The sequence below is a fragment of the Bos indicus genome, chromosome 17, assembly GCF_029378745.1.
Source record: "Bos indicus isolate NIAB-ARS_2022 breed Sahiwal x Tharparkar chromosome 17, NIAB-ARS_B.indTharparkar_mat_pri_1.0, whole genome shotgun sequence".
In the NCBI taxonomy this organism is placed as follows: domain Eukaryota; kingdom Metazoa; phylum Chordata; class Mammalia; order Artiodactyla; family Bovidae; genus Bos; species Bos indicus.
The window spans coordinates 14,177,202-14,299,097 of record NC_091776.1 but is presented as its reverse complement, the minus strand read 5'-3'; the positions used below and the strand labels follow the sequence as shown (position 1 = coordinate 14,299,097).

The window sequence follows — 121,896 nt, the reverse complement described above, 5'->3', positions numbered from 1 at the left end:
TCTGAACAGAACCATCACCAGCCTCTAATAAACTGCCATAGTATGAAGCAGAAAGAAAGAAGTGATCCTACATTTGCACTGGGTTTTTTCTACCTAACACCTTGGCTTTACAGCATGTCAGTTACTAATTCAGAGACTTTCATTCTTTTATTCATTCATTCAGTCAACAAACAGTTATCATGTACCTTCTACGGGATGGGGGGCATAAGCATTAGGTATCAGGTGTGAACAGAGTACACGCCCCACTCTCGTGGAGCTTAAAGTCTAGTGGAGAAGACAGATCTTAATCAAATGGTCTGTAAATGTAGAATTGCAGAGATTTAATGTGGCTTGGGGATCATAGGAAAAAGACTTTTTGAAAAATTAGGATTTGAGTGAGGAAAGAAAAGAGGAAAACCAGAAGGGTATGGCAAATGGATAATACCAAGGATGGCTATTGGATTTTTCCATCTAGATTACTAATGACCTTAGCAGGAGTTTGTTGAAATGGAAGCATGCTAAGAGGGAGTTGGTAGGAGGTTATGAAATGGAGATAGTAAGCAAAAACAAACAAAACACAAGAAGAAAAAGTACCACCTTCAAGAAGCTTCATAGCGAAGAAGAAGAGAAGGAATGTTAGCTGGAAGGGGTGGATCCAAGGACAAAAACATCAACATAGTTTGACTGTCAGCTCAACTGCCCTCCTCTGCCTATAATGATAATAGCACATGAGCAAGATAGTTGCCCAGATTGAGTGATGCTTGAATGGGAACCAAAATTACACTCACACAAGAACATGCACTTGGTAAAATTTAATATATGGAGACAAATAAGAGTTTTATTATTTTAAAAAAATTTGGACAAGGTAGGAGTTTTATAAAATATAATGCCTCTTTCATTTACAGAGAAATTTGACCCTGTTTCAATTAAAATATTCTTAATAAATACTTTCCAGACACACCAGAGTAGCTCCACATAATTAGGCGAATATATATTGTTTCAAATTTACCATCTCTTAATGTTCTGTGTGTTAAGTAGTATTCTACTTTGGTGGGTTATATAGACCCATAGCATGTCACTGGTTGGTTAAATGAAATATTTAGGGAGGAAATTAACTATTTCAATCCACTAGCAGTTTATTCCTGCTCTGGGAGTCAGTCAGTTGTTGCTGCTGCTACTCAAGTGAATAAAACAGGCTGTTAAAAAAATTGTAAAAAAAATCAAAAGAATAATTTAAGAATAACATTCTATAGATTTATATTCCCCTTAAAGCCATTGTTATCAGTACAGTTTTAGATGCCTCTATTTCTCCATCATCAATAGGTGTCTCTCACATTTACATTAATTGCTTTCTAAAAATCACAGTAACTACCATTTTATTTATAGGAAGAAATTACTCCACATTGTGGCTAAATGGACACCTCTGATACTTAAAACATGAGTATGAGGCTAAGAATCTAACCCCACACCAGGGAGGGTAGGCATCGCAGATGTGAAAGCCAAATTCCATTACAGATGTTAAATAGGTTAATTCACAGAAATTGATCCAAGTAACTGTGGTATTTTCTCTGTTACTGTTTCTCTTGACATCCTCCCCTCTGGCTACCGATATATTTTTCTACAAAGAAAGTAATTAGGAAAAAGCATATCTAATAAACTCACAGGCAGTCACTGTTGATCAGATATGGAAATCACGCTCTAAGAAAATAAAAGCCATCCGGTCCATCCAGTTGTGTGGTATGTGAAACCCACTGACTAGAAACAAAAGCTGTTCGAATTCAGCAGTCTGGATGCTAGTGCTCTTCCCCCCATAACTGAGAAGGAGAAATGTCTGGGTTATTTTGTAAGCAAGGAATCACAGGATCTGGAATAAGCTGCTTTATCAGGCAGACAGCTAGAAAATCATATTTGTAAAATAGCTCCGACTAGCATCTTTCATGTCCGAAGTGAGACTCAATTTTGGCTGGAAAATGCACTCTTGTCAGCGGTAAGGAAGAGGTATGGGATTTCTCCCCACTCTCAGAAAGACCTTTGCCTGGATGAATGGACCGCTGGAGCGCAGTGTCTCACACGAGCAGAACTGACCCGGCAATGGTCACCGTCTCGGGCCCTGGAGGACAATCCCTTTGAGCCGCCCGGGAAGGAGAGTATCCAGACCGGCTGGTCCGAGGCAGGCAGCCCAGGGTTGCATGGTGCCCGGTCACCCCTCCAGGCTCGAAGGTCGGTAAGATACCCTGGGTAAAGGTACCAAGGAGCAGCGGGGTGTGCTCCGGCACGCTCCTAGGTCTCCGAGCACTGGGGCACATCTGGACAACGCCTGGTGCCTGCAGTGGACAGCCTGGAGAAGGGGAGGGGCGGAGGTGGCTGCGCCCCTTCCCCGCCTTCCCACCAGCACTCCCCTATCCATCCCCCGCTGCTTTTACCTGCCGCGGCTGAAGCGCAGCCCCGGGCTCTTGTTGAGTCCGCTCACCCGCTCCAGATGGACAGCAGCCACCGTCTCCACCGCCTGCACCTGCTGCTGAACGGGTCGCTCTGAAGACAGGATACCCTCCAGGCAGCCAAGGTCCCATGGCTGGCATTTCTCCGCGCCCTGCTGGGACGCCCCGGCAGCTTGCCGCCGCGCTGGCCTATCTGCTCCTGAGCTGCCCTGCCCTACAGGGACAGACACCCTCGCTTGAGGCTGAGCCCCCTCGGGCGCCCTACCTGCCCACCTGGGGCGCCCTTGGCCGCAGCAGCCCCGAAGCCCCAGCATCCTCCTTGCCAACCCCGGGCTCCGGGTACCCGTGGGCCGCTCGCTTTGGCTCGACCCGCTCAGGGACCTGGTGATTCGAGTGCAGCCGGGGGACCGGTGCGAGGTGACGGTGTTGGACGCCCTGCCGCCGCGCCACGGCGCGCTCTCCCAGCGCCGCTTCCCTGCGCCTTCGGGCCCCGACAGGTCCTGTACACTCGCTGGGGCGCCCGCAGCCCCAGACGCGCGCGGGTGAGGCTGCAGCTGCGCTACGACGCCGCGACTTCCACGCTCGCGCTGCCCTTCATGCTCACGGTGGACGTGGTCTTCCACCGGCTGAAGCTGGTGACGCGCAGCAGGCCTTTGGCGGTGGAGGAGCTGCGCGGCTGGAGCTACGCCATTGACAGGAGAGTGCTGGCCTTTGCTTCCCCGGAGCCCGGGACCGCGGCCACCCGCAGGTGCCGGCTCACCCCTGTTCCCCCCGAGGGTGGCCCACTGCCCAAGTATGGGCGTTTGGCGGATGCCGCGGGGGCCCCTCTCCCCAGGGCCAAGGCCATAGACTGTGAGGCTTTTATCCGGGCTGGGGTGCGCTACCAGCACACCTCCACCACCCCCTCGCCCGACCGGGACTGTGTGCCCATGGTGGCGGAGCTGCTAGAGCCAGGGGACCCAGGAGCTGAGTCAGAGGAGTTGCTGCTCCGAGAACATTTCCAGCTGCTGGTGAGGACCCTCGAGAGATCCGAGAACACGGCGCCCAGGCCCAGCCTCGCAGCTCCGATGATGCTGGAGGTCCATCAGTTCCTGCGGACAGCCTTGACGCCCAACGTCCTGGCTGCGGAGGACAAGGAGTCTAATGCCGATGACCCGGTCTTCAACATTCTCAATGCTCCCATCACCACGCCGGGACACCAGGGCTACGTGGTCAGCACTGACGACCCCCTGGGCCTTCCAATGTCCTTCTTCAGCCAGCGGGAGCTGCGGGAACTGAAAATTGCTTATCAGCCCCCTACGGAGAAATTGGATGCGGAGCACCTCTTCCAACTGGAGATGGAGGTGGTGGATGCAGATGGTGCCACCTCAGACCCCTTTGCCTTTATGGTGGTCGTGAAACCCCTGAACACCCTGGCCCCGGTGGCTAGCTATGACCGGGACTACTACTTTTTGAAGGTCAGTCAAGGCCCCTCTCCAGCGCCAACAGCCTTCAGATCAGTGATAGTGCTCACCTGGGAGAGGTGAAAGTGGCTGCCATCAGGGGCTGAGACGTGGCAGCTGGTCGTGCTTGGGGCGCCAGCAGGGTGCAAGCATTTCACGCCAACGGACCTGGCAGCAGAGAGAGTGGCGTACCAGCATGATGGCAGCAACACCTACAGCGACAACATTGTCTTCTGGATGGAGGATGGGCGCCACCAGGTGGATTCCTCTTCCCTCTCGCCATCATCCCTGTTGATGATGAACCACCAATGGTCACTGCCGACACCGGGCTCGCGGTGACAGAAGGGCAGGCAGTCCAGATCTCCCCCTTTGTCCTGAGTGCAATGGATATTGACTCTGAGGACTCGACCATCCACTTTGTGCTGAAGGAACCTCTGGAAGGAGAAGAGGAAGAACGAAGGGGGGATCTGGCTCCCAACTCTTCCAACTCAAGGCAGCATCTGGGGGAGATGCTGCTACGGCAGTCAGAACCACCTCGGGCTCCTGAAGATGAAGGCTGGTATTACGTGGGAAAGGAAGGACTTTATGAGAAGGTGGTGACTAAGTGGCTTCGACAAGACACAGTGGAAGGGAGACTCTTCTACCGCCATTTTGGACCCCTTGGCCCTCAATCCATAATGGCCCAGATAACTTTCCATGTGCAGGATGACCATGACCCACCCAATCTATCAAAGCAACATTTCTTCACCATCAGAGTCCAACCAGTGGATTTGCAGAGTCCAGAGCTGTTTGCAGGAACTACCCTAGAAATGACTGTGCAGCAATACCAATTCACTCACTTCCAGAAGAAATTCCTCCAATATATTGACCAGGACTCAGACGACCAGCACCTGTGGTACACCCTGCTGATGCCTCCTACTGACACAGATGACAACCACCAAGTCCGGGCTGGAGACATTGTGCTCACTGATTCACCAGACACACCCACTGTGCACTTCACCCAGGCCCAGGTAAATCACCATGAAGTTGCCTACCAGCCCCTCTGGGAGAAGCTGGGAATTGTACCATGGATTGTGCAGTTCACCTACCAGGTGGAGGATGCTGCAGGCAATAGTGTACCTGGCACATTCACATTGTTCCTGAGGCCTGTGCACAACCAGCCTCCCCAAGTCACCGACAGAGGCTTTACTGTCTTAGAAGGAGAGAGTTTCAGCCTCAGCAGTAATGAGCTGCATGTTTCCGACCCTGACACAGACATCGACCAGATTGTCTTCATATTAGTTTGGGGTCCCCAACATGGACATTTGCAGTACTTAAAAAAAAATGTATGGTCCCAGGGGAATATTTCACGCAAGCTGATATTGTTAATGGGAGTATCTCTTATCGGAACCGCAGAAACCAGGCGACCAGTGATACCTTCCATCTGGAGGTAAGTGACAAGGTGCATCACATACCCATCACTGTCCAGATATCTGTGCATCCTGCAGCAGCTGACAAAAGTCCCAGGACCTCTATTATAGGTAGTGCATTATTAGATGTGTCCATAGATGTACTAGAAAATAAAGCCACTGAGATCACCATGGACATCATCCATGGTCTAAAGGACACAGGCAACTTGATGCTCTCTTTCACTGTGAAAGACAGCCCCAAATTGGGCACTATTCTGGTGAATGGTTTACCCACAGAATGGTTCACCCAAGAGGACCTCATCAGTGGGACAGTAGTCTGTGCCCACACGGGAGGTGAAGTTGGATTCCAGAAGCAGCCCGATGCCTTCAGCCTTGCCCTCTCCAAGGATCTCATCAGCGGATGATGGGAGACAGCACAGTGGAAGAAGTACAGGTTCAAGTGGTGGTGCTGCCCATCAACAACGTGGCCGCCAAGGTCTTGGTCAGGGAGCCTTACGTTGTCCATGAAGGTGGGAAGGGTGCCTTGACCTTACAACATCTCAGCATTGAAGATGTAGACACTCCCCAAGATGAAATTCTCTGCACAGCAAGTGGTCAGCCAGTCTCTGGCTACCTGGAAAATATGACACCAGCTCCTGGATCAGAAGAGACCCTAGCTGGTTATCCCATCAGCGCTTTCTCCATCAGAGATGTCCAGCTAAGACATATCAACTATGTACAGAGTATCCACAAGGGGGTAGAACCACAAAAAGATCAATTCACCTTTTATTGCTCTGATGGCATCAACTTCTCCCCAAATGTCTTCTTTCCTATAATGATCTGACCCACCAATGATCAGCAGCCTGAACTTTTTGCCCATGAGTTTGTGGTACTAGAGGGAATGAGCATCATCATAGACACCCCACTGCTCAATGGAGCCAATGCTGACCTGCCACCAAACGAGCTTCACTTTCAGCTCACAGCCCTCCCTCGGCATGGGCGAATTATACAGCAGCCGGCCACAGAGAGCCAGCCCATCCGTAGCTTCACCTTACAGGAGATTCAGGAAGCCTCCACCATTGTGTATGAGTACGATGACTCTGAGACCACAGAGGACAGTTTTGAGGTCTGGCTGAGTGACGGCAAGCATGCCACCCACAGGATGGTACCCATTGTGGTGATCCTGGTGGACGATGAAACCCCTCGGCTGACCGTCAACAATGGGCTGGAAGTAGAGACTGGACACACTGAGGTCATCACCAATCAGGTCCTCAAAGCCACAGATCTTGACTCAGATGGTAAGAGCCTCAGTTTTATCCTCCGCTCTGGGCCTCAACAAGGGCTTCTACAGTGACTGAGAAAACCCAGAGTGGAGGTGAGGAACAACCTCACCCTGGGAATGAACTTCACCCTGGGTGAGACTGACTGAGGCCTCATCTGTTACACCCACACAAGCCAAGGACTTCATGACCTTATCAAGTTTGATGTGACTGATGGGATTAACCCTTTGCTACACTGCTATTTCAACATCACCATTGGCAGCTTAGACAGGGTCTTCTTCCCTGAGGTGGTTAGCAAAGGGGTCACCTTGACAGAAGGTGGCAGAGTGACCCTCACCACGGATCTGCTTAGCACCAATGACATCAACAGCTTTGATGAACAGCTGCACTTCAGCATCACAAGGGCTCCTAGCCTGGGACACTTGGAAATCTCTGACCACCCTGGGGACCCATTACCTCTTTCACTCAGTGGCAGTTGGCTGGCCACAAGATAGTCTATGTTCCCACTTCAAATGATGAGATAAAGATGGACAGCTTTGAGTTTCAAGAGACTGATGAACATAATCCCGTGTTTCAAACCTTCAGGATCTTCATCACGGATGTGAATAATAAGAAACCTATCATGGCCATCCATTAACTGATACTGCAAGAAGGGGAAAGAAAATGCATCACTCCCTTTGAGTTGACAGCGGAAGACAAGGATACCCCGGATGATCTCCTCCTCTTTACCATCACCCAGGTCCCCATCCATGGCAGGATTTTGTATAATGGCAGTCGTCCTGTGACCACCTTCACCCAACGGGACCTGAACGAGAACTTGGTTTGCTACTGGCACGATACCTAGGAATCACTTGCATAGTTTACCAGTAAGTCTGGATTTCTGAAGATAGTGGTTTGGTGTCTTGATTCCAGATATAAAAATTACACTGCACATTTTATTGTACTACTCAAATTCAATTTCTATATGTAGAAAATGCTAGAACTAAGTTTGCCTAGGAGACACAGGAGACATGGGTTTGATCCCTGGGTAATGAAAATCCCCTGGAAAAGGAAATGGCAACCCAGTATTCTGCCTGGGAAATCCCATGGGCAGAGAGACTTGGCAGGCTATAGTCCATAGCATAGAGGCTTGACAGGACTGAGAAACTTAACACACATGCAGGCACAGAAGTTTGCCTAACTATGGGAGTATATGTTTTAATGATCATTTTTCTTTTACATTTGTTGTTACTACAAATGGTGAACTAAAGGCTGGTCCCGCTGGCTTCCCAGGTGATGATACTGGTACCTTTGACTGCTCTTCACATAGTCATAAAACTTTTTCATGTAACTCTATGCATGAGATGTGAAGAGATACATGGAATTTTACACATCCGATATGCATAAAGCTGGATGCAATTTTAGAGTAAAACTAAAGAAGGTTGTTTAAAAAACAGTTTCTTTATGTTTTCAGAATTGCTTCTAAACCAAGTGAAATCATAGCAGGTTCTATAAAAATTGTTCTTGCAAATGAATACCCCAAAATGCAAAATTGTCTTGAAAATACTAGTATTAGCAATACAAAAACACAATTATAGACCCAACTGACACATTCTCAAATATCCAAGAGAATGGGCAATAGAAACACATCATGATTTTATTCTTATTTCCTTTTTACTGAGGATGCAATAGTTATTCTTGTTTAAATTCCTTTCAACAAATAGTTCGTGAGTATCCGAGTGTTTCAACCTTGGATAGAAGACCTAACACCAGCTGGATTAAGCTGCCTGTAGAGGACCATGGTACTGTGAAGTGTGCATAGGTGGAACCTGGGCATCCTTCTTGGATGCCCACCTCGTCATCCCAGAGATCATACGTGGAGTAGCACAGTTACAGAATTTTAAATTATAAGGTTCCATTTTTTTGCTATTGCAACTTTAGAAAAAGTTAAATTCTTATTAACCTCATTATTTTTTAAAAAGTTAGATTTGTGTTCATTTAATCATTTTTAAATTTACTAATTGTAGTATTTTCATGCCCTATAAAAAACACTGAAGTTCTTATCATACTCATTTTCTCTGTGCCAACACGGTGTGTGTATGATGCTTGCTCTTTTGCTAGATGACATTGATGAGATGAGGATCTACTATATCTTGAATGAAGGCAGCAAGGCAACTAAAGACATCTTCTACTTCTCTGCTGAAGACAATGGTAAGTCAGTATTGAGACCATACCTGGCAGTCTTGGTTAACTAAAGTCAGTATGAGATGGAAAAGAATTAAATCATGTACATAGTAATCACAATCAGTAATGTCATACTATCACCAAATGAATTCCTTTGGTTTTACTTGTAGTCTTCTGCCAAAGCATCCTTGACAAATCACTTTTTAGGAAGGGAAAGCAATGAAAATTTTCAATAATTAATTTGAAGTATTTTACCTGACCAAGGTTATGTGTGACATCCTATAGGCAAGTAGATTTCCTCTTCAAGAGGATCTGAGAATGTAGCTGGTAGTTTGTCTTACTCTAAAACTAAAACAAATCTACAGAAGGGGAGGTTGGGATGAATTGAAAGACTAGCATTGACATATATGCACTACCATGTGTAAAATAGAGAGCTGGTAGGAAGCTGCTGTAGGTGAAGGCAATGGCATCCCACTCCAGTACTCTTGCCTGGAAAATCCCATGGATGGAGGAGCCTGGTAGGCTGCAGTCCATGGGGTTGCTAAGGGTTGGACACGATTGAAAGACTGAACTGAACCGAATGAATTTTATGACTATGATGGTAACCTTTTGCTCATTTTTATCTGGGCTAAGTGATCTTTTTCTCTAGGGCTCTCCCTTTGATATTGCTACTTATTTCTCAGTCATGATGATATTTAAAAGTCAAAAGGAAAGAAAATAAATCCAGAGCACAGAAGGTGAACATACTGCACCTGTTGAAGGCAACTGGGAAGGTGGGCCATGGCAATGGCATTGTGTCTGACCAGGAGACATAGTCTCATTCGCTAAGTCGCTAAGTCGCTCAGTCACTAAGTCATATCCAACTCTTCTCAAGCAAATCAGGCTAATATCCAATTGCTTTATAAATCTATTCAACACAAGATAAGGGTGATGTAAGACAGGGGTCCCCAACCCTTGTCAGGAACCGGGCCACATAGCAGGAGTGAGCAAAGCATCATCTGTATGTACATCGCCCCCATCACTCACATCGCCACCTGAGCTCCACCTCCTGTCAGATCAGCAGCAGCTTTAGATTCTCACAGGAACATGGACCCTGCTGTGAACTGCACATGGAAGGTACCAGGTGTGTGCTCTTTATGAGAATCTAATGCCTGATGATCTGTGGTGCAAATGGAGACTATAATTAGTAGAGAGGTTAATCTCAATTTAATCATAATAGAAACAAAGTGCACAATGAATGTAACATGGGTGATTCATCCCAAAACCCTCTTCTCCCGACCCTTGTCCACGGGAAAATTGTCTTCCGTGAAACTGATCCCTGTTGCCTGAAAGATTGGGGACTACTGATATTAGAACCTTTGAAAATGTAAGAAAAGATCCTAAAGATTAGGAAACTGAAGTTTCTACATGTTTATCTCGTCTGGAGCAATATTCTTGCTGCAGGCAGTGCATTAGACTCCAATGTCTGAGTACACAGATGATTCTAATACACAGCATCAAGAGTGAGCATACTGATCTAGTTTCTGTTTTCCCATTCATTATTGTCCAGCCAGGCATGAGAAGTATCAGTGCTGTGAGAAGTTTTGGATAACATTTTCCTTTTTTAACTAGAATTTTTCTCATCCAGTCTAACTTCCTTAATCCCACATGTAATATGTATAGGGAGTTTAGCTACTCAAATGCCGATATCTTAAAATAAAGCTGGCACATCTAAAGTATGTGAAATCTTCTTTAGTTCTGAAGATTCATGGTAAGCAAGAGTAATAGGACTGAAAGATGCTTAGCAGGAAAAAAAATGAGATTTCAGGTTATAAATTTATAATATTATTATAAATTATAAAATTCATAACCTGAAATTATTATAACCTGAAATAAATTACCAACCAGAAATACCTGTCCTTCCATAAGCTGCATCTGACCCTGGAGGTCATTCTACTCCTGTATGTTAAGGGAATAACCCTCTCATCCTCCGCTTCTGCACAATGTAAATTATTATTTTTGCATCTTTTCAGTTAGCCCTGATTTGCTAGAAGGGAAGGCTTACTTGAGGGTTAGTTGCCTCATTTGGTGAGAATTTCAAATTTCAATGACACTTATTTGGTGCTGTCAAACTTTTTATTTTGCATAGATTATGACAGAATTTGGCAGACAGTTCTGCAGCCAAATAGGTGGGAATTCAAACTTCACCTCCACCATTTATCAATTTCGTGATCTTAGGCAAGTTCAGCAATGTTTCTGGTCATTGTTTTATTCCTCTACACATAATAATTAATACGTGATAGTATACTCTCAGGTAATTGTTTTGAAGAGAAAATGCCTAGAATCTAGTTAATACACAATGTGTTTGTTATGCATATTACTGTCTCAGAAATGCAAATGTCTATGATTTCAGAATGATGACGTACCTTAGGCAGAAGTCAAGTAGTCAGAAAGTCAAAGGATTACTTTTAATTAAAGAAAGCCAGACATCTCAAGTTAATAAATATAGCGCTTTTCCCTCTATGGGAAGATGCAAGAGTCTGGGCTTACTACAGTCATTCCTTTGATATACACCTTAACCATCTAGAGCCAGTAGCCTGCTTTCTGCACCCTGAATCCCCTTAGGGTCTACAGTCTGCGGTGGCAGCAATGGCTGAAAGCGTGGTGTCTGCAACATCCTTTGTTCACTGATACAGCAGGCAACTTTTTTTCATCCACACCATCAAGGCCTATGAAACACATCTGGATTCTAAACAATCATAAGATTTCATTTAGCTTTATCACACTATGCCAAGCACTGGGATCTTTTGGAGTTTTTAGCCTAAACCAAAGTAGGGGAGGTCAGAGAAGACCTCCCAATAAAAATGGCCTTGAACTGGGACCTGAGAAGTGGATAGCTAGCCAAGAAGGGGATGACGGGAGGGTATTTCAGGCAAAGAGAAGACGAGGTACAAAGTGTGGGCTTGGAGAAGAGTATGCTGCATCTGAGGAACCAAGAGCTGTCCAGATGCCTGGACCTCAAAGGAGAGTGAAGCTGCAAGCACTGATGGGCAGGCAGGCAGGGGCTGGGGCAGGCAGGGTCTTGTAGGTGTTCATAAAGAGGAGGGGCACCGACCCATAGACTGAGCACACCTCCCTAACTAACCACTGAAACTCCGGACTCAGACAGACAGAAAGCCTGGGGTAGCGCCATCTTTGCACTCAGTGAAAACTCTAGATGGCTTCAGGTAAATTTTAGCTACCCAGGTGGCACTAGTGGGAAAGAACTCGCCTGCCAATGCAAGAGACCAGACATGCAGGTTCGATTCCTGGGTCAGGAAGATCCCCTGGAGGAGGAAATGGCAAGCCATTCCAGTATTCTTGCCTGAAGATCTCATGGATGGAGAAGTCCATAGGGTCGCAAACAGTTGGACACAACTGAAGTGACTTAGCACACACGCACTACTAAAAACTTTAAATTTGGTGTGGTTTTATTTTTTTGCTTTTTACTTTGGGACTTTTTTTTTTCTTGTAGTGGTAAAATTGTGTGCTTGTTATTGAAACATCCAAAATATTGTGTCAGTCTGCTGTGGAGGCAGGTTTCCACTATTCTTACACTCATTGTGTGCATGCCTCTTTGCATGTGGCTTGTTTCATTCATCAGTACGTTCATTTTAGGCGCGATCTAGACACTCACCTCCCTGTCTCTCCATAAGAACCTGGTCAAACAATTCGTTGCTGTATGTGAATTATATCTCAAGAAAATGAGATCTTTTTTTAAAAGAAAGGAAATTGGCCAAACATTTACAACTGCTGGTATTTCACTGAATACCCACTATGTACAGAGCCCTGTTCTAGTGTGGAAAAGAGTGAAAATGTGCCAGGCCTGGGATCCACGAGCCCAAGGAAGCTTGTTTCAGAAAAGCTCACTGGTATCCACAGGGGTTATAAATGTGTGCCCTAAATGTGAGTGAATTGCACTGAACTGAAAGTTGTAAAGGAAGATGTAACATTAACAAACAGAGACAGATCATCTTTGTTCATTAGCTTTTCTTTTTTATTTTTATATACTTTCATTGATTCCTAATGAAAATCTTTCTTTCCATAATTTTAACCTCAATAGTTGCTGAAGCTCAACATTCCTATGATCTAGTTATTGTTTAAAAACACTTGGTCTTAACAGATGCTTGGTCTTAACTGCTGCTGCTAAGTGGCTTTAGTCGTGTCCGACTCTGTGCGACCCCATAGATGGCAGCCCACCAGGCTCTCCCATCCCTGGGATTCTCCAGATACACTACTATATGTAAAATACATAAACAACAAGGACCTGTTGTATAGCACAGGAGACTATATGCAATATTTAGTAATAACTTTAATGGAAAAGAACCTGAAAATTGCATATATATGTGTGTGTGTATAACTGAATTACTTTTGAATTATAATAAATCAACTATTTTCAATTGAGAAAAGCACTTGTCTTTACATTATATTTTACAGCTTTGCATCTGAATGATGAAGGATAACTTACAGATACTAGTCATTTGTCACACCATATACCTAATGTGTATGATAATTGTTTATATACATGTAATGAATTAGGTGGGGCTTCGCAGGTGGCTCAGTGGTCAGGAATCCGCCTACAATGCAGGAAATGCAAATTCAGACCCTGGGTTGAGAAGATTCCCTGGAGAAGGAAATGTCAACCCACTCCAGTATTCTTGCTTGGGAAATTCCATGGACAGGGGAGCCTGGCAGGCTAGAGTCCATGGGGCTGCAGAAGAGTTGAACACAACTGAGCAACACAACAACCACAACAATGAATCAAGTAGTAGGACAAGTCAAGGAACAAGGTGGAAATAGGGTTTATAAGAGGGGAGAAGATATTTTAGTTTAGGGGCAATGAATCTTGTCTGAATTATTTGAGGGTGAACTGAGTAGCTGGCAGCTGGTAGAAAGAGGATAAAGCCTTGGAAATCTGTCCTTAGATAGACTGAGCAGAAGTGCCAACGACACTTTCAGTTCTTTATGGATTCTCCAGGAATCCATGCACATTTAGCTGAGGAGCCAAGGTGATGCTGTCCTGAGAAGTGAGGTCGTTCCACCCCTACAACATCACACTTGAGTACTAGTTCCTTTACTACAATGTCCTAAAAGAAAGAGCAGAGATGCATCACAAAGTTTAGTGCACTGATGTTTATCAGAGAATGGTATCAAATTTCGTAAGAGTAAAAACAGCATAAATGCTCAGAGACTGATAAAGTACAATATTCATACAATGGCACAGTATGCAGCAATTAAAATACTTGTAATAGAGGAGGATTCAAAACATTGGGCATATGCTCAGAGAATATATATTTTTTAAATGCTATTTACATATTTATATATATTTAAACACAATTATTCCATATTTAGACACAATAGCTAAAAGTTCAGATAGCTATATACCAAGATGATTAAATGTCTATTATTGGGTGGTGGGATGATGGATGATTTTTGTATTGCCTCACCCACTCTCTAGCTAGAAGAAAACTAAATTTAATGGTGTCTTTGTTTTCATTTTTACTGGGGAAGTAGGATTGTACCTGAGAGATGGAGGCAGGGGGGCATGGAGCAGAACATTAGTCTTTGTATAATTGTCATGAGTCTCCATCTTTCTTTACGTGGGCAATGTTCCAAAGTTATGTAAAATGCTATGCAAAAGCAGCTTCACGTCCCCATTTATAAGGACAATAATAATAGCCGGTTTGAATGTAATGTTCATTACATGCCTGTACTATACTAACTGGGGACTTCCCTGGTGGCTCAGTGGTCAAGAATCTGCCTGCAGTGCAGGAGATGCAAATTCAGACCCTGGGTTGAGAAGATTCCCTGGAGAAGGAAATGGCAACTCACTCCAGTAATCTTGCCTAAAAATCCCATGGACAGAAGAGCCTCATGCGCTACATTCCACGAGTCACAAAGAGTCGGACACAACTGAGTGACTAACTACACACTGTACTAACTGATGTGTGTGTGAAGGCACACAAATTATATACTAAACTTCGTCCTCTCAATAACATTTTGAAGTAGGTATTATCATTATACAGATGAGGAAATCAAGGCTCGCCTTCTTCACCTGTAAGGCCCTGCCACATGAAAATTCTGGAGCTGCCACTGGGAGAGATGTGGGATGAATTTGTCTTGTGTAATGTGCTCTGTGGTCCGCTCATTACCTCACCTTTACTCCCTTTCTCAACTTCTTTTTTGTGCAGCTGTGCCTTCTTCGACCAGTGCCATTCCTAGTACAGAGTCACGCAATCCTGGGCCTGCTGTTTATGCATCACAATGAGGTTTGTTGATGTTTTAAAACAGTTTTTCTCTGGAGTCACTGTTATGATGCAGCTCGACTTAATGGGACTGACTACTGCAGGGAAACTGACAAAGACCGAGAAATGGAAACAAAATAGACAAAGTCTCTCTCCTCTAGAGGATTTCTCGCTTCTGGAATGTTGCACAGGAATAATACGGTAGATTAAAGAAATTAAAGCTTCTAGCAAAACACATAAATGATGAATGTGAGCATGAAATGGTAGGCCAGGTTAAAGGGATCCAGTAGTGCAGTGGTGAGAGGGGCTTACGGTCAAACGTGGCTGGACTCAGCCCTGAGCTTGGCCCTGTGCCAGGTGCTGACCCTGAGTAGATTGAACCCTGAGTTCTCCAAAAGGTCATTGTCATCTTAATTTTAAAATGCGGCTCATTACACCTATCTCACAGTGTTTCTCTAAGGATTAAATTAAAAAATGTGTGTAAAATTGCTTGACTGAGAGCCCAATACATCATATGTGCCCAGTAAAATATAAGCCATCTGGGTCCTGAGATAAGGATGATCAGGTGGCATTCTCTCTCTCACTGACTATTCTTCTATGGAGAAGAATATGACTTAGAAAGAGCAGGTTGAAAGCAGAAAAGAAGAAGGTCTTTTGTAGGTGGGATTTCGGCAGGGTCCTCTGGATTTAAATGAAGCCTCACAGAAGACTTAGCATAGCTCTTGGATCATTAGCTCGTGGAAAAACTGAGAAAAAGGGAAGCAATGGGTTTTCAGAAGGACAGAGACCAAGAGAGGAAAATTAAGCTAAGTGCTTAGAACCAATTACTGGACTTCTGGGTCCAGTTAAATAATCTACTTTTCAAAGTGATTTCAGTGTGAAGCCAACATGATAGTGTCAAACCAGAAAACATTCATGGGTTCACTGCAGACACACACAGCACACATGCCATGAATCCTGTAAATAGTGAGCGGCAAAAGAATGACCCACTGTAATCACGTCTTTGACAAGGTCATGTAATGTGTGCAGTACGTTATTAGTAGTAAATTCAAGAAATGACATAAAATGGCATCGGGTGACAGCAGAAAAAGAAATACTATTGTGGACTGGTCAAGGGGGATTAACTCTACCAGAGCACTCAGTTTCAGTTCAGTTTAGTTGCCCAGTCATGTCTGACTCTTTGTGAAACCACACATCCCTACATGCAAGGCCTCCCTGTCCATTACCGTCTCCTGGAGTTTACTCACTCATGTCCATTGAGTCGGTTATGCCATGCAATCACCTCATCCTCTGTCATCCCCTTCTCCTCCAACCCTCAATCTTTCCCACATCAGGTTCTTTTCAAATGCATCAGTTCTTAGCATCAGGTGGCTAAACTATTGGAGTTTCAGCTTCAACATCAGTCCTTCCAATGAACACCCAGGACTGATCTCCTTTAGGATGGACTGATTGGATCTCCTTGCAGTCCAAGGCACTCTCAAGAGTCTTCTCCAACACCACAGTTCAAAAGCATCAATTCTTCGGTGCTCAGCTTTCATTAGTCCAACTCTCACATCCATACATGACTACTGGAAAAACCGTAGCCTTGACTAGATGGACCTTTATTGGCAAAGTAATGTCTCTGCTTTTGAATATGCTATCTAGTTGGTCATACATCTTCCAAAGAGTAAGCCTCTTTTAATTTCATGGCTGCAGTCACCATCTGCAGTGATTTTGGAGCCCGCACGAAATAAAGTCTGCCACTGTTTCCCCGTCTATTTGCCATGAAGTGATGGGACCAGATGCCATGATCTTAGTTTTCTGAATGTTGAGCTTTAAGCCAACATTTTCACTCTCCTCTTTCACTTTCATCAAGAGGCTTTTTAGTTCCTCTTCACTTTCTGCCATAAGGGTGGTGTCATCTGCATAATTGAGGTTCTTGATATCTCTCCTGGCAATCTATTCCAGCTTGTGCTTCTACCAGCCCAGCATTTGTCATGATGTACTCTGCATATAAGTTAAATAACCAGGATGACAATATACAGCCTTGACGTACTCCTTTTCCTATTTCGAACCAGTCAGTTGTTCCATGTCCAGTTCTAACTGCTGCTTCCTGACCTGCATACAGATTTCTCAAGAGGCAGGCCAGATGGTCTGGTATTCCCATCTCCTGAAGAATTTTCCACAGTTTATTGTGATCCACACAGTCAAAGCCTTTGGCATAGTCAATAAACCAGAAATAGATGTATTTCTGAAACTCTCTTGCTCTTTGATGATCAAGCGTACATTTGCAATTTGATCTCTGGGTCCTCTCTGCCTTTTGTAAAGCCAGCTTGAACATCTAGACATTCACGGTACTGTTGAAGCCTGGCTTGGAGAATTTTGAGCATTACTTTGCTAGCATGTGAGATCAGTGCAATTGTGCTATAGTTTGAGCATTCTTTGGTATTGCCTTTCTTTGAGATTGGAATGAAAACCGACGTTTTGCAATCCTGTGGCCACTGCTGAGTTTCCCAAATTTGCTGGCCTGTTGAGTGCAGCACTTTCACAGCATTCTCTTTTAGGATTTGAAATAGCTCAACTGGAATTCCATCACCTCCACTAGCTTTGTTCGTAGTGATGCTTCCTAAGGCCCACTTGACTTCACATTCCAGGATGGATGGCTGTAGGTGAGTGATCACACCATTGTGATTATCTGGGTCATGAAGATCTTTTTTGTATAGTTCTTCTGTGTATTCTTGCCACCTCTTCTTAATATCTTCTGCTTCTGTTAGGTCCATACCATTTAAGGTAACTATATTAGGAACGTTTGTAGAGTGGAATTGAGTGAGACTGCTGGGAAAAACTCAGCTGAGGCAAAGTAAGGGTTTGGATTCTGATGGTGGAAAATGGATAGCAACATGACTGAGCTTACATTCAGTCATGTCCACTCTTTTTGAGGATTGGACTGAAGTTCATGTGGGATAACAGCTCAGTATCTATTTCTGATCACCATTTTTACAATGCACTGCTTCTTATGGAAGTCCACAGATGGTTCTTCCAATAGTTTCTTATATCCTTCCCTTTAGTGCATTAGGTGGTCTACTAATTCCTGATGATTGGAAACTTGTTTGGTAGCTGAAAGTAGATATTGGGATTGTTAATGTTGAGGCTGACACATTACCTCATATATTTTACTTACTCACTGTTGAAAGCTGAACTGTGTAGTTCTTTAAACACAGTTAAGTAATAACAGACACCCACCAGACAGTCTAGTTCCAGAGGGGTGTTTCTTAAACATGCTGCATGTTTTTTACTTTATTTTGAAATATTGTCTTTTTAGAACCAAACCCAGAACATCAACATGGTTTCTCACAGTCAGGTATATTAATATTTGACAAAGAATGATGATCATTCCATTTAACATTTTGTTTTGTGAGTTTTAAATGCCTTGGAACTAGAACCATCAATTTTAATTTTATTTTCTTTCTGATTAAAAAAATTTAATTGAAGTATAGTTACTGTACATTATTATTTGTTCTAGGTGTAGAATATAATGATTCACAACTTTTAAAAGTTATATTCCATTTATAGTTGTTATAAAATATGGCTACATTCCCTGTGTGCTGTACAATGTATGTGCTATACTTAGTTGTTCAGTCGTGTCCGACTCTTTATGACACCATGGACTGTAGCCCGCCAGGTTCCTCTGTCCATGGGATTCTCCAGGCCAGAATACTGCAGTGGGTTGCCATTCCCTTCTACAGGGGATCTTCCCAACTCAGATATCAAACCCAGGTGTCCTGCACTATAGGCAGATTCTTTACTGTCTGAGCCAACAGGGAAGCCCTGTACAATAATATATCCTTGCAGCTCATTTTACACATGACAGCTTGTACCTCTTATTCTCCTATCCCCATATTGCCTTTCCCTCTTCCCTCTCCCCACTGGTAACCACTAGCTAATTTTAAAAATAGGAGTGTTACTGATTTCAGTCCCACAAATTGTAAAAGGAAATAAAATATGCTCTTTTCAGAATCAAAATAGGCATTTCCAATTCAAAACATTTTAGAAACAGCAGTATATAATCTGATCATCATTTTTATTTTAAGTTATATATCTTTAGTTAGACCCTGTGCTACCAGTTGGGAACTACCTTCCAACACTGTATTTGAGGACTATAACCTTCCCCTGTTCATAGGGTTCTCTAGGCAAGAATACTAAGTGGTTTGCCATTCCCTTCTCCAGTGGACCACACTCTGTCAGACCTCTCCACCATGACCCATCCGTCTTGGGTGGCCCCACACAGCATGGCTTAGTTTCATTGAGTTAGACAAGGCTGTGGTCCATTCGATCAGATTGGTTAGTTGTCCATATATTGTCACCCTGCTGATTTAACTTCTATGCAGAGTACATCATGAGAAACACTGGGCTGGAAGAAGCACAAGCTGGATCAAGATTGCCGGGAGAAATATCAATAACCTCAGATATGCAGATGATTCCACCCTTATGGCAGAAAGTGAAGAACTAAAGAGCCTCTTGATGAAAGTGAGAGAGGAGAGTGAAAAAGTTGGCTTAAAGCTCAATATTCAGAAAACTAAGATCATGACATCTGGTCCCATCACTTCATGGCAGATAGATGGGGAAACAGTGGAAACAGTGGATGATTTTATTTTTTGGGGCTCCAAAATCACTGTAGATGGTGATTGCAGCAATAAAATGCAAAGATCCTTACTCCTTGGAAGGAAAGTTATGACCAACCTAGACAGCACATTAAAAAGCAGAGACATTACTTTGCCAACAAAGGTCCGTTTGGTCAAGGCTATGGTTTTCCAGCAGTCATGTATGAATGTGACAGTTGGACTGTGAAGAAAGCTGAATGCTGAAGAACTGATGCTTTTGAACTGTGGTGTTGGAGAAGACTCTTGAGAGTCCCTTGGACTGCAAGGAGATCCAACCAGTCCATCCAAAGGAGAAGACTCTTGAGAGTCCCTTGGACTGCAAGGAGATCCAACCAGTCCATCCCAAAGGAGAAATGAATATTCATTGGAAGGACTGATGTTGAAGCTGAAACTCCAATACTTTGGCCACCTAATGAGAAGAACTGACTCGTTGGAAAAGACCCTGATGCTGGGAAAAATTGAGGGCAGGAGGAGAAGGGGACGACAGATGATGAGATGGTTGGGTGGCATCATCAACTCAATGGACATGGGTTTGGGTGGACCCTGGGAGTTGGTGATGGACAGGGAGGCCTGGCGTGCTGTGGTTCATGGGATCGCAAAGAGTTGGACACAACTGAGCAACTGAACTGAACTCTACTTTTCCCTGTAAAAAGACAAAGTGATATTACCCTGATTTTGCCTGCTTTATTTTACAAATGCTGTGTGGTCATATACTTCACACACAGCATCAAGCAGAAAAGAATCAAGCAGGATTTTATTTCTGTGTATACAGTTTTTGAGGTGGCTGTTTTCCACTTCTCTATTTTATCCTGAGTCTCCATATCAACTATTTTGAAAACACTTTAATAGCTGCTTACTAGTCTCTTGTGGGGATAGCTGCTCATTTATATACCCATTTTCAAAAGGAAATAAGCATTTTAAGGCTCATGTTAATTGCTTTCCTCTTGCAAATGTCTATCTGAAATAATCTTTTTTGCTCATATTAATTCCCCCTCAGGTCTCTTTGACTTGGTTATCTGTTGAGAAAAAGTTCTGCAGCCCAACCTGGTATTACCCCGGCAGCAAACAGTGAATTTAAGCAGGTTACTGTTTTGCTGAAGATTGGTTATGCTGATTTATCATAAACCTTTCTGCAGTTGTCTCACGTGCATCGGTGGGGCCTTCAGAGGGGCTCCAGGATTCTGGGGCTTTCGGACTTTGCACTGGTCCTCAGGGGCCCCTTTGTGCCCCTCAGCCTCCTCCCTGTCTGCATCTCAACACTTCCTCTATCCCCCAGTTTCAGGGAGCTTGGATGTCAACAGATATCTATCTCCATCTTTTCCCCAGTAAATATATTGTTTGCGGTGGCTCCATTTCCTGAAACTGCAAATATCAGTTTCATAAAAAGTTTTCTTTAAAACCACATGTGGCGATAACCCTGTATGTGAGACAGCAAAAGAGACACAGATGTATAGAACAGTCTTTTGGACTCTGTGGGAGAGGGAGAGGGTGGGATGATTTGGGAGAATGGCATGGAAACATGTATATTATTAGATGTGAAATGAATTGCCAGTCCAGGTTCGATGCATGATACAGGGTACTCGGGGCTGGTGCACTGGGATGACCCAGAGGGATGGTATGGGGAGGGAGGTGGGAGAGGGGTTCACGATAGGGAACACGTGTACACCCGTGGCAGATTCATGTTGATGTATGGCAAAACCAATACAATATTGTGAAGTAATTAGCTTCCAATTAAAATAAATAATTTATATTAAAAAAAAACCATCTGTGGGACTTCTCTGGTGGCTTAGTGGGAAAATATCCTCCTGCCAGTGCAGAAGGCACAGGTTTGATCCCTGATCTGGGAAGATCCCACATGCCATGGAACAACTAAGCCTGCTTGCCACAGCTATTGAGCCTGTGCTGTAGAGCACAGGAGCCACAACTACTGAAGCCCGTGTGCCCTAGAGCCCATGCTTCACACCAAGGGAAGTCTCTGCAATGGGAAGTCCAAGCACCACAGCTAGAGAGTAGCCCCCACTCTCCACAACCAGAGAAAAGCCCACACAGCAACAAAGACCCAGCACAGCCAAAAATAAAAATATGTGGGTAAAAATAGACGTAGACTCTATTTAACAAGTTGTTGATTTAACAAATTTATTTTCTGAGTCAAGCAGGAAGGACTTACACAATTCTTAGAGGAAGTAAGACATTTGTGATAGAGTATCCAAACACCTTCTTTGGGGCTGTTTCAGATCTAGTTCATGTTGTTGCTGTTCCACCTCCTTGTAAAACTGATCTTTTTTTTTTTTTTTTTAATTTTGACTTATTTTTTAACTTTACTATATTGTATTGGTTCTGCCATACATCGAAATGAATCTGCCACAGGTATACATGTGTTCCCCATACTGAACCCTCCTCCCTCCTCCCTCCCCATACCATCCGTCTGGGTCATCCCAGTGCACCAGCCCCAAGCATCCAGTATCATGCATTGAACCTGGACTGGCGACTCGTTTCATATATGATACTATACATATTTCAATGCCATTCTCCCAAATCATCCCACCCTCTCCCTCTCCCACAGAGTCCAAAAGACTGTTCTACACATCAGTGTCTCTTTTGCTGTCTTGTATACAGGGTTATTGTTATCATCTTTCTAAATTCCATATATTTGCATTAGTATACTGTATTGGTGTTTTTCTTTCTGGCTTACTTCACTCTGTATAATAGGCTCCAGTTTCATCCACCTCATTAGAACTGATTCAAATGTATTCTTTTTAATGGCTGAGTAATACTCCATTGTGTATATGTACCACAGCTTTCTTATCCATTCATCTGTTGATGGACATCTAGGTTGCTTCCATGTCCTGGCTATTATAAACAGTGTTGCGATGAACATTGGGGTACATGTGTCTCTTTCCCTTCTGGTTTCCTCAGTGTGTATGCCCAGCAGTGGGATTGCTGGGTCATAAGGCAGTTCTATTTCCAGTTTTTTAAGGAATCTCCACACTGTTCTCCATAGTGGCTATACTAGTTTGCATTCCCACTAATAGTGTAAGAGGGTTCCCTTTTCTCCACACCCTCTCCAGCATTTATTGCTTGTAGACTTTTGGATCGCAGCCATTCTGACTGGTGTGAAATGGTACCTCATAGCAGTTTTGATTTGCATTTCTCTGATAATGAGTGATGTTGAGCATCTTTTCATGTGTTTGTTAGCCATCTGTATGTCTTCTTTGGAGAAATGTCTATTTAGTTCTTTGGTCCATATTTTGATTGGATCATTTATTTTTCTGAAATTGAGCTGTAGGAGTTGCTTGCATATTTTTGAGATTAGTTGTTTGTCAGTTGCTTCATTTGCTATTATTTTCTTCCATTCTGAAGGCTGTCTTTTCACCTTGCTAATAGTTTCCTTTGTTGTGCAGAAGCTTTTAAGTTTAATTAGGTCCCATTTGTTTATTTTTGCTTTTATTTCCAATATTCTGGGAGGTGGGTCATAGAGGATCCTGCTGTGATGTATGTTGGAGAGTGTTTTGCCTATGTTCTCCTCTAGGAGTTGTATAGTTTCTGGTCTTATGTTTAGATCTTTAATCCATTTTGATTTTGTTTTTGTGTATGGTGTTAGAAAGTGCTCTAGTTTCATTCTTTTACAAGTGGTTGACCAGTTTTCCCAGCATCACTTGTTAAAGAGATTGTCTTTAATCCATTGTACATTCCTGTCTCCTTTGTCAAAGACAAGGTGTCCATATGTGCGTGGATTTATCTCTGGGCTTTCTATTTTGTTCCATTCATCTATATTTCTGTCTTTGTGCCAGTACCATACTGTCTTGATGACTGTGGCTTTGTAGTAGAGCCTGAAGTCAGGCAGTTGATTCCTCTAGTTCCATTCTTCTTTCTCAAGATAGCTTTGGCTATTCGAGGTTTTTTTGTATTTCCATACAAATTGTGAAATTATTTGTTCTAGCTCTGAAGAATGCCATTGGTAGCTTGATAGGGATTGCATTGAATCTGTAAATTGCTTTGGGCAGTATACTCATTTTCACTATATTGATTCTTCCAATCCATGAACATGGTATATTTCTCCATCTATTAGTGTCCTCTTTGATTTCTTTCACCAGTGTTTTATAGTTTTCTATATATAAGTCTTTAGTTTCTTTAGGTAGATATATTCTTAAGTATTTTATTCTTTTCGTTGGAATGGTGAATGGAATTGTTTCCTTAATTTCTCTTTCTGTTTTCTCATTATTAGTGTATAGGAATGCAAGGGATTTCTGTGTGTTGATTTTATATCCTGCAACTTTACTATAATCAGTGATTAGACATCTCATTTTAATCTGTTTTGCAACGAGTTTTTTTGGGTCATCCTTTTTGATTTTGAGTGTTCACATTTATTGTCTCATCATTCGTTCATTTATGCTTCTTTTTTTTTTTTGCTAGCACAAAGTCTTTTGTATTTGTGATCCACACATATCTAAAATGCCTTAGATTTTTTAAAATTAATTTTTACCGGACTGTGATTCTTTTCGTAATATTCTGTTCAGTTCAGTTCAGTTCATTCACTTAGTCGTGTCCGACTCTTTGAGACCCCATGAATCGCAGCATGCCAGGCCTCCCTGTCCATTACCAACTCCCGGAATTTACTCAAACTCACGTCAATCAAGTCTGTGATGCCATCCAGCCATCTCATCCTCTGTCGTCACCTTCTCCTCCTGCCCTCAATCCCTCCCAGCATCAGGGTCTTTTCCAATGAGTCAACTCTTCACGTGAGGTGGCCAAAGTACTGGAGTTTCAGCTTTAGCATCAGTCCTTCCAATGAATACCTGGGACAGATTTCCTTTAGAATGGACTGGTTGGATCTCCTTGCAGTCCAAGGGACTCTCAAGAGTCTTCTCCAACACCATGGTTCAAAAGCATCAATTCTTCAGTGCTCAGCTTTCTTCACAGTCCAACTCTCACATCCATACATGACCACTGGAAAAACCATAGCCTTGACTAGACAAACCTTTGTTGGCAAAGTAATGTTTTTGCTTTTAAATACGCTGTCTAAGTTGGTCATAACTTTCCTTCCAAGGAGTAAGCGTCTTTTAATTTCATGGCTGCTAGTCTCCACTAAAATGAATCAACTATAGGAGGAGGAAATGGCAACCCATTCCAGTCTTCTTGCTGGGATAATCCCATAAACAGAGGAGCCTGGTGGGCTATGTCCATATGGTCACAAAAAATCGACCACAACTAAGTGACTTGACTATCACCACATAATTGTTTCATTGCATTGTGTCAGTCTCCACTATACAGTAAAGTGAATCAGCTATACATATACATATATCCCCTCATTTTTGGATTTTCCTTCCCATTTAGAGCATTGTCTAGAGTTCTCTGAGCTATCCAATATGTTCCCATTCATTGTGTATTTTATATATGTCAATTCCAATCTCCTAATTATCCACCCTATGCCTCCATAATGAGGCGTGTTTGGAGAGAAATCACCACACTGGTTCGGTGTGGGCCCTAGCTGTTCCATTCAAATTCTATTGTGAATTAAAGATTTCTTGCATCTCATATTATTATGTTGCTGTATGACTTGCCATGATCTAGAGAGTTTTTCAAACCTCATAGCACTCTAATAGTAATTCCAGTTCTCAAACACTTATCTCATGTAAGAAGCCATTTTCTCTGTGACCCATAAGAATCTCCACATTAAAACAATTTTCCTGGCTACCTCAGCCTGATTCAGGCCTTAGTCTCAGGCCTGCATGTGTGTATTTAGTCACTCAATCGTGTCCAACTCTTTGTGGCCAAATGGACTGTAGCCCACCAGGCTCCTCTGCCCATGGGATTCTCCAGGCAAGAATACTGGAGTGGGTTGCCATGCCCTCCTCCAGGGGATCTTCCCAACCCAGGGATCGAACCCAAGTCTCTGGCATTGTGGGAGGATTCTTTACCATCTGAGCCCCCAGGGAAGCCCAAGAATACTGGAGTGGGTAGCCTATCCCTTCTCCAGGAGATCTTTCCAACCCAGGAATCCAACTGGGGTCTCCTGCATTGCAGGCAGATTCTTTACCAGCTGAGCCATCAGGAAGTCCAATTTCAGGCCTTCACAGTCTCATTCTCATTTGTCTAATTGGGTGGCTCCTGACTGCTATTACCTTGAACTGCCCACTGAGTTTATGCAAAGTAATTTTAACATGTATGCACTTCCCTGAAGTGGAGACTTGACTGAAGGCTTTAATAGTCCTGGTTAAGCAGATACCCACATATCTTCATGGACAGATGGTGTGCAACTTTGCATCATTTAAAAATGCCACCCAGCCTATAAACTGATGCCTAGAGAACGTGAACCTGAAAGATAACAATGTGTAGGCTGAGGCCACAGATGTCACATCAGTCATCCTTGGCGGTTTTCTTGCACTGACCTTGGGAAGCCAGCTTATGATCTCAGAATGGACCGAAAACTGATCTTTGTATTACTATTGTCAGGTAGGTGGATTTTTTTTTTCTTAGCAGGATGCTGTTTTATGGGACATAGGATTATAGCTACAAGAAAAACTATCTCATTTTAGTCCTCTTTGACTTAACTGAATAACTGAATGAGTAGTATTCAGATCCCAGTCTTGTTGTTTAGTCACTCAGTCACATCTGACTCTTTTGTGACCCTATGGACTGTAGCCCACCAGGCTCCTCTGTCCATGGGATTTCCCAGGCAGGAATACTGGAGTGGGTTGCCATTTCCTTCTCCAGGGGTTCATCCCGCCCCAGGGATCAAACCCACATCTCCTGCACTGGCAGGTAGATTCTTTGCGCCTGAGCCACCAGGATCCCAGCCCAGTCTGGTGGATGGATTTTTTATTGTGAGTGGGTTGGTAAGGTGGTGAAGTTACCCATTGCTGGATGAGAGGTATGCTGTTCAATTACAAGCCTAGCCAGCCTTGAAACAATGTAATCAAATACTTTAAAAAACAAGTCTGTGTGAAAGAATGTTTTGCTTTATGGCATTTTCATGAGTTTAACTTTTAAATTAGAGTCATTAATGAAGGTGATGGTGGGTCTATGTTCCTTATTTTTCAAAAAGTTTTCCCCCAAATTATAATTTCCTCCTTCACCTGACAAAAAATTACAAGCAACAAGTATGAACCCTGAATCCATGGCGCGGCCGTGGGGGCGCCGTTATTTTCCATTTTGTGGTCCATTACTGAGATGTGATACAGGGGAAAAAAAAAGAAAGAAATAAAGAACTCTTATTGGCTGAGGGATTGTGTGGTTTGGACAGAAATGGAAATCAGTTCATTAAAATAAAAAGTAACATAGGTGCATTATGAAGTAGTATCAAATTAGCATTATTTTTGGCCTCTTCCTGAGAGTGTTAAGATTAAAAGTTCTTCTCAAATACAGCGTTTATGTGTCAGAAATACTAGTGCCCATAACCTAAATAAGGAGCAGGTAATTATTTGAAATGTGTTTAGCCCCCTCAGACGTGGTTGTAATTTGAGTTTACAGAGTCTCAAGAATCAACTGAGCCCTCTAGGAATTAGAGGAGGGATTCAGGAATTTCTTAGATATTAGTGTGGCTAAAAAATTCACTCATTCATGTTATGAAAATATCTGAACAAACTTTTTGCCTGACCCTGCACTAGGGGATAAAGTGTGTAATGGTTAAAGCACAGATATGAAAGTTTCAAACCTGGCTTCACATCTGAAAGCCAGGGAGAATTAAGGCAAGTTACTTTCCCTCCCTCAGCCTGTGTTCTTATCTGAGAAATACAGGAAATATTGGTACCTGCCTAGTGCTGTCAACGAGTAGTCACCTAAGGACTAAATAAAATCATTACCGTAATGTCCTTACTCCAGCGTCTGGTGGTAGTGAAGAGGTATTTAGCTATGCTAACAATTATAACCTAGGAAACAAACCTGGGTATAGGATGGTGACTTCTGAGAAGTGAAGGAGAAGGGGGAAATTCCAGGAAACAGAAGACTAGCAGAGTTATCTTCCTGGAGAAGGAAATGGGAGCCCACTCCAGTATTCTGGCCTAGAGAATCCCATGGACAGAGAAGCCTGGCTAGCTACAGTCCATAGTGTTGCAAAGAGTCGGACTCGACTGAAGCGACTTAGCACCCACGCTGGTGGCACTAGTGGTAAAGAATCCTCATGCCAAAGCAAGAGACCTGAGAGACACGGGTTTGATCCCTGGGTCGGGAAGATTCCCCTGGATGAGGGCATGGGAACCCACTCCAGGATCCTTGCCTGGAAAGTCCCATGGACAGAGGAGCCTAGTGGGCTTCAGTCCGTACGGTTGCAGAGTTGAACACAACTGAAGGGATTTAGGATGCACGCACAGAGTTACTCGAATTTTTGTAAATAGCAAAGAATAAAGACAGTTAGCTTGAGGAAAAGGAAATACATGCCAGAAATATGACATAATATTTAAATATATCCAAATATATGTAAAGGTTTCACACAGAGGAGACCAGAGGTATTCATGGTGTGGTTCCAGAGGGCAGAGTGGGGTTACTGTCCCGAAGTAGACATGTTACCCATTTGGGGAAGCGGAGGGACACGATTTTGGAAAGGACTCCTGGAAAAGAAAGAAATTCATGCTACAAACGCTCAGGCAGAGTGAGTTAAAGCCTTAATGAGACTTCATGAGGTCAGCAAGTTTAAGTGACTCCACAGACTGCCTTGGTATCCAGTGCCAAGGCTGTCATCAGCTTTGCATTTTTGGAATCCTCCAAAGAAACTCTCTTGATGTGACTACTTTAGAAAATAAAAGGAAAGTATTGGAAATGATTGCCACCACCCTTACTCATTAGATGAAGAGAACATGAAAAGTGTGAGGAAATGAGGGGAAAAAGAGTTTGTTTGCTTTCTCCAGTAATCTAAAGGATAAAGCCAGTATTTCTAAGTGTATCAGAGATCATCCTCCTGTGGAGAGTAATTTTCTTTTCTATGATTTGATTCCCAATCCTTCAATTCCTTCACTCATTTGTGCCTTCAGTAATTATGCATGAGGTACCCTATACCAAGGCCACGACAGTGCCACGAATGAGCTCCTGAGTTCATGTTCAGGGCAGGTGGGGGCAGGGAGAGGGAGGGAACAGAGGCATTCAGCAGAAGAAGTATTGAAATAAAAAAGAGTGAAAAATAGCACCCAGAAATAAACTAGGGAAGGTGTTGGACATAATACAGAAGGCCAACATAGAGAAGGGTAGCAGGACCTTTTTCTCTGAGTTGGTGATGTTTCTGATGAAAGTTGAACAATGAGAAGAGGCCACACTTGCAAAATCTCGGGAGGGTGGTGGAGGTAGAAAGGAGAAGGACGAAAATTCTGAGGCAGAAGAAGGCAGAGTGTGTTCAAGGAAAAGCCAAAGCTCTGATTTGAGTATAGGGTCCTGATGCTAAACAGCACCTGGAGAGAGCTCTGGGTCCGTAGGCCTTGGTGATCTGTGTGCATCTCACTACACACGCCTGCAGGCACCCCGTTAGAATGACTCAGCAAAGAAGCAAGGCTTCTCCTTTTCCTTCAGTAATCTAGGAAGAGAACATTTCTCTCAATTTAATTGTTTCAGGACTGAGTTCTGAACTGGGATTCAGGGACCACAGCACTCTAAATTTCTTAAAAGCCAAATCTGTGTCTTCATTTTTGTCTCCCCCACTCTGCTAGGCTTACATATGTGTGTAGTCTCTCAGTTTCATCCATGTGATCCCATGGACTGTAGCATACCAGACTCCTCTGTCCATGGAATATTCCAGCCAAGAATACTGGAGTAGGTGCCATTCCCTTCTCCATGAGATCTTCCTGACCCAGGGATCGAACCCACGTCTCCTGTATTGCAGGCAGATTCTTTACCATCTGAGCCACCAGGGAAGCCTGCCAGGCATGTACTAGGCTCTCAGTTAATACTAGTTGCAGAAACAACAAATGATCAGAAATTTGTTGCAGACCAGTTTAAGTGTGGAGAACTGATTGACTCGCATGGGTCTCAGTTTCGTCCTGCCTATCAAATAAAACACAGACTAGATGGCATCAAAATCCTTTTCATCTCTAATCTTCAGCGGTGCCTCAAAGGTCAGCCTGAGATGATCCATAGGCTAGTTTCCAAATCTCTAAATCTCTAGGTTGGTGTGAAGTTGGGTTTTTAGAAAGAAATGAACACTCTCATTCTGAACCCTTGGAGAAGGATTTCTAAGATGGGGAAGGAGGCACAGTATCTCAAAATCAACTTGCACTGGTTTCAAATTGGGAAGTTGGATTTAACATCATTGTGATGAATTTCTCTGTACTTTGGTCTCTAGAGGATGACTGAAAACATCTATGAACCTATTGGGGAAGTACATTTTAGATAATTTTCCCAAATGTCTTTATAGGTTATATTTTCACAAAACCTGTTGCAGCACAGACTCCAGGGCCACCTGACACTCCTGGTTTGCCAGGTAAGTTACCAACCAAAGCAGACAGGTAATAGATTTCCAGCCATTAGTATCATATCTGTGTATTTAATAAGCACCTATCTGTGTGGTTTTTTATGATACATAAGTCAAATTAAAGCAACAACACTAAAAAGGAACATTTCAGGGTTAACTCTGGCTATTGGAATTGGGGTAATTTTTTTCTGCTTTTTAATGCTTTCTAAATTCTCTGTGAAATGAATCATAAAATATAATTAGGAAAAGGTTTAAATTTTTTCAAATTAAGCCAAACATATACAACCTCTGCTTTCTAAGCTGTGTCTGTCATTAAGCAACAGTGACAAACACTAACAGAGAAAAACCTGGACATCAGCACGCTCATTTCATGTCCTTATTTACTGCTCAAAGAAACTTGGTTGTGATGGATACGGAAACTGATTTCCGGGATCTGATAGAGAGAAGAGCAAGAACTGACAGTAGACATATGAGGTAACCCAGGGTTAATATTTTCCCATTTTCTGTTTCTTTTAATTGAAATATAGTTGATTTACAGTGTTATATAGTAGTCAAGTGTACAAGATAGTGATTCAAAATTTTTATTGATTATGCTGCATTTAGAGTTTCATGCAATATTGACTATATTCCTTGTTCTCTACAATACATTCTTTTAGCTAATTTATATTATACATAATTGTTCATACCTCTTAATCCCTTACCCCTATTTTGCCCTTCCCGGCCCCCACTCCCTACTGGTAACCACTAGTTTCTTCTCTGTATCTGGGAATCTATTTCTGTTTTGTTATAGTTATTTATGTTATTTTTTCGATTCCACATATAAGTGATATAAAATATTTGTCTTCCTCTGACTTATTTCACTAAATATAACACCTTTTAGGCCCATCCATGTTGTTGTAAATGCCAGAGTTTCATTCTCTTTTGCAGCTGAATAATATTCCTGTGTGTGTCTGTGTGTGTCTGTGTGTGTCTATTTCTGTCTGTGTGTGTTTGTGTGTGTGTGTGTCTGTGTGTGTGTATGTCTATGTGTGTCTGTGTGTCTCTGTGTGTGTGTGTGTGTGTGTGTGTATCTGTATGTGTGTCTGTGTGTGTCTGTCTCTGTGTGGGTGTGTGTGTGTGTTGTACATCTTCTCTATCCCCTCATCTGTTGATGGACTCTTCGCTTGCTTTCATACCTTGGCTATTGTAAACAATGCTGCTATGAACATTGCGGTTCATGCATTTTTTGGAGTTAGTGTTTTCTTTTCTTTGCGTATATACTGAGGAATGGAATTGCTGGATCCTATGGTAGCTCTATTTTTAATTTTTGGAGCAATTTCCATAGTATTTTCCATTATGGCTTCACCAATTTACATTCTCACCAGCATTATACAAGGATTCTGTTTTCTCTACATCCTCGCCAACTTTTGTAGATTTTTTTGATAGTCATTCTGACAGATGTGAGGTAGTATCTCACTGTGGCTATGATTTGCATTTCTCTGATGATTAGCCGTGTTGAACATCTTTTCATGTGTCTGCTGGCCATATATACATCTTCTTTGGAAAAGGCCCATTTTCTGTTTTATTGTAGGACTTGTTTCTCCTGTGATACAGTAACTCACCCACAAGTCCCCAGTTGCCACACTGTACTTGCTAAGAGTCGTGGGACAGTGGCAGCATATAGAATCTTACGAAGGAATTCATGGAGAGACTTCTACCACACCTTGGGAGTTGGGCAATGTTCTGACCATGTCTGTCTCAGAAAAGCAAATGACTCCAAATATACTAAAAGCCCCAAGCCACAAAACACTATACATTCTTTTCTTGGTTCCCAAGCACCATACCAACCTCCAGTACATAGTGAAGGAGAGTTCCGACCTCAGTGTGTCTAGAGCCTTGTCTTCCTTGATATTTTGATCAGACTCTTCTTTCCTCATTTAATGGTCTTAATACCCTTGATGAAAGCCAGTTACCACAGATATAGGAGTTAATTTCTAGACTCTCAATTCTATTCCATTGATTCTTAGGGCAGCACCATACTGTTTTGACTACCATTGCTTTGTAGTAAGTTTTGAAATGATGCAAGGTAAGTCATCCAGCTCTGTACTTTTTCAAGATGATTTTGGCTATTTGGGGTCCCTACAAGTTCCATATAATTTTAAGACCAATTTTTCTATTTTTGTAAACCTTTATATAAGTATATCTGTGTATACTTAATTCATTTAACTAGCCAGTAACTCTGCATGATTGACAATTATTATCCTCATTTTGTAAATTATGAACCAAAAGTATAGAGTATAAGTCTGCTGCCCAAGGTCTCAGCTAATAACTAGTGAAATTAGTTTGAAACCAGGCATTCAGGCTCTAGAGTCTGTGCATTTAATCCACACATTAAACTGCTTATTCATCATCCACATTGATGTTCTGAGCTTGGCCCTATCTTATTCTTTTTTCCTTTTTAACTTTTTTTTTTTCTTTTTGGTTGCACCATTTGGCATGTGGGATCCTAATTCTTAGGCCAAGGGTCAAACTCAGACCTCCAGCATTGAAAGTGAAGAGTCTTAACCTGTGAACTGTCAGGGAAGTCCTGGCTCTTCCATACTCTTGCAACATTGTCACTTAATGTTCTACTCATGCTTTCAGTAAAGTGAAGCCTGTATAAAGGCTCTTAGTCTGTCTTCTCCTTTTGGTACAGCTGCTGCTGCTGCTAAGTCACTTTAGTCGTGTCCGACTCTGTGCAACCCCATAGACAGCAGCCTACCAGGCTCCCCTGTCCCTGGGATTCTCCAGGCAAGACCACTGGAGTGGGTTGCCATTTCCTTCTCCAATGTATGAAAGTGAAACGTGAAAGTGAAGTTGCTTGGTCATGTCCGACTCTTAGTGACCCCATGGACTGCAGCCTACCAGACTCCTCTGTCCATGGGATTTTCCAGGCAAGAGTACTGGAGTGGGGTGCCATTGGTACAGCTAATGAACCCTAATTTTATGACTATGATGGTAACCTTTTGCTCATTTTTATCTGGGCTAAGTGATCTTTTTCTCTAGGGCTCTCCCTTTGATATTGCTACTTATTTCTCAGTCATGATGATATTTTAAAGTCAAAAGGAAAGAAAATAAATCCAGAGCACAGAAGGTGAACATAGTGCATCTTTTGAAGGCCACTGGGAAGGTGGACCAGGAAAATGGCATTGTGTCTCACCAGGAGACACAGTCTCAGTCGCTAAATCATATCCAACTCTTCTCAAGTGAATCAGGCTAATATCCGATTGCTTTATAAATCTACTCAACACAAGATAAGGGTGATGTAAGACAGGGACCCCAACCCTTGTCAGGAACTGGGCCACATAGCAGGAGTGAGCAAACTATCATCTGTATGTACAGCCACCCCCATCCCTCACATCGCTCCCTGAGCTCCACCTCCTGTCAATCAGCAGCAGCTTTAGATTCTCACAGGAGCATGGACCCTGCTGTGAACTGCACATGGAAGGTACCAGGTGTGTGCTCCTTATGAGAATCTAATGCCTGATGATCTGCGGTGCAAATGGAGACTATAATGAGTAGAGGGGTTAATCTCAGTGTAGTCACAATAGAAACAACGTGCACAATGAGTGTAATGTGGGTGATTCATCCCAAAACCCTCTTCTCCCAACGTTCGTCCATGGGAAAATTGTCTTCCATGAAACCGGTCCCTGGTGCCTGAAAGATTAGGGACTACTGATATTAGACGGAGAAGGCAATGGCACCCCACTCCAGTACTCTTGCCTGGAAAATCCCATGAATGGAGGAGCCTGTAAGGCTGCAGTCCATGGGGTCGCTGAGGGTCAGACACAACTGAGCGACTTCACTTTCACTTTTCACTTTCATGCATTGGAGAAGGAAATGGCACCCCACTTCAGTGTTTTTGCCTGGAGAATCCCAGGGACGGGGAAGACTGGTGGGCTGCCGTCTATGGGGTCGCACAGAGTCGGACACGACTGAAGTGACTTAGCAGCAGCAGCAGCAACTGATATTAGAACCTTTGAAAATGTAAGAAAAGATCCTAATGATTAGGAAAATGAAGTTTCTACATGTTTATCTAGTCTGGAGCAATATTCTTGCGGCAGGCAGTGCATTAGACTCCAATGTCTGAGTACACAGATGATTCTAATACACAGCAACAAGAGTGAGCATACTGATTTAGTTTCTGTTTTCCCATTCATTATTGTCCAGCCAGGCATGAGAAGTATCAGTGCGTGAGAACTTTCATTTTTAATTAGAATTTTTCTCATCCAGTCTAACTTCCTTAATCCCATATCTAATATGTTTAGGGAGTTTAGCTACACAAATGCCCATATCTTAAAATAAAGCTGGCATATCTAAAATACGTGAAATCTTCTTTAATTCTGAGGATTCATGGTAAAGCAAGAGTAACTGGACTAGAAGATATTTAGCAGGGAAAAAAATGATATTTCAGGTTATAAATTGTTATCAACCAGAAATATCTGTCCTTCCATAAGCTGGATATGACACTGGATATCATTCTACCTCTATGTTAAGGGACTAATCCTCCCACCCTCAGCTTCTGCACAACAGAAATTATTGGTTTTGCATCTTTTCAGTTAGCCCTGATTTATTAGAAGGGATGGCTTACTTGAGAGTTAGTTACATAACTTGGTGAGAGTTTCATCTTCTTTTAATGACACTTATTTGGTGCTCTCAACCTTTTTTATTTTGCATAGATCATGGCAGAACTTGGCAGAGAGTTCTGCAGTCAAATAGGTGGGAAATGAAACACCACCTCCACCATTTATCAGCTTTATGATCTTAGACAAGTTAAGCGATGTTTCTGATCTTTGGGTTTTTTTTCCTCTACACATAATAAATTAATACATAATAATATACTCTCAGGTAATTGTTTTGAAGAGAAAATGCCTAGAATGTAGTTAATACACAATTTGTTTGTTATGAATATTACTGTCTCAGACATGCAAATGTCTATGATTTTGGAATAATGGAGTACCTTAGGTAGCAGTCCCCAACCTTTTTGGCACAGGGAACCAGTTTCATGGACAACCAATTCCATAGACCAGGAGTGGGAGGGGTGGTTTTGGGATGATTCAATTGCATGACATTTATTGTGCACTTAATTTCTATTATTATTATTACATTAGCCCCACCTCAGATCATTAGACATTAGATCCCAGAGTTTGGGGACCCCTGCCGTTTACTCGCATTTTATAAGTGAGACATGGAGGCTTAGAAAATTCGGTGACTTACTCAGGTCTTCCACCCCTTGGTGGCAAAGCCAGGACTAGAATCCTGATCTCCTTTCTCCCTGGGGCAATGAACAGAAATATCCCTTGCTTTCTATCTGTTGAGGCTGAAGAATGCACAGTGGCTGGGATTATAGGCTGGTTTTTCTCTCTCACTGGCTGGTTCAGTAATAGTTCGGAACAGCGAGAGTGACTAGAATCTGGGCAGGACATAGACTGACAGGGCCAGGCTATGAAGTTCCGTCAGGGAAACCACTGTCCTCCGAGGCAATAACAGCTTCAAGGCAGACTTAGTGAGGAGCTGTTCTCTACCAAGCTGGGGAAGACAGAGTTGTGACCCACTGGCTGCTGGGAACTGTCCAAGCAGGCCACTCTGTAGGTGAGCAGACACTGGGTCATTGCATTTGACATCCGGTCCACTGATTGCACCAGTGGACATGCTCTCTAAGAGTCATTAACCAGAGACTTCACACAAAATTTCGAGGGCTATTCAAAACACTTAAGTGCAAATGTTATCCCATCAACTTTTTTTTTTTTAAACTTTACATAATTGTATTAGTTTTGCCAAATATCAAAATGAATCCACCACAGGTATACATGTGTTCCCCATCCTGAACCCTCCTCCCTCCTCCCTCCCCATACCATCCCTCTGGGTCGTCCCAGTGCACTAGCCCCAAGCATCCAGTATCGTGCATCGAACCTGGACTGGCATCTCGTTTTATCCTTTAGAAAGTTCAATTTTTCTAAATTGTAACTAGCTACTTTGACTTACTAAATCTCTCCAAAAAAATAAAAGTGAACAACAGCAGACAAAAGGGACATCTAACTATATTATCACAACTCGATCAGATTGATGTTGTCAACCCTTTGGTTCAAGGGCAAAACTGAGTATTTCTTTTAAAATATTGCTTCATGGCAATAGCTTTCTCCAAATATCTTTTGGAATAAGGAAGAGTCCTGTCCATTCTGTAAAAAAATAATAAGGTCTGGAAGAAAAGGCATTGAGTTGGAAGCCAGCAAATGTGAGTTTTTCCCAGTTTTACCACAAATAAGCTGTTCAGAACTTTCACAAATACATTACCGATCAGTTTTCCTGGTCATCCCAGTGCCAGAAAAGTCTAACACTTAGAAAATGTCACTTTCTGACTTGGAAACTATTGAAGGCCTTTCATAGGTGGGGTGTATCCTTGTAAGAGTTTGCTTTGCTGAGATAAGACTTCTATCAGTTGCAAGGCAGGAGGGAACCAAGCTAAAACCAACGACTGCATGAGATGACTTTATCACTTCATGACAGGAGCTCAGCAGCTAGAAATTTGGGCAGAGAGCAAAACTACAGGGTGTTGGTCCAACATTGCATTTTATATTCTTTCTAATGACATTCCATGTTAGAAAGTCAGTTGTTTGGGAGAGCTGTGTGCCTAGCAGTTAGAGCATAGTGCAGAGAGCTGGGAGACTAGATCTCCATGCCCGACTGTGTCTCTAACCCACGAGTCAACCCACCTCTCCCGCACTGTCGTGCTCCCTCCTGCAATACCCAGACATCTCAGGCTGGTAGAGTTTTTCTGAACAACTGTGAGGTCAGAGCCGTGACAATACAAGACAAAAGAGATGAATGTTCTGGAACAATTCAGATGTTATGCAAGTATGAGATGATACCACCACACAAATTTGGAATATTTAAGATTCTGGGTGGCATATTCATTCATTCATTCCTGCCTCTGAAACCTAAAATTAAGTGATTCAGTCCAAGTAACAAATACATACTTTGTGCAAAGTGCCAGAGCAAATGTCATTTTAGTATTTGGGCACTATAAAAATTTTTTTAAGCTAGGAGTTTGAGGCCTTGCTAAACCTACCCTTTTATTCCCGTTTGCACTAATTTGCCACTTGAACATGAAACTCGTGTCAGTCTGAGAGGTTTGCCATCTTTGCCTACTGGCTGCCCTCTAAGGCCCACGTAAATGCACACTGTATTCTCTTTCTTCATATTTTAGCCCATTTTAAGGTCACTTCTTCACCTTAATTCGACCTCGTCCACATTTCCGCCTAAAACTCTATCCATCCTTCAAGTTTCAGCCAGTGACTCAGTGCAAGCAGGCGAAGGGTGAGGCTTCAGAGTAAGTCTTTGGAGCCCAGTGAAGCTCAGGAACTGTGCCGTGTTGGTCCAAGACCCATGTGTTCCTTAGGTAGTGTGACACTGGACACATCTTCCATTATGCCTCGAGGTAAAAGTGCTTCTCTTGGAGACAGAGTGGAATTTTTCAGGTATAGTCTGGATATGTTCCTGAAAAAGAAGTAAAAGGGTTAAGGAAAAGACCCTCAGGTCAATATTGCTAGAGCAGAAAACAGTTTTTCTTAGAGGCTCTAACAAGAGGACATGGAAGTCTAAGAGGTATAAAGGAAGTAATACAATAAATTGGTGTGAACAAATCATCAAAATGAAGACTACGTGATTATTCTATCAATTCTAGCCCTTAGGGTATCTGGGAATTTCAAGGAACTTAGTTGTCATTTTTGTGTGTACAATGCATCCCAATGTTCACCAGCTAATATGCTAAAACATCGAAGAAATCCTGCTGACAAGATCTCAACCAGGTGGAGATCTGTGAAGTAGGAATATTATTGGAAAACAGCAGAATTCGGTCTCAGTTTTGTTCCTTACCTACTTTGTTAAACTGAGCCAATCATTTAATTTTCAAATTTATTATCTGTAAAATAAGCAAGTTAGATTAACTGTTCCAAGGGACTTGAAGGTAAAATGTAAAAGTATATTCTGAATTAATTAGGACAAAATTGAGATTGACTTTTAATCAATGAACAAGGCAAACAGGAAAAGACCCTGATGCTGGGAAAGATAGAAGGCAGAAGAAGGGGTCAGCAGAGGATGAGATGGTCGGGTGGCATCACTGACTCAATGAACATGAGTTTGAGCAAACTCCGGGAGACAGTGAAGGACAGGGAAGCCTGGAGTGCCGCAATCCATGGGGTCGCACAGAGTCTGAGCACAGAGGACAGAGACACAATTGAGCGACTGAACAACAAGTAACAGAAAGGGAAGGGCCTAGAGCAAAAGAGGGGAAAAAAGGCAGGAAAGAAATGCCTCCTGGAATCCAGCCCATAAGAGGTTCAGGCTAGACTGTTAAAATTGCTTTGCTAAAGTTCAAATTAATTTTAATGAGCTATCTCTCCCTAAGCATTTTCTTATTTGGATAGCAAAAAGTTACACAGAACTGATTATCCCTGGCGAACACCATGTTCCTCTTCTCTGACTTTGCTTAAAATGAGAGGCTTGAAAGTGCCAGTTTTTAGAGGTGTGAGATCTTACCGTCGGCTCTGTGGCATATTCTTTTTACAACTTGCTGCAATTTTCTGTCCTTGAAGGTCTTAGTCCACAGGCCTTCCCTACCAAAGGCTGTGCTGACAAGTGATAAGGACCCTCTGTAAGGAGGAGCAGCCTATTTGCAAAATGATTTATCTTGACCAGTACTGAACACAAGATGGGATCGTCTTATGAAGAGCTCAGGCCATGGTTTTTTGGCTTGTTCTTTTTTTTTTCCTACATCCTCCTTTGTGCCATAGACAATGATCTTCTCCAAATGAAAGTCTGGTTCAAACACTTCAGAAGAGGTGGCAAGAATACACGGAAGAACTATACAAAAAAATCTTCATGACCCAGATAATCACGATGATGTGATCACTGACCTAGAGCCAGACATCCTGGAATGTGAAGTCAAGTGGGCCTTAGAAAGCATCACTACGAACAAAGCTAGTGGAGGTGATAGAATTCCAGTTGAGCTATTTCAAATCCTGAAAGATGATGCTGTGAAAGTGCTGCAACTCAATATGCCAGCCAACTTGGAAAACTCAGCAGTGGCCTCAGGACTGGAAAAGGTCAGTTTTCATTCCAATCCCAAAGAAAGGCAATGCCAAAGAATGCTCAAACTATCGCACAATTGCACACATCTCACATGCTAGTAAAGTAATGCTCAAAATTCTCCAAGCCAGGCTTCAGCAATACGTGAACCATGAACTTCCTGATGTTCAAGCTGGTTTTAGAAAAGGCAGAGGAACCAGAGATCAAATTGCCAACATCCGCTGGATCATCAAAAAGGCAAGAGAGTTCCAGAAAAACATCTATTTCTGCTTTATTGACTATGCCAAAGCCTTTGACTGTGTGGATCACAATAAACTGTGGGAAATTCTTCAAGAGATGGGAATACCAGACCACCTGATCTGCCTCTTGAGAAATCTGTATGAAGGTCAGGAAGTAACAGTTAGAACTGGACATGGAACAACAGACTGGTTCCAAATAGGAAAAGGAGTACGTCAAGGCTGTATATGGTCACCCTGTTTATTTAACTTATATGCAGAGTACATCATGAGAAACGTTGGACTGGAAGAAGCACAAGCTGGAATCAAGATTGCAGGGAGAAATCTCAATAACCTCGTATATGTAGATGACACCACCCTTATGGCAGAAAGTGAAGAGGAACTCAAAAGCCTCTTGATGAAAGTGAAAGTGGAGAGTGAAAAAGTTGGCTTAAAGCTCAACATTCAGAAAACGAAGATCATGGCATCCGGTCCCATCACTTCATGGGAAATAGATGGGGAAACAGTGGAAACAGTGTCAGACTTTATTTTTCTGGGCTCCAAAATCACTGCAGACGGTGACTGCAGCCATGAAATTAAAAGACGCTTACTCCTTGGAAGGAAAGTTTTGACCAACCTAGATAGCATATTGAAAAGCAGAGACATTACTTTGCCAACAAAGGTCCATCTAGTCAAGGCTATGGTTTTTCCTGTGGTCATGTATGGCTGTGAGAGTTGGACTGTGAAGAAGGCTGAGCACCAAAGAATTGATGCTTTTGAACTGTTGTGTTGGAGAAGACTCTTGAGAGTCCCTTGGCCTGCAAGGAGATCCAACCAGTCCATTCTGAAGGAGATCAGCCCTGGGATTTCTTTGGAAGGAATGATGCTAAAGCTGAAACTCCAATACTTTGGCCACCTCATGCGAAGAGTTGACTCATTGGAAAAGACTCTGATGGTGGGAGGGATTGGGGGCAGGAGGAGAAGGGGATGACAGAGGATGAGATGGCTGGATGGCATCACTGACTCTATGGATATGAGTCTGAGTGAACTCTGGGAGTTGGTGATGGACACGGAGGTCTGGCATGCTGGGATTCATGGGGTCACAAGACTGAGCAACAGAACTGAACTGAGCCTGCTTCTCTGCATCCTGAATCCCCTCAGGGTCTACAGTCTGCAGGGGCAGCAATGGCTGAAAGCATGGTGTCTGCAACATCCTTTGTTCACTGATACGGCAGGCAATTTTTTTTCATCCACACCATCAAGGCCTATGAAAAACATCTGGATTCTAAACAATCATAGGATTTCATTTAGCTTTAACACACTATGCTAAGCACTGGGATCTTGTGGAGTTTTTAGCCTAAACCAAAGTAGGGGACGGAGAAGGCAATGGCACCCCACTCCAGTACTCTTGCCTGGAAAATCCCAAAGACAGAGGAGCTTGGTAGGCTGCAGTCCATGGGGTCGCTAAGAGTCAGACATGACTGAGCAACTTCACTTTCACTTTTCACTTTCATGCACTGGAAAAGGAAAGGCAACCCACTCCAGTGTTCTTGCCTGGAGAATCCCAGGGACGGGGCAACCTGGTGGGCTGCCATCTATGGGGTCTCACAGAGTCGGACACGACTGCAGCAACTTAGCAGCAGTAGCAGAAAGTAGGGGAGGTCAGAGAAGACCTCCCAATAAAAATGTCCTTGAACTGGGACCTGAAAAGTGGATAGCCAGCCAAGAAGGGGATGATGGGAGGATATATCAGGCAAAGAGAAGACTAGGTACAAAGGTGTGGGCTTGGAGAAGAGTGTGCTGCATTTGAGGAACCAAGAGCTGTCCAGATGCCTGGACCCCAAAGGAGAACGAAGTTGCAAGCACTGATGGGGAGGCAGGCAGGGGCTGGGGCAGGCAGGGTCTTGTAGGTGTTCATAAAGAGGAGGGGGCACCATCCCATAGACTGAGCACACCTCCCTAACTAACCACTGAAACTCTGGACTCAGACAGGCAGAAAGCCTGGGGTAGTGCAATCTTTGCACTCAGTGAAAATTCTAGATGGCTTCAGGTAAACTTTTAGCTACCCAGTTGGCACTAGTGGCAAAGAACTCGCCTGCCAATGCAAGAGACCAGAGATGCAGGTTCGATTCCTGGGTCAGGAAGATCCCCTGGAGGAGGAAATGGCAAGCCATTCCAGTATTCTTGCCTGAAGAATCCCATGGACAGAGAAGCTTGGTGGGCTACAGTCCATAGGGTTGCAAACAGTCGGACACAACTGAAGTGACTTAGCATGCATGCACTTCTTAAAAACTTTAAATTTGGTGTGGTTTTATTTTTTTGTTTTTCACTTTGGGATTTTTTTTTTCTCGTAGTTGTAAAATTGTGTGCTTGTTATTGAAACATCCAAAATATTGTGTCAGTCTGCTGTGGAGGCAGGTTTCCACTATTCTTACACTCATTCCGTGCATGCCCCTTTGCATGTGGCTTGTTTCATTCATCAGTACATTTATTTTAGGCGCTATCCAGACACTCACCTCCCTGTCTCTCCATAAGAACCTAGTCAAACAATTCGTTGCTGTATGTGAATTATATCTCAAGAAAATGAGAAGATCTTTTTAAAAAAGAAAGGAAATTGGCCAAACATTTACAACAGCTAGTATTTCACTGAATACCCACCATGTACGGAGCCCTGTTCTAGTGTGGAAGAGATTCAAAATGTGCCAGGCCTGGGATCTAGGAGCCCAGGGAAGCTTGTTTCAGAAAAGCTCACTGGTATCCACAGGGGTTATAAATGTGTGCCCTAAATGTGAGTGAATTGCACTGAACTAGAGAGACAGATCATTTTTGTTCATTAGCTATTCTATTTTGTTTTTACATGCTTTCATTGATTCCTAATGAAAATCTTTCTTTCCATGATTTTAAACTCAATAGTTGCTGAACCTCAACATTCCTATGATCTAGTTATTGTTTAAAAACACTTGGTCTTAACAGATGCACACTACTATGTGTAAAATACATAAACAACAAGGACCTGTTGTATAGCACAGGAGACTATATACAATATTTAGTAATAATTTAATGGGAAAGAACCTGAAAATATACATATATGTCTGTGTGTATGTGTGTGTGTGTATAACTGAATTCTTTTTGAATTATAGTAAATCAACTATATTTCAATTGAGAAAAGCACTTGTTCTTACATTATACTTTACACCTTTGCATCAAAATGATGAAGGATAACTTAGAGATACTAGTTATTTGTCACACCATATACCTAATTGAAACAGGAGAGTGAAAAAGTTGGCTTAAAGCTCAACATTCAGAAAACGAAGATCATGGCATCTGGTCCCATCACTTCATGGGAAATAGATGGGGAAAAATGGAAACAGTGTCAGACTTTTTTTGGGGGGCTCCAAAATCACTGCAGATGGTGATTGCAGCCACAAAATTAAAAGATGCTCACTCCTTGGAAGGAAAGTTATGACCAACCTAGATGGCATATTCAAAAGCAGAGACATTACTTTGCCAACAAAGGTCCATCTAGTCAAGGGTATGGTTGAGAGTTGGACTGTGAAGAAAGCTGAGCACTGAAGAATTGATGCTTTTGAACTGTTGTGTTGGAGAAGACTCTTGAGAGTCCCTTGGACTGCAAGGAGATCCAACCAGTCCATTCTAAAGGAGATAAGTCCTAGGTGTTCTTTGGAAGGAATGATGCTAAAGCTTAAACTCCAATACTTTGGCCACCTCATGTGAAGAGTTGACTCATTGGAAAAGACTCTGATGCTGGGAGGGATTGGAGGCAGGAGGAGAAGGGGATGACAGAGGATGAGATGGCTGGATGGCATCACCAACTCGATGCCTGTGAGTCTGAGTGAAGTCCAGGAGATGGTGATGGACAGGGAGGCCTGGCGTGCTGCGATTCATGGGGTTGCAAAGAGTCGGACATGACTGAGCGACTGAACTAAACTGAATTGATACCTAATTTGTGTAATAATTTTTTATATACATGGATGGCATCACTGACTCGATGGACATGAGTCTGAGTGAACTCCGGGAGTTGGTGATGGACAGGGAGGCCTGGCGTGCTGCGATTCATGGGGTCGCAAAGAGTCGGACACGACTGAGTGACTGATCTGATCTGATCTGAATGAGTCAGGTGGAGCTTCCCAGGTGGCTCAGTGGTCAAGAATTTACCTGCAACATAGGAGATGCAAATTCAGACGCTGTGTTGAGAAGATTCCCTGGAGAAGGAAATGGCATCTCACTCCAGTATTCTTGCCTGGAAAATCCCATGGACAGAAGAGCCTGGGGGCTACAGTCCACGAGTCACAAAGAATCGGACATGACCGAGCAACTAACTACACACTATACTAACTAATGTGTGTGTGTGAAGGCACACAAATTATATATTAAACTAACTTAGTCCTCTCAATGACATTTTGAAGTATTATCATTTTACAGATGGGGAAATCAAGGCTCGCCTTCTTCACCTGTAAGGCCCTGCCACATGAAAATTCTGGAGCTGCCACTGGGAGAGATGTGGGATGAATTTGTCTTGTGTGATGTGCTCTGTGGTCCACTCATTCCCTCAACCTTAATCCCTTTCTCAACTTCTCTTTCATACAGCTGTGCCTTCTTCGACCAGTGCCATTCCTAGTACAGCGCCACTCGCTCCTGAGCATATAATTGTTGAAACAGCAACAAGGGGTTTCTTGATGTTTTAAAACAGTTTTTCTCTGGAGTCACTGTTATGATGCAGCTCTACTTAATGGGACTGACTACTGCAGGGAAACTGACAAAGACCGAGAAATGAAAGCAAAATAGTCAAAGTCTCTCTCCTCTAGAGGAACTCTCGCTTCTGGAATGTTGGACAAGAATAATACTGTAGATTAAAGACATTAAAACATTCTAGAAAAACACATAAATGATGAATGTGAGCATGAAATAGTAGGCCAGGTATAAGGGATCCAGTAGTGCAGTGGTGAGAGGGGCTTACGGTCAAACCTGGCTGGAATCAGCCCTGAGCTTGGCCCTGTCCCAGGTGCTGACCTGAGTAGATTGAGCCCTGAGTTCTCCAACGGGTCTCCATCTCTTAATTTTAAAATGGGGCTCATTATACCTATCTCACAGTGTTTCTCTAAGAATTAAATAAGAAAATGTGTGTAAAATTGCTTGACTGAGAGCCCAAGACATCATATGTGCCCAGTAAAGTATAAGCCATCTGGGTCCTGAGATAAGGATGATCAGGTGGCATTCACTGTCTCTCTGATTATTCTTCTATGGAGAAGAAGATGACTTTGAAGAGCAGGTTGAAAGTAGAAAAGAAGAAGGTCTTTTGTAGGTGGGGTTTCAGCAGGGTCCTCTGGATTGAAAGTAAAGTCTCAAGGAAGACAGCATAGCTCTTGGATCATTAGCTAGTGGAAACACAGAAAAAGGGAAGCAATGGGTTTTCAGGAGGATGGAGACCAAGAGAAGAAAATTAGGCTAAGTGCTTAGAACCCATTACTGGACTTTTGGATCCAGTTAAATAATCTACTTTTCAAAGTGATTTCAGTGTGAAGCCCACATGATAGTGTCAAACCAGAAACATTCATGGGTCCACTGCAGACACACACAGCACACATGCCATGAATCCTGTAAATAGTGAGCGGCTAGAGAATGACCCACTATAATCAAGTCTTTGATGAGGTCATGGAATGTAGTGCAGTATGTTATTAGTAGTAAATTTAAGAAATGACATAAAATGGCATTGGGAGACAGCAGAAAAAGAAATATTATTGTGGACTGGTAAGGGGGTATTAACTCTAGCAAAGAATTCAGCTCAGTTCAGTTCAGTTGCTCAGTCATGTCCGACTCTTTGTGAAACCACACATCGCTACACGCAAGGCCTCCCTGTCCATCACTGTCTCCTGGAGTTTACTCACTCATGTCCATTGAGTCGGTGATGTCATCCAGCCATCTCATCCTCTGTCATCCCTTCTCCTCCAACCCTCAATCTTTCGCAGCATCAGGATCTTTCAAATGAGTCAGCTCTTCGCATCAGGTGGCCAAAATACTGGAGTTTCACCTTCAGCATCAGTCCTTCCAATGAATATTCAGGACTGATCTCCTTTAGAATGGACTGGTTGGATCTCCTTGCTGTCCAGGGGACTCTCAAGAGTCTTCTCCAACACCATCAATTCATCAGTTCAAAAGCATCAATTCTCTGGCACTCAGCTTTCTTTATAGTCCAACTTTCACATCCATACATAACTACTAAAAAACCATAACCTTGACTAGACGGATCTTTGTTGACAAAGTAATGTCTCTGCTTTTTAATATGCTGTCTAGGTTGATCATAACTTTTCTTCCAAAGAATAAATGTCTTTTAATTTCATAGCTGCAGTCACCATCTGTAGTGATTTTGGAGCCCCCAAAATAATGTCTGCCATTGTTTCCACTATTTCCCCATCTATTTGCCATGAAGTGATGGGAACAGATGCCATGATCTTCATTTTCTGAGTGTTGAGTTTTAAGCCAACTTTGTCACTCTCCTCTTTCACTTTAATCAAGAGGCTCTTGAGTTCTTCTCCACTTTCTGCCATAAGGATGGTGTCATATGCATATCTGCGGTTATTGATATCTATCCTGGCAATCTTGACTTAAGCTTGTGCTTCATCCAGTCCAGCGTTTCTCATGATGTACTCTGCATATAAGTTAAATAAGCAGGATGACGGAATACAGCCTTGACATACTCCTTTTCCGATTTGGAACCAGTCTGTTGTTCCATGTCCAGTTCTAACTGAATGGATGTTCAGTCATGTCCAGCTCTTTTTGAGGATTGGACTGATGTTCATGTGGGATTACAGCTCAATATATCTCTTTCTGATCACTATTTTTACATTTTTAAAAAATGCACTGCTTCTTGTGGAAGTCCATAGATGGTTCTTCAAATAGTTTCTCATATCCTTCCCTTTAGTGCATGAGGGAGTTTACTAATTCCTGATGAATGGAAACTTGTTGGGTAGCTGAAAGTAGATATTGAGATTATTAATGTTAAGACTGACACATCACCTCATATATTTTACTTACTCACTGTTGAAAGATAAACTATGTAGTTCTTTAAACACAGTTAAGGAATAACAAAAATCCACTAGACAGTCTAATTCCAAAGGGGTATTTTTTAAATATGACATATGTTTTCTGACCTTATTTTCAATATTGTCTTTTTAGGACAAATGATAGTAGTTCAACCTGATTTGACACAGCCAGGTTTGTTAATATTTGACAAAGAATGATGATCATTCCATTTAACATTTTGTTTTGAGAGTTTTAAATGCCTTGGAACAGAAGCATCAATTTTATTTTTTTAAGTTTATTTTCTTTCTGATTTTGCTTAAAAAAATTTAATCGAAGTATAGTTACTGTACATTATTATTTGTTCTAGGTGTAGAATATAATGATTCACACTTTTAGAAGTGACACTCCATGTATAGTTGTTATAAAATACGGCTGCATTCCCTGTGTGCTCTACAATATACGTGCTGTGCTTAGTTGTACAGTCGTGTCCAACTCTCTATGACACCATGGACTGTAGCCCACCAGGGTCCTCTGTCCGTGGGATTCTCCAGGCCAGAATACTGCAGTGGGTTGCCATTCCCTTCTACAGAGGGTCTTCCCAACTCAGAGATCAAACCCAGGTCTCCTGCACTATAGGCAGATTCTTTACTGTCTGAGGCAGCAGGGAAGCCCTGTACAATAATATATCCTTGCAGCTCATTTTACACATGACAGTTTGTACCTCTTATTCTCCTATCCCCATATTGCCTTTCCCTCTTCCCTCTCCCCACTGGTAACCACTAGCTAATTTCAAAAACAAGAGTGTTACTTATTTCAATGACACAAATTGTAAAAACAAATAAAATATGCTCTTTTCAGAACCAAAATAGGCATTTCCAATTTCCTTAAACATTTTAGAAACAGCAGTATATAATCTGATCATCATTTTTATTTTAAGTTATATATCTTCAGCTTTCTAGCCAACCGTGGGTACATCCAGAATAAATACAGATCCTTCCTGTCTTAGTCCAGATTTGTTTTAGACTCTGTGCTACCACTTTGGAGCTACCTTCCCAACACTGTTTGTGGACTATCACTTTCCCCTATAAAAAGACAAAGCGATATTACCCTGATTTTACCTGCTTTATTTTACATATGCTGTGTGGTCATTTACTTTACACTTTTATAATTTGCTCCTCTGTTTTTCTCCTATAGCAATGGTAATCGCTATTCTTGCGCTGATTGCTGGTATCATTGGAATTACCATCGGAAGTGTCAGCCTTTTTTTCATACTGCAAATGGTGAGGACTCAGTTTTAATTTTAAGTTCTGGTATAAATAGCTCCAGGAGGGTTTAACTCTACGGCTTCAACTAAACTCAAAAGGAAAACAAACCGCATGAAACTCCATCTTTTTCAACTGGACACAGAGAAGTCACTGAGTTACTCTAGCAGAATTTTTTATTTGGCATTTGCCTATGAAGAATCCCCAAATACCAATCTACCTGTTTTCCAACGAAACATCCTCCAAGGCTTCTAACTTGGTTTAATATATTTTGATGGATGTGTATGAAATAGTCAAATGTCTAATTATAGTATCTAGTTTAATTTGCATATGAAAAATCTTTAAAATAACACGATATATTTACTAATGCTGAAAATATTTGCTTTTTTATTCTATTTCCTGGGACAGATTTTTCAAATTCCACCTATGAATTTTCAGCCATGAATAATGTTTTTCATCACTAAAGATACTTTTGAGTCTGTATGACAGCATTCTAAAGCACATCACCTTTGCTATAACCTCCTGTTTAAGGTAGTTCAGACACAACATTTGTGTGTGTGATTATAATGCTAGTAATTTGGAATTATAATCCTAGGTCATTAAGTACCTAGTCACAAAAGAGTGGTGCAATTGAGTTCTCATTCACCCTCTATTTTTGTCTTTCTTTGTGATCTCCATACCACAGCCATTCTATATACGTATATATTCTTTATAAAATGCTTGTTTTCGAGAGCTCACAAAACTGCAATGTTAGGGCTATAACAACAAGATTGATAGTAAATCTACATAGAGTTCCCTTGCCCTTTTCTTTTTTAACTATTTTTGTTAGGTGACTTTGATAATCATTCAAATCTATGATTGATTAGCTTTACTCCATGTAAATTTATCTTCTCTAAATAATAATTTCTTATTAAAAGTAAAGTAATTGAGAGTGTCTGCTCTAATATGAGAGATTTTGTAAGGACTTGAGTGGAAGATGACTCCTCTGTTTGCAGTTTAAATGTTGGGGACAAAGTCATCCCCTTGTTTTTGGGCACAGATGAGAAATTTAGTTGTCTTCTCTCTTGGCTGATGACCTAAATCTGAAAAAGACAATGACATACTTGGTTGGCAAAATTCAGAGAACATCTTGCATACGAATATAGTAGAATTGGGTCATGGTTATTATGACTAAAAGAACTATCGCTTTTTAAAAAAAATTTCAATTCAGCTTTTCATTACAGCAGGGAACTATGACACAGTCAGTGTTTGGAGTAATAGTTCTCCTATGGAAATAACAAATACTATTTACAAATACAAGTTTAAACCAAAGTTTATAGGTATCTATAAAATAACTGCTTTCTCCACAAAAGAACTCTACAACGTGAATTTAATTGAAAGAAAACAAACTTTAGCCAAAAAAATGTGCTTTTAATCTGAGGTATTTTTCTTACTGTGTCTAAGTGTATAAAATTGTGGCACTAACATTCTTCTCCCTTTTATTCATAGAGAAATCAAGTATCACCACGTGTTTCTGAAACTCCTGGACAAACAGAACAAAAAGGTTGGTGCTAATATTTTTATTGCCTTTTGCCATTTTGGAAGGAAAATAAATTAATAACTTACTTTTATACTCTTCAATATAATAAAATTCTCTCTTAGGTGTAAAGTATCTTTTAAAAAAAAGTAAAAAAAAATGCTACACATAAAGCAAAAAACAAGTTCTTTTCTGTACTTTTTATTTTTCAAGCTACAAAGTTGAGTATAGGAGAACCTGTAGGCGGCTAGTTCAATAGCCCCAAATCTGGAGCCAGACCTTGGTTTGAATCCGTACTCCACCACTTAGCAGCTGTGTAACCCTAAGCCAGCTATTCTTATGGAGATAATAATAGTGAGTGGGCTGATAATTCAACATGGGCATAATGATGGTGTTCACCTCACAGAGTTTCATGAGGATCGAATGAACTACCATAAGTACTAGAGTGCCTAGAGCAGTTCTTGGACCGAGTAAGCACCCAACGCCTGCTACTACTGCTGCTAAGTCACTTCAGTCGTGTCCGACTCTGTGCGACCCCAGAGACGGCAGCCTACCAGGCTCCCCTGTCCCTGGGATTCTCCAGGCAAGAACACTGGAGTGGGTTGCCATTTCCTTCTCCAATGCATGAAAGGAAAAAGTGAAAGTGAAGTCGCTCAGTCGTGTCCAACTCCCAGCGACCCCATGGACTGCAGCCTACCAGGCTCCTCCGTCCATGGGATTCTCCAGGCAAGAGTACTGGAGTGGGGTGCCATTGACTTCTCCAATGCCTAGTAGCTGTTAAAAATTTTGCAGGTTCCACACCCAATGATCTCTGCCAGTCACTTGGCTCCTTTATCATTTCCACTCTCAGGTGGAAAGGGGATACATAAACATGGTGAAAACAGCAGGTGTATCTTATTCACCCAGAACACTATTGACTTAAGTAGTGTTTTCCAAAAAGAGACAACCTTAAAAAGTGTGAAATTTTTACATTTACAAACACCCAGGTATTAGTACTTTCCTGCAGGAAAAAAAAAATGTAAACTCTAACAAGACTGAAGTATCCATTATCAACATGAGAGCAAATTCATAAGAGCTGAGTAGTAGTTGCTGCCTCTGCTATGTGTTTTTAATACCTAACTAATTTTATTAATTATGACCTGTTATATAATATCACTAATTGAGTATATAGTTCTATTACTATTAAATTTTGCCTGAGGTGTGAACCCAAATGACATGTGTTTCGGGAGATAATAACCAAACACAAGTCGCTGTAGAATGGGCTTTAAATGCTCAAGCAAAAGGGAACTGATCCTGCTTTCTACAAAATTGAAGTTTTTCCCATAATTATCAAAAATCGTGACAGATCTTAGGGGCTGTAAATTCCCAGATTCAAATATTTAACCCTAGACCTAGCACTTATCTTTAAAGGACTTGCTAGGTTTTTTAGACTCTGGGGTCATAAAAAACAGAATTTTAAACTCTCCAACCCAGCCACGTAACCTATATGCAGAACTAGGTTCATCACACTACCTTGTAGGTTCTTAAAGCTTGAAGATGATTAGTATGTAATTGTTTAGTCATAGAAGGTTCATGCTTGGTAGGGTGAATGGCGTACATGTCATTCTCAGCTAGCAGGATTAATAAAACCCCAAAGTGCAGATACCTTAAACAACATACATTTTGAGTCCTGAACCAGATTCACTTGTTTTAACTAGGGTTACTTCATTATAGGATTTGAAGCTAGGACAAATATGTGTTATTTCTTTTACCTACATTCTGCACTGTTTCCAAAAAAAAAAAAAAAAAAATGCTTTGAAGCTGTTTTTAAAATGGAGCAATTACTAGGCAAGACCTAATGTTTGGTTACCTAAATTTCTATATGCTTTTAACTACTGATTTATTTTGGTGATGATTTTAGTGTTTAATGTTTTGTCCGATTTTTTTCCCATATAATCTTGAATCTTTCTGTGCGATAGCCCACAAAATTTGGGACAATTTAATCCATCAAAGTTCATTAAAATATCCTTGTAAGTTTAAGTGCAACAGATATTTTCCAAATGCTTACTGTGGTTTGGGCACCTACATGCTTATTAGATATACCAATAGGAGTCTCTGTCCTCTAGAAGTTGAGCATCTTTGGGGGAAACAGACTGTGGTCATTGTAGGGAACAGGTTTTAAGGTAGCAGAGGCATTAGTATCTAAAAAGATAGGGGCAGGCATTAATAGCAAAGGCTTCTGCAGATGAAATCAGCTGAGGTCAGTCTTAAGGATGGATAGATGTTTCTAGAGAAGAGTCCGTTCTAGGCAAAAGTCCAGCTTGAACAAAATAATAAAAGAAGACAGAATATGGTGTAGTCAAGGAACTGTGTGCATTTCCACATTCAGTTCAGTCAGTTCAGTTCAGTCGCTCAGTTGTGTCCGACTCTTTGTGACCCCATGGACTGCAGCACACCAAGCCTCCCTGTCCTTCACCAACTCCTGGAGTTTACCCAAACTCATGTCCCTTGAGTCGGTGATTCCATCCAGCCATCTCATCCTCTGTCGTCCCCTTCTCCTCCTGCCCTGAATCTTTCCCAGCATCAGGGTCTTTTCCAGTGAGTCAGCTCTTCTCATCAGGTAGCCAAAGTATTGAAGTTTCAGCTTCAGCATCAGTCCTTCCAATGAATATTCAGGACTGATCTGCTTTAGGATGGATTGGTTGGATCTCCTTGCAGTCCAAGGGACTCTTAAGAGTCTTCTCCGACACCATGGTCCAAAAGCATCAATTCTTCGGTACTCAGCTTTCTTTATAGTCCAACTCTCACATCCATACATGGCTACTGGAAAAACCATAGCCTTGACTAGACAGACCTTTGTTGGCAAAGTAATGTCTCTGCTTTTTAATATGCTAAGTTGGTCATAACTTTTCTTCCAAGGAGTAAGCGTCTTTTAATTTCATGGCTGCAGTCACCATCTGCAGTGATTTTGGATTTCCACATTAGCAAGATTAATGCCTCAGTTCTTCATTTATGTCTCAAATATACATAAAGGCAGTGGAAAGTGAGATGAATCAGATTTTAGGTTCAATTCATTTCTCCATATTTGTGCAAATGAAGTTATTAAATGTGTCCTAGTAAGTTAGTGAAATTGTTACCAGAGAGTAAATTCTTGGCAGAAAGAAATAGGAGATGAGACACGTAACTCAAGAAAATAGAGTTTATTAAGTGATAGGATGTTCTCGGGTGAGGATGAGTATATTCAGGTTGGGTAGCTGCCCTGAATTCCTTTAACAAACTGGTTATATGGGGTGTAAAAATGAGTGGGCAGAATGTTCATTTGGGAGGGGAGAGGTTTAGAGTGATACTTCCTGATTTTTAACCCAGCTCCACCTTTCTAAGAAAAGGAGGGATCTTTGTCCTTATTCAGTCTTGATCAGAAGTGTCACAGCATCAGTACATGATGGAAACTTCTTATCTGCACAGCTGATTGTATTGCAACAAGAACATAATGAGCAAAAGGTACATTTGGACACTGGAGATTCCACCTTTCGCTACCTTTCTTTGTCTGCCTCCAGGACACTTGTTACCCCCAAATGTATGGGTTCTTGTCAGTCCAAAGGTTTCCTGTTTTCTGTCTGCCCAAGGACCTGCTTTGTTTACAAGATGTGGGGTTTCCTGCCATTTGGTCTGTGCCTCCCTTTGTCTGCTCATTTCTAGCTATCTGCCTGTTCTAACAAAATGGGTTATCAAATCAGACCCCACTTCACAGGAAATTTAGGAAAACACACAAGATTTCAAGAAGTGGGTTAGCCCTATTTTTGTAGAATACTGCTCTAAAGTAACTCACAAGTCAAAGGCAATAAGAGATGGGAGTGATCATGCCATCTCAACAAGAACAAGAGATGTTGGGGTATAAAGAATGAATTGCTTTTACCTCCTTGAACTTGCACAGGATTAATGGTTGGTGGGAAATGAGAATAAGTCAATCTGAGTTAGCTGCCCACAGTGATGGCCACATGTGACTTCTACCAGTCCATTTGCTATGGCAGAATTTGGGGGTGCACCATTCCTGTAATTCCCCAATCAAAGGAGACTGTGGGAAATGCTCTGCTTCCATAACAGCAAAGTTTTAGCCCATCTGTTTCACACAGTTTCTGGAAGTAACATAAATCCAACCTACTAGCTAAGGAAAGGGGGATATCACACTTGGTGTGGGAGGCCGGCCCTTCTTTCACATGGTAGAATCAGAGAGGAATTTAGCAGTGAGTTTCTGTACAGCCTTGCCCGTGCTTATGTCTAAGAAAAAACAGTTACTTCTGAAAGAGATTACAAACTAGGAACCTTGTCTTAAATTCAAACACGTATGTGTAATTCCACCCACTTACCATTTACTGCTTTCACGATACATACATGATACTGTATGTATCATTTACATACACTCTATTCCACCCCTTCACAAGTTCTCTATTAGTTTCTCGTCTCTGCAGAAGTTAGGACAAGAGCAGTTATGTTTGTTCCTTAAGTTCTAAGGCTTTTAGAATAGATTTTCTAAGAAATTCTGTTTCACTACACAGAACTCTAATAGAGCTAATCTGAAAAGAAATTCCTTTCATTTCCTAACAGTTGTATTCAAGGACAACTCTGTAAGAATATAGAATCCTGAAATTTATTTTATGAATTGATTTCCCACTGTATTTAAATATAATTGTGTTTAATACCACCGTTTTGTTTTTTCTCTAGAAGATCTGCCACAGTAATCAATGAGAGTCGGTTCACCAAATCAAGTTTTGGAAGAACTCAAAGACAAGACTTCAATCATGTAAAAAATAAACATGTACATTTTGGTCAAGTGAAAAATGAGCATGTCAAAAAAACCAATATGTTGTATACCTTCCCAAGTTGTACAATTTCAGGATAAAAATTTCATCATAATGAGTCCAGTGACAAATGTTTTCTTTCATGCTTGGTTTTGTATGTTAACATAATTTTTATAATTAAATGACTTAGAATTCTTATTCAAAACTTTAGTTGGCTTCATGCACAGTTCTTTAAGACTGACATTCTATTCTTTGGCATTTTAATGATTATGCTTTCAAATGAACAGGTTTGTAACATCTAGATAAAATCTAAGTTTTCTTCTCATTCTAAACCTCTGAGTCTATTTTCATTATTTTGAATAAATTAAAAGGAGAGCAAAATGCTATTATTTCCTTCATTGCTGAACAGGCAAGGTATGTGTTACATTAAAGATGATGTTTTAATCACACTAATAAATCTTGTGCTTGGAAATGCCTTTCATACATACCTACATACATACATACACATAGGTACATATACATAGATAAAGACGTGGAATAGATTTAAATATATAAAATGACATACACATTCATCCTTTGATGCATAAATCAACACAAAAGTTTTTTCCTATTAAAAGAAGTGGGATAGTACACATGTATAAAGCACTCATTTACGATAACTTGTCTGAAAGTCTAAAGTGTTAAGTCATTCGGGGCACAGACATGAACTGAGTTCCACTGGAATATTTAATTATGTCAGTGGGCAGAGTATCCTGAGGAAAAGACTTAATGACTTTGCTTACAAAAAGAAACTTCTGAATAACTCTGTAAATGCAATAAGATATGCAAATTTGACATGTATTTGAATATATAAAAAGATTACCCTGTATTCTCAATTAAATGCTTTAATCTGTCCAGTCCTACTTTCTATTTTTAATAAAGTTTTGGAAATTGGTTTAAATAACTTAAAAGAAATTTCTGAATCCTGGAGACTAAGGTTTTGTGACTGTACACTTATCATTCATTTGTAGTAAAACTTGAAAAGCAATGTAAAAACATTGTGTATTCTTGTGATATTCCATTTAAACATTCATATGGCTTTTCATTATTGCATGATAATTAAGGAAATAGTATTATGTACATATTTGAGCTTGGCAACTTAGATTTACTTTCTTATATGTTAAAAAATCTAATTCTTAACCTACTTGCATGTTCAGAGAGTGTTGGTTGTACTAAATCAATTATAGAAAAATAAAGAATAAGAACAATGTATTTCTGTTGGTATATATATTATGAAAGTAGTTATAACAATATTATCGTGTTAAATTAATCAAGTGAATGGCCCAAGCATCGATACAACTTTCAGTTCAGTTCAGTTCAGTTCAGTCGCTCAGTCGTGTTTAACTCTTTGCGACCCCATGAATAGCAGCACGCCAGGCCTCCCTGTCCATCACCAACTACCAGAGTTCTATTCTTTTCAATAAAAACAAAATGTTAACCAAGAGAGAACACACAACTAAACTTGTCTCTAAAGCAATTTACAAGTCAGAGACAATAAGACATCAGATGGCCCTGCCATCTATACCAGAGCAAGAGTCCAGAGAAAAAATAGGAATTACTTTAACCTTGAACTTTTCCTCAATTTCTCTGTACTTCTATTGATGAATTTTTCATACTTAAATTTAATGTTTGTGGGAAGAAATGACCTTGACTCTTCATATTTTTATAATTAAGTCATCATAAGATTATAGTAAAGAAATCTTACCTACAAAGCTAACATGACCCTATAAATGGCAAACTTGAAATTTCTTAAATTTTGGGACTAGAGCCATGGGGTGTGAGTGAAGCTGATTAGAAAATGTTATCCTTCAGGCCTAGGTGCTTGCTTGTATAGATGTGAGCAAAGGGTCTACAATGGACAGAAAATGAATGGAGAACGGGCGAGATGCTGGAAGGCAGAGCATGGAGAGGCAGGGAATGATATGGCAAAAGGGGTATTGTAGTGTACCCGTAATAGTAACTGAGGAAGAGTCTTCTGATTTATTCTAAGCATTTGTCTTGTCAAATGCTGCAAATTTCACACAAGCAAATCCTAAGAGCACTTAGGCAAAAATTAGTACAAAATTCTACCCAGTATTAAGTATAGACTTCTTGTTATGTTCAGTTCAGTTCAGTCGCTCAGTTGTGTTTAACTCTTTGCGACCCCATGAATCACAGCACGCCAGGCCTCCCTGTCCATCACCAACTCCCAGAGTTCACTCAGACTCACGTCCATCAAGTCAGTGATGCCATCCAACCATCTCATCCTCTGTCGTCCCCTTCTCCTCCTTCCAAAGTACTGGAGTTTCAGCTTTAGCATCATTCCTTCCAAAGAAATCCCAGGGCTGATCTCCTTCAGAATGGACTGGTTGGATCTCCTTGCAGTCCAAGGGACTCTCAAGAGTCTTCTCCAACACCACAGTTCAAAAGCATCAGTTCTTCGGTGCTCAGCCTTCTTCACAGTCCAACTCTCACATCCATACATGACCACAGGAAAAACCATGGCCTTGACTAGACGGGCCTTTGTTGGCAAAGTAACGTCTCTGGTTTTGAATATGCTATCTAGGTTGGACATAACTTTCTTTCCAAGGAGTAAGAATCTTTTAATTTCATGGCTGCAGTCACCAACTGCAGTGATTTTGGAACTCAGAAAAATAAAGTCTGACACTGTTTCCACTGTTTCCCCATCTATTTCCCATGAAGTGATGGGACTGGATGCCATGATCTTCATTTTCTGAATGTTGAGCTTTAAGCCAACTTTTTCACTCTCCACTTTCACTTCCCAAGTGCTAATGTGTTTGTGCACTTAGCTCTATTTAGCTTGAATGTCCACTGGAAACAGGACTTTACACCACTAGCTTTAAAAAAGGCATCTAAATTCTCATGTGTTGCTTGTCTTATGATTTGAATTCCATCCCCTCATTAATGGACTTCCTTCAGGGCTCAGCAAGTAAAGAGTCTGCCTGCAATGCAGGAAACCTGGGTTCAATTCCTGAGTTGGGAAAATTCCCTGGAGAAGGAAATGGCAACCCGTTCCAGTATTCTTGCCTGGGAAATCCCATGGACAGAGGAGCCTGGCAGGCTACAGTTCATGGGGTCGCAAAGAGTCGGACACGACAGAGCAACTTCACTTCTCTCCCTCCTTAACTGGGTGTCATTGAAAGATGGGACTTCCACTCATTTCGTAATTCCTCCATGGCTTCCCAAAACTTGTTTCTTATTTCATGACACTTTTCTTAATATTTAAAATGACATTATGCATAGTAATATCATAAAGATTTCACACAGCATGATGTGGAAAGAGAATCAATCTTGATGCCAGAGTTTAAAGCTTTGCTTATTTATTCACATATTTTCTGTTTCCTGGTCTGCAATGTGAGGATGAGAATAGTTACCTTGCAAAATGTCTTGAGATTTATTCAAAATGAAGTCTATAGGGTGGCCAGCACCAACGGGGTGCTTGTGTCCTCTGAACATTATAGAAGTCTGATTCTCACTTGAGAAATCTAAACAGCAGATGCTCTAGTGCTGCCTGATGGTGCAGCGTGGAATGGTAGTGATGCGGGTGTGACAGCATTTCTGAAGCTGGTGGGGGAGGTGCAATGAGAAAAAGGCTTTCCTGTGGGCTTTATATAGGATAGATTTGGGGAGGCGTGGTGTTGGGTATAGCAGAGATGGCTTCCTAGAGGAAGGAACAGGTTTTAATAGAAAATAGAAGTGCATCCAGACAACTAAGGACTGAACAAGATGGAAGCCACCAATTGAGGTAGAGATGGATCTAGAAATCCCAAGAGAATGGGAAGTGAGAGGTCCCCAGTGATGGGAAAGTTGCATAACCTGCAAAAGCACCTGCAAGAGAAAGATTCCAATGAAAAATCTCTGCTGAGAGTAGAACGCTGGGCCACTGTGAAGATATTGGTGTCGTCAAAACTTTCCCATTCTCTTACCTGTTTTTCCCTTACTCTGCTCCAATGCAAGGGGGAGGGATCAGAAGTTTCACATATCAAGATGCAGGAAGAGGAGTGAAAGCTCCAGGTAGGATGGGAGGAGGAAGATGACCATCTCTTTCCTAATCCTAGGGAGGTGGAAGGAGTACAAACATCAACTCAAAATCAGAATGGAAAGTTTGGTTACTGCATTGGTAATCAAAATCAACTAAAATTCAAAACTTTTTAGTTTTTGTACAGTCCATTTACAGTTATTATAAAATATTGGCTATATTCCGCATGTTGTACAATATGTCCCTGTAGCTTAGCTTCGCAGAAGGCAATGGCACCCCACTCCAGTACTCTTGCCTGGAAAATCCCATGGATGGAGGAGCCTGGTAGGCGGCAGTCCATGGGGTTGCAGAGAGTCGGACACGACTGAGCGACTTCACTTTCACTTTTCACTTTCATGCATTGGAGAAGGAAATGGCAACCCACTCCAGTGTTCTTGCCTGGAGAATCCCAGGGCTGGGGGAGCCTGGTGGGCTGCTGTCTATGGGGTCACACAGAGGCGGACACGACTGAAGTGACTTAGCAGCTTAGCTTACACCCAATAGTATCTCCCACTCCCTCACCACTATATTGCCCTTTCCCCCAGTGATACCATTAGTTTGTTAGTGTGTTCTCTATATCTGTGAATCTGCTTCTTTTTTGCTGTATTCACTAGTTTGCTGTATTTTTTGCATCCCATATATAACTGATTTCATACAATATTTGTCTTTCTCTGTCTGACTTATTTCACTTAGCACAGTGCCCTCCAAGTCTATTCATGTTGCTGCAAATGGCAAAATTGCATTATTTTTTATGGCTGAATAGTGTTCATTGTGTGTGTGTATGTATATACATGTATATGTGTGTGCATATACGAACATATGCATGTATGTTCTGAACATATTGAAACACACGTGTTATTTACACATGCATGTGCTATATGTTGTATAACATATTTTATATGTCAATAACATATATATGTTATTAACACATACATATGTGTTATGTATATATGTTAATATATACATATATTGTATACTATATGTTAATAACACGTGTATGCTGCTAACATATGATGCATGCTACACATATCATGTATGTTATAGTGCATACATGTTATATGTGTGTACATACATATGTGTTGTATTGCTCTGTGTTGGTATAGAATATTTATGTATGATTTATATAGGTTAACAACATATACATGAACACCTATATAACTGAACATATGTATATACATATATATATATCACATCTTCCTTATCCATTGATGAACACTTAGGTTACTTCTGTATCTTGGTGATTATAAATCATGTTGCTATGAACACTGAGCTCAAAGTATCTTTTCAAATTGGCTTTTTTGTTTTTTTTAGATCTATATCTGGAATTGCTGAGCAATATAGTATAGATGTTGTAATAACTAACTGGAGCATGATTGGTATTAATTAACAGTGATCAGGATAGTCCTGGAGTCCACCCAGGTTTTAACAGAGGAACAATGGAAGACCAGTTCCATAGATTAAATTTTAAATGACACAGGAGATATAACTAAAGTTATTTTTAATTTTATTTTGTGGATCTTATTCATTCAATATAATCATTATGTGTGTGTGTTAGTCTCTCAGTCATGTCCAACTCTTTGCAACCCCATAGACTATACCCCTCAGGCTCCTCTGTCCACGAATTCTCCAGGCAAGAATACTGGATGGGGTTGCCATTCCCTTCTCCAGGGGATCTTCCTGAACCAGGTATTGAACTCAGGTCTCCTACACTGCAGACAGATTCTTTACCATCTGTACCATCAGGGAAGCCCCAACCATTATACTGATAGAATTATTAATGGAGCAAAATGATTTTTTGGTGAAAAATAGATAAGGCATAATGAAAAGAACACTTACACATGGTCAGATTTACTCTCTAAATTGACTCAGAAACAGTAGAAAAATGTATCCCCAAATTTAAAAATTTGTTCATATATTTTGGCTCGTATTTTCATTTTGAAGAATGTGCACTAATAAAAACACAAAAGAGCAATTTAGAATTCATTATTTTGTAATTTATTTTGTGCATTCATGGCAGAAGCTAACAATGAAATAGTTCAAATGTCCAACAACTTGGTACTGTCTATATGTCAGTCATAGTTTTCTTGTTAGTACATTAACAAAATAGACTGCTCCACAGCCATGAAAAGTAACAAGTATGTTTACTCCGTTTCCATGCAAAAATGTGCACACAAATTACTTTCAAGCAGAAAGGTAGAAAACATAGCATGTTTACTCTGAACTAAGCAGAAGTACAGGTGCATAAATAAACAAGTTCAGAACAAAACGGGTACCGATATTCAATAGTTTCTTTCTTCCTGTTGTTGCTGAAGAATTATGGCTGCTGGTTTAAAAGTGGAATGCTACCAAAGTTTGTATGTTCCTGCTAAATATCTCTAAGTTAGAGCTAGAGCTCTATTTCAAAACTGAACATCAGAGACATTTTGGGATACCATTATCTGTATCTCATGAAACATTTTTTGGGGTGTGATTGAAATGCATGGTAACACGGCAAAAATAGTCCATGAAAAATAAATGCTTTGAAAAAGGGCGAAATAGAAAGATTTCTGTTTCCTAATTCATCAATAAGATAATCTAGTCTATACACCTTAGGAAGAATATGATCCTACATGTTTAATGTGTTGTAGTCTTTAAAACTGGGCTTTCCAGATGACTCAGTGGAAAAGAATCCACCTGCCAATGTAGGATACTTGGGTTCAATCCCTAAGTCAGGAAGATCCACTGGAATAGGAAAAGGCAACCCGCTCCAGCATTCTTGCCTGGGAAATCCATGGACTTAGGAGCCCGGCAGGCTACAGCCCATGGGGTCACAAGAGTTGGACACAACTGAGCAGGAATGTAGTCTTAAAAATTATTTTTTCATATTAAGACATATATCTATTTGCTGTAATGTTAGCAGAAAGTATGTATATGATCTTCCATCAACTCACCAAATTTTACATCATTCAAATCCAGTTTAAAAGAGTTGAATGAAATAATGCCATCTGTAGAACATAGATGGACCTAGAGATTATCATACTAAGTGAAATAAGTCAGAAAGAGAAAAACAAATCCTGTAAGATATCACTTATATGTGAACTCTAAGATATGAGGCAAATGATTCTATGTACAAAACAGAAATGACTCAAGGACATAGAGAAAAAATTTGTGGTTTCCAAGGGGAAAGGGGTTGGAAGAAAAATGGACTGGGAGGTTGAGTTAGCAGATATAAGCTATTATATATGGAATATATAAACAACAAGGTCTTTCTGTATAGATGAGAGAACTGTATTCAGTATCCTGTGATAAATCATAATGAAAAAAAGATATTTTACAAAGTATATATATGCTATTTTAAATATTCTGAATATATATATATATATATGAATCAATTTACTATACAGCAAAAATTTTCATTAAAAAATGTTGGGAAATGTCTCTAAAAAAATGTTCATGTATAGATGTAGAGAATAGTGAACTCTCGTGCACTGTAGGTGGGAATGTAAATTGGTGCAGCCACTTAAAAATAGTATGGAGGTTTCTCAAAAAACTAAAAATAGAACTACCATATGACCCAGAAACTCCACTCCTGGGTGTGTATCTGAAATAAAAAAAATATTAATACAAAAAGACACATGCACTGCAAAGTTCATAGTAGCATTAGTTACAATTGCCAAGGTACAAAAGCAACCTAAGGGTCCACCAACAGGTGAATGGATAGAGAACATGTGGTGTATATACATATGATGGAATACTACTCAGCCATAAAAGAGAATGAAATTTTTGCCACTTGCAGCAATATGTTTGGATCCAGAGATTATCATAATAAGGTGAAATAAGCAAAACAGAGAAAGATGAATACTGCTTGATATCACTTACAAGTGAAATCTAAAAAATACAACAAACTAAATAAAACAAAGAAGAAACAGACACAGGTATAGAGAACAAACCAGTGGTTAACAGTGAGGGAGCAATATAAGGGTAGGTGGGAAAAGGGGTTAGTTATGGGTTTATATGAAATTACGTGTGTGAAAGTTTTGAAAATTGTAAAGCACTATAGAATTTTTTAAATCTTTCATTTATTAAAAATTATATACTTGAAAAAAATGATGATTTGCTATTTTCATCCAGTTTTTAAAATATGAAACCCTTTGCAGTAGGATAGGTGAGATGGAATGAAGTTCTCATCAAAGACAAGAGCAGAGAACATGCATAAAGGGAATGAAGGCTTCAGACTGAATTCTCACTGGGCGGCTGTCTCAGAGCAAATGGAATCACATGGGTGGGATGCAACAGGAATGATACAGAAAAATTAAGATTCATTCAAGTACCGCAGGAGCCTGACTGCTGAAACTGCACTGGTCAAGTATTTCATACTGTGAGTTCCTTGAGGGCAGGGGCTAAGTTTTATTCAAATCTTTGTCTCTAAGCCAGGGTTTCTGACTTTCTTCCATAGGTATGGATTGATCTCAAATATAATTCATGTGGCTGAAGTCTAGAGTCTTACAGCCATAAACAGTAGAACAAGGAGAGGGATGCGAGCACCCAGAGAAGGCGCTCTGGGGAGGACGGCAGATCCTGCTGAGAACGCTGAGTCAGAAGCCTTCTAGGGACTCCATGAGGCCCACGTGTCCACGAAGGAAAGTTAGAACCGCAGGATCTAGAGTCACCCTGTGTGGCACACCCTTCCCCACACACACCAGGCACATCATGACTGCCCTACTAGGGGCTGAGGGGTGTCTGAGACAGCTCTTCTCCTGTCCTGAAAGGCAGGAGGCCCTAGCCACAAGCCACATGCTCCCCTTGATAGACACCAAGAGGACCGTCACATATCTGTGCTGCACGAGACCAGCATTTGAATAAATGTATACTATGACCACCTGAAGCATCACTTTGAATGTATAAAATCTAGAGTAATTTAGAAACCTCAGGACACTACCTAACAGTCACATTATGCTGTAATTTGTTAAATTTAGTAATAAAGAATGATGTTTGTGGTATGTTTAAAGTGTGTGTTAGTTACTCAGTCATCTGACTCTTGGTGACCCCAGGGACTCTAGTCCACCAGGCTCTTCTGTCCATGGCAGAATTCTCCAGGCAAGAATACTGGAGTGGGTTGCCATTTCCTTCTCTGGGAGATCTTCCTGACCCAGGGATCAAACCTTCATCTCCTGCATTGCAGGCAGATTCTTTACCATCTGAGCAACCAGGGAAGCCCTATGTTTATAGATGGATCCTAAAGAACTCGTGTATGTGTGTGTGTGTGTGTGTGTTCATCTAGGTGATGGTATCACAACTATTTTTAGTTTCCTTCTTTGCATATTTTTCTAGCTTCCAAATTTTCTATTAGTAAGCCTGTATTACATTTTTCAAGAAGTACAATAAAAGTCATTAACTTTTTTCAAAGTTAAAAAGTAAAATCATGACAAGATAGTTGCTAAGCACATATCCCTAATGGACAGACTGCATTAACCTGCATGGGATTTTATTTATAATTGGTAAAAATGATCATCCAAATTTATGTTCTTTGATTCTGTTGCATGTCTGAAATGTTTCAGAGACTGGTTAGTTGTGTCTTACTGAGAATTCAAAATGGCAGTTCATATTAAACACCAGAGTTTTATTTCCACAGTGGGGATCCAAAAAGTTGTTCAGTAAATATGGGTTTGGGAATAGAACTGGAGATGATGAACATCTGTTGAGTGGTTCTTATTTTTTTTTAACTTATCTGACCCCCTTAGAGTCATTCTTAGAATTAATCTCATGCTCAGATCAATCATTTTGCAATAAACAATATACAATTTCTCAGACTTCCCTTTTCCCAAATGCTATGACTAGAGTTCAAGCTGAGTTCACATTATCAGTTGATGAACATCACTCAATGGAGCTTATTAACTAGGGTTGTTGCCTCAGTTTGGGTCTCTTCCAATTGACTTTGCCAAATTTGATCGGGGCATCATATATCAGGAGAATATGTTATTCCAATCTCTACTTAAGTTACTCATAGAATGTCCTTGACCCATCTCATGGCTCCTCTCTCTCATGGTGGTATTATTTGTAATAAGATGTCCTCTGAGGAAACCTAATAAAGTAATTTTTAGACCTTTTTTTTTTTCCAACTGAAGTTGAGTAATATTTCAAATATTTCCAACCATATGAGAATTATTTCCATTCTCAGCTGAAGGGTATTATCTTTAAATCGAATGCAATCAGTTTGATGTAAGTCTTACTTAACCTAAATCAATGAGATCCTTTCTAGGCCCATTCAAACATAAAAGTGCTGGATATTTTAATTTCCTCAGGTCAAAGTACTCCCTTCCTTAGGTATTTTGAAATTAAGAAAAGGAGGGCATTGAAAAATGACCAACATCATTTATTCTTACTGAAACATATAGGTGAGGTTATCTGTATGAGTGCCACATTTTGTCTTTCAGTTTCTACTCATATTTCCTACATTTTATCCATCACAATGCAATGAGAATAATTTTTCTAGAACATAAATTATGTCATGTACTTCCCATACTTAAAATCTCCAATGGGCTCCCATTACTCCAGAGTAAACCCCACTCTTCAAAGGTTTGCCCAACCTTTTCCGCCAGCCCCATCCCTCTCTAGTTCTCTCGTTGCTCACTAGTCTCCAGTCAAACCCTTTCCCTGAAACTCCAATACACTTGCTCCTTTATCAAGAATTTTATTCTTTTTTTTTTCTTCTCTTTTTTGTCTCATACCTTTGCTAGGCTGCCTCCTTCAGATCATTCTTGTCTCACACATTCAATCAAGAGTCTGTTGAGTCTGCTTGTCTGTTTGTCTGCTTTATTTACTACTGTATGTCCAAAGCTGGGACTAGAGAGTGGAATACCGAAAAACTCAAGAAAATGTTGATGAATGAATTAAGTCTCCCCAGCCAAGCGGAGACAAAGCAGCTTCTTTTCTATTCAATTCTTCCCCTCCCTATTCAATTCTACCTCTTTTTTTCCCCTTTATTTTCTTCATAACACTCAGTCCCTATGATTATCCTCGTACAGTTTTTTTGCAAACTGGTTATTGAGGAGTCTCCTTCTGGTAAGGTAAAAAACATTCAATCTTTTATTTATTTACCCAATAGGGAATATATTTTTCTTATTCCTTAGAGACCTCTTGGAGAGATAATAAATTCTCTGGTCCCTTTTATTGTTAAAATAATTTCAATTTCAAAATGATAATCTTGTTGTTCAGTCACTAAGTCATGTCCAACTCTTTGCGACCCCATGGACTATAGCACATCAGGCTACCCCTGTCCTTCACCATCTCCTGGAATTCACCCAAACTCATGTCCATCGAGTCAGTGATGTCATCCAACCATCTCATTGTCTGTCTTCCCTTTCTCCTCTTGCCTTCAATCTTGCCCAGCATCAAGGTCCTTTCCAATGAGTAGGCTCTTTGCATCAGGTGGTCAAAGTATTAGAGCTTAAGTTTCAGCATCAGTCTTTTCAATGAATATTCAAGACTGATTTCCCTTAGGATTGACTGGTTTGATCAGAAGAGAGTGTTTGCTATGACAAGTGTGTTCTCTTGGCAAAACTCTGTTAGCCTTTTTGTACTCCAAGGCCGAACTTGCCTGTTACTCCAGGTATCTCTTGACTTCCTAGTTTTTCATTCCATTCCCTTATGATGAAAAGGACATCTTTCTGGTGTTAGCTCTAGAAGCTCTGCTCTTCCCTAGTAGTATATTGGACACCTACTGACCTGGGGGGGTTCATCCTCCAATGTCATATCTTTTAACCTTCTCATACTGTTCATAGGGTTCTCAAGGCAATAATATTGAAATGATTTGCCATTCCCTTCTCCAGAGGACCACATTTTGTCAGAACTGTCCACCATGACCCATCCATCCTGGGTGGCCCTACACAGCATGGGTCATATCTTCACTGAGTTACACAAGGCTGTGATCCATGTGATTATTTTGTAAACAAAAACATTTTCTTGATTAAATGTAAATATATATTTATTACAACTTTGGGAAAAGTCACATACTATTTAAAAGAAAAATCTTTCAAAGATAACACAGAGGGGTTGAATGTAAAGAGGTAGAAAAAGATGTACACAGAAATTACCAAGTTAAATAAAAGGCTGATGACCAGCTGGGATACTGGAAAAGTTCTCTGTCTTCATCCAAGTGGCGGGTACAAGAAAAATTTCATCAAGCTCAACCCTGAAGATTAGCACCCTCCATGTTCTTTGCTGTATGTATATTAAATCTCAATAAAAAGGTAAAGAGTCTATAAGAAGTATATAAAGCTGATACACCCATATCAATATCAGACAAAATAGACTTACAAATAAGGCATTTTCAGAGATAAAGAGGACCACCACGTGATGTTAAAAATAAAAATTATCTAGGAAGTAAAAATAATCATTAAATAGCTTACCAAAAAATGAAGCAACAAACAGGAAAACAGTAAACATTTTAAACAATTCAGTACATCATTTGGAAAAAGCTAAAAGTTAACTAAATATGAACTTTAAAAGTTAGAAGAAAAAAAAAAAAAAACAGAATAACCAAAAGCAAGGATAAGAAAGGAGACAATAAAGAGAAGTTAATAAAACAGAAGGTGAACTGCCTGGATCAGACAGCAGGAGAGAAGATGGAGAAAAATGGTTTAGATTTATTCTGCGTGAAACAATATTACTAAATAAACAAGCAACAAACAAAATATATGAAAAAATGATTTTCAGACAGTGGACCCCAGGCAGCAGTAGGACAGCAACTCCCAAGAGAGGGGACGTGAGCTCTTACAGCCTGAAGCATTTCCCAACGCCCTGTGCGGTCTACAAAATAGGAAAGCAGAATTGAGACCAACAAAAAGCTAAGGCAGCTGGAGTTCACAGGGCAGAGGATTCTGGAGGAAAATTCTGCACAGAGGACTCTAGAAATGTTCAGAGAGTCTTCTGAAGTCCCCTGAATAGCACAAGCATTTGAGGACACTAGGCCTATGTTTCAAAACTGTTTTAATAACATAATGACCAGTTTAAATGTCCAGAACCTCCTCTGGGTCCTCATTTTCTCATTTAGAGTAAAAGGTGGGGGTGGAATGACTCTGTCAGCACTAAAATGCTGTGACCTTTCTGTGAGCTATGTCTTTAAATGGATCCCTTTTTGTTCTTTAGTGCGGGGAGGCATACACATCAATATTTTTTGCTTCTAATTCAGGTGAAAGAAATAGAAACTCAGCCTCTCCCAAGGTGTCTTTCATTATAACCCTGCAGCTCTTCCACCTTTCAAGGGTAATTCTGGATACCATCAAAGTGTTCCAGTCCTGAGACAAGAGTAAGCCTCAGAATATTAGAAAACATTTGTCCCTTATGGAAACAAGTGTTTAAAGTCAAGAGCAGAAAGCATAAATGAAAAAGCATAGTAAATATAGATACCTTTTTTTTTTAACTTTACAATATTGTATTGGTTTTGCCATATATCAAAATGAATCCACCACAGGTATACATGTGTTCCCCATCCTGAACCCTCCTCCCTCCTCCCTCGCATACCATCTTTCTGGGTCGTCCCAGTGCACCAGCCCTAAGCATCCTGTATCATGCATCGAACCTGGACTGGCGACTCGTTTCATGTATAATATCATACATGTTTCAATGCCATTCTCCCAAATCATCCCACCCTCTCCCTCTCCCACAGAGTCCAAAAGACCGTTCTATACATCAGTGTCTCTTTTGCTGTCTCGTATACACGGTTATTGATACCATCTTTCTAAATTCCATATATATGCGTTAGTATACTCTATTGGTGTTTTTCCTTCTGGCTTACTTCACTCTGTATAATAGGCTCCAGTTTCATCCACCTCATTAGAACTGATTCAAATGTATTCTTTTTAATGGCTGAGTAATACTCCATTGTGTATATGTACCAAAGCTTTCTTATCCATTCACCTGCTGATGGACATCTAGGTTGCTTCCATGTCCTGGCTATTATAAACAGTGCTGCGATGAACATTGGGGTACATGTGTCTCTTTCCCTTCTGGTTTCCTCAGTGTGTATGCCCAGCAGTGGAATTGCTGGATCATAAGGCAGTTCTATTTCCAGTTTTTTAAGGAATCTCCCCACTGTTCTCCATAGTGGCTGTACTAGTTTGCATTCCCACCAACAGTGTAAGAGGGTTCCCTTTGCTCCACATCCTCTCCAGCATTTATTGCTTGTAGACTTTTGGATCACAGCCATTCTGACTGGCATGAAATGGTACCTCATAGTGGTTTTGATTTGCATTTCTCTGATAATGAGTGATGTTGAGCATCTTTTCATGTGTTTGTTAGCCATCTGTATGTCTTCTTTGGAGAAATGACTATTTAGTTCTTTGGCCCATTTTTTGATTGGGTCATTTATTTTTCTGGAATTGAGCTGTAGGAGTTGCTTGTATATTTTTGGGATTAGTTGTTTGTCAGTTGCTTCATTTGCTATTATTTCCTCCCATTCTGAAGACTGTCTTTTCACCTTGCTTATAGTTTCCTTGTTGTGCAGAAGCTTTTAAGTTTAATTAGGTCCCATTTGTTTATTTTTGCTTTTATTTCCAATATTCTGGGAGGTGGGTCATAGAGGATCCTGCTGTGATGTATGTCAGAGAGTGTTTTGCCTATGTTCTCCTCTAGGAGTTTTATAGTTTTTGGTCTTACGTTTAGATCTTTAATCCATTTTGAGTTTATTTTTGTGTATGGTGTTAGAAAGTGTTCTAGTTTCATTCTTTTACAAGTGGTTGACCAGTTTTCCCAGCACCACTTGTTAAAGAGATTGTCTTTTCTTCATTGTATATTCTTGCCTCCTTTGTCAAAGATAAGGTGTCCATAGGTGCGTGGATTTATCTCTGGGCTTTCTATTTTGTTCCATTGATCAATATTTCTGTCTTTGTGCCAGTACCATACTGTCTTGATGACTGTGGCTTTGTAGTAGAGCCTGAAGTCAGGTAGGTTGATTCCTCCAGTTCCATTTTTCTTTCTCAAGATTGCTTTGGCTATTTGAGTTTTTTTTTTTTTTTTGTATTTCCATACAAATTGTGAAATTATTTGTTGTAGCTCTGTGAAGAATACCGTTGGTAGCTTGATAGGGATTGCATCGAATCTATAAATTGCTTTGGGTAGTATACTCATTTTCACTATATTGATTCTCCCAATCCATGAACATGGTATAGTTCTCCATCTATTAGTGTGCTCATTGATTTCTTTCACCAGTGTTTTATAGTTTTCTATACATAGGTCTTTAGTTTCTTTAGGTAGATATATTCCTAAGTATTTTATTCTTTTCGTTGCAATGGTGAATGGAATTGTTTCCTTAATTTCTCTTTCTATTTTTTCATTATTAGTGTATAGGAATGCAAGGGATTTCTGTGTGTTGATTTTATATCCTCCAACTTTACTCTATTCATTGATTAGTTCTAGTAATTTTGTGGTGGAGTCTTTAGGGTTTTCTATGTAGAGGATCCAGAGAAGGCAATGGCATCCCACTCCAGTACTCTTACCTGGAAAATCCCATGGATGGAGGAGCCTGGTAGGCTGCAGTCCATGGGGTCGCTAGGAGTCAGACACGACTGAGCGACTTCACTTTCACTTTCCACTTTCATGTATTGGAGAAGGAAATGGCAACCCACTCCAGTGTTCTTGCCTGGAGAATCCCAGGGACGGGGAAGCCTGGTGGGCTGCCATCTATGGGGTCGCACAGAGTCTGACACGACTGAAGTGACTTAGCAGCAGCAGCAGCATGTAGAGGATCATGTCATCTGCAAACAGTGAGAGTTTTACTTCTTCTTTTCCAATTTGGATTCCTTTTATTTCTTTTTCTGCTCTGATTGCTGTGGCCAAACCTTCCAAAACTATGTTGAATAGTAATGGTGAAAGTGGGCACCCTTTTCAATATACCCAGAGGTCACAATGCAGATGTTTTCTAAGTGTTATTCTCCAAAAACATAGGAAAGTACAGGAACAAAGGAAAAAACTTAGAGGATATTAATTCATTCTGTTTGTAGTTAATTTTGTCACTGTCATCAAAAAGAGTGATAACAAAGTGATGACAAAGAGAGTTTCTGACAAAAGTGAGATTCTTGAGAATACATGAGAATATGGATGAGTGAAAACTCAGGATTTTATTTCATTTTCTTGATTCTGATTTCTAGCCTGTTCTAGAAGGGATCCTATCAAAGGAAAAAGTTGTACATGTAGATACTGTACGTATATATTAAAATTCAAAAAATTGCCGTGAACATGCAGAACAAGCAAAATTTTAGATATATCTCTTCAGCAAGGTGACTTTTTGAGTGCCCTATTATATATATATATTTTTTTATATTTTCATAACACTCTAACATTTAATAGAAACTATGTACAATAATTTTTTATTGTATCTTACATAAGATAGCCACTACAGAAATTTACATAGGTTAGAAGCAAGATGGATTGTTTAGGAAGGCCCAATCCTGTGGGCTATTTTCTCAAAGACTATGGGTCAGAGTTCACTGAGGAGGAGCTTCAGAGTACCCAATAAGGATGGGAGGTGAGGAAAGGCTAAAATACAGGCTGCTAGACAGAGATAACCTCCACCCCTGAGTCAAGAGTTGGAAACGGTAATAGCAGAAGCTGGTGGAATTTCAACCTTCCTGCCCACACTGACATTGCTGTCTATAGCTGAATGTTCTTGGGATAGTGTCAAACCTGGATTTAACTCAACCCAAAGGAGATGAAAATTTATATCCACACAAAAACCTGCACTTGGATTTTAATAACAGCTTCATTCATAATTGCCCAAACTTGGAAGCGACCAAGATGTCCCTCAGTAGGTGAATGGATAGTTAAAACATGGCACATGCAAAGAATGTAATATTGTGCAGTGGTAAGAAGAAATGAACTATTAAGCCAGAAAAGACATTGAGGAACTGTAAATGAATGTTATTAAGTGAAAGAATCCATTCTGAAAAGGACACACTGTACAATTCCAACTATACCACATACTGATTGGAGAAAAGGGTGAAGGAAAAGAAATTTAATTACTATGTAGACATCTAGAAATAAATTTTACCTTAAATATGAATAATACCAAAATGCATGTCATGCTACTAGCAAGATCATCCAGTCTGATACGGAGCCTGTTTATTCTTCTTTATTTTTCCATGAAGCTTTCCCAAGTTTAGAGAACATGAAGAATATTATTTGGAAAAATAGATGAGATAACATCATAAATACTTTTCAAATATCCCTTTGCCACCAGAAACTAAAACAGATCTGCCTACCATCACCTCAGCCAAATTAGTAAGTATCACCTTCCTTCCTTCTCACGATTCTCACAGATTCTACATCTTTTTAACCCAAGATGCCACAATGCATCTGCCTGAAGGAAATTTATCCAGCTATTTCAAAGACACACCTTCCAACAAAATGACCTTAAAAATGGAACTTCTGTAAGGCATAAATCTATCGGGGTTTTTTTTTTCTTCTAGGCTTTTTAAAAAGGATTTTTTGATGTAGACCATTTTTAAATTCCTTATTGAATTTGTTACAATACTGCTTCTGTTTTATGTTTTGATTTTTTGACCACAAGGCATATGGGATTTTAGCTCCCTGACCAGGGATTGAACCTGCAGCTTCTGCATTAGAAGGCAAAGTCCTCAACACTGGTCGGCCAGGGAAGTCCTTCTTCGAGGCTTCTACCTGTGTTCTTCAAGTTTGTTTTAATATCCTCTAGGTCTTACGATAACAGGTACATTAAACCATCGGATTTTGCTCACATATTAAAGAAAATGTGTAGCCTAAAAGAAACAAAGCAAAGAGAGGCTATAAGAGTAAATTTTATGCATAGATACAGGATAGAGTAAACTTGATGCACAGGAACAGATGTCATCTGCAGGAATAGATGCAGCCCTTCTTACGTGGCTGCTTCTGCTTGGGTCTTATGCGCATTTTATGGTCAGTGTAACACAAGGCAGCATCCATCACTGACAGAGCCTGTTCCAGGACATCTTCCTAAAGCTGGCGAGAAAGAGATCCAGGTTTAGTTCTCTTTGTTCAGAATAATCATAGCCCCGAGTCTCTCCACCTACAACTTTTCATTTATTTTATTGAAATTTCAGTGCTGTGAGCAACTAAACCCTGGTTAACATAAACATTTCTTCCATCTTCTTCAACATACCCAGTTCTGAATTTAATCTTAAGCTCTGACAGGACTGCACACTGTAGACTTAATTCTGTAAGACTTACAGTGTCTTAAATTCTCTTTCATCAGACTTTCAAATGCTAGTTGAATTCAGTTGAGTCGCTCAGTCATGTCCGACTCTTTGTGATCCCATGAATCGCAGCACGCCAGGCCTCCCTGTCCATCACCAACTCCCGGAGTTCACTCAGACTAACGTCCATCGAGTCAGCGATGCCATCCAGCCATCTCATCCTCTGTCATCCCCTTCTCCTCCTGACCCCAATCCCTCCCAGCATCAGAGTCTTTTCCAATGAGTCAACTCTTCTCATGAGGTGACCAAAGTACTGGAGTTTCAGCTTTAGCATCATTCCTTCCAAAGAAATCCCAGGGCTGATCTCCTTCAGAATGGACTGGTTGGATCTCCTTGCAGTCCAAGGGACTCTCAAGAGTCTTCTCCAACACCACAATTCAAAAGCATCAATTCTTCGGCACTCAGCCTTCTTCACAGTCCAACTCTCACATCCATACATGACCACAGGAAAAACCATAGCCTTGACTAGACGGACCTTTGTTGGCAAAGTAATGTCTCTGCTTTTGAATATGCTATCTAGGTTGGTCATCATTTTCCTTCCAAGGAGTAAGTGTCTTTTAATTTCATGGCTGCAGTCACCATCTGCAGTGATTTTGGAGCCCAGAAAAATAAAGTCTGACACTGTTTCCACTGTTTCCCCATCTATTTCCCATGAAGTGATGGGACCGGATGCCATGATCTTCGTTTTCTGAATGTTGAGCTTTAAGCCAACTTTTTCACTCTCCACTTTCACTTTCCTCAAGAGGCTTTTTAGTTCCTCTTCACTTTCTGCCATAAGGGTGGTGTCATCTGCATATCTGAGGTTATTGATATTTCTCCCGGCAATCTTGATTCCAGCTTGTGGAGACCCCTAAATAATTACTTTTAAAATCTTTATACCTTTCTTCACACCCCTGTGTAAATAGATGCTCTGTTATCAAGAAATGCTAGAGAAATGCACAGGGGCTGTCAGCCTATCTTTTGAGCCGGGGAAGCAAAGCACCACAGTGATTAATTTGAGTGGCAGGCTGTCTAATTTATTTCTGCTGAGGGAAATTTATTCATTTGCCAGGAATAATAGTAACACAAAATAAAAGGGCCAATGCAAATGCCAGGAAATTAAACACGGTAATAGAATTACATCATGCTGCTGTGTGGGGTCCAGGTTTTAGTACAAGGGTAGGAAATTGATTTTTATTATCTAGGCTGATCATGTCTTTATATGTCTTATCCCACCAATTTGAAATACTTTAGTCTTCTTCATTGTTTTTCTCCTAAGATTAAGTCAGCTGGAGGGCACATTCCTTTACTTTTACATGCATAGTCTGTCAATGGACAGAAGTTTTCTTGTTATCCAGAGCTACAACAATAATATAAAACACAAACTTTCTCTGCCCTATAGAAGTACCTTAAATATTTGACTAAGTCTTCAAATAAAAAAATCAGTCCTCATGATATAAAACATGCTATTTTAAGCGTGCTTAACTGTACAGTTCAGTGACACTAAGTTGTATAGCTCTTACCATCATACATCTCCTGAATTTTTCACCTTCCTAAGTTGAAACTCTGTCCCTGTTAAACACTGACTCCCCATCCCATTCCCCTACCTCCCAGCCCCAGGCATCTACCCGTGTACTTTTTGACTCTATGAATTTGACTATTCTGGGTCCCTCATATAAGTGGAATCAAACAGTGTTTGTCTGCACCGAATGTATATTGCAATGCATTTTAAAGGTTAATTTAATATATGTCCTACAAACAGACTGTATCTTCTTCTACTTTCCCTGTGCTAAAAATTATGTTCTCATTAGTTATCTATTCTATGCATAGTGGTGTGTTTATGTCAATCCCAAACTCCCAATTTATTCCCACTTCATTGCCTTTCCCTGTTGATGTCCACATGTTTGCTCTCTATGTCTCTCTCTATTTCTGCTTTGCAAATAGGTTCATCTATATTATTTTTCTAGATTTCACATATATGCATTAATGTATGATACTTGTTTGTTTCTTTCTGACTTGTGACCATTACTATACAAAAAAAAAATTTACAAAAAAAATGCCATGATATCACGCCCACTTTAGGGCTGAAGACACTGAAGTTCAGACATATCTACAATGTTCCCCATTAGAGACACAAAGAGAACCCCAAGTTGTCTGAAATAAATAAAGCATTTAACTTGGCGGGGGGGAGGGAGTGGGAATTCAGACCACTAGAACTCTATCATCTACCTATATTCTAAACAGAAATTACAAAATATGTTATGATGGGGATTAAAAAATAGAAAAATGAGGGTTAAGTTTATTAAAGAATAGTGATTGACTAGATCCTGTTCTTACATCTTTCATACCCTTTAGAACTTTTAGTACTTTTGTGAGTGGGAACATGAAAATAGGAACAAGTTCTTTACATACAGAGATTCAACAGAGCACACATCCCTAATAAAGGCAACAAGTTGGTGTCCAAGTGGCTGCAGTTAAAAACGATAGTTTCTCACACTTTTTATTCTTGTGGGTCTCCTACTCTGTCATCCTCCCACACACCCCCATCCATAAAAGTGTAGTTCATCAAAAGGTATTATGTGTATATGGGATACTTTTCCTCTTTTAATTTCATGTTGTCTTCTAAATAAAAGGTATAAAGATTGATCTAGAATTGTATGTGAAAAATAGAATATGGAGTTTGTAAAACTCTATGGGAAGCTTCAGTAACAGAAGAACAAAACTTTGCTGTAGGAATAGATAAGCAAGTTCTGATATATCATTGATCAGGTGAGAAAATATCTTAGGTGATCACTATGTCTGTGCTCCCTATCCCAGAGAAATATCAATAAAACAGATTTGGTTCCTCATAAGGTCATAAAACTAACTGCAAAAAAAAAAAAAAAACTAACTGCAGAAGTCCATCTTCCCCTTTTGCTGTTCACAGAAAAGATGTCCTCATCTGCAAGACATTTCTAGTGCCAGGATCTGGAACTTGCCAGCCCTAATATTTTCACATTAAGATATGTCATTCTGCAGGCACTCAGTGTGTTTCATTGTTTGTTTCAATTAGAAAGTAGAGTTTGGACTTCCCTGGTGGCCCAGTGGTTAAGACTCTACCTGCCAGTGCAAGGGACCCAGGTTCAATCCCTGGTCCAGGAAGATTGTACGTCTCAGAGCAACTAAGTCCGTGCACCACAACTACTGAAGCCCCTGCCCTAGAGCCTCCACAACAAGAGAGGCCATTGCAGTGAGAAGGCCATGCACCGCAACACAGAGTAGCCCCTGCTGGCCACACTAGAGAAAGCCCACGAGCAACAACAAAGACCCAGCACTAACTAAAATAAATAAATAAATTAAAATTTTAAAGCAGTTTTTAAAAAAGTAGAGTTCTCTAGAGATAGCAATGAATGTGTGCTTCCCAGCTAACTCAGAGATCACCTCCAGTTGTTGTTAACAGGATACACAAGAATGAGAAAAACATTTCCCCATACCTTACTATTGTTTAGGATAACATTGATTTATTAGATTAATTTCTTTTCTTTTTTTTTTCAAGAGTGGGAAAAGAGCTGCATTCATATTTCTTACCTAAGTGCTAGTTTAAGGTTAAATGAAGAATCAATACACCAGAGATTTCTTTACAGCTAATGGTCAGGAGGGATTTGTAGAAATTGGAGAATGTGTAATCACATTTTGATACAACCTTATAAATCCAGAATCAATATATTTAAATAGAGCCAGACCATTAGTTTCATTTAAAAACTTGGGCTTAGCTACATGACTTAAATGAAATTCAATGTTATATTTTGGCTCTGAAGTTGCATAATATAAACAACAGTTTCATTAAAGGAGCAAAATATCAAATCATAAAATTTTACTAAGCAAGTCTTTTTGCATTAGCCTCAACATTTCCTGCATTACCACAGAAAAGCTGAAATGGGCAATGGCATCAAATTATTCAGTATTACTTGAAATCAAGCCCCCTGTTTTGAGTGCTTGAACATTCAACATGTGGTTATTGTGGAAAATGAGATCCTTTGATGTTGGTGTTTTTGTTTCATGGACCGCATAATGGTCTGTGCTTACTGATTCAATATATGGCTCTTTATCAATGTACTTTATCTACAGTTTCCCTTGGCCAAAACTTCACACATATATGTAATAACTCCTGTTTGCTCAACTGGCTTTGGGGCTGACTCATCTCATCATCAGTTTGGTAGGCAACTGGCCCTTATCGCCTTCCTTGAGATTCCTTTATGCTTTCCTCAATAAGAGGTGAAACAACATGTGTTTCCTGGGAACTAGAAAATAAGAAAGTATTAGAATTGTTTCTCTAGCAAGAAAATGTTTACTCACCTACACTGATTTTTCCCAATTCATAGGACCATCTCCTCTGAGCCAGAATCCTGTCCCATTTCCACCTCTCCCTCTCAGAATTCCAGAGAATATTGGAGGTGCTGGAAAGTGAAAATGACCCATTTCACTCAGATCCATATCAGGGCTCTGGTCAAGCCAGTCATCCAAGATTTCTCCAAATTACATTCTTTTAGAATAGTTCTGACTGGATTAAATATATTTTTAATGTTTTTTAAAAAAGTAATGACCTTTTTTTTGAGTGCCACCTGTTTCTGACTTAATCACTGATGATAATTTTATCACTCAGTATCAGTTCAGTTCAGTTCAGTCGCTCAGTTGTGTCCGACTCTTTGCGACCCCATGAATCGCTGCAGGCCAGGCCTCCCTGTCCATCTCCAACTCCCGGAGTTCACTCAGACTCACGTACGCGAGTCAGTGATGCCATCCAGCCATCTCATCCTCTGTCGACCACTTCTCCTCCTGCCCCCAATCCCTCCCAGCATCAGAGTCTTTTCCAATGAGTCAACTCTTTGAATGAGGTGGCCAAAGAACTGGAGTTTCAGCTTTAGCATCAATTATTCCAAAGAAATCCCACGGCTGATCTCCTTCAGAATGGACTGGTTGGATCTCCTTGCAGTCCAAGGGACTCTCAAGAGTCTTCTCCAACACAACAGTTCAAAAGCATCAATTCTTCAGCGCTCAGCTTTCTTCACAGTCCAACTCTCACATCCATACATGACCACTGAAAAACCATAGCCTTGACTAGACGAACCTTTGTTGGCAAAGTAACGTCTCTGCTTTTGAATATGCTATCTAGGTTGGTCATAACTTTCCTTCCAAGGAGTAAGCGTCTTTTAATTTCATGGCTGCAATCACCATCTGCAGTGATTTTGGAGCCTAGAAAAATAAAGTCTGACACTGTTTCCACTGTTTCCCCATCTATTTCCCATGAAGTGATGGGACTGGATGCCGTGATCTTCGTTTTCTGAATGTTGAGCTTTAAGCCAACTTTTTCACTCTCCACTTTCACTTTCCTCAAGAGGCTTTTTAGTTCCTCTTCACTTTCTGCAATAAGGGTGGTGTCATCTGCATATCTGAGGTTATTGATATTTCTCCCAGCAATCTTGATTTCAGCTTGTGCTTCTTCCAGCCCAGCATTTCTCATGATGTACTCTGCATATAAGTTAAATAAGCAGGGTGACAATATACAGCCTTAATGTGCTCTCTTTCCTATTTGGAACCAGTCTGTTGTTCCATGTCCAGTTCTAACTGTTGCTTCCTGACCTGAATACAGATTTCTCAAGAGGCAGGTCAGGTGGTCTGGTATTCCCATCTCTTTCAGAATTTCCCACAGTTTATTGTGATCCACACAGTCAAAGGCTTTGGCATAGTCAATAAAGCAGAAATAGATGTTTTTCTGGAACTCTCTTGCTTTTTCCATGATCCAGCAGATGTTGGCAATTTGGTCTCTGGTTCCTCTGCCTTTTCTAAAACCAACTTGAACATCTAGAAGTTCACAGTTCACGTATAACTGAAGCCTGGCTTGGAGAATTTTGAGCATTACTTTACTAGCATGTGAGATGAGTGCAATTGTGCGGTAGTTTGAGCATTCTTTGGCATTGCCTTTCTTTGGGATTGGAATGAAAACTGACCTTTTCCAGTCCTGTGACCACTGCTGAGTTTTCTAAATTTGCTGGCATATTGAGTGCAGCACTTTCACAGCATCATCTTTCAGGATTTTAAATAGCTGAACTGGAATTCACTGAGTATAACTAATTATAATTCTTAAGGATAGGAAAGCTGAGCGATATATGGCAGAAGCTCTAGATTAGGAAATTTGGGATCTCCCACCACTCTTACAAGTTAGGTGCTGAGTTTCTGTAGTTAATTATCTTAACTTCTCTGTGCCTCATACTCTCATTGGTAAATGGAGAATGATGATAACTACTCCAATTGCTACATACAATTCCTCTGAGGATTAAATGAGATAAGAGGCTACAGAGTTATTGGAAAACTACAAGACATTGTGTAAAAATAACAAATTACTTTCATTAACCTCAGAGACATAACCTACCAAAAGTTTTAAGCCAATGGTAACTAAAGAAAAAACATGCTATTGAGAAGCAGCTATGTATTTCTCATTTACTACATTATAGTTTATAATTCTGGAGAAGGAAATGGCAACCCAATCCAGCATTCTTGCCTGGAAAATCCCATGGACAGAGGAGCCAGGCAGCCTATAGACCATGTGGTCACAGAGTTAAACATAACTGAGTAACTGAGCACACAATTTACGGTTTAAATATGTTTTTCTATGTGGGTTGGATATGCAAAAGAAAAAATTGCTTCTTCATCAACCATGTCTTTCCTTGGGTTAAAAGCATCATGAACTATTCAAATGACGTCCAACTTAACTTCAGCCTCCTCTTTGTCCCACACCCTCCATATCTGGCCAATCAAGTCATCGGGTCCTCTTGACTCTGTTCCTAGGAGGTCTTTACCTCCTTGCCTCACACCCACTGAAACTCTCCATGTTGTCAGGCCTGTTTTCGCTGCAAGTGGCTTGAGGAAGAAATGGAAGAACTGATTTATATAGCCAAAAATTTCAGTAGGAAAACCAGCTTCTGGTATATTTGAATTCAGGAGATCAAATGACATTGTTCGGACCCTAATGTCTCCACCAGAGGGCTCCATCTACCACACTGTCACTCACAGGCCCTACACTTACAGGGACAAGAAGGCCACCAGGAACTCGGGTTTATTCCCCCAGATGAAACAGTACCTCTCCCAGTCATTTTTATTTTTTGCCACACTGCATGGCTTGTGGAATCTCACTTCCCCAGCCAGGGACTGAACCCAGATTGTGGCTGTAAAAACCCAGAATCCTAACCACTAGACCACCAGGGAACTTCTCCCAGGAACTTTGATACAAGTCCAGCCTGAACTTGTATCAAAGTTGGCCAATCTGGATCACATGCCTGCCACACCCGCCCACATCCAAATATCAGGCCCAGGGACTATGTCAGCTCTACTTTCAATCACATGGACTGGCCGTGTACAAGAAGTGGCTTTCCATATAATCAGAATGATGAAATAATCAGAGAAGAAGGAGCTCAGAGGCTGGTCAAACAAAACATATGCCAATTATACTCCCTAGGGGCTTCCCAGGTGGCACTAGTGGTAAAGAACCCATCTGCCAATGCAGGAGACATAAGAGACATGGGTTCAATCCCTGGGTCAGGAAGATCCCCTGGAGTAGGAAATGGCAACCCACTTCTGTATTCTTGCCCAGAGAATCCTGTGGAAAGAGGAGCCTGGCGGGCTACAGTCCATGGGGTTGCAAAGAGCCAGACACGACTGAAGCGACTTAGCACGCAACCTAGGGCTTCATAATCTACTATCCACAACCAGATTTAATAAAACTGACCTAAGGCTACTCTTTGATAATACCAATTTTAAAAGTTTTTTCAAAAATTAAATTATGTAAATTTTTTAATCAAAAGAATTAAAAGAAGCCACATACATGTATTATGCGGCCATGTATATATTACTACAAAACCACAGTCCTGGTTGCATTGCTTCCTGTGCTTCCTCTTCTCAGGTTCCCAATCAATTTCTCCTTCAGCGTTGTAAAACCCTAATGCAAATTCTTTTTTCCTTTTCAAGTGTGTACACATCATTTTTTCCTTCTGGAAAAATTTTTCCTTCTGGAAAAATTTTTTCTGCAAAAATCCAGACAATCACTTTCCTTTAAAACTGAACAGACACTATACAGTACTATAGACACTATATACTACTATTTGGTTTAAGCTAACCCATCTGTTTGTTTTGTTTTTACAGTTTTAATGCCTCGGGCTCTTTCTTTTTGATGCAAGATTGTATTTTCTCATATTTATGAGTTTATCTGTTCTAAAGTATTAAATGAATTTGAACAAATGCACCCATGTTATGTTAAAATTCCCTCGTTTTTCTTTGCTTCCTATGGTGAGAATCTTTTATTCCCTGTCTTACAACCTCTAGGCTTACCGTTTTCCTTCAGTGATTGTTACACTAACTTTTCTCTCACTTTCTTCCCTGGTGTTTCTGCTCTTCCTCAGTGTAGGGGGTGACTGCAGGAACATTTCAGCCATTCTGACTTATATGAAAATATGAAGGAGTGAGAATTTAATCCCCTTTGGCTCAATACTTCATTCATGAGGAAAGAGCCAGTGGACAAATATTCCCCTCTTGCACACTGTGGGCAAGCCATCTTGAAACATTTTACATGGTTCCTCATAGCGACCCCAGTGGAACTGAACCCCTGTTGCCTACACCAGTAACCGAATTTAGCTCATTCCCTTGAATTTTCTTTCCTTTCTCTATTTAACTCTTTGCAGTGTTCCCCCGCCAATTTCCCAGTATCCTCCTCTCCCCATAATCTACCTGTATCCACCTAAACAGTGCTCTTAATCTAGGGGCTATGGGAGTATCCAACTAAGATAATCCATGATTACAATTCTTATCCCTCCTAACAAATATGAACCTTTTGATGCCAGAAATTATATTTTCTTCATCCTTAAAACTCTGACACTTAATACATTATTTGGAATAGAGCAAATATTTAATAAATATTTGTTTCAACAGTTGAATGACTATGATTACTCTTAAATTGGAAATCAGGAACTTTCACTTTTACCTTATTGAAAGTTGCTTGTTGCAGACTATCCCTCATGCCAAGAACAATAAGAAAACCCAACTAAAAAAAAATTTTTAAGCAATTTGTTTAAAGGCTGGAACACTGATGAGGCAACCAACACTTAAGGGGTCAAGATCCCAGTGACTAGAGAGGTGCAGAAAGGTTAGATGAATTCTGAATGTTGCTTGCCTCTCAGGGCCTCTGCTAATTATAAATTTCAAAAGATAGGTTTAAAATCTTAAGCCATCGCTAAAAAAGCAGATGGGCTTCCCAGGTGGCACAGTGGTAAAGAATCTGCCTGCCAAGGCAGGAGACTTAAGAGACACAGGATCCATCCCTGGGTCAGGAAGATTTTCTGGAGGAGGAAATGGCAACCCACTTCAGTATTCTTGCCTGGAAAATTCCTTGGACAGAGAAGCCTGGCAGGCTACTATCCAAGGGGTTGCAGAAGAGTCAGGTACGACTCAGTACACACACACACACACACACACACACACACACACACACACACACACACAAGTAGATAACCTAAGCAAGAATTTTTGTAATCTCACAAGGCTCAGTAAACAAAAATCAAGTTTGGTGTTGACGAGGCAGCCAAGATTTGAGAGTATAGACTGAAGGGAAGACAGGTGTAAAAGGTGAGCATGATACTCAGTTGGTTCTCCTTGTCAAGACATTTTCTGAACTGAGCTAATTAGGGCAAGAAGCTAAAAGGCTAAACATAAGCCACTGCAAATCAAGACAGATTTTTTAAAAAATCTTTTATAGTTGAGAAGACAAAACTGAAGACCATGATCCATCAAGGGAGAGGCACTACAGTGACCACTTAACACACTCTTTCAAAACCACCAGGAAGGTGGTTAAATCTTCAGGAAACTGAAACCCAGATTTTGGTTCACTTGATTAGGTTGATTTGCCTCCACTAGACATACTGAGCAGAGGATACAGTAAACTCTCTGGAAAGAGATAACACAATCCAGATCACCTCCAAATTTTCATATGCAAGGCCTGGTAGTTAATAAAAGTATACTGAGTAAGCAAAACAAAACAACAATGCAGTAACAAAGAGGAACTGAGAGAAACAATAGACAATAGGAAAAGAATCTGAGATGATCCAGATAAATTTTCTTCCCTCTGAGGTTTGCAAATATCCCAAATGATGACCTAGAGTCAGACTCAGGTAGAAATTGGGAGTTCATACCTTGTATCATACCACCATTGCAACCTCTTGGAAACGAGCCAAGAATGTATTGGCAGATGGCCATTGTCATATTGTTAGTTGTAGGCTTTATGTTTTTTCAAGCTATTGTAAATCAGTGTCTAATAGCTGACAAGCCAACAACACAAGGGCAAGCTGCCCAGGGAATATAATTTAAGAAAGGACATTGAAATAGTTATCGTTGTTGTTTCGTCAGTAAGTCATATCCAACTCTTTTGTGACCCTATGGACTGTAGCTTGCCAGGACAGAGTCCATGGGATTTCCCATACAAGAATACTGGAGTGTGCCGGGGTCCAGCCCCGGTGGATCCAGGGAATTCGAAGCGGGGACAGCATCGGCGAGGATCAGGAAACAATTGCTTAATTAAACATTAATTAAGGATATAAAGAGTAAATGAATAAGGATAGCTCAGTGAGAAAATTTAGTGGAGAAAAGAGGCTGAATAATTCAGCCAGAAGGTGAGAGAAAGAACGACATGGGGAGACCAATTTTCAGTGAACAAGGCCCGCACTTTATTTTTCAAATTAGTTTTTATACCTTAAGTTATGCATAAAGGATAATGGGGGAAGGGGTAGAGTCATGCAGTAAGCCAGGCTTTCTTCCTGCAAACTTATCATATGCAGAAGTTTAGGTGATATGCATCATCTTCTGGCCCGGAGGCCTGTTAACATTTTAAGACCCTGTCTTCAGAAAACTTATTTTTCTCTAAAGGTGATTAGTCAGGCGCCACCCTCCAAAAGCATTAGATAATACAGGGCAAAGGTGTGGTGGGCTATAACAAGAAAAAGAATTAACTCAAGGGTCCAAGGTTACAAACATTAAAGCTACTACTTACACCAATTATATTAATCAATACACTGCCAGGGACACAGCAGGTACGGGATATGGAAACTTAGCAGCAAACATTGGCCCAACAAGTGAAAAACCCTTCACCAATACAATTTCTAATCAATCTTTTAACTGCTCAAAGGAATCTGTATTTAGACAGTTTAGAACATCTCATGCCTCTCACGGTTGGGAGGCTCTGAACAATCACATGTGGCCGGAAAAACCTATTCAGGCAGGCTAGAGGACTTCCAAAGGAGTTTGTAGGTTGTAACACTACCACACCCAAAAACTTTATTAACTGGAGCTGTAAGTTAACTCTTTCTTCAGAGAGAGGTAGTGGGGGACAGCCCCCCATAAAGTCAGAGGTGTAGGTGAGAGCACAAAGCATAAAGTAGGCAGACTCTGGTTTTGGGGGTAGATGCTCAAGAATTTCCAGGAGGACTCCTGAGGCTCGATCCCACCTTTGCATATGCCGAGCCTCCTTCCTCATGACCTTTGCCACGGGCGGAGTTCCTCACACTGGCTACCGGCAGGAGTGGGTTGCCATTTCCCCCTCCAAGGGATCTTCCCAGCCCAGGGATCAAACCCGTATCTCCTTCATTGGCAGGCAGATTCTTTACCACTGAGTCACCAGGGAAGCCAGTTAAGACATTCCAGATTCAAATGGCGGACAGCTGTTGAAAGAGACCCTGAGGCAAGGCACTTTTAAAAAATATATCTTGGAAGACAGAAAGATGGAGTCTGAAAAGTTTAATTTGTTGATCACTCCTGACCTGAGACGTTGTCCCTCATGCGTGGAAACAGCTCCAAACCCTGCCGTTGACCCTCCACACACCATACTCTTCTTTTTTTCTTTTTTTTTTAGTAATCAAATATCTTCATTTACCAAGTCTAACACCTGGCTTACAATTACTGGCAACACTACAGCTCAGAAATACAGACTGCTCTTCTGAACTTAGCTTGAAAACCTCACTTTGATCTTTATAGCCAGAGGCAATAGTTAATAAGTTTCAAACACTTCAGACTCCAGAGACTCTAGTTTTCCTCTTTCTTGTTGAGAAAAGCAAGTATAGATAAATATAAAAATCCTACCATGGAAATAGTTACATTTCTGGCTCATAATACTTAAAAACACTTAATAATGATAATAATGCTTGGGCTTCTCTGGTGGCTGAGTGGTAAAGAATCTGCCTGCCAATGCAGGAGACATAGGTTTAATCTCTGAGCCGGGAAGATCCCACATGCCTCAGAGCAACTAAGACTGTGGGCCACAACTACTGAGCCTCTGCTCTAGCCCTGGAGCCACAACTACTGAAGCCCGCTTGCCCTAGCGCCTGTGTTCCAAAACAAGAGAAGTCACTGCAGTGAGAAGTCCACACACAGCAGCTAGAAAGTAGCCCCTGATCACTGCAACTAGAGAAAAGCCCACCCAGCAATGAAGACCTAGCACAACCAAAATAAAATAAATAAATTAAATTATTAAAAAAATAATAATGCTTAAAGAAACACAGGAGCCATCCAAGGAGCCGTGCTGCGTGGGCGCAGGAGGGCCTAGAGGAGCTATCCCATGTTGAAGGTCAGGAAGGGTGGCGGTGAGGAGATACCCCTCGTCCAAGGTAAGGAGAAATGGCTGCGCTTTGCTGGAGCAGCCATGAAGAGATACCCCATGCCCAAGGTAAGAGAAACCCAAGTAAGACGGTAGATGTTACAAGAGGGCATCAGAGGGCAAACACACTGAAACCATACTCACAGAAAACTAGTCAATCTAATCACACTAGGACCACAGCCTTGTCTAACTCAATGAAACTAAGCCATGCCCGTGGGGCAACCCAAGACGGGCAGGTCATGGTGGAGAGATCTGACAGAATGTGGTCCACTGGAGGAGGGAATGGCAAACCACTTCAGTATTCTTGCCTTGAGAACCCCATGAACAGTATGAAAAGGCAAAATGATAGGATACTGAAAGAGAAACTCCCCAGGTCAGTAGGTGCCTAATATGCTACTGGAGATCAGTCGACAAATAACTCCAGAAAGAATGAAGGGATGGAGCCAAAGCAAAAACAATACCCAGCTGTGGATGTTACTGGTGATAGAAGCAAGGTCCGATGCTGTAAAGAGCAATATTGCATAGGAACCTGGAATGTCAGGTCCATGAATCAAGGCAAATTGGAAGTGGTCAAACAAGAGATGGCAAGAGTGAATGTCGACATTCTAGCAATCAGTGGACTGAACTGGACTGGAATGGGTGAATTTAACTCAGATGACCATTATATCTACTACTGCAGGCAGGAATCCCTCAGAAGAAATGGAGTAGCCATCATGGTCAACAAAAGAGTCCGAAATGCAGTACTTGGATGCAATCTCAAAAACAACAGAATGATCTCTGTTCGTTTCCAAGGCAAACCATTCAATATCACAGTAATCCAAGTCCATGCCCCAACCAGTAACGCTGAAGAAGCTGAAGTTGAACGGTTCTATGAAGACCTACAAGACCTTTTAGAACTAAAACCCAAAAAAGATGTCCTTTTCATTATAGATGAATGCAATGCAAAAGTAGGAAGTCAAGAAACACCTGGAGTAACAGGAAAATTTGGCCTTGGAATACGGAATGAAGCAGGGCAAACTCTAATAGAGTTTTGCCAAGAAAATGCACTGGTCATAACAAACACCCTCTTCCAACAACACAAGAGAAGACTCTACACATGGACATCACCAGATGGTCAACACCGAAATCAGATTGATTATATTCTTTGCAGCCAAAGATGGAGAAGCTCTATACAGTCAGCAAAAACAAGACCAGGAGCTGACTGTGGCTCAGACCATGAACTCCTTATTGCCAAATTCAGACTTAAATTGAAGAAAGTATGGAAAACCACTAGACCATTAGGTATGACCTAAATCAAATCCCTTATGATTATACAGTGGAAGTGAGAAGTAGATTTAAGGACCTAGATCTGATAGATAGAGTGCCTGATGAACTATGGAATGAGGTTCATGACATTGTACAGGAGACAGGGATCAAGACCATCCCCATGGAAAAGAAATGCAAAAAAGCAAAATGGCTGTCTGGGGAGGCCTTACAAATAGCTGTGAAAAGAAGAGAAGTGAAAAGCAAAGGAGTAAAGGAAAGATATAAACATCTGAATGCAGAGTTCCAAAGAATAGCAAGAAGAGATAAGAAAGCCTTCTTCAGGGATCAATGCAAAGAAATAGAGGAAAACAACAGAATGGGAAAGACTAGAGATCTCTTCAAGAAAATTAGAGATACCAAAGGAACATTTCATGCAAAGATAGGCTTGATAAAGGACAGATGGTATGGACCTAACAGAAGCAGAAGATATTAAGAAGAGGTGGCAAGAATACACAGAAGAACTGTACAAAAAAATCTTCACGACAGATAATCACGATGGTGTGATCACTCACCTAGAGCCAGACATCCTGGAATGTGAAGTCAAGTGGGCCTTAGAAAGCTTCACTATGAACAAAGCTAGTGGAGGTGATGGAATTCCAGTTGAGCTATTCCAAATCCTGAAAGATGATGCTGTGAAAATGCTGCACTCAATATGCCAGCAAATTTGGAAAACTCAGCAGTGGCCACAGGACTGGAAAAGGTCAGTTTTCATTCCAATCCCAAAGAAAGGCAATGCCAAAGAATGCTCAAACTACTGCACAGTTGCACTCACCTCACATGCTAGTAAAGTAATGCTCAAAATTCTCCAAGCCAGGCTTCAGCAAAACGTGAACCGTGAACTTTCTAATGTTCAAGCTGGTTTTAGAAAAGGCAGAGGAACCAGAGATCAAATTGCCAACATCCACTGGATCATGGAAAAAGCAAGAGAGTTCCAGAAAAACATCTATTTCTGCTTTATTGACTATGCCAAAGCCTTTGACTGTGTGGATCACAATAAACTGTGGAAAATTCTTCAAGAGATGGCAATACCAGACCACCTGATCTTCCCCTTGAGAAATCTGTATGCAGGTCAGGAAGCAATATTTAGAACTGGACATGAAACAACAGACTGGTTCCAAATAGGAAAAGGAGTACGTCAAGGCTGTATATTGTCACTCTGCTTATTTAACTTATATGCAGAGTACATCATGAGAAACGCTGGACTGGAAGAAACACAAGCTGGAATCAAGATTGCCAGGAGAAATATCAATAACCTCAGATATGCAGATGACACCACCCTTATGGCAGAAAGTGAAGAGGAACTGAAAAGCCTCTTGATGAAAGTGAAAGTGGAGAGTGAAAAAGTTGGCTTAAAGCTCAACATTCAGAAAACGAAGATCATGGCATCTGGTCCCATCACTTCATAGGAAATAGATGGGAAAACAGTGTCAGACTTTATTTTTCTGGGCTCCAAAATCACTGCAGATGGTGACTGCAGCCATGAAATTAAAAGACGCTTACTCCTTGGAAGGAAAGTTATGACCAACCTAGATAGCATATTCAAAAGCAGAGACATTACTTTGCCAACAAAGGTTCGTCTAGTCAAGGCTATGGTTTTTCCTGTGGTCATGTATGGATGTGACAGTTGGACTGTGAAGAAAGCTGAGTGCCGAAGAATTGATGCTTTTGAACTGTTGTGTTGGAGAAGACTCTTGAGAGTCCCTTGGACTGCAAGGAGATCCAACCAGTCCATTCTGAAGGAGATCAGCCCTGGGATTTCTTTGGAAGGAATGATGCTAAAGCTGAAACTCCAGTTCTTTGGCCACCTCATGCGAAGAGTTGACTCATTGGAAAAGACTGATGCTGGGGGGGATTGGGGGCAAGGGGAGAAGGGGACGACAGAGGATGAGATGGCTGGATGGCATCACTGACTCTATGGATGTGAGTCTGAGTGAACTCCGGGAATTGGTAAGGGACAGGGAGGCCTGGCGTGCTGTGATATGGGATGGCAAAGAGTCAGACATGACTGAGCGACTGATCTGATCTGAAAGAAACACAGAGAGTCACAAAGACTTCTTTCTTGGCAATAATTCAGCCAGTGAAATAACATGGACTCATTATTTATTGTAATCCTCCCAACTTCCTTTTCCTCTCAATAAGGTTCTCCTTCCTTGCTCTTTGGGGACTTGCACATGACTTACTGTGGTTCAGTTCAGTTCAGTTCAGTCGCTCAGTCATTTCCAACTCTTTGCGACCCCATGAACTGCAGCACGCCAGGCCGCCCTGTCCATCACCAACTCCAGGAATCCACCCAAACCCATGTCCATTGACTCAGTGATGCCATCCAACCATCTAATCCTCTGTCGTCCCCTTCTCCTCCTGCCCTCAATTTTTCCCAACATCAGGGTCTTTTCCAATGAGTCAACTCTTCGCATGAGGTGGCCAAAGTACTGGAGTTTCAGCTTTAGCATCAGTCCTTCCAATGAAAAACCAGGCCTGATCTTTAGGATGAACTGGTTGGGTCTCCTTGCAGTCCAAGGGACTCTCAAGAGTCTTCTCCAACACCACAGTTCAAAAGCATCAATTCTTCGGCACTCAGCTTTCTTCACAGTCCAACTCTCACATCCATACATGACCACTGGAAAAACCATAGCCTTGACTAGATGGACCTTTATTGACAAAGTAATGTCTCTGCTTTTCAATATGCTGTCTAGGTTTGTCATAACTTTCCTTCAAAGGAGTAAGCATCTTTTAATTTCATGGCTGCAGTCACCATCTGCAGTGATTTTGGAGTCCCCCCCCCAAAAAATCTGACACTGTTTCCAGTTGTATGTGTTGTTTCTTAATTTGGAGCATGGATAATATTCAAAACATTTAATCACTTGGACCACATAGTACTAACTAATTAGAATGATTACTGGCTGACATAACAATGCAGGCCAGCTAAATATCAGCCCTGATTTTAGGCAAAATTAGTAAAATGAGTGAAACAATAAGGGTTCATATCCTATCTTTCCCCCTAAACCTTTAACATAAATGCTTACAATGGTAAGGATGCATATTCTTTAATTGGTCATATTGAGAAATGTTCTAATACCAATGCTGCAAACCAATGGGGCATTTCTGGTCTGAGGGCAAGGTGTCCATGGACTGCACAGCATGGTTTAATGTGAATTAATTGACAACATTCAGTAGTAAGGTGTCTCAGATGGTAAAGCGTCTGCCTACAATGTGGGAGACCCGGGTTCAATCCCTGGGTCGGGAAGATCTCCTGGAGAAGGAAATGGCAACCCACTCCAGTATTCTTGCCTGGAAAATCTCATAGACGGAGGAGCCTGGTAGGCTACAGTCCATGGGGTCCCAAAGAGTCGGACACGACTGAGCGACTTCACTTTCACTTTCAGACTTCGCATAGGCTTCCCAGGTGGCGCCTGTGGTAAAGAACCATCCTGCCAATGCTGGATAAGTAAAGAGAATGAGGGTTTGATCTTGCTTTGGGAAGATCCCCTGGAGGAGGGCATGACAACCTACACCAGTATTCTTGCCTGAAGAATCCCATGGACAGAGGAGCCTGGCAAGCTACAGACCATGGGGTCACACAGGGTTGAACATGACTAAAGCGACTTAGCACGCAGGCAGACTTCACATAAAAGATTTTGGTTTCCCTTGAAATATCAAAGATCTATGAATAAACGACCCCACAATGCCTCATGACAACAATGACCAGCAGCTGCTGCCTTCAGAAAAGACACGTGGATGAAGTTGCCACCGGCCCTGTTTCACACTTTTAAAGACCCTGCTTTGCCTATGGAGGCTTGAGCTTGGAAGCTATTTAGAGTTCAGTTAGCCAAACGACAGAGAGCAGCCTCACGCTTCCTGTGAGCTTAAATTACCTAACTAGAGTTTCTCAAGCCTCTGTTACCATCCACAAAGCAATTAAATGGTTGGCATAAGTAAGAACAGTTTCAAATATAAAAAAGTGACTTGGAAATGAATACAAATGGTATGAACACGCTGTCCACAGAAAAAAAAGCAGAATAGAGGATATTTTACCACTTTAGGAATAGTGCTTCTTGTGTCATTTCCTTAAGATTTACCGTAATACCTCTTTACAAGGTGTTATTATTCCAAACATCTTGCCCTTAAATTGCAGCAAGAATTGGATTTCAGATGAACAATTTCATGTCTCCTAAAATTTCAATAAAAACCCAGGCTTGCTTTATCTTGCTAATAAAGGCCTTGGTTTCGCTGTCGTTAACTAAAGTGTAAGAGACACAAAGCACCTAGTGTGCTCCGTATCTTTTTGTGTCTCAGAAACACATTCGTAAAATCGTCAGACTATAATCCAAACTATTTCACTTGACAATAAGTATAAAATACCTCCAAATCTAGCTGCTTAATAACAGTCAATTAGTATTGATCAAGGAACACACAGAAGAGGAATGTAAAGACCAGTCAAAACTTAGTTGGTTCAAATAAAACTCACTCCCTTTTCCCTGCTAGGTTGGTAGGTTAGGAGAATGTGGGTATATGGTATATTTGTAAAAATAAGAAGGTTTGTTTTTCCTTTATATTCTCGTAGAGTGATGAAGGAATATGAGCTAAATAAAATCAGAAGGATTTTTATCTTTTACCTAAACTCCAGGGATTTCTTTCTTTATTTTGTGGTGCTATCACTCACCACCAAACATCCAAGCTAAAAATCTAGACATCATCCTGATTCCTTTCTTTCCCTCTTCACTCCATTCAATATTCTATTATTTCTAAAACACAGTCTCTTTTCCTCACCATTGCTGCTTCTCTGATGCAAATTCTCCCACTGTAGTAACTTGTTCTCAACTTCCAATCTCTTCTCTTTAAATGGATCCCTACAAGGCCACCAGATAACTTAAAATAAAAGTCACACCATGGCACTACTCCACATAAAACTCATTGATGATTCCCCATCCAAAGCCCTCACTAATTTTAGATTGCATTAATGAAATCCAAGACCTAGAATATAGGCAGGGGATGCACCATTCTGTTCCTTATTAAAAGATCATCCCCAGATATGGGAAAACCAGAAAGAAACCAGAATCACCAATAACCACATAGCGTTTTCACATAAAGTAGAGATGTTTTATGTAGAAGTAAAAAAATCTATGGGTGAACTGAGCAATCTAGAAATAACTGTAAGATTGTAGATTTGTTCTGCAAGGCTGAAGACATGGATCTAAGATCTATATATATATTAGAGAATCAAACTTTGCCTATTACAAGAAATAGCTTTTAATGCTCTAAATTGAACAGGATTAAGCAAAGAAAGTGGTACATTTCCTACCACTGAAAGTATTCAAACATAGATTTGACAATTACCTTGACTGATCATAGTATTATACAAGCTGTCGAAGCCTCCAATAATTCAAATTAGTCATTTAATGTGAACTTAAAAGTCCTTCAAATTCCAATATGCTATGATTATTTTTCCAAAATTATAAAGTATAAAACACTTTTCCATTATAAGACTTAATGTTTAAAATACTGGCAACCACTGGCTTACCTATAATAACACAATTTCTCTCTAATCCCTTTTGGCCAATCACAACCACCTTCCAATTACCTGCCTCAACATTCTTAACTCTCTTTTTTCCTTTTTATTTATTTTTTTGTTCAAGTATAGTTGACATAAAATATTATATTAGTCTCAGGTATATGTCATAGTGATTTGACATTTATATACAGTCTATTAACCATCTGTCACGATATAAACTTATCACAATATTATTGACTATGTTCCCTAGGATGTATATTACATTCCATCTTTTACGGACATATATTTGAGCAAACTCTAAGAGAGAGTGGTGGAGCAGGAAATGGAAACCAACTCCAGTATTCTTGCCTGGAAAATACCATGGACAGAGGAGTCTGGTAAACTACAGTTCATAGGGTCTCAAAGAATTGGACACGACTTAGCTACTGAACAACAATAACAGCAATAGTCATTTTATAACTGGAAGTTTGTATCTCTTAATCACCTTCACATATTTTGCCTAATTCCCAAATCTCCTCTGTCTGACTTATCTCACTTAGCATAATGCCCTCTAGGTGCATCCAGCTTGTTGCAAATGGCAAGATTTTATTCTTCTTTATGGCTTATATTCCATTATATATGCATATGTATGAGTAATTTTAAAGGGCTATTGAGTAAGTATCACCAAATAATATTCTGAAGTTGAATGTGTGGGATCTTCCTACCTCACCATCTTGATCCAAACTCCTCAGTTTTAACATTCTTAGCTAAAGTAAGTAAGATCTCCTTGATTTAGACAAAACTCTATGATATAACTAAAACCCACAAGTTTCTCACAGAAATCAGTGGGCAGCACCATCACCCAAGAAGTGCCAATCTCAGAGCACTGCCCCTCCAAGTCCTTCAGAGGTATCTTTGCACACTAACAGATAATAAAAAAATTTTTAATATTTTATTTTTTAACTCAATTTTAAAGCTTCTGATGAAATAAAAGATTCCTATGAATATTCCTCCCTCTACTACCCAGAGTTTATACACCCAGAGCCTGAAGGAGGGGGAAAAGCCATGTAGGAAAAAAAAATAAAACAAATTCTCCATAAATAATTCTGTAAAGTAGCTTATGTGGTATAATTTTCATTATTGTGGATGACAAGTTTTGTTACTTTCATAGTAAGAAACAAGTTTCCAGAACTAAAACTCTCTTCTTGGAAGAAATTAGGTCTTAAGTTTCCCATATGTCTCCTTTCAAGGAAAATTGGGAAAAGCTAAATAAATGCAATATAATTATGGCAAGGGGGGATGATATCCTATCATTTTGCTCCTGCTGTTCAAGCCTCTTCCTCTTGCTAAGTTCAGAGGTACTGAGCATATAAGATTTCTGGCCACTGCCTAGAAAAAACATGACCAAGGGCTATCCTGAAATCTTGAAATTCACAACTGTGGATTCACAACTGTGAAGCTAGGAGTCAGAATTCTTCCTTGAGGATTCTCCAAGCATCTAAAAGAAGCAGGCCTGTGTCAAATGAGGTTTCTGAAGGCCAGGGAAAGGTTACAAGATGGTGGCCAACCTATAAGCAAAGGATCCTGGCTCCTATTCTAATGTGGCAATGCTAATCAGATGAAAACCCAGTGGAAATGCAGAAGGGACAGATTTGGGGAGTGTAAGTCGTTCAGTCATGTCTGACTCTTTGCAACCCCATGGACTATACAGTCCTTGGGATTCTCCCAGCCAGAATACTGGAGTGGGTAGCCTTTCCCTTCTCCAGGGGATCTTCCCACCCCAGGGATCGAACCCAGGTCTCCCATGGTAAAAGAGGCTTGGTAATAGTAACTCAGACTTTTGCACAGCTTGCCCTTTCCTGGACATATGCCATGTGTCCGAAGTGGGAGAATCTGTGCCTATTCTCAGTCTAAACCTTGGCAGGCAAGGGGTGGAGGAAGGGAGGTTGATGCGTCTTCTGGAGCCTTCACTTCAGAAATTTGAATAGAGGAAAGTTTCTTCTCACTACACCTAAGGATGAAATATCAATAAATCACCCTCAGTGCTTTTTCCAAAAACCCGATTATGTATGGACTCTAATGGAATGTTAATGTCAGGCAAAATCAGAAAGGAAATTTCACTGATCATTCAGTCGCTTGAATCTTCCATGCAAAACAATTTGCACCCCTTCTGGAAATGACTAGGTATGTTTGGAACTGTATGTCTCATTTTGTGGTCATACTAACAGCAATAACAATATTCTGTGGGATATTATAGTGTTCACCAAAAGGGTATAATAATTATGCCAGTCAGTTATAAGTGAATTACCCTGGTAGGCACCCTGGGAATTGAAGACTTGTGATCACTGACCTAGAGCCAGACATCCTGGAATGTGAAGTCAAGTGGGCCTTAGAAAGCATCACTACAAACAAAGCTAGTGGAGGTGATGGAATTCCAGTTGAGCTATTTCAAATCCTGAAAGATGATGCTATGAAAGTGCTGTACTCAATATGACAGCAAATTTGGAAAACTCAGCAGTGCCCACAGGACTGGAAAAGGTCAGTTTTCATTCCAATCCCAAAGAAAGGCAATGCCAAAGAATGCTCAAACTACCGCACAATTGCACTCACCTCACATGCTAGTAAAGTAATGCTCAACATTCTCCAAGGCAGGCTTCAGCAATATGTGAACCATGAACTTCCTAATGTTCAAGCTGGCTTTAGAAAAGGCAGAGGAACCAGAGATCAAATTGCCAACATCTGCTGGATCATGGAAAAAGCAAGAGAGTTCCAGAAAAACATCTATTTCTGCTTTATTGACTATGCTAAAGCCTTTGACTGTGTGGATCACAATAAACTGTGGGAAATTCTTCAAGAGATGGCAATACCAGACCACCTGATCTTCCCCTTGAGAAATCTGTATGCAGGTCAGGAAGCAACAGTTAGAACTGGACATGGAACAACAGACTGGTTCCAAATAGGAAAAGGAGTACATCAAGGCTGTATATTGTCACCTTGTTTATTTAACTTATATGCAGAGTACATCATGAGAAACGCTGGGCTGGAAGAAACACAAGCTGAAATCAAGATTGCTGGGAGAAATATCAATAAACTCACATATGCAGATGATGCCACCCTTATGGCATAAAGTGAAGAGGAACTCAAAAGCCTCTTGATGAAAGTGAAAGTGGAGAGTGAAAAAGTTGGCTTAAAGCTCAACATTCAGAAAATGAAGATCATGGCATCTGGTCCCATCACTTCATGGGAAATAGATGGGGAAACAGTGGAAACAGTGTCAGACTTTATTTTGGGGGGCTCCAAAATCACTGCAGATGGTGACTGCAGCCATGAAATTAAAAGATGATTACTCCTTGGAAGGAAAGTTATGACCAACCTAGATAGCATATTCAAAAGCAAAGACATTATTTTGCCAACAAAGGTTCATCTAGTCAAGGCTACAGTTTTTCCTGTAGTCATGTATGGATGTGAGAGTTGGACTGTGAAGAAGGCTGAGCACCGAAGAATTGATGCTTTTGAACTGTGGTGTTGGAGAAGACTCTTGAGAGTCCCTTGGACTGCAAGGAGATCCAACCAGTCCATTCTGAAGGAGATCAGCCCTGGGATTTCTTTGGAAGGAATGATGCTAAAGCTGAAACTCCAGTACTTCGGCCATCTAATGCGAAGAGTTGACTCATTGGAAAAGACCCTGATGCTGGGAGGGATTGGGGGCAGGAGGAGAAGGGGACGACAGAGGATGAGATGGCTGCATGGCATCACTGACTCCATGGACATGAGTCTGGGTGAACTCCAGGAGTTGGTGATGGACAGGGAGGCCTGGCATGCTGCGATTCACGGGGTCCCAAAGAGTCAGACACAACTGAGCGACTGAACTGAACTGATACAATCTTCCTTGCTGGCTCATAGGTTAAAGCATCTGCCTGCAGTGCAGGAGGTCTGGGTTCGATCCCTGGGTCAGGAAGATCCCCTGGAGAAGGAAATGGCAACCCACTCCAGTATTCTTGCCTGGAGAATCCCATGGACGGTGGAGCCTGGTGGGCTACGGTCCACGGGGTTGCAAAGAGCCGGACACGACTGAGCGATCTATAGATAGATGTAGATAGAAACAATCTTTCGAGCCTCCCTGGTAACTCAGTCAGTAAAGAATCTACCTGCAATTCAGGAAACTGGTGTTTGAACCCTGGGTTGGGAAGATCCCCCTGGAGAAGGGAATGGCAACCCACTCCAGTATTCTTGCCTGGGAAGACCCTTGGACAGAGGAGCTTGGTGGGCTACAGTCCATGGGGTCGCAAGAGTCAGACATGACTTAGTGACTAAACCACTACCAAACAATCTTTCTTAGCTGCCCACACAAGAGAAGAGCTCTCTCACTCAGAATGGAGGGTAAATCTGAGTACCTTTCTCAGGACCTTTGGAAGAAATTGTGCCTGGAAATCTGAAAATAAAAAACAAGCAAGCCAAAAAACCTTCTGATTGTATCATTTGTTTTTAAATACTGATAATCTGAGAAGTTAAAAAAATACCAGTCTCCAAGACACATTTTCCCTGTAGTAGGTGATATTTATTGCCAAGCCTGGTTTTCTTCTTGCTAATAAGTCACTTAACCTTTCTTCCCATAGCTCACAGCTTGTAGCAGTCATGATTTTAAACCATTGATTTTTTTCATTGTAGATGGACTTTTGTGATTGTTTAAAATTAGGTGATATTACGATCTATTTTCTTTTTTTTAATTTAATTTAATTTTTTAATTTTATTATTTAACTTTACAATATTTTATTGGTTTTGCCATATATCAACATGAATCTGCCACAGGTATACACGTGTTCCCCATCTTGAACCCTCCTCCCTCTCCATACCATCCCTCTGGGTCGTTCCAGTGCACCAGCCCCCGGCATCCAGTATCGTGCATCGAACCTGGACTGGTGACTCGTTTCATATATGATATTATACACGTTTCAGTGCCATTCTCCCAAATCATCCCACCCCCTCCCTCTCCCACAGAGTCCAAAAGACTGCTCTATGCATCAGCGTCTTTTTTGCTGTCTCGTATACAGGGTTATTGTTACCATCATTCTAAATTCCATATATATGCATTAGTATACTGTATTGGTGTTTTTCTTTCTGGCTTACTTCACTCTGTATAATAGGCTCCAGTTTCATCCACCTCATTAGAACTGATTCAAATGTATTCTTTTTAATGGCTGAGTAATACTCCATTGTGTATATGTACCAAAGCTTTCTTATCCATTCATCTGCTGATGGACATCTAGGTTGCTTCCATGTCCTGGCTATTATAAACAGTGCTGCGATGAACATTGGGGTACACGTGTCTCTTTCCCTTCTGGTTTCCTCAGTGTGTATGCCCAGCAGTGGGATTGCTGGGTCATAAGGCAGTTCTATCTCCAGTTTTTTAAGGAATCTCCCCACTGTTCTCCATAGTGGCTGTACTAGTTTGCATTCCCACCAACAGTGTAAGAGGGTTCCCTTTTCTCCACACCCTCTCCAGCATTTATTGCTTGTAGACTTTTGGATTGCAGCCATTCTGACTGGCATGAAATGGTACCTCATAGTGGTTTTGATTTGCATTTCTCTGATAATGAGTGATGTTGAGCATCTTTTCATGTGTTTGTTAGCCATCTGTATGTCTTCTTTGGAGAAATGTCTATTTAGTTCTTTGGCCCATTTTTTGATTGGGACATTTATTTTTCTGGAATTGAGCTGCAGGAGTTGCTTGTATATTTTTGAGATTAGTTGTTTGTCAGTTGTTTCATTTGCTATTATGTTCTCCCATTCTGAAGGCTGTCTTTTCACCTTGCTTATAGTTTCCTTTGTTGTGCAGAAGCTTTTAAGTTTAATTAGGTGCCATTTGTTTATTTTTGCTTTTATTTTCAATATTCTGGGAGGTGGGTCATAGAGGATCCTGTTGTGATGTATGTCGGAAAGTGTTTTGCCTATGTTCTCCTCTAGGAGTTTTAGAGTTTCTGGTCTTACATTTAGATCTTTAATCCATTTTGAGTTTATTTTTGTGTATGGTGTTAGAAAGTGTTCTAGTTTCATTCTTTCACAAGTGGTTGACCAGTTTTCCCAGCACCACTTGTTAAAGAGATTGTCTTTCATCCATTGTAAATTCTTGCCACCTTTGTCAAAGATAAGGTGTCCATAGGTATGTGGGTTTACCTCTGGGCTTTCTCTTTTGTTCCATTGATCTATATTTCTGTCTTTGTGCCAGTATCATACTGTCTTGATGACTGTGGCTTTGTAGTAGAGCCTGAAGTCAGGCAGGTTGATTCCTCCAGTTCCATTTTTCTTTCTCAAGATTGCTTTGGCTATTTGAGGTTTTTTTGTATTTTCATACAAATTGTGAAATTATTTGTTGTAGCTCTGTGAAGAATACCATTGGTAGCTTGAAAGGGATTGCACTGAATCTATAAATTGCTTTGGGTAGTATACTCATTTTCACTATATTGATTCTTCCAATCCATGAATAAGGCAATGGCACTGTACTCCAGTACTCTTGCCTGGAAAATCCCATGGATGGAGGAGCCTGGAAGGCTGCAGTCCATGGGGTTGCTGAAGGTCGGACACGACTGAGCGACTTCAAATTCACTTTTCACTTTCATGCATTGGAAAAGGAAATGGCAACCCACTCCAGTGTTATTGCCTGGAGAATCCCAGGGACAGGGGAGCCTGGTGGGCAACTGTCTATGGGGTCGCACAGAGTCGGACATGACTGAAGTGACTTAGCAGGGAGAAAGGGCAATATAGTGTTGACGGAGTGGGAAATACTAACTATTGGGTGTAAGCTAAGCTACAGGGACATATTGTACAACATGAGGAATAAAGCCAATATTTTATAACTGTAAATGGACTGTACAAAAACTAAAAAGTTTTGATTTTTAGTTGATTTTGATTACCAATGCAGTAATCAAACTTTCCATTCTGATTTTGAATTGATGTTTGTATTCCTTCCACCTTCCTAGCATTAGGAAAGAGATGGTCATCTTCCTCCTCCCATCCTACCCAGAGCTTTCATCCTCTTCCTGCATCTTGACATGCAAAACTTCTCATCCCTCCCCCTTGCATAGGAGCAGAGTAAGGGTAAAACAGGTAAGAGAATGGGAAAGTTTTGACTACACCAATAGCTTCACAGTGGCCCCGCATTCTACTCTTGGCAGAGATTTTTTGTTTGAATCTTTCTCTTGTAGGTGCTTTTACAGGGTATGCAACTTTCCCATCACTGGGGACCTCTCACTTCCCATTCTCTAGGCATTTCTAAATCCATCTCTACCAATTGACTGCTTCCATCTTGTTCAGTCCTTAGTTGTCTGGCTGCACTTCTATTTTCTATTAAAACCTGTTCCTTCCTCTAGGAAGCCATCTCTGCTATACCCAACAGCACCCCTCCCCCAACCTATTCCATATAAAGCCCACAGGAAAGCCTTTTTCTCACTGCACCTCCCCCACCAGCTTCAGAAATGCTGTCACACCCACATCACTACCATTCCTGGCTGCACCATCAGGCAGCACTAGAGCATCTGCTGTTTAGATTTCTCAAGTGAGAATCGACTTCTATAATGTTCAGAGGACACAAGCACCCCGTTGGTGCTGGCCACCCTATAGACTTCATTTTGAATAAATCTCAAGACATTTTGCAAGGTAACTATTCTCATCCTCACATTGCAGACCAGGAAACAGAAAATATGTGAATAAATAAGCAAAGATTTAAACGCTGGCATCAAGATCGATTCTCTTTCCACGTCATGCTGTGTGAAATCTTTATGATATTACTATGCATAATGTCATTTTAAATATTAAGAAAAGTATCATGAAATAAGAAACAAGTTTTGGGAAGCCATGGAGGAATTACGAAATGAATGAAAGTCCCATCTTTCAATGACACCCAATTAAGGAGGGAGAGAAGTGAAGTTGCTCTGTCGTGTCCGACTCTTTGCGACCCCATGAACTGTAGCCTGCCAGGCTCCTCTGTCTATGGGATTTCCCAGGCAAGAATACTGGAACGGGTTGCCATTTGCTTCTCCAGGGAATTTTCCCAACTCAGGGATTGAACTTGGGTCTCCTGCATTGCAGGCAGACTCCTTACTGGCTGAGCCCTGAAGGAAGTCCATTAATGAGGGGATGGAATTCAAATCATAGGACAAGCAACACATGAGAATTTAGATGTCTTGTTTAAAGCTAGTGGCCTAAAGTCCTTTTTCAGTTTCCAGTGGACATTCCAGCTAAATAGAGCTAAGGGCACAAACACATTCAGTTCAGTTCATTTCAGTCACTCAGTCGTGTCCGACTCTTTGCCACCCCATGAATCGCAGCACGCAGGCCTCCCTGTCCATCACCAACTCCCAGAGTTTACTCACACTCATGTCCATCGAGTCAGTGATGCCATCCAGCCATCTCATCCTCTGTCATCCCCTTCTCCTCCTGCCCCCAATCCCTCCCAGCATCAGGGTCTTTTCCAATGAGTCGACTCTTCGCATGAGGTGGCCAAAGAACTGGAGTTTCAGCTTTAGCATCATTCCTTCCAAAGACTCCCAGGGCTGATCTCCTTCAAAATGGACTGCTTGGATCTCCTTGCAGTCCAAGGGACTCTCAAGAGTCTTTTCCAACACCACAGTTCAAAAGCATCAATTCTTCGGTGCTCAGCTTTCTTCACAGTCCAACTCTCACATCTATACATGCCCACTGGAAAAACCATAGCCTTGACTAGACGGACCTTTGTTGGCAAAGTAATATCTCTGCTTTTGAATATGCTATCTAGGTTGGTCAAAACTTTCCTTCCAAGGAGTAAGCGTCTTTTAATTTCATGGCTGCAGTCACCTTCTGCAGTGATTTTGGAGCCCAAAAAAAAAACAAAGCCTGACACTGTTTCCACTGTTGCCCCATCTATTTCCCATGAAGTGATGGGACCGGATGCCATGATCTTCGTTTTCTGAATGTTGAGCTTTAAGCCAAATTTTTCACTCTCCTCTTTCACTTTCATCAAGAGGCTTTTGAGTTCCTCTTCACTTTATGCCATAAGGGTGGTGTCATCTGCATATCTGAGGTTATTGATATTTCTCCCGGCAATCTTGATTCCAGCTTGTGCTTCTTCCAGCCCAGCATTTCTCATGATGTACTCTGCATAGAAGTTAAATAAGCAGGGTGACAATATACAGCCTTGACCTACTCCTTTTCCTATTTGGAACCAGTCTGTTGTTCCATGTCCAGTTTTAGCTGTTGCTTCCTGACCTGCATACAATTTTCTCAAGAGTCAGGTCAGGTGACCACTGGGTTAATATAGTAAGAAGTCTATACATAATACTGGGTAGAATTTTGTACTAATTTTTGCCTAAGTGCTCTTAGGATTTGCTTGTGTGAAATTTGCAGCATTTGATAAGACAAATGCTTAGAATAAATCAGAAGACTCTTCCTCAGTTACTATTATCAGAACACTACAATACCCCTTTCACCACATCATTCCTTGCCTCTCCATGTTCTGCCTTCCAGCATCTCACCCATTCTCCATTCACTTTCTGTCCACTGTAGACCCTTTGCTCACACCTATACAAGAAAACACCCAGGCCTGAAGGATAACATTTTCTAATCAGCTTCACTCACACCCCATGGCTCTAGTCCCAAAGTTTAAGAAATTACAAGTTCGCCATTTATAGGGTCATATTAGCTTTGTAGGTAAGATTTCTTTACTATAATCTTATGATGACTTGATTATAAAAATATGAAGAGTCAAGTTTGTGGGAAGTTTCTTCCCACAAACATTAAATTTAAATATGAAAAATTCATCGATAGAAGTACAGAGAAATCGAGGAAAAGTTCAATGTTAAAGTAATTCCTGTTTTAATTTTTCTCTGGACTCTTGCTCTGGTATAGATGGCAGAGCCATCTAATGTCTTATTGTCTCTGCCTTGTAAATTGCTTTAGAGACAAGTTTAGTTGCGTGTTCTCTCTTGGTTAAACATTTTGTTTTTATTGAAAAGAATAGAACTCCGGGAGTTGGTGATGGACAGGGAGGCTTGGCGTGCTGCGATTCATGAAGTCACAAAGAGTTGGACACGACTGAGCGACTAAACTTAACTGAACTGAAAGTTGTACTGATGCTTGGGCCATTCACTTGATTAATTTAACACAATAATATTGTTGTAACTACTTTCACAATATATATACCAACAGAAATACATTGTTCTTATTCTTTATTTTTCTATAATCGATTTAGTCCAACCAACACTCTCTGAACATGCAAGCAGGTTAAAAATTAGATTTTTTAACATATAAAAAAGTAAGTCTAAGTTGCCAAGCTCAAATATGTACATAATACTATTTCCTTAATTATCATGCAATAATGAAAAGCCATATGGATGTTTAAATGGAATATCACAAGAATACACGTTTTTACATTGCTTTTCAAGTTTTACTACAAATGAGTGATAAGTGTACAGTCACAAAACCTTAGTCTCCAGGATTCAGAAATTTCTTTTAAGTTATTTAAACCAATTTCCAAAACTTTATTAAAAATAGAAACTAGGACTGGACAGATTAAAGCATTTAATTGAGAATACAGGGTAATCTTTTTATATATTCAACTACATGTCAAATTTGCATATCTTATTGCATTTATCAGAGAAGGCAATGGCACCCCACTCCAGTACTCTTGGCTGGAAAAACCCATGGATGGAGGAGCCTGGTGGGCTACAGTCCATGGGGCCGCTAGGAGTCAGACACCACTGAACGACTTCACTTTCACTTTTCGCTTTCCTGCATTGGAGAAGGAAATGGCAACCCACTCCAGTGTTCTTGCCTGGAGAATCCCAGGGACAGGGGAGCCTGGTGGGCTGCCCTCTATGGGGTCGCACAGAGTCGGACACGACTGAAGCGACTTAGCAGCATTGCATTTATAGAGTTATTCAGAAGTTTCTTTTTGTAAGCAAAGTCATTAAGTCTTTTTCTCAGGATACTCTGCCCACTGACATAATTAAATATTCCAGTGGAACACATTTCATGTCTGTGCCCTGAATGAGTTAACACTTAAGACTTTCAGACAAGTTATCATAAATGAGTCATTTATACATGTGTAGTATCCCACTTCTTTAATAGGAAAAAACTTTTGTGTTGATTTATGCGTCAAAGGATGAATGTGTATGCCATTTTATATATTATATCTATTCCACTTCTTTATCTATGTATATGTACATATGTGTATGTATGTATGTAGGTATGTATGAAAGGCATTTCTAAGCACAAGATTTATTAGTATGATTAAAACATCATCTTTAATGTAACACATACCTTGCCTGTTCAGCAATGAAGGAAATAATAGTATTTTGCTCTCCTTTTAATTTATTCAAAATAATGAAAATAGACTCAGAAGTTTAGAATGAGAAGAAAGCTTAGATTTTATCTAGATATTACAAATCTGTTCATTTGAAAGCATAATCATTAAAATGCCAAAGAATAGAATGTCAGTCTTAAAGAATTGTGTACAAAGCCAACTAAAGTTTTGAATAAGAATTCTAAGTCATTTAATTATAAAAATTATGTTAACATACAAAAGAAAGCATTAAAGAAAACAGTTGTCACTGGACTCATTATAATGAAATTTTTATCCTGAAATTGTACAACTTGGGAAGGTATACAACATCTTGGTTTTTTGACATGTTCATTTTTCACTTTACCAAAATGTACGTGTTTATTTTTTACATGATTGAAGTCTTGTCTTTGAGTTCTTCCAAAACTTGATTTGGTGAACCGACTCTCATCGATTACTGTGGCAGATCTTCTAGAGAAAAAACAAAACGGTGGTATTAAACACAATTATATTTAAATACAGTGGGAAATCAATTCATAAAATAAATTTCAGGATTCTATATTCTTACAGAGTTGTCCTTGAATACAACTGTTAGGAAATGAAAGGAATTTCTTTTCAGATTAGCTCTATTAGAGTTCTGTGTAGTGAAACAGAATTTCTTAGAAAATCTATTCTAAAAGCCTTAGAACTTAAGGAACAAACATAACTGCTCTTGTCCTAACTTCTGCAGAGATGAGAAGCTAATAGAGAACTTGTGAAGGGGTGGAATAGAGTGTATGTAAATGATACATACAGTATCATGTATGTATCATGAAAGCAGTAAATGATAAGTGGGTGGAATTACACATATGTGTTTGAATTTAAGACAAGGTTCCTAGTTTGTAATCTCTTTCAGAAGTAACTGGTTTTTCTTAGACGTAAGCACGGGCAAGGCTGTACAGAAACTCACTGCTAAATTCCTCTCTGATTCTACCATGTGAAAGAAGGGCCGGCCTCCCACACCAAGTGTGATATCCCCCTTTCCTTAGCTAGTAGGTTGGATTTATGTTACTTCCAGAAACTGTGTGAAACAGATGGGCTAAAACTTTGCTGTTATGGAAGCAGAGCATTTCCCACAGTCTCCTTTGATTGGGGAATTACAGGAATGGTGCACCCCCAAATTCTGCCATAGCAAATGGACTGGTAGAGGTCACATGTGGCCATCACTGTGGGCAGCTAACTCAGATTCACTTATTCTCATTTCCCACCAACCATTAATCCTGTGCAAGTTCAAGGAGGTAAAAGCAATTCGTTCTTTATACCCCAACGTCTCTTGTTCTTGTTGAGATGGCATGATCACTCCCATCTCTTATTGCCTTTGACTTGTGAGTTACTTTAGAGCAGTATTCTACAAAAATAGGGCTAACCCACTTTCTGGAATCTTGTGTGTTTTCCTAAATTTCCTATGAAGTGGGGTCTGATTTGATAACCCATTTTGTTAGAGCAGGCAGATAGCTAGAAATGAGCAGACAAAGGGTGGCACAGGCCAAATGGCAGGAAACCCCACATCTTGTAAACAAAGCAGGTCCTTGGGCAGACAGAAAACAGGAAACCTCTGGACTGATAAGAACCCATACATTTGGGGGTAACAAGTGTCCTGGAGGCAGACAAAGAAAGGTAGGGAAAGGCGGAATCTCCAGTGTCCAAATGTACCTTTTGCTCATTATGTTCTCATTACAATAAAATCAGCCTTGCAGGTAAGAAGTTTCCATCATGTACTGATGCTGTGACACTTCTGATCAAGACTGAATAAAGACAAAGATCCCTTCTCTCCTTAGAAAGGTGGAGTTGGGGTGAAAATCAGGAATTATCACTCCAAACCTCTCCCCTCCCAATGAACATTCTGCCCACTCATTTTTACACTCCATATAACCAGCTTGCTAAAGGAATTCAGAGAAGCTACCCCCCTGAATATACTCACACTCCCCCAAGAACATCCTATTACTTATTAATAAACCCTTTATTTTCTTGACTTATGTGCCTCGTCTATTAATGCTTTCTGCCAAGAATCTACTCTCTGGTAACGATTTCACTAACTTACTATGACACATTTAATAACTTCATTTGCACAAATAAGGAAAGGTGAATTGAACCTAAAATATGATTCATCTCACTTTCCACTGCATTTATGTGTATTTGAGACATAAATGAAGAACTGAGGCATTAATCTTGCTAATGTGGAAATGCACACAGTTCCTTGACTACACCATATTCTGTCTTCTTTTATGCTTTTGCTCAAGCTGGACTGTTGTCTAGAACTGACTTTCCCCTAGAAATGTCTATCCAGCCTTTAAGGCTGACCTCTGGTGATTTCATCTGCAGAAGCCTTTGCTATTAATACCTGCCCCAGACTTTTTAGATGCTAATGCCTCTGCTACCTTAAACCTGTTCCCTACAATGACCACAGTCAGTTTCCAATAGATGCTCAGCTTCTAGAGGACAGAGACTCCTACTGGTATATCTAATAAGTGTGTAGGTGCCCAAACCACAGTGAGCATTTGGAAATTGTCTGTTGCACTTAAACTAACAAGGATATTTTAATGAACTTTGATGAATTAAATTGTCCCAAATTTTTGTGAGCTATTGCACGGAAAGGCTCAAGTTTATATGAAAAAAAAAGCAGACAAAACATTAAACACTAAAATTGTCACCAAAATAAATCAATAGTTAAAAGCATATGGAAATTTAGGTAACTAAACATTAAGTCTTGACTAGTAATTGCTCCATTTTAAAAACATCTTCAAACATTTTTTTTGAAACAATGCAGAATATAGGTAAAAGAAATAACACATATTTGTCCGAACTGCAAATCCTATAATGAAGTAACCTTAGTTTAAAAAAGTGAATCTGCTACAGGACTCAAAACATTTGCTGTTTTAGGTATCTGTACATTGAGTCTTATTAATCCTGGTAGCTGAGAATGACATGTACACTATTCACCCTACTAAGCATGAAACTCCCAGGACTAAATAATTATATACTGATCATCTTTAATCTTTAAGAACCTACAAGATAATGTGATGAAGCTAGTTCTGCATATAGGTTATATGGCTGCAGTAGAGAGTTGAAAACTCTCTGTTTTTTATGACCCCAAAATCTAAAAAACCTAGCAAGTCCTTTGAAGATAGGTGTTAGGTCTAGGGTTAAATATTGGAATCTGGAAATTTACAGCCCCTAAAATCTGTCATGATTTTTGATAATTTTGAGAAAAACTTCAATTTTGTAGAAAGCAGAATCAGTTCCCTTTTGCTTGAGCATTTAAAGCCCATTCTACAGCGACTTGTGTTTGGTGATTATCTCCCCAAACAGATGTCAAAGTTTAATGTTAACAGAACCATATACTCAATTAGTGAAATTATGTAACAGGCCATAATTAATAAAATTGGTTAGGTATTAAAACACATAGTAGAAGCAGCAACTACTACTCAGCCTTTAGGAATTACTCTCATGCTGGTAATGGATGCTCCAGGCTTGTTAGAGTTTACATTTTTTTTTTCCTGCAAGAAAGTACTAATATCTGGATACTTTTAAATATAAAAATCTCACACTTTTTTAAGGTTGTCTGTTTTTGGAAAACACTATTTAAGTCAATACTATTCTGGGTGAACAAGATACTCCTGCTATTTTTGCCATGTTTATGTATCCCCTTTCCACCTGAGAGTGGAAATGATAAGGAAGCCTAGTGACTGGCCACTTGTGCAGAGGTCATTGAGTGTGGAGGCTGCAATATTTATAACAGCTACTAGGCACTGGGTGCTTACTCTGGCCAAGAACTGCTCTAGGCACTCTACTACTTATGGTAGTTCATTCGATCCTCATGAAACTCTGTGAGATGAACACCATCATTATCCCCATGTTGAATTATCAGCCCACTCACTATTATTATCTCCATAAGAATAGCTGGCTTAGGTTTACACAGCTGCTAAGTGGTGGAATACGGATTCAAACCAAGGTCTGGCTCCAGATTTGGGGCTATTGAACTAGCCCCCTACAGGTTCTCCTATTCTCAACTTTGCAGTTTGGAAAATAAAAAGTACACAAAAGAACTTGGTTTTTGCTTTATGTGCAGTATTTGTTTTACTTTTTTTAAAAAGATAATTTATACCTAAGGGAAAATTTCATTATATTGAAGAGTATAAAAGTAAGTCATTAATTTATGTTCCTTCCAAAAAGGCAAAAGGCAATAAAAATAGCACCAACCTATTTCTTCTGGTTGTTCAGAAGTTTTAGGAGTACTTGTTCGTTCTCGATTTCTCTATGAATAAAAGGCAGAAGAACGTTAATGCCACAATTTTATAAACTTAGACACAGTAAGAAAAATAGATTAAAAGCACGTTTTTTGGTTAAAGTTTGTTTTCTTTCAATTAAAATTCACGTTGTAGAGTTCTTTTGTGGAAAAAGCTATTATTTCATAGATAACCTACAAACTTTGCTTTAAAGTTTTATTTCAAAATAATATTTGTTATTTCCATAGGTGAACTATTACCCCAAACATTGACTGTGTCATAGTTCCCTGCTGTAATGAAAAGCTGAATTGATAACCATGACCCAATTCTACTATATTCGTATGCAAGATGTTCTCTGAATTTTGCCAACCAAGTATGTCATTGTCTTTTTCAGATTTAGATCATCAGCCAAGAGAGAAGACAACTAAATTTGTCATCTGTGCCCAAAGACCAGGGCATGACTTTGTCCCCAACATTTAAACTGCAAACAAGAGGAGTTATCTCCCATTCAAGTCTTTACAAAATCTCTCATATTAGAGCAGATTCTCTCATTACTTTCCTTTTATTAAGAAAATATTATTTAGAGAAGATAAATTTACATGGAGTAATGCTAAACAATCATAGATTTGAATGATTATCAAAGTCACCTAACAAAAATAGTTAAAATAGAAAAGGGCAAGGGAACTCTATGTAGATTTACTATCAATCTTGTTGTTATAGCCCTAACATTGCAGTTTTGTGAGCTCTCGAAAACAAGCATTTTATAAAGAATATATACATATATAGAATGGCTGTGGTATGGAGATCACAAAGATAAAAATAGAGGGTGAATGCGAACTCAATTGCACCACTCTTTTGTGACTAGGCACTTAATGACCTAGGATTATAATTCCAAATTACTAGCATTATAATCACACACACAAATGTTGTGTCTGAACTACCTTAAACAGGAGGTTATATAGCAAAGGTGATGTTCTTTGGAATGCTGTCATACAGACTCAAAAGTATCTTTAGTGATGAAAAACATCATTCATGGCTGAAAAGTCATAGGTGGAATTTGACAAATCTGTCCCAAGAAATAGAATAGAAAAGCAAATATTTTCAGCATTAATAAATATATCATGTTATTTTAAAGATTTTTCATATGCAAATTAAACTAGATACTATAATTAGACATTTGACTTTCATCCACATCCATCAAAATATACTAAACCAAGTTAGAAGCCTTGGAGGATGTTTCATTGGAAAACAGGTAGATTGGTATTTGGGGATTCTTTATAGGCAAATGCAAATAAAAAATTCTACTAGAGTAACTCAGTGACTTCTCTGTGTCCAGTTGAAAAAGATGGAGTTTCATGCAGTTTTGTTTTCCTTTTGAATTTAGTTGAAGCCACAGAGTTAAACCCTCCTGGAGTTATTTACACCAGCACTTAAAAATTAAAACTGAGTCCTCACCCTTCGCAGTAGCAAAATAAGGCCAGCACTTCCGACGATAATTCCAACGATACCAGCAATCACCGCAAAAATAATGCTTACCATTACTATAGGAGAAAAACAGAGGAGCAAATTATAAAAGTGTGAAGTAAATGACCACACAGCATTTGTAAAATAAAGCAGGTAAAATCAGGGTAATATCGCTTTGTCTTTTTATAGGGGAAAGTGATAATCCACAAACACAGTGTTGGGAAGGTAGCTCCAAAGTGGTAGCACAGAGTTTAAAAACAAATCTGGACTAAGACAGGAAGGATCTGTATTTATTCTGGATGTACCCACGGTTGGCTAGAAAGCTGAAGATATATAACTTAAAATAAAAATGATGATCAGATTATATACTGCTGTTTCTAAAATTTTTAAGGAAATTGGAAATGCCTATTTTGATTCTGAAAAGAACATAATTTGTTTTTACAATTTGTGTGACTGAAATAAGTAACACTCTTGTTTTTAAAATTAGCTAGTGGTTACCAGTGGGGAGAGGGAAGAGGGAAAGGCAATATGGGGATAAGAGAGTAAGAGGTACAAGCTGTCATGTGTAAAACGAGCTGCAAGGATATATTATTGTACAGCAGGGCTTCCATGCTGCCTCAGACAGTAAAGAATCTGCCTATAGTGCGGGAGACCTGGGTTTGATGTCTGAGTTGGGAAGATCCTCCGTAGAAGGGAATGGCAACCCACTGCAGTATTCTGGCCTGGAGAATCCCATGGACAGAGGACCCTGGCGGGCTACAGTCCATGGTGTCATAGAGAGTCGGACACGACTGTACAACTAAGCACAGCACATATATTGTAGAGCACACAGGGAATGTAGCCATATTTTATAACAACTATACATGGAGTGTCACTTCTAAAAGTGTGAATCATTATATTCTACACCTAGAACAAATAATAATGTACAGTAACTATACTTCGATTAAATTTTTTTAAGCAAAATCAGAAAGAAAATAAACTTAAAAAATAAAATTGATGCTTCTAGTTCCAAGGCATTTAAAACTCGCACTACATAATGTTAAATGGAATGATCATCATTCTTTGTCAAATATTAACATACCTGGCTGTGAGAATTTATGTTGAAGTACTATCCTTGGTCCTAAAAAGAAAATATTTGAAAATAAGGTCAGAAAACATATGGCATATTTAAAAAATACTCTTTTGGAATTAGACTGTCTAGTGGATTTTTGTTATTCCTTAAATGTGTTTAAAGAACTACACGGTTCAACTTTCAACAGTGAGTAAGTAAAATATATGAGGTAATGTGTCAGCCTCAACATTAACAATCCAATATCTACTTTCAGCTACCCAACAAGTTTCCATTCATCAGGAATTAGTAAACTCCCTCATGCACTAAAGGGAAGGATATGAGAAACTATTGGAAGAACCATCTATGGACTTCCACAACAAGCAGTGCATTTTTAAAAAATGTAAAAATGGTGATCAGAAAGAGATATTGAGCTGTTATCCCACATGAACATCAGTCCAATCCTCAAAAACAGCTGGACATGACTGAATGTAAGCTCAGTCATGTTGCTATCCATTTTCCACCATCAGAATCCAAATCCTTACTTTGCCTTAGCTGAGTTTTTGCCAGCAGTCTCACTGGATTCCTTTCTGCAAACGTTCCTAATACAGTTGCCTTAAATGGTATGGACCTAACAGAAGCAGAAGATATTAAGAGAGGTGGCAAGAATACACAGAAGAACTATACAAAAAAGATCTTCATGACCCAGATAATCACGATGGTGTGATCACTCAACTAGAGCCAGACATCCTGGAATGTGAAGTCAAGTGGGCCTTAGGAAGCATCACTACAAACAAAGCTAGTGGAGGTGATGGAATTCCAGTTGAGCTATTTCAAATCCTAAAAGATGATGCTGTGAAAGTGCTTCACTCAATATGCCAGCAAATTCAGAGAACTCAGCAGTGGCCACAGGACTGGAAAAAGTCAGTTTTCATTCCAGTCCCAAAGAAAGACAATGCCAAAGAATGCTCAAACAACTGCACAATGAGAGGAGAGTGAAAAAGTTGGCTTAAAGCTCAACATTCAGAAAATGAAGATCATGGCATCTGGTCCCATCACTTCATGGCAAATAGATGGGGAAACAGAGGAAACATGGCTGACTTTATTTTTCTGGGCTCCAAAATCACTGCAGATGGTGACTGCAGCCATGAAATTAAAAGACGCTTACTCCTTGGAAGGAAAGTTATGACCAACCTAGATAGCATATTAAAAAGCAGAGACGTTATTTTGCCAACAAAGGTCCGTCTAGTCAAGGCTATGGTTTTTCCAGTGGTCATGTATGAATGTGAGAGTTGGACTATAAAGAGGGATGAGTGCTGAAGAATTGATTCTTTTGAACTGTGGTATTGGAGAAGACTCTTGAGAGTCCCTTGGACTGCAAGGAGATCCAACCAGTCCATCCTAAGGGAAATTGGTCCTGGGTTTTCATTGGAAGGATTGATGTTGAAGCTGAAACTCCAGTATTTTGGCCACCTGATGTGAAGAGCTAACTCATTTGAAAAGACCCTGATTATGGGAAAGATTGATGGCAGGAGGAGAAGATGACAGAGGATGAGATGGTTGGATGGCATCACCGACTCAATGGACATGAGTTTGGGTAGATTTCAGGAGTTGGTGATGGACAGGGAGGCCTGGCATGCTGCACTTCATGGGGTCGCCAAGAGTCAGACATAACTGAGAAACTGAACTGAATTGAACTGAACACACACTAATAAAGTAAAGCTCAAAATTCTCTAAACCAGGCTTCAATAGTAAGTGAACTGTGAACTTCCAGATGTTCAAGCTGATTTTAGAAAAGACAGAGGAACCAGAGATCAAATTGCCAACATCCGTTGGCTCATAGATAAAGCAAGAGAGTTCTAGAAAAACATCTATTTCTGGTTTATTGACTATGCCAAAGTCTTTGACTGTGTGGATCACAATAAACTGTGGAAAATTCTTCAGGAGATGGGAATACCAGACCACCTGGCCGCCTCCTGAGAAATCTGTATGCAGGTCAGGAAGCAACAGTTAGAACTGGACATGGAACAACAGACTGGTTCCAAATAGGAAAAGGAGTACGTAAGGCTGCATTCTGTCACCCTGCTATTTGACTTCTATGCAGAGTACATCATGAGAAATGCTGGGCTGGATGAAGCATAAGCTGGAATCAAGATTGCCAGGAGAGATATCAATAACCTCAGATACGCAGATGACACCACCCTTATGGCAGAAAGTGAAGAGGAACTAAAGAGCATTTTGATGAAAGTGAAAGAGGAGAATGAAAAAGTTAGCTTAAAACTCAATATTCAGAAAACAAAGATCATGGCATCTGGTCCCATCACTTCATGGCAAATGGATGGGGAAATAGTGGAAACAATAGCAGACATTATTTTTTGGGCTCCAAAATCACTCAGATGGTGAATGTAGCCATGAAATTAAAAGACATTTATTCCTTGGATGAAAAGTTATGACCAACTTAGACATCATATTAAAAAGCAGAGACATTACTTTGTCAACAAAGGTCTGTCTAGTCAAGGCCATGGTTTTTCTAGTAGTCATGTATGGAATTGAGAGTTGGACTATAAAGAAAGCTGAGTGCCGAAGAATTGATGGTTTTGAAGTGTGGTGTTGGAGAAGACTCTTGAGAGTCCCATGGACAGCAAGGAGATCCAACCAGTCTATCCTAAAGGAGATCAGTCCTGAATATTCATTGGAAGGAATGATGTTGAAGCTGAAACTCCAGTATTTTCACCACTTGATGCGAAGAGCTGACTCATTTGAAAAGACACTGATGCTGGGAAATATTGAGGGTGGGAGGAGAAGGATATAACAGAGGATGAGATGGTTGGATAGCATCACCAACTCAATGGGCATGAGTTTGGGTGAACTCTGGGAGATCGTGATAGACAGGGAGGCCTGGTGTTTTGCAGTCCATGGGGTCACAAAGAGTCGGACATGCCTGAGCAACTGAACTGAACTGAACTGAATGCTCTGCTAGAGTTAATCCCCCCTGACCAGTCCACAAGAGTATTTCTTTTTCTGCTGTCACCCGATGCAATTTTACGTCATTTCTTGAATTTACTACTAATAACATACTGCACACATTACATGACCTTGTCAAAGACGTGATTACAGTGGGTCATTCTTTCGCCACTCACTATTTACAGGATTCATGGCATGTGCGCTGTGTGTGTCTGCAGTGGACCCATGAATGTTTTCTGGTTTGACACTATCATGTTGGCTTCACACTGAAATCACTTTGAAAAGTAGATTATTTAACTGGACCCAGAAGTCCAGTAATTGATTCTAAGCACTTAGCTTAATTTTCGTCTCTTGGTCTCTGTCCTTCTGAAAACCCATTGCTTCCCTTTTTCTCAGTGTTTCCACTAGCTAATGATCCAAGAGCTATGCTAAGTCTTCTGTGAGGCTTTACTTTAAATCCAAAGTACCCTGCCAAAATCCCACCTACAAAAGACCTTCTTCTTTTCTGCTTTCAACCTGCTCTTTCAAAGTCATCTTCTTCTCCATAGAAGAATAATCAGAGAGACAGTGAATGCCACCTGATCATCCTTATCTCAGGACCCAGATGGCTTATACTTTACTGGGCACGTATGATGTATTGGGCTCTCAGTCAAGCAATTTTCACACATTTTTTAAATTTAATCCTTAGAGTAACACTGTGAGATAGGTAAAATGAGCCCCATTTAAAAAATAAGATGACGGAGACCCTTTGGAGAACTCGGGGTTCAATCTACTCAGGGTCAGCACCTGAGACAGGGCCAAGCTCAGGGCTGAGTCCAGCCAGGTTTGACCATAAGCCCCCCTCTCACCACTGCACTACTGGGTCCCTTTTACCTGGCCTACCATTTCATGCTCACATTCATCATTTATGTGTTTTGCTAGAAGCTTTAATTTCTTTAATCTAGAGTATTATTCCTGTGCAACATTCCAGAAGCGAGAATTCCTCTAGAGGAGAGAGATTTTGTCTATTTTGCTTCCATTTCTAGGTCTTTGTCAGTTTCCCTGCAGTAGACAGTCCCATTAAGTAGAGCTGCCTCATGACAATGACTCCAGAGAAAAACTGTTTTAAAATACGAACAAATCTCCTGGTGGTGTATCAACAATAGGCCCATCAATGAGTGACTCTGTACTAGGAATGGCACTGGTCGAAGAAAACTCAGCTGTACAAAAGAGAAGTTGAGACAGGGATTAAGGTTGAGGCAATGAGCGGACCACAGAGCACATCACACAAGACAAATTCATCCCACATCTCTCCCAGTGGCAGCTCCAGAATTTTCATGTGGCAGGGCCTTACAGGTGAAGAAAGTGAGCCTTGATTTCCCATCTGTAAAATGATAATACTTACTTCAAAACGTCATTGAGAGGACTGTTAGTTTAATATATAATTTGTGTGCCTTCACACACACACATCAGTTAGTATAGTGTGTACTTAGTCGCTCAGTCGTGCCCGACTCTTTGTGACTCGTGGACTGTAGGGTGTGATAAATGACTAGTATCTCTAAGGTATCCTTCATCATTCAGATGCAAAGCTGTAAAGTCTAATGTAAAAACACGTGCTTTTCTCAACTGAAATTTAGTTGATTCACTATAATTCAAAAGTAATCCAGTTATACATACACACACATATATATGCAATTTTCAGGTTCTTTTCCATTAAAGTTATTACTAAATATTGCATATAGTCTCCTGTGCTATACAATAGGTCCTTGTTATTTATGTATTTTACATATAGTAGTGTGCATCTGTTAAGACCAAGTGTTTTTAAACAATAACTAGATCATAGGAATGTTGAGGTTCAGCACCTATTGAGATTAAAATTATGGAAAGAAAGATTTTCATTAGGAATCAATGAAGGTATATAAAAATAAAAAAGAATAGCTAATGAACAAAAATGTTCTCTGTTAGTTAATGTTACATCTTCCTTTACAACTTTCAATTCAGTGCAATTCATTCACATTTAGGGCACACATTTATAAATCATGTGGATACCAATGAGCTTTTCTGAAACAAGCTTCCCTGGGCTCCTAGATCCCAGGCCTGGCACATTTTGAATCTCTTGCACACTAGAACAGGGCTCCGTACATAGCGGGTATTCAGTGAAATACTAGCTGTTGTAAATGTTTGGCCAATTTCCTTTCTTTTTTAAAAATATCTTCTCATTTTCTTGAGATATAATTCACATACAGCAACGAATTGTTTGACCAGGTTCTTACAGAGAGACAGGGAGGTCAGTGTCTGGATCGTGCCTAAAATAAATGTACTGATGAATGAAACAAGCCACATGCAAAGGGGCATGCACGGAATGAGTGTAAGAATAGTGGAAACCTGCCTCCACAGAGGACTGACACAATATTTTTGATGTTTCAATAACAAGCACACAATTTTACAACTAGAAGAAAAAAAAATCCCAAAGTAAAAAACAAAAAAATAAAACCACACCAAATTTAAAGTTTTTAAGAAGTGCATGCGTGCTAAGTCACTTCAGTTGTGTCTGACTGTTTGCGACCCTACGGACTGCAGCCCATCAGGCTTCTCCGTCCATGGGATTCTTCAGGCAAGAATACTGGAATGGCTTGCCATTTCCTCCTCCAGGGGATCTTCCTGACCCAGGAATCGAACCTGCATGTCTGGTCTCTTGCATTGGCAGGCGAGTTCTTTGCCACCAGTGCCACCTGGGTAGCTAAAATTTACCTGAAGCCATCTAGAGTTTTCATTGAGTGCAAAGATTGCGCTACCCCAGGCTTTCTGCCTGTCTGAGTCCGGAGTTTCAGTGGTTAGTTAGGGAGGTGTGCTCAGTCTATGGGTCGGTGCCCCTCCTCTTTATGAACACCTACAAGACCCTGCCTGCCCCAGCCCCTGCCTGCCTCCCCATCAGTGCTTGCAACTTCACGCTCCCTTGGAGTCCAGGCATCTGGACAGCTCTTGGTTCCTCAAATGCAGCATACTCTTCTCCAAGCCCACACTTTGTACCTCGTCTTCTCTTTGCCTGAAATATCCTCCCGTGGTCCCCTTCTTGGCTGGCTATCCACTTCTCAGGTCCCAGTTCAAGGCCATTTTTATTAGGAGGTCTTCTCTGACCTCCCCTACTTCGGTTTAGGCTAAAAACTCCACAAGATCCCAGTGCTTGGCATAGTGTGTTAAAGCTAAATGAAATCTTATGATTGACTGTTTAGAATCCAGATGTGTTTCATAGGCCTTGATGGTGTGGATGAAAAAAATTGCCCGCCGTATCAGTGAACAAAGGATGTTGCAGACACCATGCTTTCAGCCATTGCTGGCATCGCAGACTGTAGACCCTGAGGGGATTCAGGCCACTGGCTCTAGATGGTTAAGGTGTATATCAAAGGAAAGACTGTAGTAAGCCTGGACTCTTGCATCTTCCCATAGAGGGAAAAGCACTAAATTTATTAACTTGAGATGTCTGGCTTTCTTTAATTAAAAGTAATCCTTTGACATTCTGAGTACTTGACTTCTGTTGTAAAACTCATATAAATCCTCCCTTACTTCTTCGATGCAGTCCCTCAGAGCTATCTAAGAGGCTTTTTCTGGGCCTAAGTCCTCAGAAATTCCGCCAAATAAAACATAATTCTCAACTGTAAAGTTGTGCATCCTTTTCAGCCAACAATGGTTCCTGGGCCCCTTAGACACTCACTCACTTGTGTGTTCCTTTACACGAATGTTTAGGCATGTCTCTTTTGTACTAGGGATACAATGAAATAATAAATAATTCATGGTTTTTCCATCAAGGAAATCCCAGCTTAGGAAAGAGACAAAATTTTAATTTAAGTGTATTTAAGTATTTTAGGGGGATGGTGAAGTGGTGGCACAGGAAACAGTGGTCAGTTCTATTCGCAAAAGGAGGAAATGGAAAGACCTCATGGAGGGGTTCTCTGAACTCACCTTGAAGGTGGTCTAGGGTTTCACCAGGTCGACTCTGTGGACATTTAGGTACAGAGTCAGTGGTGTCAGCGATGACCCAGCACTCAAGACACCCTCGTGGGATGCAGGAACCACAAAAATCTATGTGGCTGCACCAGAGGGTGTGAGAAGCAGAGAAGGCAGTGACGTGCCGGGTGTTGTGGACCAGGGCATGAAATTTCACTGCCTAAGGCAGCTGGAAAGATGAAGTGTTTGAACCAGACTTTCATTTGGGGAAGATCACTGTCTATGGCACGAAGGAGGATGTAGGAAAAAGAAAGAACAAGCCAAACAACCATGCCCAGAGCTCTTCATAAGAGGATCCCATCTTGTGTTCAGTAGTGGTCAAGATAAGTCATTTTGCAAATAGGCCGCTCCTCCTTACAGAGGGTCCTTATCACTTGTCAGCACAGCCTTTGGTAGGGAAGGCCTGTGGACTAAGACCTTAAAGGGACAGAAAATTGCAACAAGTTGTAAAAAGAATATGCTGAAGAGCCGACGTAAGATCTCACACCTCTAAAAACTGGCACTTTCAAGCCTCTAATTTTAAGCAAAGTCAGAGAAGAGGAACATGGTTTTCGCCAGGGATAATCAGTTCTGTGTAACTTTTTTGCTATCCAAATAAGAAAATGCTTAGGGAGAGACAGCTCATTAAAATTAATTTTAACTTTAGCAAAACAATTTTAACAGTCTAGCCTGAACCTCTTATGGGCTGGATTCGAGGAAGCATTTCTTTCCTACTTTTTTTTTTCCCCTCTTTTGCTCTAGGCCCTTCCCTTTCTGTTATTTGTTGTTCAGTCGCTCAGTTGCGTCTCTGTCCTCTGTGCTCAGACTCTGTGCGACCCCATGGATTGCGGCACTCCAGGCTTCCCTGTCCTTCACTGTCTCCAGGAGTTTGCTCAAACTCATGTTCATTGAGTCAGTGATGCCACCCGACCATCTCATCCTCTGCTGCCCACTTCTTCCGCCTTCTATCTTTCCCAGCATCAGGGTCTTTTCCTGTTTGCCTTATTTGTTGACTCAAAGTCAATCTCAATTTTGTCCTAATTAATTCAGAATATACTTTTACATTTTACCTTCAAGTCCCTTGGAACAGTTAACCTAACTTGCTTACTTTATAGATAATAAATTTGAAAATTAAATGATTGGCTCAGTTTAACAAAGTAGATAAGGAACAAAATTGAGACTGAATTCTGCTGTTTTCCAATAATATTCCAACTTCCCAGATCTCCACCTGGTTGAGGTCTTGTCAGCAGGATTTCTCAATGTTTTAGCATATTAGCTGGTGAACATTGGGATGTACTGTACACAGAAAAATGACAACTAAATTCCTTGAGATTGCCAGATACCCTAAGGGCTAGAATTGATAGAATAATCACGTAGTCTTCATTTTGATGATTTGTTCACACCAATTTATTGTATTACTTCCTTTATACCTCTTAGACTTCCATGTCCTCTTGTTAGAGCCTCTAAGAAAAACTGTTTTCTGCTGTAGCAATATTGACCTGAGGGTCTTTTCCTTCATCATTTTACTTCTTTTTCAGGAACATATCCAGACTATACCTGAAAAATTCCACTCTGTCTCCAAGAGAAGCACTTTTACCTCAAGGCATAATGGAAGATGTGTCCAGTGTCACACTACCTAAGGAACACATGGGTCTTGGACCAACAGGGCACAGTTCCTGAGCTTCACTGGGCTCCAAAGACTTACTCTGAAGCCTCACCCTCCGCCTGCTTGCACTGAGTCACTGGCTGAAACTTGAAGGATGGATAGAATTTTAGGTGGAAATGTGGACAAGGTCGAATTAAGGTGAAGAAGTGACCTTAAAATGGGCTAAAATATGAAGAAAGAGAACACAGTGTGCATTTACGTGGGCGTTAGAGGGCAGCCAGTAGCAAAGATGGCAAACCTCTCAGACTGACACAAGTTTCATGTTCAAGTGGCAAATTAGTGCAAACGGGAATAAAAGGGTAGGTTTAGCAAGGCCTCAAACTCCTAGTTTAAAAAAATTTTATAGTGCCCAAATACTAAAATGACATTTGCTCTGGCACTTTGCACAAAGTATGTATTTGTTACTTGGACTGAATCACTTAATTTTAGGTTTCAGAGGCAGGAATGAATAAATGAACATACAACCCAGAATATTAAATATTCCAAATTTTTGTGGTCATATCATCTCATACTTGCATAACATCTGAATTGTTCCAGAATATTCACCTCTTTTGTCTCGTATTGTCATGGCTCTGATCTCACAGTTGTTCAGAAAAACTCTACCAGCCTGAGATGTCTGGGTATTGCAGGAGGGAGCACGACAGGTCCCCTGTTCCCAGTGTGCGGGAGAGGTGGGTGACTTGTGAGTTAGAGACACAGTTGGGCATGGAGATCTAGTCTCCCAGCTCTCTGCACTATGCTCTAACCGCTAGGCACACAGCTTTCCCAAACAACTGACTTTCTAACATGGAATGTCATTAGAAAGAATATAAAATGCAATGTTGGACGAATACCCTGTAGTTTTGCTCTCTGCCCAAACTTCCAGCTGCTGAGCTCCTGTCATGAAGTGATAAAGTCATCTCACGCAGTCCTTGGTTTTAGCTTGGTTCCCTCCTGCCTTGCAACTGATAGAAGTCTTATCTCAGCAAAGCAAACTCTTACAAGGATACACCCCAACTATGAAAGGCCTTCAATAATTTCCAAGTCAGAAAGTGACATTTTCTAAGTGTTAGACTTTTCTGGCACTGGGATGACCAGGAAAACTGATCAGTAATGTATTTGTGAAAGTTCTGAACAGCTTATTTGTGGTAAAACTGGGAAAAACTCACATTTGCTGGCTTCCAACTCAATGCCTTTTCTTCCAGACCTTATTATTTTTTTACAGAATGGACAGGACTCTTCCTTATTCCAAAAGATATTTGAAGAAAGCTATTGCCATGAAGCAATATTTTAAAAGAAATACTCAATTTTGCCCTTGAACCAAAGGGTTGACAACATCAATCTGATCAAGTTGTGATAATACAGTTAGATGTCCCTTTTGTCTGCTGTTGTTCACTTTTATTTTTTTGGAGAGATTTAGTAAGTCAAAGTAGCTAGTTACAATTTAGAAAAATTGAACTTTCTAAAGGATAAAAAGTTGATGGGATGACATTTGCACTTAGTGTTTTGAATAGCCCTCGAAATTTTGTGTGAAGTCTCTGGTTAATGACTCTTAGAGAGCATGTCCACTGGTGCAATCAGTGGGCCAGATTCAAATGCAATGACCCAGTTTCTGCTCACCTACAGAGTGGCCTGCTTGGACAGTTCCCAGCAGCCAATGGGTCACAACTCTGCCTTCCCCAGCTTGGTAGAGAACAGCTCCTCACTAAGTCTGCCCTGAAGCTGTTATTGCCTAGGAGGACAGTGGTTTCCCTGACGGAACTTCATAGCTTGGTTCTGTCAGGCTATGTCCTGCCCAGATTCTAGTCACTCTCGCTGTTCCGAACTATTACTGAACCAGCCAGTGAGAGAGAAAAACCAGCCTATAATCCCAGCCACTGTGCGTTCTTTAGCCTGAACAGATAGAAAGCAAGGGATATTTCTGTTCATTGCCCCAGGGAGAAAGGAGATCAGGATTCTAGTCCTGGCTTTGCCACCAAGGGGTGGGAGACCTGAGTGAGTCACTGAATTTTCTAAGCCTCCGTGTCTCACTTATAAAATGAGAGTAAAGGGCAGGGGTCCCCAGACTCTGGGATCTTACGTCTAATGATCTGAGGTGGGGCTAATGTAATAATAATAATAATAGAAATTAAGTGCACAATAAATGTCATGCAATTGAATCATCCCAAAACCACCCCTCCCACTCCTGGTCTATGGAAAATTGTCGTCCATGAAACTGGTTCCCAGTGCCAAAAAGTTTGGGGACTGCTGCCTAAGGTACCTGATTATTCCAAAATCATAGACATTCACATGTCTGAGACAGTAATATTCATAACAAACAAATTGTGTATTAACTACATTCTAGGCATTTTCTCTTCAAAACAATTACCTGAGAGTATATTATTATGTATTAATTTATTATGTGTAGAGGAAAAAAAAAACAAAGATCAGAAACATCGCCTAACTTGCCTAAGATCATGAAGCTGATAAACGGTGGAGGTGGAGTTTCCATTCCCACCTATTTGACTGCAGAACTGTCTGACAAGCTCTGCCATGATCTATGCAAAATAAAAAGGTTGAGAGCACCAAATAAGTGTCATTAAAAGAAGATGAAACTCTCACCAAGTTATGTAACTAACTCTCAAGTAAGCCGTCCCTTCTAGCAAATCAGGGCTAACTGAAAAGATGCAAAACCAATAATTTCTGTTGTGCAGAAGCTGAGGGTGGGAGGGTTAGTCCCTTAACATAGAGGTAGAATGATATCCAGTGTCATATCCAGCTTATGGAAGGATAGATATTTCTGGTTGGTAACAATTTATAACCTGAAATCTCATTGTTTTTCTTGCTAAATATCTTCCAGTCCAGTTACTCTTGCTTAACCACGAATCCTCAGAATTAAAGAAGATTACACGTAGATATCTACATGATTAGATATGGCAGCTTTATTTTAAGATATGGGCATTTGTGTAGCTAAACTCCCTAAACATACTAGATATGGGATTAAAGAAGTTAGACTAGATGAGAAAAATTCTAATTAAAAAATGAAAGTTCTCACAGCACTGATACTTCTCATGCCTGGCTGGACAATAATGAATGGGAAAATAGAAACTAGATCAGTATGCTCACTCTTGATACTGTGTATTAGAACCATCTGTGTACTCAGACATTGGAGTCTAATGCACTGCCTGCAGCAAGAATATTGCTCCAGACTAGATAAACATGTAGAAACTTCAGTTTCCTAATCATTAGGATCTTTTCTTACATTTTCAAAGGTTCTAATATCAGTAGTCCCCAATCTTTCAGGCACCAGGGACCAGTTTCATGGAAGACAATTTTCCCGTGGACGAACATTGGGAGAAGAGGGTTTTGGGATGAATCACCCACATTACACTCATTGTGCACATTGTTTCTGTTATGACTACACTGAGATTAACCTCTACTAATGATAGTCTCCGTTTGCACTGCAGATCGTCAGGCATTAGATTCTCATAAGGAGCACACACCTGGTACCTTCCATGTGCAGTTCACAGCAGGGTCCATGCTCCTGTGAGAATCTAAAGCTGCTGCTGATCTGATAGGAGGTGGAGCTCAGGTGGCGATGTGAGGGGTGGGGGTGGCTGTACATACAGATGA

The 121,896-nt window shown here is 40.6% G+C and overlaps 2 protein-coding genes and 1 long non-coding RNA gene across 3 annotated transcripts in view; 1 reads left to right on the top strand and 2 right to left on the bottom strand.

The window, feature by feature from the left end:
• Positions 1-1,244: 1,244 nt before the first annotated feature.
• On the top strand, positions 1,245-55,150 carry LOC109571540 (FRAS1-related extracellular matrix protein 3-like). The gene is given in 15 exon segments (XM_070769057.1): positions 1,245-2,719; positions 2,722-2,886; positions 2,889-3,851; positions 3,854-3,962; positions 3,964-4,118; positions 4,121-5,175; positions 5,178-5,655; positions 5,658-6,971; positions 6,974-7,393; positions 8,628-8,717; positions 14,900-14,977; positions 29,930-29,995; positions 47,542-47,627; positions 49,098-49,152; positions 53,827-55,150. Coding segments are annotated over 9 exon segments (4,809 nt in total). The 5' UTR covers positions 1,245-2,547; the 3' UTR covers positions 7,372-7,393; positions 8,628-8,717; positions 14,900-14,977; positions 29,930-29,995; positions 47,542-47,627; positions 49,098-49,152; positions 53,827-55,150.
• Positions 35,898-84,347, bottom strand: LOC139176689 (uncharacterized). The gene is made up of 3 exons (XR_011561092.1): positions 83,999-84,347; positions 57,869-57,996; positions 35,898-37,501 (listed from the first exon to the last, which is right to left on the bottom strand). It is a non-coding gene; the product is annotated as an uncharacterized lncRNA (long non-coding RNA).
• Positions 84,348-103,212: 18,865 nt separating this feature from the next.
• GYPA (glycophorin A (MNS blood group)) overlaps positions 103,213-121,896 on the bottom strand; it is a 26,040-nt gene continuing 7,356 nt past the window's right edge. The window contains exons 3-6 of the mRNA XM_070770191.1: positions 109,746-109,784; positions 108,656-108,741; positions 107,175-107,229; positions 103,213-103,406 (exon numbers count right to left, since the gene is read on the bottom strand). Of these exons, the coding sequence (XP_070626292.1) occupies positions 103,390-103,406; positions 107,175-107,229; positions 108,656-108,741; positions 109,746-109,784 (197 nt within the window). The 3' untranslated portion in view covers positions 103,213-103,389. The remainder of the gene's footprint in view (positions 103,407-107,174; positions 107,230-108,655; positions 108,742-109,745; positions 109,785-121,896) is intronic.